Source organism: Nelumbo lutea, chromosome 6 (genome assembly GCF_056320005.1).
Source record: "Nelumbo lutea isolate HS-2025 chromosome 6, American lotus-T2T, whole genome shotgun sequence".
Taxonomy (NCBI): Eukaryota; Viridiplantae; Streptophyta; class Magnoliopsida; order Proteales; family Nelumbonaceae; genus Nelumbo; species Nelumbo lutea.
The window spans coordinates 35,617,577-35,761,755 of record NC_142689.1 but is presented as its reverse complement, the minus strand read 5'-3'; the positions used below and the strand labels follow the sequence as shown (position 1 = coordinate 35,761,755).

Below are 144,179 nucleotides of genomic sequence, written 5' to 3'. Positions count from 1 at the left end.
TGTAATAAGTATAGATGCATTGCCTTTACCGACAGTTAAACTGACATTTGTAATAGCATATAGCGATAGATTCATCATTCGTTGCAATAATATATTACGACAGATTCACCATCCGTTGTAATAATATATTAGCGACAGATTCATCATTCGTTGCAATAATATATTAGCGACAGATTCACCATCCGTTGTAATATCATATAGCAACAGATTCACCGCCGTCATAGCATGGTTTCAGCGACTGATATTTTTGTCGGTATAAATACAATACCTTTACCGACATTAAGTTTTCCGTCGTAATAGATTTAGCGATAGATATTTCTGTCGGTATAGTTGTATTACCTCTACCAACAACGGTTAATATATTTCCGTCGGTAATATGTATTATAGGTTCCATTTAATATTTATTTTGACAATATTGGATATTTTGATTTGTCATTATAGATGTTTACGACAATACCATGTTGATCTATATGTCGGCATTATTAACTACTTTTGTAATGACTATTTTATCAATTTCCATCATTTAATATAAACATTTTACTGGATAAATAGATCTGTAACAAAAGACATTTCATTAATTGAATATAACCATATGCACATAATTTATACAATATCCATATTGTATCTGTACAAGTATCATAAATGAAGTTTTTCGTAACTTTCAACAAAAAAAAAAAGTTTAAAACTCCATGATCACAAGCTTTACTCGATCCCTCTTCACAAAAAGAAAGATTTACTCGATCCTATATATCTTTCATAATTCAAAATAACCCAACACTAAACACTAGAAATCACAAAAAGATTTGCTTCCAAAATTCTTTTACCATCAAAAGTACAAAATTACATGATCACATGCTTTGCTTCACCATACGGTATACCTGTGAGAAAAATAATAGAAAAGTTCTATAAGTTTTAGATAAAAGAATATAAATTTTCGATCCAGACTAAAGTTTGTATGCAATATAATAACAAAAATAAAATAATATTTAAATTGTATTCTTACAATTTTGATTGTTAATATTATGACTAGAAACTGAAGAGGGTCCATGCCATCATCAGGAACCTATCCAAAAACATACAAACTTAGTATACATCTCAAACCATAATATATCTAAACAAAGAATATTTTGATAATAAAAATACCAACATTTATCAAGAAAAAATATTATCATTACATTAGAAAACAAACAAGACTTTCTAAGGTGGGCATGAAGGCCAATAGGCAGGCTATGATGTCTCCTACTGTGAGTCTATGGAATGTAAACAGGATGACCAGAGTTACTATAGACCCAACAAACAGGAACAACTTGAGCAGTCTAAACATCAACTGGTAATCTGCACTAAACTTCTTCCTACCCATGGATACAATCTTTAAGATGATCATCATGGCCAAAATGACTATCCAGGACAAACCATAAACTGATGCTTTTATTGTTGGGGACAAAGTTGGTATACAATTCCATACTGATAGATAAAGAAACGTAGAGAAAGAACAATCTCCCAGAACCGTCCACTGAGCCTAGCATACTGTAGGTGTTCTTGTTCCTCATCCCACCATGACTCCCAACTCTTGGTTGCTGGGACACCAATATCACCTCTGCTGCTTATTCACTTAGTCCAATCTTCCCAATCCTCCACTATCTTTTGCCACTCAAAACCTGAAGGATTAGAAAGGAATGGGGCAAACATCCAAGAAACCACATTGAACTTGTAAGAAGCATATAAGAAGTAGAATCAGTAGCTACAGCTCCATAAATCTCATATGCTATCAGCAATATCGTTAGCTCTACTCCTTTCACAAAATGACTCCTTGAATACATCTTGTAATTCTCTGCAAACTTTTCATGATGCACCACAAAGCCTCTCCTAGTGGCTCTATACTTGCCCCCACCCCCCATCCAAGACTGTACGCCCAAAATAATGGCCTTTTGTCCCAAGAGAGAAACTAAAGAATACAGCACAGAGCTGAAGTTGCATGATTATTATGTCACCTAATGCAGTTCTGAAACCTCTCTCTAGTTCAATTTCCATGACCATGGGCAAGGTCATCAGTAGACCTATCTGAACATAGCATCAAACCAATGATGCTAACTGCCAAGTGGCTTTTTCTTTGGCTGATGCTAGGTGGTTTGTTTTCTCTAGACAGAATATTGTAGCTTCTAGGTGGCTTCGGCTAATGCTAAATTCCAAGTGCCAAGAAACTGATGCTAAACTTCCAAGTGGCTTGTTTCTTTGGAGTTATTAATTCTGTTTTTTCAAGAAGGTTGATTTCGTGTCTTAGTTTGGGACTGATGCTAACTGCCAAGTGACAAAAATTATTCTGGTAATAGAAAACTTAAAGGTCTTAGTTTGGGACTGATGCTAAATGCCAAGTGACAAAATTATTAATTCTGGAGTCACTTTACCTATGGTTTTACTCCTTTTTCTCTCTTTGGAAAATAATGAAAAAAAAAGGAGAAATCATAGTCATTATATCATACAAAAAATTCTTTTTAATTTATTTTGGTAATAGAAAACTTAAAGAGGCTAATAAGTATCAATTTTGATGACATGACAAGCTATAGAAGACAAAATTATAGGAAAAGGGGGAAGGGGGTGAACTCATGCATGGGCCATCAAAACCTAGGGGTGCAATTTGGGTGGACCCAACCTGATCATAGACTGACTTAGTCCACAATTTTGGGCTTAGGTTGGGCTTGAGCACAAAGTTTGGATTCCAGACCCAACCTTTTTTAGCCTAGGCTTAGTCCTTAAATAGTCTAAGCCTAGTATAGACTGATTAGCCAATCCAAGAACAAACCAAGACTGAGCCCAACTGGATTGCATCAAATTTTAGTGCAAGTTTGCACAGATCAAGCTTTAATCTTGGCCTTGAGCCTTCGTCCCAATTCTGACCTGGGTATACCTTGCCCAACCCATCCAGAATTGTCAATGCTCACATACATCATGCCTCAAGTCTATCAAGTACGAATTTTATAGGATGAACTCTTCATTTGACATTCTAATTGGTGTCTAGTAGTTATAATGGATGGACATACAATTGATGAACTAACAGTTTATATAAAGATAATCTAAACAAATTTAGCATAAAATATCCTTAAGAATAAACTCTTCCAATTTGAGAAAAAAGGAATTAACAAATGAGTTCTAAAAACTGTAAAAAGAAACTCCACTAAATTTAGTCGATTAACCTCAAGATTGATGAAGCGGTTTGCTGCCCCTAATATATTTGCAACTTGCTCCGTAGGCACTTGCCCTTCAATTATTGACACAAGGCTTGCAACTATTCCTCGTAGCCCTTTAACTTCATCTCTTAATCCTGTAAAGCTTTACTTTAATTGTTGAAACTCTTCATCACAATCCATTGACTGAGAAGACGGAGCGTCAAATGATTTAGAAGAAGTGGGATACTTTCCCATGCAACAAATCCTTCCCTACTTTTCTGGTCCTTTCACTGGGAGAATACGTCATTTTTCCAAGAATTTTATGTAATTTCTGAAGTCTCAACCACACCCATACACTGTTTCATGCGTTCCTAAAAATTACAATATAACTTATCATTTAATTGAAAGCAAAAAAATATAGCAAAAAGGGGCGATGATACTTGAAATGAAACAAAGGTTGAAAGAGGTTTCTAGGGAAAACAAAACATTTGGGGCTGATTTCAAAGCAAGACTATATAAGATGAATTAACACATCAATAGACTATAATATACAAAGATCTATTAATTGATTTAAAAAAATACATACACATATTGCTGCTGCCTTCTCATTGATTATGCTTCCATCTTTACGTGTACGACTCTCAATGTATATTTGTGCACGTGAACGTCGTACCCCATTGTTTTCTTGATCATTCAATTCAAACGAATGGCTCGTTCTAACAATAAAAATTTTAAAAATAAAAATAATAATTAAAAATAAAAAACAACCATAAATTGTTGAGCAGGTCGACGGTTTGATCGCTTGAGTCAACGGGTTATTGATCGATTTTTTGTCAGAGATCAAATTTGGGGTAAAATACAACTACTTTTCTGGACAGTTCCCAGGCTGAGCCGTCCAAGTCAGCAGCGGTTCGAAAACCATGGTATTGGCTAATTAAGTTTTATTGCTAGGAACTTAGGGTTGTCAATGGGTCGAGCTACCTATTCATGGGTCGGGCCGAGTCGGGCTCGGGCTAGGCTTTTACTCTTCATAAACAGGATTTTGTTAGGCCCGAGCCCAAGCCCGGCCTAACCAACAGGCCTACAACTTGGGCCCGAGCCCGACTCTGATAAAAAGCCTGAAGCCCAAGCTCGAGCCCGAAGCCCAACCTAACAGAAAGATGGGAGAGAGAGAGAGAGAGAGAGAGAGAGAGAGAGAGAGAAAGAGAGAGAGAAGACTCACCATCACTGCCAGTGTTTGAGATTTGAAAGAGAAGAAGTGAGAAGAGGAACGAGAGAGAGAAAGAAAGAGAGAGAAAGAGAGAAAAGATTCACTACTGTCACCGGTGCTTATGTTTGCCACCTCATCAGTGTCTAAGATTTGAAAGAGAAGAACTGAGAAGAGGAACGAGAGAGAGAGAAGACTCACCGCCGGTCTGTCGGAGTTTACTTGTTGTGCTGGTGATTATTCGTTGGTTCTACGGCTGCCTGAGAGTGTGAGGAGGATATGAGTCACTATAAAGAGAAGAGAGGTTCAGCAGTTCAACTAACTGGAAAGAGATGAATGAGAAGAGGGGTTACTTAGGAATTAGGATATTAGGGTTTTTGAGTTTAATCTATAGGTCGGGCCGGGCTGGGCTATTTTGGCAAATGCTGAGCCTGGCTCGAATTTATTGCGGGTCGGGCTTTTTGGCCCGAGGTCAAGCCCGTGGGCTCAATTGCATGTTCAAGCCCATCCAGTGGCCTGGCCGGCCAGCCCATGAACAGGTCTAAATAGGTTTAGTCGAGTCCAACACGACCCATGGCCCTGTGCCTGAACCTATACGAGCCTGTGCCATGCCATGGGTAGGGCTGGCCTGTGGGCCAAGCCATAGGCTAGGCTGGGTTGTCGACTAGGCCAAAACTATTTATTTAAAAAAAATGAAAAAAAAATCTTAAAATTTTTATTTTATATGAATTTTGATGTATACAATTGTTTATATATACAATAATTAAATAAAATAGTATAATAAAATTAAAAAATATATATTTATTTTATTAATATATTATATACTATATATTATTATATAATTATAATTATATAATATATTATATATTTTTATATATTTTATTTTATTAATATATTTATATTTATATCTAAATATAATATATATATGGGTTGTGTTGGGCCATGCCGACACGACCCATTCGGTTGTGTTGGATCGTAGGCAACACGATCCGCTCGGTTGTGTTGCATCAGCCCAGCTCACAAACCTGAACCCCAAGCCCTCCAATATGGCCCAATTTATACCTCTACCTATTCATAGATCGAGTAGTTTGAAGAGTCAGCCCAACCTAACCCATTCTAAGTTGGGCTTGATATAACTTTAGGTTTGTGGGCTTGGGCTGATGTCCAAAATACTAGGCCCGACTCTTTTCTGGGCTAAGCTTGAGCTTTCTCAAAAATGCCTGGCCTATGTCAAATCCTAACTTGATAATATTATATAATAAAAAATTATATTTTATATAATAATATATAATATGTTTTTTTATAATAGTGATATCTTTCATAATTTTTGCATTTTGAGGTCTTTTAACATAAATAAAAAAGCTTTTATTGAATAAAAAATATTTTTTTCAAATTTTTGGTTGTGCTCGAGCCTAGTTTGGGTCAGGCCGAGCTCAAGCTTAAGACATAGGCCTAATGGTCGGGCTAGTTTTGGGTTCAGGCTTGAATGTATTTTGTAAATACAAAGACAAAGCCCGATTTGAACCCGATCCATGAGTAGGTCTATATAGGCTATACCTTCACTTAAGATTACGCTTGTCAATGATACCAAAAATTTGTGGCTCGACCGATCTGACATTCAATTAATAATCAATTTGGATTCGGAGTTGACTTGAGTAAACCCAAGCCCAATTAGATTATAATATTTATTTATTTTAATATATAAATTTTATATAATTATAAAAATATATTTTATAAATTATATTATATATGAATTTATATATGTATAATAAATTCAATATGCTATATTTATATCAATTTATTGTATATAGAGGACAAAAAGTAAATAATTTTTTAATTTTTTTGTATTTTAAAAATTAAATCACAATTGGATTAAATCCAAAGACAATTAGAGCCCATTAGGATTCAAATCCAATTCGATTATAAACCTACTTAAGATTTATTTTTTGATTATAAATGTATCAAGGCATCGGTGTTGCTTCTTTCACAACAACAAGCTAGGATTAGTATCCGTGAGTATATGATTGTACATATAGTGATGGATAATGATATCCATCAGTATTGTTCAAGATATTATAGTGACAAAAAACAATATTCCTTGGTAATTTATATGACATATAGTAACGGATATAATATATGTGAGTATATGGTAGAAAATATAGTGACGGATATAATATGTCGGTATATGGTAGTACATATGGTGACGGATTTAATATTGTCGGTAAAACATACTTATACCAATAGGTTTTAACCATTGGTAAATATCAATGTCCGTATAAATGTGGTTTTAGTGATGAATAAGTATTTCATTGGTATTTGTCAAGATATATAGTGACGGATGCCAATTTATGTAAGTAAAATGATAACTATACCGATGGATTGATGACCGTCAGTAAAAGCGTTCGTCGGTATACGTACATTATTTTTGTAGTATGGAGCGGAAACTTGGGTTGGGTTAGCTCAAACCCCACCCTCCCAACCTGAAAACGTCAGGTTGAGTCCTACTTGTGGTGTTGAAAGCCCAATGCCATCAGTTCTGTACAACAATTAACAATTGGTCATTTGGTTTGTCTTGTAAAATCCTTTTAGAAAACCGAATTGAACCCTTCAAACCATCATGTGTATATATATGTCATTTATATACAATACTTGATCTTCCTTGCAGTTGGACTCATTATGCTAATATCATAACTGAATCAAATAGTGATCTTTTGCAGAAACATGCCTCGGCCACCACTAGCTATGGATAGGAAGAAAAAATTGGTCGCAACTTTGCTTTGTTCTTACTATGCAATGTTGCTGCAATATACTTTTCTGGTTGTATTGGTTACTAATACCATTCAAAATAGGAAGAGAATGTTGAGGGTCTCTAGGAGATTAAATAGTGATGGTGAAGATGACATCAATATGGAGACAACTGAGCAAAGGATTATAAGTAGGCTTTCAAACATCAAAACTATGGTCATGGTTTCTGATGTGGCGTGTATATACCATACACGAATGGATAGGAATAGTTATGTTAGACTATGTGACATGCTTAAAAGGGTAGGAAAGTTAAGGGATAGTAGACAAATGGGAGTGGATGAGATGGTTACATGCTTCCTAAACATTTTGGCAAATGAAGTCAAGAATACAATGGCATTTTAGGAGGTCTGGGTTTATGGAAGTGGTTCAAGGTTTGTATACTTTTTTGTATATTTGTTTTTCCATTACAACACATATTTAGTATTATTATCCTTAAATTCATCATTTTTTGGTGTATGTGTGTAGAATTGCCTAGGGGCTCTAGATGGAACCTATATTAGAGTTCGAGTGCATGAAAAGGATAAGCCTAAGTATCGAACGAGGGAGAATGAAATTGTAACAAATGTCTTGGGTGTTTTCTCCCTGGACATACAATTCATTTATGTTTTACCTGGTTGGGAGGGATTTTCCCATGACACCAGAGTCCTGCATGATGCCATCTCAAGGAGAAATAGTTTAAAAGTACCACAAGGTATATAATAAACCCTAACCACTAAGGAAATAGTTTAGAGAGAGCCAATGCAACTATTTACTAATTTAATATATGTTTTGTTACTTGTCTAGGTTGCTATTATTTGCCTAATGCTGGGTACCCTAATAGTGATGGATTCTTAACACTTTAGAGGACAAAGATGTCATCTAAATGAGTAGATGCAAGGGCATCAACCCAACACCCTAGTTGAAATTTTCAACATGAGACATCCTGCAGCTAGGAATGTAATTGAGAGGACATTTGGCCTCCTTAAAATAAGATGGGCAATACTTAGGACCTCAACTTGGTATCCAATAAAAACCCAAGTTAGGATCATTATTGCATGTTGTCTCCTACACAACTACATACGGAGAAGCATGCCAAATGACCCCATGAAAGCAGGACTTGAAGAATTTTTTGTTGGTGAATAAGGTCAAAGTGCAATTGAGGTAGATGAATGAATAACAAGCCTAGATGGTAGTAGGGAGTGGAATGCATTTAGAGACGACTTGGCAAATCAAATGTGGCAGCACTTTAGACACTAATAGAAATTTCTACTTGTTACTTTTGTGTTGTAATAAAGTACTACTTGTTCATTATGTTTATTATGAGACTATTGTGTATTACTCTTGTGATGTTTAGTAAATAGTGGTTTGCTCCAGTAGCATTTGTTGATTTATTTTCTTGTATTTTCCTTATGTTTATATATTACTTGTTTTTTAGACATGGCTAGCAAAGACAAAGAAAAAGGCAACCAACTAGACAAAATAGAATTTAGTCAAAAGAAGAAGGCAAATTAATTGAAGGATTAATGATGCTAGTTCATATTGGGATGTGGAGATCAGACAATGGGACCTTCAAGTCAAGGTACTCGAATCAGTTAGAGAGGTTCATGGAAACAAACCTCCCTGGATGTGGATTGAAAAAAAACCCACACATTGAGTCTAGAGTGAAACATATGATATAAAAAAGTGTATCACTTGTGAAGACGAGGTCTTCAATGGTAGGGTTAAGGTAATTGTTATCAATTATAATTTATAATGAAGCATATATTTATATTTATTTCACATAACTTCTAATTTGTTAATGTACTTCTGTTTTAATAAATGCAGAGCCATCCACATGCTAAGGGGTTAAGAAACAAGACTTTCCCATTTTTTGATGACCTTTCCATTATATTTGGGAGAGATAGAGCAACTGGGGAGAGTGCTCTCCTGCTAATGCTGCAGAAGATGTGGAAAGGGAGGATATAACAACCCATCTATAGTGGGTGAATCGTTCAATGGTGAAGAAACCCAATATAATGGAATAGATTTCAGTCAGGGTTATGGGATAGCTTCTCATTCTACCACGCAATCCCCTAATCATCGACCTCAATTAGGTGCTTCATCAGCCCCTCGCCCTCATAGAGCAAGTAAGAGATCAAGAAACATCACAGATGATGATCTTGTAGCTAGGGCTCTTATAGATGAGTTGTCTGGGGTGGGGCAATACTTTCCCGTGGTAGGGGAAAGAATATCTCAAGTAGCAGATGCTCTTATTGACAAAGAGGGTAGGGAGACGAGGATGAGGGTGTTTGACGAGTTAATGAAGGTCACTAGTTTAAGATGACTAGTGACATGAGTGAGGTAGAGTATTTTTTCAGCTTGCCACTGGATTTCAGACATGCATACATCCTATCCCAACTCCTTCAAGACCAATGAACACCTTATGTTGTGTTGAATGAAGATTGAAGAATAAAGAGCGTATGGAATTGAATAAAAAGGCAACTACCCATTGTTGGTCTCAGCTTATGGAATTGAATATTGTTCATGTTTTATTGATAAAAGTACCTATAGGAATTTGGTGTAATGTGAGGCAAGGAAATACTACTATCAGTATGGTTTAGAAAACCAACTCGTTTCTTTTCACATATAATTCATGCAAAATTTAGGTAGTCAAGTAGGAATGCTTTTCTTCTCACTTCCAAATTCATGTACTGTGAGCTAATTTGACATACTGCATCCCTCAAAGTCTAATGCATTGTGTATTACTAACAAATCATTTAAATAGACAAAACCATTTGCTGTAAATCAACCTAGAGCTCTAAAATTCAGAGCAGAGGTAGCTTACCAAGAAAAATCTGAGAGAGGATGTAGCTCTGGTGTAGGCAACTGCAATCAGGTAAAATCATTTAAGAATTCCATTTTGTTTTTCCTTCTATCATGCTTTAAGAAATACAGAGTTCTAACTCTGTATCCATTCTTCTTACAATAATTATTTGAAGCGATTGCAGTAGGTGTGATCTATGGCGGCACCAATCAAACATAAGATGGTGTTTGAGACAAGAAGATCTTGAAGGGTTTGGTGAAGATTTGTACTGGGTAATTTGACTAGCCCTTATGAATAACATTCACTATATGGTCAGATCTGTACGCAGGTATGTATTTTTTCAGCTTGAACAGTCTTTTCTTTTCAGTGACGAGTGGAGGGGGAAGAAAGCAAGGACCCTCATAATAATCCTTTTTTTCACATAAAGAAGGTGGCATAAAGGAACAGGGTGACCTTTATTGTTAAATGTGCTCTATCACACTGGTTCTGACAATTCAGTGTATACTGATTCAGGTACCACAATGTGAATATCAATGTTGCTGCGCAGACGGATAATGGATTGTTTGTCCCTGTTATCAAGGTGGGTCATGGCTTCATCTCAATGCTATTTGAAGAACTAGTACTCTCCCGTTCCTAACGAGCTATTCTTTTTTTGAGGTGGTCCTTTAGTTTCACGTGTTTAATAATTAATTAAAAGTGTGTGGTTGCAGGTTCTGGGGTGAGGCTTTCTTTCATTGGTTTGTAGGTTGTTGTGGACAAGCACTAATTCAGAAATTCTTACATGTAGGGAGGCTAGCTATCTTGGTGGGTACAAACCTCTGATTCATAAATCTTGAAAGGGTCTATTTATGCCTTATTTAATTGCATTGAATTTAATTAATATTGCATGCAATCCTGTTATAATATTCCAGTTTCTTTGTTGTATTGACAGTGTGATCTAATTAATTAACTTGTCTTTTTTAATTAACTTTGTTGTTTGAACTGGTGTGTGCTCTCATCTCTCCACCTTAGTGCTGCCATGCTATATTCCTTCATAGATTTTCTTATATGTGTGCTCCTCATGCCACATCTCCATAGGATTACAAAGTCAAAAGTTTACTCTTATCAACTTCATGCTAGTGCCCAAATTGTTAGTCTCCTGAATAAACTAAACATGAAGATAAATTTACAGTTGTTTGTGGCTGAAATTAAATGGTGTTGCTGATTTTATTGGCTCTGTATGTGGTATGACCGTATAACGTAGTCTACTCTGTACTCAAATGCTCTATGGATAAACAGTGGATTTATTGTCTTTTCTAAAGACTTGAATGGTGGTGTGTTTCTTTGCAAGAGCCTTTTCATCTGGAACTGTTACAGTCAAGTCCATTCAAAATTTTCAAACGCATGAATGGTTAGATGCCAAACCAACAGTTTATTTTCATTGTCAAGGGGAGAACAAGACATCTTTACCAGATGTGAAGGAAGCACACCACATATATACCTTCAAGGGAGAAGAATCCTGGCAGGTTTGTACCAGGTTTCTAGTACAATTTGAAACCCTGTGATTAGACCAAATGTTATTTGACTTGCAAAAATCTCTTGAAAACTGTGCTGCATAACATAAGTTCAGCTTTTACGAATGGATGTTGTGGATATCTGCCACGATTGAATTCTGGTGGTTCTCCAATCCCTTGTATGGTTAAGTGGACTGCTTGAAAAATACCCTAGGTCTAGATGCTATTCCTTTGATAGTTTCACATGACAAAGCTACTAGTTTAAATATAATCAGATTTATGCAGAATCAACTTTCTAAGGCCAACACTTTGGGAAAAGATCATGTGTCTTCACAGGGCATTCCATTCTTATCTCATTTTATCATGTCAAGTTTATTCATGTCCATCTGTAGTATCTGTAGCAAGAAAAGTAGGGAGCTGAAACAAGGCAGCCTTTGCTGGGTAGTCTTATCCCTAGGTGAATTAGTAGGTTGCTATTAACCTTCTATTAGTTTTGTTGTCGTCATTTGAAGCTGTATTTTATGAAATATAAACTTGTATGAAGCTCCCAAATCCGAGATCAATGCACTGCAAATTGATTGGTTTTTGCAAAACCAGTGAGGCAAGAATATCAACCTTTAATTAAAAAGATTTTCCTAGTATAGTTACAGAAAGTCTTCTTCCCATAATCCAAATAGCTTGTAAAAGATAAATGTTTCCCAGTCAATTACTATTCCATATTTTGGAGATTCTTGTTATGTGTCTATGTAAGAAATGGGAATTTAGTTTAAACTTTAGGAGAGTCATTACCACCTGCAAAGAGGACCTATGTCTGCCCAAGGAAGCTTTCTTTCTTTTTGCAAATAATGGTGTTTTGGAAGGTTTCAACTCATTAAAAGCAATTAACTCATTGCCAATGGTCATCCTCCGCTTTAGTCCATCAACAGGTTCTGGTGCAGGAGCAAACACTTCATTTGTCAGGGAAACCATTCATGATTTTGAGGGTTGCTTGATTGAGGAATCCAGGTCCCTCCACTGTCTGAGGTACTTTCACATGTAGGAAGTAGAGATCATCCTTGTGCCTTCCACCTTGATTGGAGATGGTAGTTCCAATGGAGTTCAGATGCCTCTTCTTCTCTGGGGTCTTAGGTTGAATTCCTTATTGGTGCTTGTCTGGAGAAGTAGTTGAGTTACTCTTTAATTTTAACTGTATGGTAGAAGGAAACTGTCAAATGATAATTATCTAGATGAAAAATGGTTATTTATCCTTTGGAGCACTATATTAAGGGATGAGGTGGGAACATCCCACATTCAGATTGGAATGGGATGCTTTGATACAGTTCGTGGTTCGTGGGGATTCTTTGATACAGTTCAAATGCAGCAAATGGGTGTGAGTGTGTCTTAGTTAAAATGTTTTTTAACACTAGGATAGACCATGGGTTGGAAAATGAAGCAAGTGGGTGTGGATGTGTCTTAGTTAAAATGTCTTTAAATACTAGGATAGACCATGGGTTGGACCGGTTTCAACCAGGTTTTTGCTGAATGTTTGATGGGTCCATTCTGAACCATTACTTTTAAAAGAATTGTAACTTTTGATAGGACATGAACCAACCATCCTATTAATTAAATTCTTAGCATGGAAATTTTATAGTAAAAATAGAGGGCGTGAAAATCAAACCCAAGTACACCAAACTGAGCTTGATCTGCAATAAACAGAAAATTAATTTCCACAACCATAATATTTAACCATATAATTGTTCCTTTTGATGAGTGCACACTGCACAGTAGGAGTTTCTAACCAATATATATAGAACTGACAATGAACCCAAATGATTCTTATAATTAGTATTAATTCCTATTTTTCCTTCTAGTTCATTGCTGCATTTTTTTTCTTTATATTGTCATATTTTACAAACTTTTAATTGCAACCATATTACAATTGTAATGCAAATATGTTTGACCAATCCAATCTTGGCCTCACCATGTGAGCTTGGTTGCATCTATCCAGTTTCTAAAACACTGCTCAAGCATGTGAACAAGAGAAGAGAACCCTTAATTAAAAATCACATATTTCCATTGCCTTTAATTTTCCCTCTTTCTTCCTCTTGTACTGGCTTCTGGTTGATCAATTAGGTTTTAGTGCTTGGTTTTTCCTTAAAATGAGCCCCATTTAAGTGCAGAAAAATGACCTCCTTTTTATAGTTTTAAATTGTTGTTCTACACCATTTGCTTCTTGTCTGGTTCATGGGGATGCTGAATTAGCAGAAACTGTATCAAAGCATATCATCTGAGCGATGGAGAGTACATGATACTGTCTAACATGTTCGCATTGCATGGTAGATGGAAAGAAGCAGATAACTGGAGAAGAATGATGAAAGAAGCAGGGATTAGTAAAGTTTCTGGTTGTAGTACTATAGAGATCAATGGTAGAATGTACAGATTTCTGGCCGGAGACAAAGAAGGTGGTTAAGCCAAGCTTGACGACATCAGGACCTCAAGAATACTTGATTAGAAAAGCTGGGTTGTACGAGTTCACTTGATAGTTGACGACCAGCAAGCAAATCTCAGTAATCAAGAATGTCAACCTGAGATAATAAATACATTATAAGAGAGTAAGAAAACAAGGCTGTGTAGCATCTCGAGCAAAGTTTATCTGTATTTGCAAGACTTAAGATGTGGACTGATGGACGATAATATGTGTTAGATTTGTAAAAATTGACATCCAAAGCTGTCTGTGATCATGGACAAGGTCAAGGACACACCAGCAGGTAATGAAACCACAGATATGGCGTTTATTGGTAGATATTCTGATTGTCCAAGTGCAGAACAGGGACTAATTGCTTCACATACAAAACTGAAGCAGGGTAACCAAGAAAGGACTATCAATGTGTCAAAACCTCAAAAAGAAGCACTCTTGTTATCATCATCTTCAGTGTCGAAGTCTGCAGCATTAATTGAGGGCTCTAGTTTGGTGGAATCACCGTAAACTGGTAATGTCACAGTTAGGATTGAGAAAGAGAAGGGATGACGACGAAGGAAGAAAAAGCCAGCTGGTGTAGGTGCAGGATTAACGGGAGCTCTTGAGGTTTCAAGCAATCAGAGTGGGAATTCTATTTGTTATTTGTGAAAATTCAGTGGTTCATTAAATAACCAGAACTAGTTTGATTTTCATAAAGAAAACCAGAAATTATGAGAACAGTCTTAAATGCCCAAAATAATGGCAGATGGTGTTTTCTTCCAGAGGAAAAACTTGAATTAGGCTCAAATTGGGTTTAAAAGAAGAGGCAGCATGGTTTATTTCCAAAAATTTTAGGGGCATTTAAGACTTTGTGACATGGTTTTCAAATCCATGTCCAAAGGGTAAAATTGGAAAGAGATAAAAAAATGGCAAGTTACCCAGGAAAGTGGGTGTTGAAAAAGAACATGGGAAAATAAGAAAATTCATTTACCTGAATAAAGTAAACAAAAAAGAACATGAATAAATGCACTTATTTAGGTATGTCTTTCCTAGAAAACATTTGCCTGGATAAGTGCATTTATCCAAGTAAATGTGTTTCCAAAAAAAGAACATGGCTTTAAGCTCTGCTACCCTAAGACTTCCCCATTCCCTTGTTCCCTCATTCTCAGCCTCACAAATTAAGAACATTATCTCAACCATCTACCATCCTTCAGGTAGATAGAAACAACCCCTAGCTCTTTAATATGAAGTTTAGTTTGAGAAAGGAGAAGACACTACCATCATAGAGAGGAGGACTACAAACTTTGTAACATCTCCAAAGAGTGATAACAAATCAAAATATGTTGTCAATTCTTCTCTATAACTTCCAAGAGACCTTCATAAATTGCTTTCAACTTCGCTTCCTTAGGTGAACCTTGAGATTGAAATTTCCTATCAGCTGCCGAAATAAATGATAGGTCAAACTCAAATCAAATATACACATAAGAACCTTCAGAGTGATTAATTGCTCCACCATCGGTAAACAAAATTTGAGTAATTTGAGTAGAAATCTGAATAGCTACTTGGTGTTGACAGTAAAGGCGGGCCTAGGAGAATACTAAGATGTCTGTATTAAGGTAAACAGACTTAAACCCCTCTTAATTTATGTGAGAAATACTAAGACCTCTCCCCTATATTTTTAAAATGGACTAGTGTATCAGTTGTTATATCTAACGGATGAGGGAAAAAGATAACACTATCCTATTGACTAAATGTTGATTTGTTGGGTTTGTAATCAAATTATAAAGAAAAAAATCCTCAACGTTAGAAACACATTAACTTCCATCCACTGCGGATCTAATTTGACTGATGGAGCTTGAATCATCTTTTCTATGGAACACTAACATCAAATTTCCAACAATTACCTCTAAGCCATTAAAAGAAAACAACGAAAAAAAATAAAATACTAGGTTTAATTTATATTTGATTTCTTCCCTTTATTTAGGTTTAATTTATATTTGATTTCTTCCCTTTATTTAGGTTTAATTTATATTTGATTTCTTCCCTTTTTTTAATATTTTCTTGGGTTCCAAAAAAAATCTATTGTTAGAACTTTGAAGAAGATGAAAAGATCAAAGAGACCGATCAAAGCTTTTTGCAAATGGATTCCAATTTGAAAAACCCATGATATATGGTTGTGAAGAGCTTCATGTCACCAAAGATTTCTATGAAGAACTTCATTTGATAATCAACTTAAGACTCAGAAGCTTAAAATACAAGTGGAAACGAAGGTCCGGTGATTGCCTCTAGGTAGATCTGCAAGTATATATTTGTCGATGTTAGTGAAGCGGAGAAGAAAGAAAGAAAAGTTCCTGGCCACTGATGGTGCCACCCTTTTCTGCTAATGCTTGATCTGCCATCACACACTAGTGCTGCCATTTTATTTGTTATAAATGATTCATCGCATATATTCTCTGCAGCAGAGGATGCACTTGGGATAAAATTTCAATGGGGATCCAAGGTTTGTTTGATTATTTCTATTTGGATGGAAACCCAAGAATTGGTTTTGGGTTGGTAGTGAAATTAACATGGTGTTTGGAAGTGTGGGCATTTTTTGGGATCGATTTTCAAGAAAAAATGCCCATGTTTCCAAGACCTGCTTTTCACAAAAAAAAGCACTTCTGCCACGTAGGCAGTAAACAATATTATGTTGTTTGTTAAGGTGATTTTCATCACTGTTTTTCATGTATGTGTTGACAGGTAAGCACCACATAGGTTATGCATCAATCAACCGTTGGGGTAAATGGTTCATCGATGCATGAAACGCCAAATTTGGTGTTTCATGCATCGGTGAGGTTGCGTTTTTCGAGGCATGCCTAATATTTTAATAATCGGCTGAACCAAACAATGAGATACATGGGCGTTTGTTGAAACGCCTATGTGGATCCAACGTGGCACTATTTTTTTGAAAAACAACCATGGTTCCAAACATCCCCTAAGACATCAAGGATGTTTAGGGGGTAGCTGTTTGGGTTGTGCCTTGGCTGGTTGAAGTTGCCACATGGACACCACCATGGCTTGACGATTCCAGTCCATGTCAGCAGATAAGTACACCACCTACCAAGGAGTATGAACATGAAAAATCTCGGAGGCAGCACAATTCTTCATGGATAAGTGCCATCTCCTACTGATAGACAGCCCCATTGGGGAAGGCGGATTCTTTTGAAGACCTCATTGGGTGGCCTTTTCCCTAAAACCCCGTAGGTAGGGCTGTTAACAAACAATGTCAAACCGACCAAATCAGCCCGACCCAACCCGATTTGGTTGGTTTATCATCATCACTAGTCGGTTTTGGGTTATGAAAAGGAATAACCGAACCGAACTGAACCGAGTTAGTTAGCTTTTGATTTCCTAGTCTTTCCCTAACTAGGTAATCCCTATCTTGTAGTTCTTGTAGTTGAATTATTCAGCCCATCACAAGCCCATTGGTCTTTTGAGTATCTATAAATGGCAAATGGCAAATGCAACCTTAATCATGGTGTGTAATGGGCCAAAAATCAAACCTGAACTGAAACTTCTAGTTTTGGAATGCATTGGACCTAGTTGCATTGAATCCAATGATAAGCTAGCCAGTTAAACCGATAAACTGACCCTTCATGTTTGGATCAGTCTTGCTTAATGGCAGGTCAGTTTCGATTTGCTCTTTAAGTAACCTGACTAGGTTGGGTCGATTGAAAAAAAACTATTAAACCAACCCAACCCGACCCATGAACAGCCCTACTCGCAAGGAGCATGTTTGAGTGAACTATGACATTTGGCTATTTAAAGGCATCTCCATTCAAAGGTTAGACACCTTTTAGCTCTCCTTAGGGGTGTTCACGGGTCGGGTTGGGTCGGTTTATTGGGATTTTCCCAACCGACCCAACTTGGTTGGGTTACCTAAGGTGGGAATTGAAACCGACACACTGATAGGCCAAACCGACCTGGTTGGTTTGAGTCGGTTTGGGTCAGTTTCGGTTTTGCTCCTGTACAAAGCCGAATAAAATCTAAATTAGTTGATAATTTGATATTCAAGAGTCCAAGATAAATCTAAATTTAATTCAGGTAAAGAATACAAGTATCATCACTGAAAACTGAAGTTTTTATTTTTTAAGATATTTTCTAGAAATATATTTAAAACTGAAATATGTATTTTAAAATATATATGTAATATATATATACGTATAAACAAAAATATACATACAAATAAAATATATTGGAAATTTGGAATATATATTTTCTGGAAATATATATCTCATATATTTCAGAATATATATTTTTTCAGATATTTCAGTTTTTATGTAAAACTGAAATATCTTTATTTAATAGTTTTAAGTATAAAATATATTTAAAATAAAACCGAAATATATACTTAAAATTTTAAATAGATTAGGTTTTTCATACAAAACTGAAGTTTTTTGTGCAAATATATCATCACTAACTGGATTTTTTTCAAAGCTTAAACTTAAACAAAACACAAGTAAAATATATCAACTTGTAACATGCATTAAATTAAAAAATAAATAAATAAATACTAACCTTTGAATGACTGAAGTTGAGACTTTGAGAATGAGACTTGAGCAGTTGAGCTTGAGGGAATGAGGGAGACGGACCAACCAAGTTAGAGAATAGAAGATTTTAAGATAAGACAAAAGTGGTCAATAAAATAAAAAATTAGAAACCTTCTAAATTCTAATCTAGGTAAAAATCTAAAAAAGGACACCTAATTGAATTCTAATTGTAATTGCCTAATGGGCCTTCTAGAGTTCTAATTCTAGTAGAACTCTAGAAGTAGAAGACTAGTAGGAAGTAGGAAACTACTCAAACTAGGAAGTAGGAACTACCAAACTAGTACAATACTAGTTCGGTTCGGGTCGGGTTGATTTCGGTTTTCACGCAAGAAAACCAAAACCGACCCGACATATCGATTTATGTATGAGCCCAACCCAAAATCAACCGATACGGATGAAAACCCGACCGGCTCGGGTTGGGTCAGTCTGGGTTGGTCGGCTTGGTTGAGTTGGGCATTCTTATGAATAACCCTAGCTCTCCTACTCTCTTGCTCTCCTATTTCCTCCTTGGCTCAGATCAACTCACCCTCAATAGCTTGGCCTGACCGATTTCATTGTTCTCTACTAATTTGAGCATCGGAGTGCCTTCTCTAGGACCTCATCCTCAAGCCTTTGGTTTCCTTTTATTTGTAGATATGCATGTTTAATGCACCATCTTGTCCTTCTACATCAGTAGTAGACATAGGCATCAAATTGTATTCCATTGATCAGCCCAAGCATTTACAATTATTCTAATCTATAGAAACTGCTATTTTTAAGGTTACATTGAAATGTTTTGTCTCCAATAAATGATTAAACAGGTTAGAATTGAAAATTTTTAATCTAATGGTATTTTAGGATTAGTTGAAATAGCTAAGCATGTGCATGACACATGTTACATTTGCACTCCCATGCATTTGTGCATGTATATAAATTATATATATATACACACTAAAGTAGAAACATGCAACGCCATAGGAATTATGTAATATTGAAATAACTAAACAATGATATTATTTCAATAGATAAATAATATTGTAAATAATTAATTATAAATATTTTAAATATTAAAAAATTAACAAGTAAATCATATTTTAAAAATTATTTAAAAACAAATAAAATAGATTAAATAAAGAAATTATGTAATAACCTTAAAAATTTTGTCAAAATACAAAAATAATTATAATAGATTTAATAATAAGAATATAAAATATATATAATTTAAAAAAAATAACAAAGTAATATTATAAATTACTAGTTTTAAAATGTTTTATATATCAAAAATTAATATTGAATTGTATTTTAAACATTATTTTAAAAAACAAAAATAGATTAAATAATGAAATTATGTAATAACTTTAAAATTTTATCAAAGACACAAAATTAATTATATTAGATTTAATAACTTAGAGGTATTAATTATTGAAATAGTGAAAGTAGATTAAATAACTTAGAAGTATTGAAACTTTATTAATTATTTATTGTATTTTCACTATAATTTTCAATAATTATTAGATATTAAACAAATGTTATTTGTTAGAGATTAGACTATCAACTTAGCTAAAATTAGGAGTATTCACTAAGCAGTTTAATTCAGTTATAGATTATCTGGCCAATTAGACTAATATAGTTAGGCTGGGGAGTTGGTCATTCGAAACTAACCAACCATTAGTGAAAGCTGACCAACTTGAATTGTACCTATCAATGTTTTAAAACCCAATCCAAGGACCGACCAGTTCAACCATCTTGGTCGAATAAGTTAGACTGTTCCACACCATCACTTTATATATTTAAATAATATATATTTATATACATATATAAATGTGCATATATGTATATATGTGTGCAAATACATATTTTATCGATAAATAGTGAATAATTATGTTTTACATATAATATATGTATTATTTTATATTTATATTTTCAATTCATTTTAATTTTTTGTTTATAAAAATATAAAAAATTGTGATTTGAGGACAAAAAAGGGATTTTTCGCAAAAATAGCAGGGTAAGGCACCCACGACACGTTAGGATGCATAGATCTTGAAAACATACCAAAAATATAAAAAAGGAAGATCACCTCAATCAGACATCGGAGTGCAAAAGTTATAGCCTCCGAAAGTTTGCACATGAATAAGTATGCAACCTATAACCCAATGACCGGGCTTAATGGGTCAACAATTGAACCCTCCAAGTCAGGTGGTTTTTTACCAAGTCAATGATTTTTTATTGAAGAGAAAGTTTCAATAGAACTACCCCCAAAATCAAGGTTGGGTGATGGTTTAAACAATTCAACTGGTCAGGTCAATGACGGGCTAAAAACAATGGTATCGGTTTGGATCAATTTTAAATTTGGTTGGTGGGTTCAAAAGATTTAAACTTAAAAAATTGAATTACATTTAAAAGAATAAATTTAAAAATTTAAGTTTACAATATAAAGTATTTTAGACTAAGAAATATGAGAATTTTTCAACTTTCATGTACTAAAAATTTATATTTGAAATATAGAATATTAACATATATTTATAATTAGGTCAGTTTAATTTTAGTCGGATTACAAATGGCCAAACTAAAACCAACCTGATTTGGTCGGGTTGGAAAATTGTTGTACCAAATTCGACCGAAAATACTAGAAAGTGACTAACTTGGGGTGAATTGGGTGATTAGTTTAGTTAGCTTCATCAAATTGATGAACATCACTAGATGAAATTAATTATTGTTATTTTGAAATTACAAAAAAATTATGAAAAATAGTATATAAAACAGTTGTCAACTCTTATGTATTTTCTATTATTTAACTTTCACTTAACAAAATTTTGAACCTTATTCCCATGAATGTTTCAAAAAGATGCCAAAAAAATGCTTGAAACATTAGCTTTTTTGCTTTTGGAGATAATTCAGTGGCCAAAGAAATATAGTGCTGCCTTCAATGGGGAATAGGAAATATCCGCTAAGAACTGATTAATCCCGTGATCAATTCCCAATACCTAAAATCCATCACCGTTGCTGGGGATCGAACCCGGGTCACCCGCGTGACAGGCGGGAATACTCACCACTATACTACAACGACTTTGTCGCCTTTAAATATCACGCGACAATCTCTTTATAACATTAGCCCCCTCTTCTATTGAACAACCTTTTATTCCTTATAAAACAGATGTAAGCAATAGCAATCCAACATGTCATTTTAATCACAATATCTTTATTCTGGACTAGTTTCATCAGATTATAAAGACAATTAGATAATTAATCCAAGAATCTTGGAAACATTGAGATAAGTTTAGAATTCAGAATCCTGGAATTTGTTGTAGACCAAAAAATTCTCACATCCTGATTAGTAGTAGACCAAAAAAACACGATCTTTCATAGGCAAGGTTCAAAGTATAAATACAGTTTGATATGCCGAATTGAGCGCATTGGACTTTAATATAACAATCTTTTAATGTTTTTCTCTTTTAGTTTTTTCTCAAACATGTTCGGTACGATCAGTAAATGGCCCCGACTACCCTCTGAAGCAGGTTTTACCCCAAAACTCCCTCTACTTCGCATATCCATGAACCCCAAATCTATATATATATATATTAAAGTAGAAATATGTCATATTAGAGACTTAATTTTCTCCCTTATCCTAATAGAGAACTCTTAGTCCTTGTTTATTTGTCTTCTTTTCTCCCTCATGAAGCTACATCATTACTCCATTCTCCCTCTCTCATTTTGACATCTCAGTACGCTTGGCCCATCCCTCTTTCCTCTATGTTTTTCCCTTTGGATATCCCTTCCTAAAACTATTCCTAAAATCTCTCCACCAAAATATAATATGATATAATCTAGCCAAATGGTACCATTATCCCCCATTTTCTTCTAAATTATCTATAATTCTTATTTATCTCCTAAATTATATACAAGTCTTAATTATCTCCTAAATTATTTCTAATTTAATAGAGAGCTTATCTCCTAAATTATCTTTAATCCCAATTTATCTTATCCCCCACTTGTCATCCATATCTATCAAAAGAAAGTTTGAATTAAAAAATTTAAGAATTATTTATATATTATAATGAAATTGTGTAATAACTTTAAAATATTTATTAAAAACACAAAAAAAAAAATTATCATAGATTTAATAATATTCATATTATTAATAATTTTATACTTTTATGAAATTCATAACAAAATCATGTACTAACAATATAAATTATAATTTTATGAATTATTCAAATAATAAAAATTTAAAATTACAAATATTGTTTAAAAATTTTGATAACTAAATATTATAAATAAGAAAATATTAAAAATGGATAAATATTATATAACAAAATAATTAATATTATGTAATAACTTTAAAACAAATAAAATTTAAATAATGAAAATTTTTAAATATTTTACATTTTATTTAAATTATTTAAATGACTAAATATTTTAAATAACGAAATTATATAATAAACTTAAAAATTTTATTAAAAGCAAAAAATTGTTATAATATATTTCATAATATTTGAATTAATAATAATTTTATATTGGGTTAATAGCAAATAAGAGCAACTTTTTGCCCTTAATATCAATAAAAAATACTACTTTTGTATAATAACTATAAAGGGGTTTTTTTTTTTTTGCGAAAATATCTAACAAGTGCAAAACCGTTGCAAATAAACACGATCTTCACTACGCCCATCAACCTACCTTCTAATTGGGTGCTTGATCTCATTCTACAAGAACCATTGCAGTCTATTGGTACATGGACCTCCTCATGGAATCCCTGACACAGACAATCGTGGTACGTCGGACTACGTGATGGATTCTGCTAAAGCAGTTTGAGTTCAAACCAGTTGGGTTAGAGGAGCCAGATTTTGTTCCACTGTTGATGACACACATGACCGATGGATTGAAGGCCCTGGTCCAGTTTGGAGGACTTCACTCGACTTAGACTTATCGATGGCAAAAGTTAACAAAGAAGGGTTCGCCATGACGAGCAAGACGAACTCATGGCTTATTTAAGGTCAAAGGCAGATTGATTTATGGATTCTCTATAAACATTAACAGAGAAGGGTTCGCCATGAGTTATCGACAACAAACATCACTCGCCATGAGTTATCGACGACAAACGTCACTCGCGCAACGCAAACTTACAAAGGAAGAAGACGAATGCCCTTATTTGATATTTTTCAAAAAAAATATCTCATTTTTGGTTATTAAATAAAAATATTATTTTTATTGATATTAAGGGCAAAAAGCTGCCCTTAACGGCTAGAAACCCTTTTATATTTCATAATTTTATAGATTATGAAATTAAAAAAATAAGTAATAATGAAATAACTAAACAATGATATTATTTCAATAGATAAATAATATTGTAAATAACTAATAATAATTTTTTAAAATATTAAAAAAAATAATAACTAAATCATGTTTTAAATATTATTGAAAAATGAATAAAATAGATTAAATAAAGAAATTACGTAATAACCTTAAAAATTTTGTCAAAAACAAAAAGATAATTATAATAGATTTAATAGTATTAATAATAAGAATATAAAATATAAATAATTTAAAAAATAAAAAAGTAATATTATAAATAACTAGTTTTTAAATGTTTTAAATATCAAAAAATTAATGTTGAATCATATTTTAGACATTATTTTAAAAACAAAAAATAGATTAAATAACGAAATTATGTAATAATTTAGAGGTATTAATTATTAAAATAGTGAAAGTAGATTAAATAACTTAGATGTATTGAAGCTTTATTAATTATTTATTGTATTTTCACTATAACTTTTAATAATGATTGGATATTAAACTATTGTTATTTGTTAGAGATTAGATGACCAATTTAACTGAAATTAGGAGTGTACACTAAGCAGTTTAATTTGGTTATAGATTGTTTGGCCAGTTAGATTGATATGGTCGGGTTGGGGAGTTGGTCACTCGAAACTAACCAACCATTAGTGAAAACTGAGCAACTCGAGTTGTACCAGTTAATGTTTTAAAAACCAACCCAAAGACCGACCCGCTTTTGCATCTAGGTCGCGGTCACCAGGTCAACCATCCTGGTCGAACAAGTTAGAATGTTCCGCGCCATCACTCTATATATTTAATTATTATATATTTATATACATATATAAGTGTGCATATATGTATATATGTGTGAAAATACATATTTTATCAATAAGTAGTGTATAATTATGTTTTACATATAATATATGCATTATTTTATATTTTATTTATATTTTCAATTCATTTTAATTTTTTATTTATTAAAATTATTAAAAATTGTGATTTGATGACAAAAAATGACTTTTTTTCACAAAAATAGTGGGGTAAGGCACCCACGACACATTAGGATGCATAGATCTTGAAAACTTACCCAAAAAAAAAAAATAGAAGATTACCTCAATTAGACATCGGAGTGCAAAAGTTATGGCCTCCTAAAGTTTACACATGCATTAAGTATGCAACCTATATATAACCCACTTACCAGGTTGAATGGGTCAACAATTGAATCCTCCAAGTTAGGTAGTTTTTTACCAAGTCAACAGTTTTTTACCAAAGGGAGGGTTTCAATAGAACTAGACTCAGAATCAATGTTGGGTGATGGTTTAAACAGCTCAACTGGTCGGGTCAATGGGGGGTTGAAAACAATGGTTTCAGTTTGGGCCAGTTTTCAGTTTGGTTGGTTGGTTCAAAAGATTTAAATTACATTTAAAAGAATAAATTTAAAAATTTAATTTTACAATATAAAGTATTTTAGACAAAGAAATATGGGAATGGCCAAACTAAAAGTAATTTGACTTGATTGGGTTGGGAAATTGCTGAACCGAATTCAACCGAAAATACTAGAAAGTGACCAACTTGGGGTGAGTTGGATGATTAATTTGGTCAATCTCATTACTTTGATGAAATATCAATAGATGAAATTAATAATTGTTATTTTTGTATTACAAAAAAAAAATATTAAAAATAGTATATAAAACATAAATATTTTTTTATTATTTCAAAATTAAATTATAAAACAATTATAAACTCTTATGTATTTCTATTATTTAACTTTCGCTTAATAGAATCGATAAGAAACAAAATTTTGAACCTTGTTACTATGAATGTTTCAAAAAGATGCCGAAAGAATGCTTGAAACGAGAGGGAGAAGCATTAGCTTTTTTTACTTTTGAAGATACGTAGAAGAAATATATGCTAAGAAAATTTGAATCGCAAGGGGGAAAAGTAGAATCCTCCTGATCAATTCCCAATACTTAAAAGCAAACGCCGTTGCCGGGGATCGAACCCGGGTCACCCGCGTGACAGGCGGGAATACTCACCACTATACTACAACGACGTTGTTGTCCATATCTGATTAAGATTCATCTCCCACTTCTATTAATATGTGAAACAGAATCTCTCATTTTCACATTAATAATTTAGAGCAAGAGCTCACCATATACCACTGTAACCATTATGATTTTCTTTTTTTACAAAAATATTATAGCGCTTGAGTCTTACCTATATAGAAAAAGAACCTAATGGAGTTTTTTTTACATTTTCTTTCATTATAGGATATCCCTGTGCTATAGTGCATAAGCTTTGATGAATATTGTTTCACTCAATGCCAGAACATAATCGGTGAATATCACAGAAATATCCATAATGTAAAATCTATTTTCGAGGTATTTATACTTTCATTTGTTTTTTTTTAATTCCTAAAGTTAGCAATCCAAAGAGTTTCTTTAATTCAATTATAGAATAATTAAGGGGTGCTAGACAAGATGCATGGTTTGGGTTATTGAAAACAAAAATAACTGCCATGTCAGCAAATTTATATAACTGACGTGGCATTTGTTTTTGTTTTCAATAACAAAACCATACCTATTGTTAAACATCCTCTTAGTCTATGCAACTTATGCCACAAAAATATTTGTCAAAACTCTTATAACAAGTTAAAGTCCTCTCACGCATCTTTTTATATTTAAAGACTGTAAAGTTTAGTGTTAAAAAGGTAATTCTCACTCACTTTGTGTCCACCATTCCCTCTCTTTTTCTATGTGTAAGCAGTAGCTGTCCTACTGATCACACTTTTTTCACAACATCGTGGCAGTCCTCTCACGCAAACTCACCTTCAATCCCTTATTCTCCTCTCCTCCATTTTTCAAAACTAAACCAGCCAACTCCGCCGTCTACACTCTTCCCCCGATTATTCTTCCCTTGTTCGGTTTTCATTTTGTTCTACTCTCAAGTCTCAATGCTTAACATTTCTGCCCCATGTTCAAAGACTGAAACCCCAAGTCAAACCTTAACTGTTCCGTTGAGTATCAAACGGTAAAACTTCCGTTAACTTACAATATTTTTATTTTTAAAACTAAAAAAAAAAAGTTAAAAGGAAAAACAAATAGAGAGAACCCACCCAAGTCTTTTCAGGCTTCCTGACTTTGGACTATAAACAAAAACGCCATAAAAGCATAATGCCATCCACCATTAACAATTTGCGGGAGGCCTGTTTTTTCCATGCTTAAGCTAGGGGTGGAAAATCTACTTAAATCTTCACAGCGAAACTTTTGGAAATATGGTTTTCAAAACCGGACCAGAACGGACCGGATTTTTGCAAAGAGAACATTGATTTGATCAGCAAAGTGTTAACCCAAGCGATTGAACTGTTCAAACGGTTCATGTAAAAATGAAGAAGAATGGGGAGGTAAGTGTTGGAATTCCTCCCAAATCTCGCTCCAGCCCTCGTCAACCATGTCTGAGATTTGATGACGCAGCATGACGCACTCGATCGGGCTAACTATACAAGCACCCGGACGATTGAGTCGGCTTCGGACTTGAGGCCTCACAGCCTTAGAAGAGAGATAAGTGAATAAAGAAATTCTTGTGTGTTATTAAAGCTCATAAACAGAAGTGTTTATAATAGACATTGGTAGACTTGTAGAGTAAAATAATTAAGTAATTCAGACTTGTAAAACAAGTAAGAAACGTGACTTGTCGTCCGATGTCAATGCTTTCGATGTCCACCGTCCGATGTCCACCATCATCCGAGGTCGGTTGGCATAAGGAGTCTATCCTTCTAATCTTGAGCTGGCGCCGGTTGGTTCGGTGGGTCCCACATTGGCCCTCTATCATTCTCCCCCACTTGAAGCCTCACGAAAAGAACTAGGCGTAGAGCCTTAGAAGAGAGAGAAGTGAATAAAGAAATTATTGTGTGTTATTAAAGCTCATAAACAGAAGTATTTATAATAGACATTGGTAGACTCGTAGAGTAAAATAACTAAGTAATTCAGACTTGTAAAACAAGTAGGAAACATGACTTGTCGTTTGATGTCAATGCCTTCGATGCCCACTGTCTGATGTCCACCATCATCTGAGGTCGGTTGGCATAAGGAGTCTATCCTTCTAATCTTGAGCTGGCGCCGGTTGGTTCGGTGGGTCCCACGCTAGCCCTCCATCATTCTCCCCCACTTGGAAAGAACTCGACCTCGAGTCATGATCAGGATAGGTAAGCGTTGCTTCTAGCAAATAACGATGAAAATCAGCAACATTAAATGTTTTGGAAATACCCATGTGATCCGGCAAGTCCACTACGTAAGCGTTGTCATTGATCTTCTTAATAATCTTGTATGGGTCGTACTTTCGAGGCTATAGCTTGCTATGTTTCCCAACGGGTATGCGTTCCTTCCTTAAGAACACCATGACTTCATCACCGACGTCAAACACCTGGTACCCTGGGTAGCTTCACCAAGCCCAACGCATGGTTAGGTACTTTCATATATACAATAGAAAATGGGAATCTACCTATAGACCTATGAACTGTGTTGTTGTAGGCAAACTCTGCTTGCGCTATGGCAAAGTCCCACTGCTTCGGTCTCTCTCTGCAAATACTACGGATCAAGTTACCTAGAGTTCGATTTACCACTTCCGTCTGTCCATCTGTCTGCGGATGAGTTGTACTGCTGAAATTTAATGATGAGTCAAATAGTCTCCACAAGGTCATCCAAAAGTGAATTAGGAACCTCGTATCTCGGTCCGACGTGATGATCTTAGGTACCCCACGTAAACGGACAATTTCTCTGAGAAATAGTTTGACTGCCGCTATTGCATCCGGGTCTTCTTGTATTGGAGGAAATGTGCCATTTTGGAGAACCGGCCAACCACCTCAAGGATGGAGTCCATGTTTCTTAGAGTCTTCGGTAAGCCTAGCACGAAATCCATAGACAAGTCTTCCCAAATCGCAGTAGGAATAGGTAAAGGCATGTAGAGGCCGCCAGTATTCTAGGTTTGACCCTTAGCCGTTTGACATATGTAGCACCTACTCACGATAGTGGTCACATCTCTTCTTAATTTAGGCCAGTAGTAACGCCCCTTGATAGCCTCAATCGTCTTGTCCCTCCCGATGTGTCCTGCTAAGCCGCCTCCATGCAAATCGCTGATGATTTTTTCACGGAGGGAGATGCAAGGAATGCACAGTTGGTCCCCCATCATAAGAAAGCCATCATGTACGTAGAAATCACCCGCTGGTTGTCGATTCATGCATTTTTCCCAAACCTGCTTAAAATCTTCATCCTGAGCGTACAAATCTTTCAAACATTCGAAGCCCACAATTTTGATACTAAGAGTCTTGATGAGGGCCACACACCTGCTCAAAGCACCGACCAATGTGTTCTGTTGCCCAGCCTTATACACAAATTTGTATGGGAATTTATCAATAAAAGCATACCACCTTGCATGCAAATCACTCCTCAACTGTTTTTGCTTACTTAAATACTTAAGAGCTTGATGGTCGGTGTAGAGGACAAATTCTTTAGCAATCAAATAGTATTCCCAAGTCTTTAATGCTCTTACGACAACATAAAATTCTTATCATAAGTGGACCATTTCTTCCTGGCTTCGCATAGCTTTTCAGTGAAGAAGGCAACTGGTCTCTTTTCTTGTGATAACACGACTCCTATGCTGACTCCACTAGCATCACACTCAACCTCAAATAATTTGTCAAAGCTTGGCAGTGCTAAGACAGGAGCGGTGCATAACTTCTCTTTGATGAGAGCAAAACTTTGCTCTTATTCTTCTCCCCATTGAAACTTACCCTTTTTCAAACACTCAGTGATAGGGGCTACAATGCTACTAAAGTGTTTGATAAACCGCCTATAGAAAGTTGCTAACCCATGAAAACGCTTTACATCTATGACGTTCGTTGGGGTTGGCCACTCCCTAATGGCTCGCACTTTCTTCTCATCCACCTTAATTCCGTCCTTGCTTATTATGAAACCCAAGAACAACAAACTATCGCTCATAAAAGTAAATTTCTTTAGATTAGCATATAGTTTGTTCTCCCTTAATGCACTCAATACCTCTCGGATGTCTTATGTTCTCATCGACAGATTTTCTATAAATCAAGATATCATCAAAATATACCACAACAAATTTATCAATGAAAGGGCGTAGTACATGATTCATCAGTCTCATGAAGGTGTTGGGTGCGTTAGTTAGTCCAAAAGGCATGACTAACCATTCGAACAATCCATCTCTAGTCTTGAAAGATATCTTCCATTCATCTCTGGGACGGATTCTGATCTGATGGTAACCACTCCTAAGATCGATTTTGGAAAAGACCACAACCCCATCAAGTTGATTGAACATGTCATCCAACCTGGGAATGGGAAACTTGTAGCCAATAGTGATTTTGTTGATTGCTCTATTGTTGATACACATCCTCCAACTCCCATCTTTCTTAAGTGTTAATAATGCTGATACTGCACATGGACTCATGCTGACCTGGATATGACCCTTTCTTAACAATTCTTCTACCTTCTCCCATAAAATCTCGTTCTCTTTAGGGCTCATCCTGTAGTGTGGCAGATTAGGTAGGCTAGCACCAGGAACAAAATCAATGTAATGCTGGATATCTCGCATGGGTGGGAGCTCATTAGGTAACTCGTCAGGAACTACGTCATGAAACTCATCGAGTAATCCCTGCACTTTCATTGGGATTTTGTCCTCCACCAGTGATTTACTCATGCTTTTTCCCTTTACCACCAACAAGTGGACCTCGCAGGTATCCTTACATTCTCTTACAAACTCAGAGTGACGATGTGCAATAGTGTATAGCGCACATCCTCTTTCTCGAGCTGGTATGTGTTCTTTGTACCTAGGTGCTTGGCATCTGCACCAAACTGCCAAGGCCTACCAAGCAAAATATAGCAAGCATCCATATCTACAATATCACAATAAACCTCATCAGTGTACTTACCAATAGAGAATGGAACCTTATAGCGTTCCTCCACACGTACGCCCCCGACTCCCTTGATCCACCCAATCGTGTAAGGGTTTGGGTATCTCTTAGGAAGTAGTTGCAGTTTCTGTACCACATCCCTACAGATAATATTTTTCTAACTACCGCTATCAATAATTAATTCAAATAGCTTACCTTGTACAATACACCTGGTGCGAAACAGCCGGTGTCGTTGTGTGGTATCTTTGCTTCTCTGAGATAGCATTAGCTTCCTCACTACACACGTGTATTCTTCATGCTCATAGGTACCTTCTTCGTCCTCCCCATCAGGTCCACAATATACTTCATCGTCACACACTTCTTCATCATCCCTCTCCACCATGTTAACTGTCTTTCTTCTGGGACAGTCACTAGACCTATGCTCCACTTCATTGCACTTGAAACACTTAAAAGGAACAGGTTTTGCATAGGGATTAATGGCCTTAGGAGGGTTTGTAGTATTACCTCGAGTGTTTCCTCCCGTGGAGGCCTTACTGGTGTTGGCTAGAATCGGTGGGTGGGAGGATTGTACTCCTTGGGTTGGCTTGCCCTTGTTGACTATTGCCAGCCTGTTGTTGCTCCCACTATACGTCGATAGTTATCGGCTCGGGTCCTTTCTTAGAACATTAACTCAGCCTTCAAAGCTAAGTTCCTTGCTTCCTGCACACTCAGAACCATCTGGACACCAATCTTGTCTCGGATAGCAGGTCTCAGACCACTCAGATAATGGGTTGCCTATTGATTGTCACTTTCTGATAACTGGTTCCGTTCAGCTAATCTCAGAAATTCTGAGGTGTACTCGTTCACGCTTCTTGTTCCCTGCGCACACCATTGATAGGACTCAAACATATACTGCTCATAATCAGGAGGTAAAAACCCACCTCTTATTAATTGCTTCATACGCCTCCATGTTCGAACTGTACCTCTTCCTTCTCTGATCTGAGTCTCCATCATTCGTTCCCACCAGACAAATGCTCCTCCCTTCAATCGAAAAACTACTAATTTCACCATTCTTTCTTCCGGGATCTCCATGTACTCGAAGAAACGGTCGACCTCGATGATCCAATCTAGAAGGCCCTCTATATCCAGAGCTCCACTAAAAGTAGGAATATCCACCTTGAGTTTAAATTCATCATTATTCCGATGGTGATTAAAATTGTTGGGATTTTGCCAATTCATACCGGTTCTGCCATCACCGGGAATAACTGAAGCAACACCGAATTCTAGCTCGTCGTCGCTATCATCATCAAGAATAGGGTTCCTGGGTATAGGATCAATGATTGGTCTACCGTGGTCGTCTCCTTCGGCTTGGTGCAATGTGTGATCCCTATTCCTTGGAACATCCTCTCGTAACAAAGTTCGTAGTTGTCTAGCCATCTCTGCCAACTATTGCTCAATGTTACGAGTGGCTATACGTTGTTCTTCGATTGCTCTTCAAATAGCTTGTAACCTCTGATCTCCGTCACGGGGTTGGTTGCGACTGCTACCGTCCTGATTGGCCATCTGATTGGGCGAACTCCCGCTCTGATACCCCTGATCTCCGTCAAGCACCCGGACGATAGAGTCGGATTCGGACTTGAAGCCTCACGAAAAGAACAAGGCGTAGAACCTTAGAAGAGAGAGAAGTGAATAAAGAAATTCTTGTGTATTATTAAAGCTCATAAACAGAAGTATTTATAATATACATTGGTAGATTAGTAAAGTAAAATAACTAAGTAATTTAGACTTGTAAAACAAGTAGGAAACATGACTTGTCGTCCAATGTCGATGCCTTCGATGCCCACCGTCCGATGTCCACCATCATCTGAGGTCGATTGGCATAAGGAGTCTATCCTTCTAATTTGAGCTGGCGCCGATTGGTTCCATGGGTCCCGCGCTGGCCCTCCATCATTTGAGGATACTTCAGGAGAATCTCTTGTAGAACTATCCAACATGAAGCTACATATATTATTTAAAGCACGGATGGCAAGCTTCGCCCCTATATAACTGAATGTTGAAGAAGACGGTCTTCTGTGATATCGTTAATGGCGGATAGCACTTTGGTTTAATGAAGTTTTCTTTCAAAGTCCAAAGCGGCAAATCTCAAGAGACTTTGGTTCCCTCTCTTTTCTCACTTTTACAATTTTTTAATTTCAAAAAAAAAAATTATAATTTAACAAAAATTTTATCGTTTCTTCTATAAATGAAGTGGCTATGATTAGATCTATTCATGGGCCGGGTCGGGCTTTGACTCTTTATTAACAGAAAAATGTTAGGCCCGAACTTGAGCCCGGCCCGACCAACAGGCCTACAACTTGGGCCCGAGTCCGGCCCTGATAAAAAGCCCGAAGCCCAAATCCAAGCCTGAAGCCCAACCTAATAAAAGAAATTCAAAATTTTCCCTGTTCAAATGGACATTTTCTATTTTAATTTAGATGTTTTTTTCCCCTATTTAAATAAACAATGGGCCTACAAGTGAATCAACAACATTCTCAAATCAAAAAATTTATTCAAATGAACATCACATAGGGTTTTTACTTAGGTTTAACTATAGATCGGGCCGGGTCAGGTTCGGGCCAGATTATTTTGGCAAATCCCGAGCCCAGCTCGAATTTTATGTGGACCAGGCTTTTTGGCCGGTTTGGGGATCGGGCCGGCCCATGAACAGGTTTAGCCATGACGTATTAATTATATATGATTTAGTTTATAAGGTAAAGTATATATGCATGGGGTGTCTAACAGCAAAGCAGCTCTAACGTATTTCTTTTCTTGTTAACATTCTCTGATTTTTCAGGTTATTTGTGGTTTCATTTGACTTGAAGCTGGATTGGACCAAACGAACTTCCTTTTCAATGCTTGTGCCTAGTCTGTTAGTCTGTACGTAACATTGATTTCCTTACAATCTCCAATCTCCTTTAATTTAATCATTTGTTTGTAGCAGGTAAAAGAGCTCAGAATATATATAATTAATTAATCTGGTTGGTGCCAGATTAGATGCATGGCCTTGCCTAAGACATGACCCGATCCCATGTTGAATCTGATTTTGAAAGCATTGCTAATAATAAATAGGTTTAAGATCGAAGCAAAGTTAGATAGCCTGACTACACGCCAAAGATAAATTTTCTAATAAAGAATAATTGGGCATTTCAATCACTGCACATCTGATCCAACTTCTTTTGCGTTCAAATCAAGAAATTTATTACCATCCACCAAAATGTAATATCAACATGATGTCACAGATGATTAATGTATAAATATTAAAATATTCTGTCTAATTTGGTAGCATTTGATAACGCTGAAACAGGGTCAGGTCATTGTGGGTCTGATTCGGTAAGAGGTGGTTTATGCACGAAATGTGAGATGTAAAATTTGTAAAATTGGTTTTTTGAGATATAAAATTTACACTGCTAGGAATTGTAAATGAGAGAAAAATACAAAATTTGTATCATGTAGAATTAAACCATAATTATAAACAAACAGATGCAAAGTTAAATTAGATACAAAATTTCTATTGCTTCAGATTTTAACACTGCAAACAAATAGAGCTGCTTTTATTTTTCATGAATGGGTGCTCAATTAGAGAGCTCCCTTCAATTAATCACCTTTACACCGTATAGAATTCCCTTAAAAGGAGATGATTGACAATAGGGTGGACACAAATCAAGTTTTTTAATAGATATTTTTGAGCTTGACTCTTGAAAAGTGCAGAGCTTGAATCCAATGAAACTCCGTTAGTTAAAGCTCACAATCCTAATCAAACTTATATTATATATAATATTTTTATTCTTTTATATACATACTAATAAATAATTTTTGTTATATTTTTTAAAAACTTGACTCATAATTGAACCCAGGTCTCTAGCTTGAAAAGATGTTTGAACTTGATTTTAAACTTAAATCTCATATTTTTCTAACAAACCTAACTTAAATAACCAGATATTCGATTCAGCTTCGCTCGAATCCATCCTTATTAGACATTAGATGGGTGGATCAGGTGTTTGTTGTTGTGGACCAAAACTTCATATAGGTGCCTACAAATAAGTCGGTCATCACTTATCAGCAGCCGGCCGGTGGGGAGAGAGAGATTATATGTGGCATCCACAAAAAGGCAGGTCTATCACTAAATGCCTCCTTGTTTATTGATTTTCAAACTTTGCGGCCACTCCTTTCCTTTTCAAGGAAATGAAAAATACAAATAAACATGGACAAAGAAAGCAAAGATTATGTGACAACCCACCAGTCGGTTTTCCTCTCTAATTAAACCTCGATTTTGTAGGGTTTTTTTTTTTTTTAATTCTTCCCTATTTGGTACCAATTTATTACAGATTATTGATAGTGGTTCAGTTGTGGGAGATATCCAGTTGATTGCAGCGGAGAATCGGGACTAAATTCATCTACCACAAGGGTTGGGGATGGATTATTACACCTTGTATTATGATCATGAACCAAGTGTGAGTGGTGTAATAAGGTTAAATGTGGTGGTTTTTTTGAAAGATGAAGGAACGCTGGGAGTAAGGATGGGCTAAGAGTTTCTATTGACAGAATTGTGTCTTCTTAGGATTCATACCTCATTTTATAGAGAGAGATCCCAAGGCTCTAAAGGGAATGAGTCAAAAGGATTTGACTCCTATTTTAAAAAATATCTTAGTGTTGATTGTTAAAGGAATACTGCTAAAAGTTTATTTCTTTTCATGATACACACGTTACTTCCCTTTGCGGGTCTCTTATATTGAAATAGTGTGGGTGGCATCAAGATTAGCGATTTTAGCTGATCGTCGCATTTTTGTAACTTTAAATTCATCACAAATTTTAAATTTATACTGAGTTGTGTGAACTCATCGCAGATATTTATTAGTACCTTCATTGCTATCACAGTCGTGGTGAACAACAAAATATACTTACACCAACAAAAAAAAGAAAAAATCTCTCTCTCTACTTTTGTTAAACGTCTGTCCTTACTTTTCTTCCATTAATAATTAACGTGCAACTTGGCAAGTTGGCAACTTGCATGTCTATACTCTACCTTTCCTTTTCATGACACCCTAGTCTTTCAATGAATAAATTTAAAGTAAAGCACACTCCGTCATCACTCGTCTCTTCGTGTTTAATTGGAGATCAAGAGAGTAGATGTGCATGTGCTATCCACATAAACAATGAGATTTCAGATTCCACCTGAAGCCTGACCGCTCTATAGTCTATATTTGTTGGAGATTGGACAATCCTTTCGAGTTTCAAGTGTTGACTCGTTTGGCCTCCACAATTTTTTAGATCCTTTAATTATTATTACGGGCCTACTTTTATACCGTAAAAACCTACAACCAAACAACCTGTATCCGTATTCATAAATAATTGGGTCAAATGTTCAAAGCTCCTCCTGTATCATGTATTTCCGACACCACAAATTTGCCCTATTATCGTCGGAGCGAGCTACAAAATTATTCAAGCACAGACTGGCTGGCCCACGGCCCACCACATAGATATGGATTAACTGATAAAAGATATGACGTGCAAACGCGCGCGCTTACTCGCTTAGTTTGTTTGTATTAGCTGTACATTAATTACACACTATTAACTATTATTTTCATTGACCAGGAGAACGAGTCCCCTGTAGGTCATCCTATAGATCATGGTAATACAAAGTTATAAGCAACAGCATCAACTTCTCTATGGGCCACCGTCCAGCTCTTGGGGTAGACCCTCAATCCCAACATTAGAAATTTAGAATGGACGGTCACCACGAGTCCAACACCATCCCACCCTCAGAATTAAACATAGAAAATGCTATTCCACGCAAAAAGAGTAAAGCCCTGTTGATAAAACATGAATCATAATCCTGGAGAGTAGAAAAGATTCCTTATCACATTGGCATTTCTTGAAAACTTCCTTGAGTTATCAAATGAATGCAGAATTCCCCCTTTGGAAAATGGAATTAACATTTGTAGTGTGCCAAGCTGATGGGTCAAAATCATAGGGCCAATTTTCGAATTGAACAGTTATTACATGGAAATCTCTATTTTTATAAAAATAAAAGTAACTGACACCCTCATTATTTATTTATTTGTTTGTTTATTTATTTTGGTAACAATTGACACTCTCTACTCTGAGAGCAAGTAATTCCAGAGACCCCAATCTCTCTCCCTCTCTACCATTCTTTCTCATTCCTTCCATGGTTCCATACTTCTCTTCCATTAAGGGCAATCTTGGCATTCTGCAGGCTCCACATTAGAACTGTCGCCTACCCGGAAAGACTTTGGAAGTTGGGAGTTGGAAACTCCCCAGCTTGGAATTTCACACAAAATGACAAATTGAAATAAAAAAAAAAAAAAAGAGAACAGTACTCACAGGGAGGTAAGGAGGTACGAGTGAATGGTGGTAGCTAGCTTGTCTCTAGCTGGTTGTAGCAGAGACCTGGGATCGAGTTCTGCCTTCACCGGGGTTGGACCTTGGACGGGTTTAGAGGTTTGGGGTGGGCTGGCCGGGCCCCTGTTGTGTAGCCCATTTGTGATTTGCTTATCAAAAATAGATGAGCTATGAGAAATTGTATCCCATTTCCAAAATAACTCTCAACTCTCAACCTAACTTTTCTCATCTCATTCAGACATAATCAAAATCACAAAAATATGAACAAAAATTCCAAAAAAAAAAGTAAGAAATCAAATTACTAAATTACCAAAGAAAGCAAACAAAAAAAAGAAAAGAAAAAAGAAACCTCTCGTTTGTTTTCTTCATGGGAACATGTGATCATTCAACAACAATGCCCCTAACTTGTTCAAATCAACAAAGTATTACATTTTAGATAATGTTTAGGGCATTCCGGCCATTTTAATGGAACCTTCATCAGTTCATCACCAAAAGAAGACCAAAAGAGGCAGCTTTCGGTAATTTTCGAGGCAAGAAAAGAAAGGCGTGGGAAACTATTCGACTTATTGTTCTTTTGATTTTTTCATTTTTCACGCACCTGAGTTTCTTCTATTCGCATCACGAGCTAACCCTTCGGTCACCGACGCCAGCTTCTGCAGATTCAATTTCACCACCGTATCGGCAAACATACGAGTGTCATCGTCCGTATTCCCCTCCGGCACATCCACAACGTACGACTCCAAAACAACGGTCCGGATCCTCCCGTCGCCCCCTTTACACTCATTCACCGTCGTCACCGACCGGTAGTTCCTCAACCGGTGCTCCCCGCCGATGATGCTGAACCCAGTGACGTGTCTCTCGTCGTCCAGAATATCCAACCTCTCCGTACTGGTCGCCGCCGGAAGCCCGGATATAACGTTTACCTCTCTCAAGCATCCGACGGTGGTGGGGTACTGCTGGGATCCTTCTTTAAGGAAGCAGCTCTTGATGAAATGCTTGTAGGTCTGCGGCTTATCGAATCGACGAACTATGGACCAGACCGTGTCGATGGGAGCCTGTATCCGTTGAGCGAGTAGAGATGAACATTTACCCGTACAGATACGATATGTATGGTGGTGGTAGATGACCGGCTTTAATTCCTCGAATTCTTCTCCACTTAGACCGGCTGGAATCCTTGTGTGATGTGCTGTGTTCGTGTATTCCATCTTCTCCTTCTCCGTCGCTGGTATCTCTTCTTCCTCCATTACTACTATCATTAGAAGAAGGGCAGAGAGAGAGAGGGGCCTAGTTGGCAGGTTGGGGAAATTTTATACACTATATAAAATAATTAAATAATATAAACGGGAAATGATGTGAGGAATATTGTAATATAGTAATATTATAATAAATAAGTATTATTATTATGTTGGAGAGTTGTCAGACTTATGATGGAGACAGGTGGTGGGTTCTGGCTCAGCTGGGTCATCTATCAATTCTTGACGGATCGACTGATTCAGTCCAGCCGAGCCGAGTCCAGCCCATTGGATTTTCTTTTGCTTCCTTTTGACTTTTTTTTTTTTTTTTTTCAGATTTTATTATTTTAAGTATTTTGGTAGTTTGTTGTACTAAGAGTATAAGATATGTGTTATTATGTGGTGCACATGCATGGATTAAGGCTTACACGTGGCAGATGGATCATCAGGCGCAGAGGGAGTATGGATTGAGGAGAGTGGAGAGCAGAGAGGACGGGCCTTTCAAGTTTCGAGGCAGAGACTTGTTAGTGATCTATCCAGAGGGTGGTTTTTCACTTTCTAAGGGCGGAATTTTATGTAATCTTCTCTCCTTAAATTCGGGCCTAATTTATGTTGATATTGGACCTATTCGCATGGTTGTGGGACCCATCTAACCCGACCACCTCTAGGGCTCTAGGGTGGGTCAGAATTAAGAAATGGAGAAGGCTGGCTGTTTCTGAATTATGGGCAGATCCAAACCCGCATTTATCGGATGTGGATCCTAGAAACCATCTGACCCGAATCCATCAATGTAGAGTGCCAGGTCCATCAGTAAAGAAGTCCCTTGTAATCATCTAATGTTCATACTTCAAAGCCTCCCTCCATCCTATTGATCCTGTGTAACCCTAAAAAATACTCAGAAGTAGGATTGCACCTTTTATGGCCATTTTTTTTGGGCAGGGCTTATCCCAAATACTATTTAATATCACCTAACTATCGAATAACAGTAATAAACATATAACAATTAATTTTCTCATATTTCAAGATAAATCTCATTCAAAAGGTTTCTTCAATAAATGACCATAGTATCAAACAAGCTCCTTGTTATAAACTTTTATATGCATTATCTCTTTAGAGGATCGTCCTGGTCGTTGAGCACGAGCACGGCACCATTTTTTGTAAGGTGGTCCATTTCAGGTTACAGTAGGGTTCTTACGAAGCCTTAGGCCACACATGACACACATCATAGATAACTGTGCCAGCATCTAGGTTTTATGCTCTACATCTCCGTGATGCTGAATTGAATCTCTTGTCAAATGCCAATCTTTAAAACACCATACCTTAATCTGGAATCGGCTTCAGTCAGGCCAAATCCCGTTAGAGCAGCCTTTGCTTTCTTGCGTTGAGAATATTTCTGTATTTATGTATTTTATTTCATCGGCAGATATTTTCAATGTAAGATATCAAAAGAGAACGGAGTGGACACAGGTTTGCCCTGATTGAAGTCGATCTCCCTTAATCTTCTGGTTCGATACAAATGTTGAACGGAAACGGATCAAAGAAGCAGACACAAGTATTGAATTAGATGGTTCAACCTGCATAATCACATGAAATTAATTGCTTGATGCAGTGACAAATCAATTTTCTTTTGCCTGTTTTTGAGCCAAGTTAATTAAACCGAATGGACCCCATTTGCATCTTGCTGCTCTTGGACAGAAGGACTAGTGTTGAATTGGCTTCATCAAACATTATCGTTAGCGATGGCAGTTTCCACCTTATCCAGTTAAGTACTTTTCTTTGGTCTTTTGAATTAGGTTGGGTTTTGGGATTTTAAGATCTGTATAAGTATTAGTAGGATATGGCATTAGGTTAAATCTGACCTTCCCAATCGTATATTATTTGAAAGCATATAAACTTTATATATTAGGTGTTGAATTTAATAATATTTTGAATTTTATGTGAAGGATAATTAATAGTTTATGTGTTTTTTATATGTTTTACTCAAATAATTTAAAATTTTTATTATTTGTTTCTATTATTTTACTTATTTATTATTTATATATAAAAAGAAAAAATAAAAAAATTAGATGCGAATTCTAAACCCAACTCCCCCACCTTGAATGTGGGAAAAGTAGGATTGGGAAGGGATTTAGATTCTCAAAATTAAGTCCAACTCATTATAAATTTTGGGATGGATATGGATTAAGAGGATTAGGGAGATGGATAGGTTTAAATTTTACAAAACCTTCCCTGAACTCACGCTATTGACATCCCTAATTATTTGCTGTATGTATGTGAAACTTCTTTGCCTGTGCATGGATACTGCTTGTGGCATATAAAGAGCCAAGTTGCCAGGGAAGAAAATGAGAATGGGAATGTGGTGGATACAGCAGCAAAGTCAAGTCGGCAAAGTGACTTAAAAGTGGTGCTTGGTAGATCTCTATTTTCAAATTGTCTCAAAGAGGAAGAATATGGAATCCACTTCATCTCTAAGCTGGTCCAGTTATGTTAAATCAATTCATCAATTCTGTTTCATGTCAGTCCAGTCTCTTTCTTCATCCCAAAGTTAACTGGATTGGCTTGGCTATATCACCATGTTATTCAATTCAAAGGTTATTCTTTATCCATGAATGTATTATTAAACAAAGTTAGCAACACAAACTCATCATATGGTCTTCATTAAAATTAAAACATATGAATAAATGGAATTTGGGACGAATAACATCCACACTCTTGCATGGACCCCTCATTTTTTTCATTTTCTTTACTTTATTTCGCTATTTGTTCGTGATGGACTCTTTGTCTGCCACTTATTTGGCTAATACAAAGATGTTTCTTGATGCAGTTTTTTTGGAAGTACTAGCAAGTGTATACATGATTTGCATATGACAGACAAATAATAATGTGTCCAAATTTTTTTATGATCTTTTTTATATTTTTATATGCATGAAAATATTTTTTATTTATTACACATTTTTGTTTAATATGATAAATATATTATATTATATTGGAGATGTGTCCAAATATTTTTTTACAATTTTTAATATTTTATCTTCTTTTAACTTTTATATTCAATTATGACATATCAAAAATTGACACATTTAACCCAAGAGGTTGAGCTGTTGATCAGCCACCAAAACATACATATATATATTGGGAGGTCTTTATTGAGCTGTACTCTTAAAGATGGAATCTGAATTTTGATTGGGAGGATGGCCTCCATCCCATACATTAGTGCATACGGAGCCCTTTCATCAAGTAAAGGCCCATCGGCATCCGAATTGGCGTTCAATAAGCCCAGAATGCTTCAACGAAACGATCCGACCAATCTGACCCCCCAACTTAAGAGGTGTTTCAACAGTTTTCTTCAAAATGTGAACTTTGGTCTCATTCCTTAACTTATATCTATCTATCTATCTATCTATCTATCTATCTATATATATATATAAATATATATATATATATATATATATATATATATATATATATTCAAAATGTGAACTTTGGTCTCATTCCTTAACTTATATATATATATATATATATATATATATATGTATGTATGTATGTATGTATATATTTCATTTTCATTTTTTTATCTGTTTTAAATTTTATATTCTATTTTCATCATCAATAAAAAAATAATTATTGTTTATCTCACTTATTTTTTTTAATATGATTATTATAAAATATTACAGATGTATCCTATTGTGCATTATTTTTATTTTTATTTTTATTTACAAGTTGTTATTAAGCAATAACATCATGGGTCTATCCATTTCACCCATACCGTAGAATTGTTAATTTCTCATCTAGATGGAAAAACAGTTTCCATTTTAAATCATTTTTTTTTAAACATAGATTTTATATTGTTAAAAGTATTGAACATAGATCTAATAAATAAAATTTATTGGTGAGAAAAGATGTCTTGAATATAGGATCTAATCCGATTTGGAACTAGTGAAATTCAAAGAAAGAAGAAATTGACGCAGTTTAGAGTACCAAGCCCGAGGGGCTTGTTTAAGCCCATATAGTGAATTTTGTAGACGACAGACATGAGTTGGGTGCTGTGAGACAACGAACCCTAGGAGCTAAACCATGTAAACCTCCTCAAAAAGATCACCATGGAGGAATGCATTTTGTACGTCCAGTTGATGAATCAGCTAAGATCGAGAGACAAAAATGCTAAGAACAACTCGATTTGGCCACAAGGCGGGCCTTAAATCTGTCAATGGAGCCATCGGGTCTCCTTTTGATGCAAAAAACCCACTTGCACCTAATAATGTTTGAATGCGATTTAGGACCCACAAGTTCCTAGGTGCCATTGCAAAGGAGTGCATCGAATTCATCATGCATAGCAGCTCGCAACTGTGGATGATGATTAGCTTTAGTGAAGCAAGATGGTTCAGCCATTTGAAGAGGATAGCTATACTTATTAATATCTTAAATATAAGAATTAATAGGACAGAATTACATAAGATAAAATGTAGTACTTCAAATTACATTTTATGCTTATTTTAATTAAAAATAAAAGTTATACATCTCAATATATCATTTGTAATTTTGAGTTTTGATAATAGTATAGATGTAGATATAGATATGTATTCGTTCTTTGAGGAAAATATATTTGTGAACAAGATCTTCCTTGGAGACAGATGAGCCTCTCTGTTTTAGCGTTTTAATGATCTTTGCATCATTTGCTGAGGTTTATCAAGATATTTTATCCCAATGATAATGGTTATCATCTTCTATGTTAGTCTGATTTTTTTTTTTTTACTTGCTACTTGTTTGTATTGCCTTAATTATAACCTGAGCATCACGTATATAGAATGTATTTTTTGCTTAAAAATCCTAAAATGATATGCCCAACTCGGCCATGGTACCTTCTGACTTCTTTTCATAGAAAATCAAGGCATCGTTCTCTGGACCACCGACCATGTTTCCCTCCTCCTGGGGTCTCCACTTTTAGGTTCTTATGGCTAATTTTGAGGCACGTTTAGGTTTTTTGTTGAAGAATGAAGACTTTGGACCAGGTTTATTATGTTTCTATTCAAATTTCAACCAACCCACCTTGCCGTGCAATGCTGATTATTAGGACGCATGCCATCAACATTGTCAACAGAAGTATTCATATTCATATATTAATAATTTAAAATGGAATTATCAGTGGAATTTTGGGAAAATAGATTTGAATTTACTTCCTTTGAAATTCACAAAAAAAAATCTATTTTGATTTTTCCTACCATTCAGAATTAGGGCAAGTGAGTCGTAAAAAACATGCCAACTCAAATGGAGGTCATGCCATTTCTTTTCAGTACCAGAGGTTCTGAAGTACTGAAACAGGTTTCTGTTTGGTTGGACACAAAATTAAACGAAGAAAATGGAATTATAAGGGGTTTGGCTGAATGTAAATAGTCACTGAAAACAGTTATTTTTCAAAAATTGGAAAACAGTTGTAGGAAAATGACATACCTAGACCGGTCGATCTTTCATAAGTCGTTTTCCAAAAATAAGGCCCCAGTCCTCTGTATGCATATCACATCCATATGACAGTCATATATTTCTCGACCACTCAGATTTGCTTTTCCCAACACAGAAAAATTAGGAGAATATTAATCTTTTTCCTATTGTATATCGTCTGCCAAGGATTTCATTCGTTTTCCTTGGCTTTACCACAAAAACCGGATGAGGGTTGTTTTCTACTCAACTTGAGAATTGAGATATTAATTTAATGATTTAGTTTAGATCTATTTGTAGGGTCAAACTCTTTTAGTCCTACCTGATCCCCAGTCCCCACAAAAACCGGTAAGGCTGGATCTCTAGTGAAGGAGACAGCACATTAATTTAATGGTTTAGATCTATTAGTATGGTCCTACCATTCTATTCCCACCTCCTTCAACCCCCAAAACAAGACCCGGAAATCCTGTTGAGTAGGCACTTTCGGGCCATTTTGGATCAGACCATCTTTCGGGTTGGGTTAGGATTGACTCATGGTGGGTCAATGATTTAACCATGGTTTTTAAACCGGACCAGACTGGATATTCAGACCAGACTGGATTTTTCTCCAAAACTGTTGATTTTGGTCAACGAACCACTGAATTGGACGGTTAATCGTTTAAATGGTTTTGACCCTTTTTTTTATTTTTCTGTCAGAACGGGCTGAGTATTCGATTCAAACGATCAGACCCTTTGACCCGATAACCAAACCCCTGACCGATTCGGTCACCAGGTCAGTTTTAAAAGCCATAGATTCAACAACTGACCAAATTAACCATCTGATTCAAATGATTTGAATGGTTAAATCATCCGGATCAACACTGGTTTGAAAACATTGCTTTTGAAAACAGATGAACAGACTCCATGACCCAATCTGATGTGGATTCTTTTTGGGTTTGGTTGGGTCAGACTGCCTTATAATTTGGGTCAATAGATAGGGGACCCTAACCCGCTTTTTCGGGTTGGGTCAACTTTCTGCCAGGTTAATTTATAGCATTATTTATCAAAATGAAGTTATAGAGATTTGAGTGTAACACAAGAAATAATATGAACCTTCAATTTATCATGTGGTGTATGCCTTCACGGCTTTTGACGATCAGGAGGACCCCATGTGATGCAAATCAAGCTCTGATTGAAGATTATGCACCAATAGAGTCCATATATATACTAACTAGTCAGGACTTATTCGGACCACAATCCAAATTGATACCCAAGTGAAAGTGGCTAATCTCATATAAAGGGTAGTTTTTATAATTTGGTCTGATTTCCAATCCCTAACCTTAAAGTATATGATTTATTTATTTATTTATTTTTGTTTTTTTCTTTCACTTCGAAGAAACGGTGCCTTGGAATATATAAATCAATTTCCAACTTAAATTAATGGTTCTTTAATTTTTAAAAAGTATCACAAAAATACAATTGGGTCGGTATCAAGTTGAACCCTATAGGCTGGGGCAGGTTAAAAAAATACATAATATTGAGTCGGGTTGGATTGGGTTTGAGTTGAATCAAGGGAGAGTCAGGTTTGGATTGAATCAAACTCATACCAACCCGCCAAACCCTATAGGGTTCGACCTAATACCAACCCAACCGTGTCATAGTCTTTCAATTGTATTTTTTGTGACACATTTTGAAAACTCGAGCCATTGGTTTTAATTTGAAATTGGTTTATGGGTTATTGGGTTGATATCTTTATTCTCCTATACTTTATTTTTATTATGTGTAGACATTTTTTAGATGAAATGAAGTAGAAAGAGTGCTATAGACATTTTTGAATTATTTTTTTTTTTATTTTTATAATTTTAAAATATGAATTAAATGGATGAAAATTATATCTTGTATAGGTTTATTACTAATAATAATTAATAATTATGCTACCTAATTAAGTTAATTAGGATTGTTTAACCACATAAATAAGCTATCTAATTAAATAAGTAAACTTCTCAAAATTTTTGTATTTATAACTATTGTATAACATATGTAGCCATATTGGAATCAAACTAATGGACCCATATGTAGTATATGTCTAAACTCAAAAATCACCTATATCTAGGGGTGCAACTTGGGCGAGCTCAGCCTAATGTTAGATTGACTTGGCCTACAAATTTATATGGGTTGGATTTGGATTTATGGTTCTTCGGTTGGGCATGGGGTTTCTTAATTTTTGGGGTCGGGCCCAGGCTTAGCCCTTGGGCAATGTGAACCCAGCCCGACCTTATCCCAACTCGAGCCTAGTTGAACCATACACATAAGTAAATGCACATTTAGTGTGTACTTATTGACTAATCCAAAACCAATGGCCCAAGCCCAAGCCCAACCCTAGTGCATTAAATTTTAGTGCAAGGTGGATTCAAGTTGAATAGATCTTGCTTGACCTCGAACTCGGACCTTAAGCCCAATTCTAAGGGTTAGGCCTGGGTTGAGCTTAATTACTGTTATTTTAATTATTGTGAAATTATTTTACCTAATTAAGTAAATAAGTGTGAAATTATTTAATTACTATGATATTTGATTTAAATAATTTAGTATTTTAATTAATTATTTTACTTAACAAAATTATAGTAAATTCATTAATTTAATAGTAATTTACTATCAAATTACTAATATTTTACTTAAGTAATTCATTTGTAATTTACTATTAAATTCCTTTTTCAAATAGTTTAGTAACTAATTTAAGTAACATTATTACATAAATTATGGTACTTTTTAATAATAATTACCATAACTATTATTTATATTTGTTCTGCTTTGGTAAAGGGAAGAAAAGCGAAAGAAAAAGAGAAAAAGAAGTAAAGGAAGAAAGTAGGGAAAGATAGAGAAGAGAAAGAGAATAAAAGAGGGAAGATAAGCAAGGAGAAATCGAACTCAACCCTCGTTACTGTCGACCAAACTTGTATTAACATTTCACTGATTGCTGAAATGAGAACAATGCCTTTAGATAAGTTACAACAAATATAAGAGAGAAAATAACAAGGAAAAGACAAGAATGCCCCTATGTTTGTTACAAATATAATCCATCCTTAAGTGACCCAAACTTTTAGTAAAAATATCACTACTTGGTCTTCAAATTTAACATAAGGAGTAACAATATCTTCACTTGTTACTTTCTCTCTCACAAAATGGCAATCAACTTCAATGTATTTATTCCTTTTATGAAACACTTGATTTGAGGCAATATGTGCTACAACTTGGTTGTCACAACACAATTTAATGGATTGACAAATTGTGATATACATCTCCTAAAGAATATGTGCTACAACTTGGTTGTCACAACACTTGATTTGAGGCAATATGTGCTACAACTTGGTTATCACAACACAATTTAATGAATTGACAAATTGTGATATACATCTCCTAAAGAATATGTTTCAACCAAACCAATTCACAAGTAGCATGGGCCATTGCCCTGTATTCAATTTAATCACTACTCTTAGCAACTTCACTCTAATTCTTGATCATATAGGTGATAAGATTTTTGCACAAAAAAGTATAATAACCTATAGTAGACTTTTTTTTTTTTTGCATTGAAGACCCTACCCAAACTACATCTAAATACCCTACTAGAGACATATCTCCCCTTTTCTTATACAATAGCTCCCAACAGGGAGTAGTACTCTTCAGATACTTCAACACCCACATAACACTATTATAATGAGCAGTTAAAGGATTCTGCATGAATTGACTATTAGTGATCTTCACATTGGGATCCGTAGGAGTTTCAATTAACTTAAATCCCAACAACCCAGTTGGTTCAATATATCCAAAACATACTTTTCACTGGGGCAAAGTGATTCTCCACTTTAATCGAGCTACCTCAACTCCAAGAAAGTACTTAAGGTTCCTAAATCTTTATTTTGAAAGTAATATTGTAGGAACTGTTTCAACTCATTAATTCCATAAGTACCATTGTTATTGAGAATAATACCATCAACATACACTACCAAAATGATTTTCCTAGATGAAGAATCATTGCTAAATATAGAATGATCATCACTACATTGTTTCAAGGGTGAATAAGGAATATGAGAAATCAGATGGAATCAAGAAAGAGTAGGCTGCAGTGGGTATTGCTCTAATGGATGGCCCTGATGGGACAACATAGAGACCAAGTGTGCCAATATCACTGCAAGAGCATCAAGTTTCTAGTTGAATGGCTTCTAGGGCTAAGATTATCATGTCGTACTGGTATAAATCTGATATCTGGTTTGGATTTCAATTTTGTAAGCTTTGAAATGTTGCTTCAGTGTAATATATTATTTATCATATAGTATTTTTTTCAATTAATTGTGAGTTAGTGGGCATAGGATGCAAGGGGGAAAACTCTGAAGCTTCAGATATAAAGATGTTAATTCATTTGGCCATATTATATTGAGGACTGTGATTGTATAGTTAATTTTTCCGAATTTAGAGGATTTGACTATGATTCCTTGTCTTCTAGGTAGTTTTGTTCATGCAGAAATTCAAGGATTCAATCCAAAACCCTAGGACTGCGGCACAACATAATCAATTTAGTAACTTATCTCTTCCACAATCCACGTTCATTCACTAGAGGTTGGTGTTTAGTTGATAGGTTGCGTTATTTCAATAGTTTGATATATAGGTCCATATTATTCTAAATCTTTATTTGCAGTGGTTTGATATTATCAATTTCCACCTCTTATACTTCAAAGAAATTGGTTTTAGTCTTTTAGATACTATTGGCATGATATTATTATTGGTTTGACATTTTTATCAAGTATTTCCTGTTTGCTATTGATACAATGATAGCTTCTAATAAACAACACGGAACAACACCATTTTATTGTAACCTTTTATTAACATTTCAAAGCATAAACTCATCAATGTTTTAATTGGATTTGTGTAGTTAATAGAAATAGTTACTTTAGGATTTAATAGAACTTTCCGATTAAGGTTTGTCATTGGACAGGTCATGCTAGTATATATGAATGAATGGTACAGGTTTGGTAGAATTTACCAGTTCTTAAACTCTTTGAATTGATGGATTGAATAGATTCAGCTAACTAGCTCTTAAACTATTTGAACCAGTGCATCAGTAAATGGTGTTTCCAGACCACTTGAAAGGAAATTTTCCTTTTGTTTGTTGGCCTTTGAATCAGCCTATTCAACTGTAGGTTCTATTCTGAAACTGTAGAGTTAATGATCCACATAAGTTGAACAACATCTAATTAAACTTCACAAATTTGTAGGCCCCACATCTAGATTGTTTTTTTGGCTGCATATCTTAATGAGAATTGGATCTGATTTGTATAAGTTTAGACTGGATTTGGTCCAGTTTATTTGTAAATGGACAGCAAATCCAATCCAGTCCAATTGGCAGCCCTGTCTAAGCTAGATTGCATTTGTTGTTTTCTATTCTTTCATCTATATACTTTTTTATTAAAGATCAAGGGACAATGCTCTTTTATGAATGGGATGTGCCTAAATCGCTCTCCATGAAAATTAATTTCAAGGAAAATGGAGAAAAGCAATGGGCATATGACCTATGATGGTTCTTACAAATACAAGGTATGCTAACCTCACTACTATTTATCCTTTCCTTACTTGAGCAGTACGATGAATGTTTCAGTTTGATGCATATGGCCATTAAACTCAGATCAAATCTGGGTCATCCTAGATCCAACTCCATACCAATACGAAAATATCCTCTAAGTTACTATTAATTGGATTTATCAGGTTTGGCCCAATAATACCTAATTATAATTGATAGCCTTTAGCTAACAATTCTTTTGATTTTTTTACTAGGGATGATTGCTTCCCCTTATTCAGTTTGTAAATTTTATAGAAATCATATCAAAGAATATACCAAGTTATAAAAAAGAGGCAGAGTTTGCATTAACGGTTTTGATGGAAATACCTTCACAATATAAAACAATGATGAGACTTGATGCTTGATTCATGTAAATTTAATTTTTGTATACATATAACTTTAATTTGTATTCAAGTTGCAAGAAGAAAGGTCACTTGATGCTTGATTCATTTTGTTTTGTTTTTTGACTTATATGTTATCTTTTGAAGGAATGGGACATGCTCCAAGTATTCCATCACAAGATAGCTACATGTAAAGTTGGAGCACTTTAAGATATGAAATCAACCTCTCATGAGTTATTCATTATTTTCAACCAATTTTGTTACCATGGTTACTTACCGCAAGACACAACTTTAGATATGTGGGTGGATACATTGGACCAAATTTCTGTATTATTATAGCAATTTGGAAATTGTAATATATTTTTAACACATTTGTATATAAATATAGTAAGTAACAAGTGTTTGATTATTGTTAATTCAACAACAGTTCATAATAATTGTTGCCATAAATATTTATAAGAAACAATTGTTTCATTGTTGCTAATTTACAATTGGCAACAATTAACTTGATCATTGTATAAGGAGCTTTGGGGCAATAATTGTTTAATTATTGTCCATTCAACAACAGTTTATATAGGTTGTTGCCTAAGATGATTGTTAGATACAACTCTTCAGCTGGTTGTTAATTGTACTGTTAGGCAACAAGTAATCGATTGTTGTTACAAAATTATATGGATAACAGTTTTTTATGCATTGTTGTTAAAACAATTTGTTTGGCGATGGTTACAAATGGTTGTTGTAAAATACTACTTTTGCAAGCAATTGGCCCGACTATTGTGAAGAAACATATTTCACAACACTTGATTGTTGTAAAACACTTTTAACAACGATTTCGCTAGCAACAACTCGTTCAGTTGTAAGTAAAAGATTTAACAACAGTTTTTCCTATATCGGAAACAATTTTTTACTACTGCCAAGTGTCATTTTTCTTATAATGAACGGAATCTCAATCCTTACCATAAGGCCTCGTCCACTCTTCAATAAATTACTTACTCATGTTTCTTTATTTCCCATGTAAATAAGACAATGACCATTTTATCCATAAAAATCCATTATTAAAATTGGCATTTTTGTTCCACCCAAGTGTTGAAAACTTCCCCATGTGGGAAAGTTATTTACCCACCTGGGAGAGTAATTGATACACTGAAAATAATTTTTCTCTAGTCTCTACATAAATCTAAAAAAAGAGCATAGGATTCTTGGTCAATAGGATTGTGAATCATATGAGCAACTTCCCTCCTCTAAAAAGTCCAAAAAATAAATGCACCCTAATATCTAATGACCCACTAGACTCTTTACAACTTTGGAACAGTTTCAATTGTTCAGCTAGATGGCTTTGAATACATTCAATTTTCAAATTCAGCGATCAAAAAGAAAAGAAGTAGCTAGGGCCTCATAATGTAGGTAATGATAAACGGGAATGGTGGTTGGTCCCTGCGTTAGGTGAGAATGAGGGAGACAAGGAGAGGGAAAGGGAAGAAGACACAAGAAAAGCTTTTGGTTTTCCCAATTCCCTCCAAAATTTTTATTTTTTTTAATTAAAAAATAAAACAATTTAACTAACGTCTTTAAGTTAAGTCACCGTTAAGGGATATGTCGTGGCATCAATCTGTTCACTCTAGGCAGGAAATTCCTGCTGAGAATGGGATGCCAAAGATTTCTCGTTTGGAAAAAAGAGAAGTCATTTGATGTGGACTGCTTTACTTTATATCTATAGTATAGATATTAATAAAGTATTTTTTTTTAATAAGTTCAGAAGGGGTTACACAAGACAGGGGGTAGCACGTGCCCAAAAGATGGCTAAAACAAGAAACAAATATAGTCAACAACGTGGTTCCCTTCACGGAAAACATGACTATACACTAGGCCCTTTTGAAAATGATTGTTCAGCTCCCAACATCCTTGAATAATGTTGCTTAGTCTCCATGGAGGGATGAGAAGATGTTGCGGATAGGAAATCACTAGCTTTGAGTCACCTTCAATAATAATTTCCCATGCAGCCATGCTAAGTTGATGGTTGTACACTCAACGAAGTAAGATTTAAGATCAACAACCACTCCAAGATGATTCCTTGGAATGCATGCTACCAAGCACACCTCACCCTCAATACATGAGGCATCGAAGTTTATTTTAATTACACCAAACTTAGCGGGTGCCATGAAATTAGATTTCTAGACTTGCTGGAATTTTTGTTTTCTTTTCCCTTGGGATAGATTAAATTTTCTAAATAGGCCTCATTAGACCTTTTTAAGACCACATGAGGATCAAATAAGTTATTGAGCGTCCTTTTTTATTTTTATTTCTGTTCTTCCAAAGGTGACAAAGAATAAATACACATTTTTCCTTAAAGTGCTCTTCTCCCGAGTTATACACAACAGCCATTGACATTCGAAACTCCACTTCTAAGTAAAATTTTCCATGGGAACCTATCGTTTAAGAGGAGAAATAAAAAAGACTTTTAATTTTTGGGGGCAATTGATTCTCGAGACATTTGTATGAAAAAATTTCACTTTAATACCTTGAACATTGAAGGTAGTGTCAAGTTAGTATCTGAACTTTCAAACGTCACTGTAGTACCTAAACTTTCAAAAGATGTCAAGTTGGCCCCTTCCATTAACCGATTGACTGTCAGCTATCTGTTGAAAATGTCAAAACTACCCTTCAAAAGAAGACATTGTTCCCTGTGCTCTACCTTGAGACTGAACCAGTTGAGGTGTTTGAAATTTTAGACTAATGAAGTTATTATCTTTTACCTTTAGATCTGAAACAAATTCTTCTGTAGTTATTTCTTTGCTTTTATTTATTGTTTCCTTCTATCATATTTCAAGTTTTTTCTCTCTTTTTCTTTGAAAATAATCAGTTCAGTCTCAAGATAGAAGACAATGAATATAGTGTCTTCTTTTGAAGGGTAGTTTAGACATTTTCAATAGATAACTGACAGTCAGTCGGTTAATGGCAAAGACTAATTTGACACTTTTTGAAAGTTTACGTAATGCAGTGACATATTTGAAAGTTTAGGTACTAACTTGACACTACCCCCAATGTTCAAAGTACTAAAGTGGAATTTTCCCTTCCAATTAAAATTACCTCCCCAGTCAGTCCCACTACATTTTCAAATATTCTAAACAAGCTTTGTTACCGTATCATGCATATATAGATTTTCCCTATTGAAAATGCCTTCATGACTAGTTCAATCTACGACTTCATTTTGGATCATAAACTCATTTTTCATCTTCTTTGAAAAATAAACGTGAAACAATTCATTCCACTTGATTCCCAAACATCAGATGAGGCTTCCGTCCGATTGAAAGGGAGATGGATCTATGAGCATTTAAAAGTACAGTTGGGGGTGGGGGCAAAGATGCTAGAACAAGGAAGTTTATCAAAACCTCAAGCAATAGTTTAGGACCAACTAAGAGTGTCAATGGACCAGTTTTGGATTGGACCCCATTCAATCTAAAATCAATTTGGACGGATTGGATGGACCAATAAAACATATTGGATTGGACCAGTCTGGTCCAAAATATTTATTAGATTGGATTGGATCTGGTCTGTCTATAAAAAAACTATATTGGATTGGGTTGGATTAAACCAATATCTGGTCCATTTATATAAGATAAGAATATGTGTGTCAATGAACTGAGTTTGAGTTGAAACCAATCTAAATCAAAATGAATTTGAAGAGATTGAACGGTCCAGACATTGAATTGAACTGGTCCAAATTAGTCCACAACATTCATTGGATTGAATTAGACCTGGTCCATTTATAATGGACTCACATTGGACTGGATAGGATTGGACCAAATCCAGTCCAATTGACACCCCTAGGACCAACCGAACTAGGCAACTACCAGGAACTTTCAGTAGGGCTGATTTAGCCAAAAGCAAGGGGTTAATTCTTTATTTTTTTATAATGGTGGAACATTGGAATTATGGCAGGGAGAAATTCAAATTTGGGTGGTTCGGAGGAGAAAACTAGAGACATGGCCCATTGGGCATTTGGGCAACATTGTGGGATTCACGAGCACATGGTCCATATGTACGGTAGCATTACAAGATGAAAGCAAGATCATTATGTGAGTTGTGAAAGACCAGTAACAACTGGGCCATAAAAAAACCCCTAGTAGATGTAATGGGCTTCTGCTTTACTATTTGGGCCTGAGATGGAGAAGTGGTACCGCTAAGCACTACACCATTATATATACATCCCTTGCTTCATGCCCACCAGTCACACAACTTTGTTGGTGAATGCCAATGGTGAACCTGGGCCTACTCATAGATCCACTATTACACTATATATTTAATTTTAAGGAAATTTTTCGATTAATATCCTGTACTTTGGGATTAGTGCTACTTTTGTCTCTGAACATTAAAAATGCATCAATTTAATATCCAAACTTTCAAAACATGACATTTCAATACCTGTTGTTAACAAATTATTAACCATCTATTAAGTGGCATTTAAAAAAGATGCAAATGTCCTTCGAATGTCATCTAATTTTCTTTATCAATCATCCAAACATTGACAAAAAATTAGTGGTCTCAAATCCTTGCCTCTTCTAGGATGGGGTCACTAGAATGCCCACTCAAACATGACCCCAACTTTTTTGAATGAAAAAGGCAAAGATTTGGAACTGTTAAATTTTTGTCAATGTTTGGATGGTTGATAAAGAAAATTAGATGACAATCGAAGGGCATTTGTGTCTTTTTCAAATACCACTTAACGGTTGATTAACAGCTAATTAACAAGAGGTCATTGTCATGTTATAAAATTTTAGGCACTACTGAGCGGCAGCATTATAAAGTTTGGGGACCAAAGTGGCATTAGGCCCAAAGTACAGGGTACTAATGGGAATTTTCCATATAAAACAAATCGGTACTGGACTGGATCCGCAACAAAATGAGGCTTATCAATAAATAACAAGTTGACTCAGTTAATTAATTTTTATAAAACCGATATACAATACACCCTTGGTCTTCAAAGTTTAACATGAGATCGGTATCTAAAGCCGGGCTTCCACCTTGCCGGAATTACATTGATCGCACTACTGTTTTGCCGGATTCAACTGCCCTCTTAAGTCTGAGAGAGAAAGGAGCTCCCAATTCAGAGCCAGAGTTGAGCTTCCACACCGCACCCCCCAACTGCTGCATGGAAAGCCATTTATCCGATTCTGTTGCCTCTCCTAGTCCACCATCTCCATTTTCGAATTCAACTACAACAGCGAAATAGAAAGGAGTGGATCCAGAGTCGACGTGGAAGGCCAAAGTTACCCCTGGATAGATAGTTGCATTGCACTCTGTTACATAACAATATCACTATTAGTATATATAGTAACATATTAAGAAGATGATTTGCCCTGTTAAATTGAACTGAACCAAATCAATTAGCTTCATTCTGTGATAATTGTTTTTATGTGAGAATACATGTACACCTTTGATACTGGATCTTCAAAGACCCAGCATTACGTGGTTGATCACTTTGGCCTGGATTCGCCATGGTTCCAAATGCAGTGCCGCTCATATCAAAATGAACCGGATCTGAGAGACAAGGGCCTCCGGGGCACTCGTCGGTAATCGTTACAGTTACCGGATTCCTTGAATATGCCGCATTTCCGTACACTTTACCTGTTCTTAAACACAAAACAGTAGACACATGCATTTGCTTCAGTAACGCCCCATATATAATAGTAGTACGCATCTAAATGAAACAGCAAGCTTAGATGAAAATATTTTCTAGCTTCATTCAGATCAAAACCCATGCAGTCGAACAGTTGAAAGTATAGTACTATTGCACTCGTTATAACGTGGATGTAGTGCAACTATTCACCACCTGATAACATTCTCCGCAGCCTTTGCCCGACTTAAATAGAGAAGGGCCTCCAGTTGATACCAAGGAGGAAAAAGGAGCTTGCTCAACTGCATTTCCATATCCACAAGCTCCACCTGCGCAAAGTAAGTTAATAAACACTAAGTATACTATAGAAAACATCTCTCTCTCTCTCCACACTTGATCCAAGTCAGTTATAACCTATATATATATATATATATATATATATATATATATATATATATATATAATAAATTGCATCATCGCATTACTCTCTCATCCGATACCATTTACGTATTTCATCGTATTCTTCTCCTCCTTCTGCATATCTCATCGCATTCTTCTACAAATTTCTCATCTTTTTCGTTGATCCTACTCTACACCATCATTCCATGGCTCTGTCAATGACGACCGCAGAAGAAAACTCTAGCTCGCTGCGCATAAACAATTCTACAGACATCAAGTTGGATACAATGAGTTCACCATATTATCTCCATCCGTCTAACAATTCAGGACTGATTATTGTGTCGAATCAACTCACTGGAGATAACCTCCACACCAGGAAGCGTGCGATGAAGATTGCACTCCGTGCAAAGAACAAATATAAGTTTGTTGACGGTTCTTTACCACAACCACCATTGTCTTCACCAGAAGAAGAGATCTGGAGTAAATGTAATTCCATGGTCGGCTCCTGGATTCTTATTTCATTGAAAAAGGAGATCCATCACAGTGACATTCATTGAATCTACAGTAGAAATATGGTCAAGGTGACACATCCCATGTATCTATCAGCTTGAACAAGATCTTGCGTTACTCCGATAAGGAGATATCAATATTGCTGCATATTTTACTTGTCTGAAAATTCTATGGGATGAACTTGACACTCACAGATGTACCTGAATGTACCTGCAGTGCAATTAAATTCGTCCTTGCTGATCAAGAACGGAAAAAGATCCATCAATTCCTCATGGGACTCCAAGATCCTTTCAATATGATCCATTCACAGATTCTTGGACCTGATCCTATGCCACCACTCAATCGAATCTATGTGTTAATTATACATGAAGAACACCATCAATTAATTGTCTCCTTGCGGAGTCCATTCCATCTTGATGCCACGGCTTGCCACATTGCCTCCAACCCACCTGGTCGTCCATCGGGTCAGAACAGACCCTATTGTGATCATTGTAAACGTCCAGGCCACACAAGAGATAAATCCTATGAGCTCATTGGGTATCCCCTGGTTGGACCCGTCCAACTACTGGTTCTAACAAAAATACACATCCTCCAACTAGATCTGATAAGGCTTGACAGTTGGATTTGATAAAATCAATCAAAATTCCCCTGTTATTGGACTCTCACTGTAGTAGTATAATCAACTAATCTCTCTTCTCAACAAACACTCCATAGAGACTTCAACCAATCTCTCCAGTAAGACCATTCCCGTTGAATGGATTCTTGATAGTGGTGCATCTGATTACATTATATCAAATATATCCCTATTTTCTTACTACTCGCCAATGTCTACTCCAAAACGGGTACATCTACCCAATGCTACTACTGTTTTTGTCTCACACCATGGCACAGTCTCGCTGACTCCTGGTTTCTACATTAGTGATGTACTGTATGTCCCTACTTTCATTTGTAATCTTCTTTCAGACAGCAAACCCACCCAACAATCTCGGTGTATTGTATCTTTCTTTGCCACTCACTATGTCATACAAGACCATGTCTTGAAGACCACGATTGAAACAGGTGAACTTCAAGATAGCCTCTACTACGTCCGTTTCTTTTCTCCCATATCTACTCATCTCACCAGTTCTACATCATCATATGAATTGTGGCATAGGCACCTTGGCCATGCCTCTAGATCTCGCTTATCCATACTCCCCGGGATTGCCCTCTCACCACCTAATGCGTGTTGTGATGCTTGTCAACGTGCTAAATAGACATGGGCTCCATTTCCACTCAGCCATATTAGTAGTACTTCTCCATTCCAATTGTTACATTGTGATATATGGGGTGGTTACAAAACCCATTCGCATACCAATGCACATTTTTCTCTCACTGTAGTAGATGATTTTACAAGATGTACATGGATATTTCTAATGAAACATAAATCTGAGGTTTACCATTTCCTCACCAATTTATGTATAACGGCTAAAACACAATACAAGTGTTCAGTTCAATAGGTTCAGTCTGACAACGGCCTTGAATTCCTATACGGGCCCTTACAAAGTCTCTTTCAACAAAAAGGTATTATTCACCAGCAATCATGTGTACATACACCACAACAAAATGGTGTTGCCGAACACAAGCACCGACACTTATTGGAGGTTGCACGTGCTCTTCATCATCAAGCAAATCTCCCAGTTTTCTTTGGGGTGAATGTTTTCTTACTACAACATATCTTATCAACATTGTGCCCATGCCAAAGTTGGGTGGCAAGTCTTCGTATGAGAAGCTTCATCTTTCCCACCCAATTATAACCATCTTTGAGTATTTGGGTGCCTTTTCTATCCACAAATATGGTCAATTCCTCATGACAAATTTGCAATCTACTCTACATGATGTGTGTTCATTGATTATCCATATGGTCAAAAAGGGTATAGGGTGTTTAGCCTAGACACAAAATAGATATTCACTACTCGAGACATATCCTTTTATGAAATTGAGTTCCCGTTTACAACTATTTCAACCACCAGGCCCACTAAAATGTTCATTCCATTGGCCCAACTAGATGATGGGTGTGTATTTATTCCATGCAACAATGAGCCTCTCAATGAGTCTCATGGTCGCAATAGTGTTGCTTCTAATGACAATTATAATCATGCGGCTACAAGTCTCATAATCAGTCCTGCTGCAAATAGCGGACCCAACCTTGAACCACAAAATGAGCCTAATTCTATCCATGATATTTCACACCAATCTAAAACTGTTATTTCCCGTCCCACTCACTATTGCCAGCTTCCATCTCACCTACATGATTTTGTATGTGATCTTCCCACCTCCCTCACAAACCACCATACTTTATGGTGAACAGGATCTTGTGTTACTATCAGGTTGAACAGGATCTTGCGTTACTCCAATAAGGAGATCTCTCTATTGCTGCATATTTTACTTGTTTGAAAATCCTGTGGGATGAACTTGACACTCACAAATCTACCTGAATGTACCTGCAGTGCGATGAAATTCTTCCTTGTTGATCAAGAACGGAAAAAGATCCATCAATTCCTCATGGGACTCCAAGATCCTTTCAATATGATCCGTTCATAGATTCTTGGACTTGATCCTATGCCACCACTGAATCGAGTCTGTGCGTTGATTATACATGAAGAACACCATCAATTAACTGTCTCCTTGTGGAGTCCATTCCATCTTGATGCCATGGCTTGCCACATTGCCTCCAACCAACCTAGTCGTCCATCGGGTCAGAACAGACCCTATTGTGATCATTGTAAACGTACAAGCCACACAAGAGATAAATGCTATGAGCTCATTGGGTATCCCCCTGGTTGGACCCATCGAACTACTGGTTCTAACAAAAATACACGTCCTCCAACTAGATCTGATAAGGCAATTTCCTACAATGTGACTGTTGGATTTGATAAAATCAATCAAAATTCCCTTGTTATTGGACTCTCACTGTAGTAGTATAATCAACTAATCTCTCTTCTCAGCAAAGACTCCATAGAGACTTCAACCAATCTCTCCAGTAAGACCATCCCCATTGAATGGATTCTTGATAGTGGTGCATCTTATTAGATTATATCAAATATATCCCTATTTTCTTACTACTCGCCAATATCTACTCCAAAACTGGTACATCTACCCAATGGTGCTACTGTTTTTGTCTCACACCATGGCACAGTCTCGCTGACTCCTGGTTTCTCCATTAGTGATGTATTGTATGTCCTTACTTTCATTTGTAATCTTCTTTCAAACAACAAACTAACCCAACAATCTCGGTGTATTGTATCTTTCTTTGCCACTCACTATGTCATACAAGACCACGATTGGAACAGGTGAACTTCAAGACGTCCTCTACTACATCCGCTTCTTTTCTCCCATATCTACTCATCTCACCAGTTCTACATCATCATATGAATTGTGGCATAGGAACCTTGGCCATGCCTCTAGATCTCGCTTATCCATACTCCCTGGGATTGCCCTCTCACCACCTGATGCGTGTTGTGATGCTTGTCAACGTGCTAAATAGACATGGGTTCTATTTCCAATCAGTCATATTAGTAGTACTTCTCCATTCCAATTGTTACATAATGATATATGGGGCGGTTACAAAACCCATTCGCATACCAATGCACATTTTTCTCTCATTGTAGTAGATGATTTTACAAGATGTACATGGACATTTCTAATGAAACATAAATCTAAGGTTTACCATTTCCTCACCAATTTATGTATAACGGTTGAAACACATTACAAGTGTTCAGTTCAATAGGTTCAGTCTGACAACGGCCTTGAATTCCTATATGGGCCCTTACAAAGTTTCTTTCAACAAAAGGGTATTATTCACCAACTGTCGTGTGTAGATACACCACAACAAAATGGTGTTGCCGAACACAAGCACCGACACTTATTGGAGGTTGCACATGCTCTTCATCATCAAGCAAATCTCCCAGTTTTCTTTGGGGTGAATGTTTTCTTACTACAACATATCTTATCAACATTATGCCCATGCCAAAGTTGGGTGGCAAGTCCTCGTATGAGAAGCTTCATCTTTGCCCACCCAATTATAACCATCTTTGAGTATTTGGGTGCCTTTTCTATGCACAAATATGGCCAATTCCTCATGACAAATGTGCAATCTGCTCTACATGATGTGTGTTCATTGATTATCCATATGGTCAAAAAGGGTATAGGGTGTTCAGCCTAGACACAAAATAGATATTCACTACTCAAGATGTATCCTTTTATGAAATTGAGTTCCCGTTTACAACTGTTTCAACCACCAGGCCCACTGAAATGGTCATTCTATTGGCCCAACTAGATGATGGGTGTGGTCTTATTCCATGCAACAATGAGCCTCTCAATGAGTCTCATGGTCGCAATAGTGTTGCTTCTAATGACAATTATAATCATGCGGCTACAAGTCTCATAATCAGTCTTGCTGCAAATAGTGGACCCAACCTTGAACCGCAAAATGAGCCTAATTCTATCCATGATATTTCACCCCAATCTAAAACTGTTATTTCCCATCCCACTCGCTATTGCCAGCTTCCATCTCACCTACATGATTTTGTATGTGATCTTCCCACCTCCCTCACAAACCACCATACTTTACTTGCTACCACTCCTCACCATTCCCCTGAGTCCACAACTTACTCTCAAGCTGCCCAATCTCCCCATTGGAAAACTGCCATGGTTGATGAACTTGCATCTCTAGATCGTAACAATACATGGACACTTATGGATCTTCCTCCTGGCAAAAGGGCTATAGGTTGCAAATGGGCCTGTAAGCTTAAGTTAAAGGCCGATGGCTCCATAGGTCGATATAAGGCTCAACTTGTAGCAAAGGGTTACAATCAAGTTGAAGGGCTAGATTACTATGACACTTTTGCTCCTATCACAAAATTAGTTACCATGCGCTACCTACTTGCAGTAGCCGCTATGAAACATTGGGAGCTACACCAACTAGATGTTAACAATGCCTTCTTACATGGAAATCTTCATGAAGAGGTTTACATGAAACCTCCCTTGGTCTCTTTGCCAATGATGATTTTTGTGCTTGCAAGCTAAATAAATCTCTCTATGGTCTTGAGCAAGCTTCTCGATAGTGGTTCACCAAATTAGTGCATGCTCTTGTTGCTATTGGTTTCACACAATTGTCAAACAACTTTTCTTTGTTTACTTCTCAACAACCCAACTCATATGTTGCTATCCTTGTATATGTTGATGATTTAATATCATTAAGAGAGATGATCCAACCCGTATTGCGTCTCGTAAGGCCTACATCAATGTGTGCTTCAAAACAAAAGATCTTGGGCCCTTACAGTACTTCTTGGGGATTGAGGTATGTTGAAAATATGTTTCTGGTTTCTCTCCCACTCCCTCTATCTCTCGATCTCCCTCCCTTCTCTCTCACTCTCACAGTCATGTCTTGATCTGCCACTCCCTCTGCTTCTCCCACTTTCATCTTTAGTCTATAGCCAAATCAAAAGCTCTTTTTCTTTCCCTCTCTCCCTTCCTCTCTCTCTCTCTATTGTTCTCCCTCACTCTCCCTCTCAGTCAATATCTATTGTTCTCCCCTAGTCTTTCTCCCACTCCATCTCTCGTTCTTTTTTTTTTATTTTTCTTACAAACTTATATAATATTAATCAGACCATATAAAAGAATTAAAGCAACCAACCACTTGTACAATACAGAAACGGAAAACCATTTTTATTTATTTTCAAATCACAGTTGTTGAACAGAAAAAGACGACTATGAGAGTGAGAGAGTGGGAGAGAGAGAGAGAGAGGGATGGAGGGAGGGAGGGAGCGAGAGAGAAACTAAAAACACTTTTTTTTTTCCAATTACTAGGATTAAAGGGCAATTTCAGTATGAGCTTTTTGTTGTGTCCAACATAAATTAAGAGTCCCATGTTGGCAACTGCCACAGAAGCCTCCAATGACATGGCGGAGTTTTTATAATTTGAAATTTTAGAATTGGTTGTCAGAGTTTTGTTGGTTTCTAGACAAACTTGTAGCCTAATGTTAAATGCATAGTCGTCTCTAATTATAATTTTTCCTAATTTAAAACTAATCCAAAAGCAAAGTTATTTTCTTATCTAAATGGTGAGTCAACGATCCAACTTTTCAAAGAAACCCATGATGTCATAATTGAATAATAAATATTTAAAAAAAGATAGAACACCAAAAGTGAAAATGTATAGAATTTTGTCGAAAACTTTTGAGAACATTTCTAGTGTTATATACTCATTATATTAAATAAAAATAATTGTTAAATGGAATACAAAATTTAATAATAATAATAATAATAACAATAATAATTTATTATTATTATTACTATTATTATTGTTATTTTCAACATGAATTTAAGTTTATTTTTAATCATATTGTTACTTTTGTTAATTTTCAATTTCTATCTTAACTATGATATATTTAAAATTCATTTAATTAATATGAAGAAAAAATTTTCACGTGCAACGCATGTGCTTAATTACTAGTTTTAACAAAAAGGAAAGAATAAAGAATGTGTTGAACCATTCATGTTTACATACATAAAGCCAAGAGTCATTTGGCCACCATGTTCTAGCTAGCGTCATACACCTCCGACCCATAACAACACATAGATGACAATTTTCATGGGACCGACACAAGGTATATACATAAAGCCCCATTTGTTTTTTGGTAAGTTACTTACTCGGGTAAATGTATTTATTCAGATAAGTTTTTTTTTGGAAAATATTTATCGGGTAAGTGCATTTACCTATATTCTTTTATTTTTTGGATAAATAAGGAAATGATGATTTTAGCCATGAAAAATCATTTTTAAAATGGTCAGTTTTGTCCCATCCAAGTGTTGACAATTTTCCTAGATGAAAAAGTTACCCACCTGGGAGATGGATAGTTATACACAAAAATATAAATTTTCCATGGATCCCACATAAATTTGGAAAAAAAAAGACATAAGTATCTTGGTTCCCCCTCTCAAAATCCAAAAAAAAGTGGGCTCATAGGGTAACAAAAATGCACTATAGGGGCATAAAGGCATGGTTTTTAAAATCAACCCGGTGACCAAACCGGTTAGGGGTCCGGCTACCAGGTTGAACGGTTCGACCGTTCGAATCGAATGCTTGGACCATTCTGACAAAAAAAATATAAAAAAATAAACAAAATAAAATACGGTCAAAACCATTTGAACGTGCCAAACGGTTCGAATGGTTAACCGCCTGGTTCAACAGTTCGTTGACCAAAATGAACGGTTTTGGGGGGAAGTCCGGTTTTTGGGGAAAACAGAACCAGTCACTTGACCGGTTCCCGATTTTGTCGGTCTGACCGTCCGGTCTGGTCCGGTTTTGAAAACCATGCATAAAAGTATATTGTCCTTTTACTAGCTTTGTGCTTTTTTGCATCATTACTACTCCATGTGGCTGAAGGGTGCCAGAGGCGATGAATCTTGCAAGGGTAACCAGCTGATCTGTAGGCCCACTTCAGTTCCAACACCAAGACAACCCAAGTTGGTCCAGTCTAAATCAAGTAGGCACAACATTGTAAACACATTCAAGGTGCACTTAGAAAAGATTTTGACACTTGTCCCTTAAAATACCCCAGCCTACCCTTGGAAAAGATAATAAAACCACTTTTAACAGTTGTCAAAATATTTATCAAGTATATTGTGCGATTAGATCTGAATAGAAAAGCGAATTGGGTTTGCTCTTCAGAGTTTAGAGTTCAGACATCCAAAAAGGAAAAAATTAGTTATAGGGATAAGTGGACTGCAATCCACCTCAGAATTATGAAATTGCCGCCCCTTCCTAACTTACTAGTAGCCCCCCTATAAACCACATGTTGCCTGTGGATTTGGCATCAATCCACGGCCAGGATTCCGTCCACCCCTAGAAATCTTAGCTCCACCCTAGGGTCGGACTGAACTATAAAAAACCCTGCTCATTTGGAAAGGCAAGAATGGATGAAGCAGAGGGACAATGCATCAGGCTGTGCTCGATAGTCTGGATTGACAGTCCCGATCAGGTAGGTACAAAGTTGTAAGCACGTTCAATGGGCACTTAGAAAATTTTTTGACACCTGTACCGATCAGCTATTGTGCCCATTGATTAGACCTCCAGCTTTAGACACAGACTCCACATATCTTCAAGCAGTCGCCAGTCGGCTTCATTGGTTGCCCAATGCCCAACACCAGATGTGGGCTGTACATGGGTTCACAACCCATTTCGTTAATGGGTTGGTATGGGCACCCAACCCATGTTGTTCTTTATTAATAATTAGTATAAGAAGACAAAACAAAATCCAAGAGGCTGACTTTGCCTGGTTCATATAATACTTTATTTTTGCCTTGTACCAAGAAAGATATAACAATTTGTAATTGTTTAATTAGTATGAGGCACAGTGGCACAGATTGAATAGAATTTTGGTCTTCAGAAATTGACAAGAGATCGGTACGTGACGCCGGGCTGCCACCCGGCCGGAATTGCATCGCTCGCTACCAGAGTATTGCCAGATTCAAGCGCCTTAAGCCTGAGAGAGAAGGGAGCTCGCAACTCAGAGCCAGAGTTCAGCTTCCAGGCTGCACCCCACGACTGCTGCATGGGAAGCCATGTATCCGAGTCCATCGCCTCTCGAAGATCAACCCCACCCAGATCGCCATCTCCATCCTCAAACTCAATTACAACAGCAAAATAGTAAGAATTGGAACCAGCGTCGACATGGAAGGCCACGGATACCCCTGGATATTTACACTGCACTCTGACATCCACGCCATGAACCAATAAAAAAACAACATATATAACAAGATTACTACTAGTCATGACTTAAATGTATATCATAGAACACAACAATCTTAATTAATTATGCTGTTAAAATGGATGGAGAAATTAAACAGAAGTCCACATATTGTATTGGCCGGAGAGGCAGCACGATAAGGTGGTGGTTGTACATCAGTTAGTGGGTTCCACCAGGACAATCGCATAGAATAGTTTTGCTTCTCCAAGCAACCTTAATTTCCTCGAAACATTTCAACTCCTTGTCTAAAAATGGAACTTATATAACCTAATTAGCCTGCAAATCGATTAAGGATGATTATAAAGCATCTAAACCCATGTTCCTGAATTCTGATAATTTCTCTTTTGTTTTTTTTGTTTCATCATCGTTTTCCGTAGAATGCGAACCTTTGATACTGTATCTGTAAAAGCCCAGCGTTGCGTAGTTGATTGCTTTGGCCAGAAATCGCCATTGCGCCAAATGCAGTTCCGCTCATATCAAAATGAATCGACTCTGAGAGACACGGGCCCCCGGGGCACTCGTCTGTAATTACTACAGTCACCGGATTCCCTGAGCACGCTGCATTATCTGTGCATTTCACCTGATACGGAACCCATAAGGCTTCAGTTTGGACAAGCAACAAACAAGTGATTAAAGAAATTAAATAAAATGATATAACTCTTCAGCTCTTTTCTGAAACCCATTTAGAAACTCTAGTGTAATGTGGATAGAATGTAAACCATTCAGTAATGCTGCTTCACCTGATAACAAGCACCACAGCCTTTGCCGGACTTAAATAGAGAAGGACCTCCAGCTGATACCATGGAGGAGAAGGGAGCTTGCTCCACAGAATTCCCATACCCGCAAGCTCCACCTACACAAGTTAAAAAGAAAAATTAAACAAGTCAGGGATGATTATTTCACCTCTTTCTCTCTCTTGTATACACAAACACAGACATACACATGCAAACACATATTACCATCGCTTCCAGCACCATCAGGGCCTCCATACCATGTGGCTCCACCCAGTAACCAACTGGAATTACTGTTAGAGGCATTAAGAAGTTTGCGATTGGAGCAGCAGCAGAAGTCTAGGTGGGGCAAAAGAGAAACAAGAGAAAAGAAAAGGAAGGAGGAGAAAGCCTGAGGAAGTATAGAAGCCATGACCACTTTTCTGATAATCAGGCACTACTTAGAAATCCACTAAAAAGAGCAGGTTATAGCTCAGTTGTGTTGATTGGTCTGACAGGAACTAGAAACTGACTTGTATGCATGGACAAATGGAATTGTCTTTTTCTTTCTTAATTTGCAGTACTGAACCAACCTCGTGAGAGACCGTGTGTTGCCTCCCACAAGTTATCTCATTATTAATTGGGTGGCGATCCAACACACATGAGGTGGGTGAATTCAATCAGTGGATTGACCGAGATCGGCTTCCGTCCGGACAATTCCGTGCCCACACCGTTCCAATCGCCTTTTGCAACTTTACATTCGAAATATCTGCTTTGCCCCGATCAAAGCCGAACTTTGACCAGATGGTGTTTGTAATTAAGCAAATTAATTCCTGTGTTGAGAAAATGCCCCTTTATGCGGTGCCCCTTCATTCAATCAACATCCTATATATTAATTGTCTATCATTGTTGAAGCCTATTTGTAATTTTCAGGAGGAGAATATGCTTTGAGGGTCTAGTTATTTTTTATCTCTTCATTAATTGTTAGACAATTCATAATTGTAACCAGATTATAATGACGCCACAATATTTCCTTGAATTTTGGTTTGAAGGGAAAGGTAGAGAAAGAAAGGGAAACATAGATTATAAATATTTCCTTGAATTTTTCTTCCTTTTCCTACTTTTTCCTTCAAATCAAAGGCAGCCTTAAATTGTTTGAATGGTAATATAGAAGAAATAAGTTGGTTTTAGAATTAGAGTTAGTGTACGGATATATGAAAATAAATACAAATTAAATATTAGAAGAGGTTCATTTGTGGAATCTTCCCAAAGGGGGTCACGGGCTACAACCAAAATGGGTACAAAAATAGATGTACCTAGTTGCGGTCCCTATTTTAATCAGTTGTCTTATGAGTTATCTAGGCCTGTCAATGGGGCTGGGTCAACCCGGCTACTAGAACCTTTCCGACCCTATTACACAAGGTCTAGGTCTTGGTTCTAAGTCCCAATTATATGTACAAATAGAAGAGACCTGTGTTGTCCCAATTTTATATATATATTGAGAAGATGAGCCTTATTATAAATGTGTCTGGGTCTTGTGGGCTTCAAAAGAAATGGGTCTTTTGAAACCAACCAAATCTAATAAGCAGGATTAAAATTAGGGGTGAGACTTGGGTCGGATTGGTTCTGCTATTAATTTGTTAAAATTTCAGTGGATGCGAACCCTAACCTGAGACTGTAAATGAAATTCTTTCAGTCCTAATTAAAATTTAAAATGGGTCAGTTCTCGACCTGTTATTATATATCAGGACCACCAGGCATTTATATTCTCTCAGCTTATTTCTAATTGGGTAATACCATATCATATGGACCCAAATTGAAGTCGATGACAGGTTTGATTTAACTTAATTGGATTTGGACCCAGACCCAACTAACCGGGTCCTTATACAATGGATAGCTGATATCCAATAACACACACCCCTGGCCCCGGGAAGTTCAACCTTGTCCAACTCTGGACAAGACGTCTTTGTCCAATTCGCAGAAATGGAAGGCGGTTTGCTGTCATAGTGTGGGGCCCACTTAAACACTCCTCCTAATCCTGACCCGCCATCCGAGGAGATTACATACAGTGGGTGAGTGATTCCGACAGATACCATTAACTAAATTTGCGGTTAAATGAAAGCGAACCTTCCATTGACGCTGCCGTTAATGGTGGTTATTGGCCGTTGAATCCTCGGTGAATATTGAGTTTGATCATGTTTGATACGTCTGCATGTGATCCGACGTTCGGGAAAGGAAAGGATTCTTTTCTGACACTATAAATTGAAAATTAACGGCCCAAAAACATGATACCGGAAAAAAACTTATAACCAAACAACCGACGTGGGTTTTCACCAAAATTAATAGGCGTCTATTTGACATTGTTATAGTTGTTCTAGAAATCCGCGCCACATTAGTGCTACAGTGCTTTAGGAAATGGGCTTTTGTTTGGATTCCTTAAAAATTGGAAAGGTATGGTTTTGAGTAATACTAAGTTTGGTGTTTCCAAAACACTGCTGCATTTTTACTCCAAAACGTTTTCTGAAGCATTGCTAAAAACGTTTTCTAAAGCATTGGTGTTTCCTAAAGATGCAGCTCACTGCTAAAAACGTTTTCTGAAGCATTGGTATCAAATAGAAAAAGTTGTTACTCCAAAAAACATTTTACTTAAACGGTAACATTCTAAACAAAAAATAAAGCAATACTATTTTTTTAAAAAACAATGCTTCCAACTCACACATCACCAGCACTATTTATTTAAAGCATCATGCCAAGTATATACTAGATTTTTTTTTTTAAGACAAATTCATTCATCAGGCAATAAATGACCATTTAATCTTCTTCTAGGACATAATTGCTCAGTCCATGTTTGTTCATCTCTTTTGATGGGATATTTATTTTGTATTACTATTTGTTCTGTGGGCTATAAAGCTTTAGGAGCATTGTCCAGCATAAAAAAATACGTGATCATTGTAACACTTGCTTTTTGGACTTAATAACCAACTATTATGGGTGATTCCAAATTTGTCTCACTGCTATGATTGCTCTGCAAAATAAGAGTCTGAATTAAACCCGTAACACCCCAAGTGTAGTTCTTTTTTTTCTTTTTCTTTTTTTATCAGAGTATGACTGTATTAAACCGCTAATATTTTCTTATAAAAAAAGCTTATTTCAGTTTGCTAGGGTTCTCGTCTATTTCCTCTATTTTCTTTGTTTCGTAGTTTATCTGAATGGGAATGAGTAAACAACCTATTTTTTAGGAGCCATTCGATAACAAATGGGTGGCTGAACTGAATCACCCAAAAAAATCTGATTCATGCACCTGCAGTTATCTATTTGCTTTGGAAATACACTATGAATCTCAGATTTGTTTTATACTTGTATTTTCTTTAGTTGTACCCATGGTTTTCAAAATCAGACTGGACCGAAAAAATTGGGAATCAGTTAGGTGACCAGTTCCATTTTCCTCAAAATTGGATTTTCTCTCAAAATCATTGATTTTGGTCAGCAAACCATTGAATCGGGCGATTAACTATTAAAACGGTTTTGACCGTTTTTATTTTTTTATTAAAACGGTCCGAACATTCAGTTCAAATGGCGGACCGTTCGACCCAATAACCAGACCCCTAACCGGTTCGATCACCGGGTCAATTTTAAAACCCATAGTTATACCATAAATTAAACTTCTTGCATGGTAGTACTATCATATACCAAATATCTTTGCATGCGCTTACAGCCCACAAATTAAGCTTTTACAGTCAACTATTTGTTCCGGGAATACACTATGAATCCCATATATGTTTTATAATTTTATTTTTTTAGTTGTTTCAAGATTACCATAAATTAAGCTTCTTGCATGGTAGCACTATCATATACCAAATATCTTTGCATTGGCTTACAAATTGGACCACAAACTACACAATTACAATTGAGAACATGAATTTTCGTTGATATTTGAGTTCTTAGACAATGAGTTGCTTTTGTCCTTATATTTTCTTTCCAGTATATGGAATTCCACTATATGTTATTCACCATGATTGCCATGGCAATGAAGATACCAAATTAGAACCACAGAAACACCCACCGCGATATCATTTGCGTTTGACATTTTAAATAGGTTCAAACCAATATCATTCACAACCCTACAACTTGCAGAGCATTTCGGTTATGCAATGAACCATCTTCCCAGCAGAGTAGCAACTTATTGCTTATTGCAACCATCCAAATACGCATGGGCCTAAACATTGCATAACAATCCGTTCCAACATCCATTCAACATAAACAGGGAAATCCATTTTGAATTAGAAAACACTCGTCTTTAACCATAATGTGCTTCATTGTTTTGTTCCAGAGACTCCTTCCTACATACTCCTGAAATCCAGAATAAGAAGACCAGCCGAAGCTCACTTAGGCACTGGCGGAACTAATTTTGTTCTTCTGACAAAAAATGGAATTGGCTTGGTTGGGGCAGGCAGGCAGGCAGGCACCCTAGAGACTGGATCTGCTTCTCACACCTGGCGCCTCACATACCATTCACCCAAGTGTTGTCGGCGCTGTAATTGAAAAAGAAAAACACCCAGGTCCAAGCATTTGCGACTGATCGAATCGGATGTCGATCTTGAAGGAGAGATTGTAGAATCTGACAATGATGGGAGATGAAAGAGACAACCAGGAGCTCTGAAATTATAATTTACCTTTACACATAAAATCTATGCATTCTCTAGAAGCCAAAGCCATTAAGAGAGCTTATAACCATATATGCGAACGCAACAACGAAGCGATCAATCGAAGAGATGCCTTGTTGTCTAGTAAAAGCCAGAAAAGATTTTCCTCCGCCTATACCCGCCATACCCATAAATTGACACAAAAATGATGCACCGAGGCCTAACATAATCCGACGATGTGCTCTGTTTTCCGCCGCTCAACCTTTTTAGTTTCACTAAAAGATGAAAAGCATCGACACAACACGTAAAAGCAGAGTAAGAGGCACCTGCCAGAAATGGTACTCCGTGTTGCAGCGCGTAAGCAAGACGAAGGGCCAATATGATAATATGAAAGTGAACTCATCGAATCGAATCGGATGTCGATCTTGAAGGAGAGATTGTAGAACTTGACAATGATCCTCCGCAAAGGGTGGATCCCAAGAGAACCGAACCCTGATGCTTCTAAGCAACCAAGGCACATGCAATGGAAGTAATTTTAGAGGGTACGTTTTTACTTAAACATCTATGAAATCCTTTTATTTTCTAATTCTTTTATTTGTTATTTGGTATGTTCTTTTTAAAGCTGATGGGGAAACCGATTTTCATCTTCTAGTGTCTTGCCAATTTGCAAAGTCTATTTGGGAGTGGACTTCCTCTTTTTTTAAGTGTATTTGGATTCCTCCCTCAAATTTGCAAGGCTTTTTTTATCCTTCTTTTTTCAGGTGGCGTATGAAAAGGGGAAGGACCATGTGGAAAGGATTGAGGGCAACAGTATGTTGGTCTTTATGGGAAGAAAGAAACTCCGAGATTTTATCTAATGTAGAGAGAGGTGCTAATCGAAAAGCCGAGGGCCTTGATCCACATAAGGGTTGTTTAGTGGATGAAGTCCCTAGAGATATTCACAGATTATCTAGTGGATGACATCGGAAGTGGGGCGAGATTGCTAGTTGTACCCAGACTAAAACAGAGATGAGTGTGCCTTGGACTCCCCCACCTACAAGTTTCATAAAATTAAACTTTGATGGAAATAGCAAAGGGAATTCTAGACAATCAATGATTGGGGTGCTTTCAAGGATGAGAATGGAGTTGTTTTTGCCATATTCTCAAGCCCAATTGGAGTGGGTGACTCTCTTAGAGTTGAGATCCATGCAGTTATGGAAAGTGTCCAGAAAGCTACGGAGATGAATATCAGAAAACTCATAATTGAAGGGAACTCGGAGGTGGTGATAGGGTGGTTGAATAAAGAAGATAGTGGTTTATAGAGTTATAGCAATTTGAAGAGGAAATTTAGATGACTGGTTGGAGAAATGGAAGTTAAAATCAGTTGGATAAAAATATCAACTAATTCTTTTGCTAATGGGTAAACTAAACAAGGGGTGGATAGGGATTCCATGTTCTGGGCACAAATGTAATTTAATTTTCTTCTTTTCTGTTTTCTCTTTCTCTCTTGTTTCTTCTCTTGGGGCTCAAGATGTTATTGGAAGATAAGAAAGTTTGTCTTCCTCTCTATAATTTTATTGTGATAATTAATAAACTATATTATTGTTCAAAAAAAAAAACAAATTGTCACTAGAGGCAAAATACCGGGTACTAATCAGAAATTTTCCCTTTTTTAAATGCATGAATTAATAGTAATGGTGGCTAAGTAATAGCTGATATTATTAGTCTCGTTGTGAGTGAAGCACCCTATCAGTTGCTACTACTATCATAAGTCTTAGTCTAAGAGAGGAACCAAACTAGAAGGCCTCACATGATAGAAAAATACCATTGTTACATACACATGTAGCAAAGATCAGAATTGTGCTTAAGAAGACAACAAAGGTGAGTTCTCATGGTTTGATACTAATAACATGTCACAACAAGAAACATAGGGGTCTTTGATGGAAGATGCTTAAGATTCTAGATTCTCTTGTGCAACTGAACTACTTCCAATGAGCCAAAATGATCAAGGTAATAGGTTTGATTGAGAATTAATCAAGTATAGTCAACATCCACATCAAATGATCAAGGTATGCCATACATTAGGCAATAATCTAATGGATAGGATATAATTCACTATGAAGTTGTCCAAAATCTGTTCAATCGATCCCACATGATGGTATTAGGAGTACAATATGGGTTGGCCCAACCTGAGCCCAGACCCTCCCAATTCAAAATTTTATATAGGATTGGCTTGGGTTTTTGGTCCTTAAACTAGGCTCAGGCTTAACCCTTAAGTAGCTCAAACCCAACCCTAACTAAACATATTTATATCAACTTTTAGTCTAGGTTGATTAACCAACATAACTTGGCCTAGGCCCCAACCCAAGTAAATCAATTTTAGTGGGGGCAAAGCCTGGGTTGATATATTCATATCCACTTTTAGTTTGGGCTGATTGACAAGCCTGGCCTAGTCCCCAACCCAACCTGTGCATCAAATATAGTGTGGGCTGAGCTTGGGTTGATATATTTATATCAACTTTTAGTCTAGGCTGATTGACCAACTTGAGCTTGGCCTAAAACCTAACCCAACCAAAATGCATCAAGTTTCAGTACTAGCTGAGCTTGGATTGGACAGGACAGACTTGGCCCAAGCTTGGGTCTTAAGCCTAATTCTTAGGGTTGGGCCTGGGTTAAATTTAAATTTGGCCCTGCCTTCCCTACACCCCTAGCCAATAATGGCGTCTATAAGGAAGTTGACAGAGAGCATATCAGCATCATCACGGAAATCTGGCTTGAATGAGCATAGCCCAGGGTCCGTCCACGCATCCAGATTCACACCATTTCTAACAATCCAAAGGCAGCCAGAACAGTGGGGCAACAAGAATAAAACTAAACCTTTGTGATTAGGGAAAGCTAATTTGTATAAACATGCGAAGTAAACCCATTAAGAGGGGAAGAGAAAATTCTGTAACCATACATTAGAATCCAACTGAGAACAAGACTAATTTAACTTAGTTATTTATATTAGGGGGTGGGGCTAGGAAATTGTAAAGCCGGATCTGTTGTCCGCCATGTGCGTAACTTTCTATGTAATTAATCACAATTATTTATTTATTTATTTATTTATCACTACCATTGCGCTATTAGTAGTGGCTTAGATTTCTATCATTGAGTTGTATAGGCCTAGAAAACTCACATTTCTGTTTCTCCACAAGGCTTAAATTAGAGGGTGTTCTGTAATGGCAGGATCAATTCACATCACACTATTATTTACAACTATTCTGAACTGTAGACAAAATTATGTAGATAGAAATTGTCTACACCCACAAGGGCATTCTACAAGTGTAATGTGGTTTGCTCCGAACCACACCTATTGATTTCATATATCTCATGTACAACGTGTGGGATAATTTATATAATTGATCATGTAAAGATGCAAACAAATCGGATCAGATTCAAATCAAGGTATATATGAATACAATATGGTAGTAGAATCCACGATCTAATCCGACTGAATCTCACAAACTATTATTAGAACTTGAATCCGTTAAGGATGACAAATATTTGAATCTAACTCGATCCAAATAGTATCGGATATGGGTGATTCAAATCAGATCCGATCCAATCCAAAAATCAGACAATCGGATTTCAGATTGGATCGTGATCCGATCCATTTGCACCCATATGATCATGAATGAAAAAGAACAATAATTTAAGCCAAAAATAATTTGAAATAATAATATCAAAATAATAGCATATAAAACAAAACACCAATAAGTAATTATTAGTAAATATAAAATAAATATATTTGTCATTATAATATTATCTTCAGCAATAAATAATATAAAAAATTATTTTATATAAATTAAAATACGTTAAAAGATTAAATAATATGAGAGTAGTTGGACCAATATAATACAGATGTGTTACACCGAATCTTTCCCACAAGCTGTTCACACCATAGTGAGGCCCATCCACGAGAAAATATTATGGATGATAAATTAGAGTATGATACCTCCCTGCCCATGCTATTTTTTGGATGAAGACCATTCACACACAGCAAAACACCACATTCTACCATGGATAGAACCAAAACAGTCCCGTCCACAATATTTTCACACTAACGAATGCCCTCTTAATTGTTAGGTAGCCAAAATCTGGCCCAAGTCTAAACCAAATCCCAACTAAAACCTCATTCAGATTAACTAAACGTGATGACTATATCATAGGCTATGGAACCAATGGTAATGTCCCATGCCAATAATAAAGTACATGGGCCCACAACCATTCAATCCCTTACTATGGACCCCTTGTATTTTATGACTGATGGGACAACTTCTTTAGGGCCCAAGTTACACTCCCTTGGACTTGGGTTACCAAAATGTTCCCTAGTCATCATGGGATTGATTTCAATCCAAGAACCCTGCCATGTTGTCATGAGGCTAAATGTTGAAGCCCCGTGTAGAATCCAAATGTGCTGAGTAAGCCTATGTGACAAACCAACAACACAAGAAAAATGCAACACAATGGCACACAAATTAGTAAAGAGGCATTATGTATTGAATTAATGTGTTAAGTACAAGCACACAATTGATGTATCAAGGGGCCCCATGCTTAACCTTTACACCTTAGTTCCCTTCTATCTACCTCCCCCTTTGAGAGAAGGATATAACAAGATTGTAAAAAATCATATTGATAATTACAATGTTGCTATTGGCAGTCCCCTACATGCAAAATACATATATTGCCCACCCAAAACACACACAAAGACACTTGGTTGGCATGCTGGTGGTGTGATTGAAGGATTTGATTCTGATAACCTCCCTCACTCAATTTGATCTACATCCTCGGAGATTGGCTTCAAATTGATCAGTTGTTTTGCTAGTGAGAGAGGATTCTTCTACTAGTCCATGAAAATCGAACTTCCTAGGGCTTGGGATGTAGGCTTGAGGATTGTTGATGGTTCGGGGTGTCCTACAACTAAAGTTTGGGTTAAGTGCTTGGAAAATGGCATGAAGGTAGGCCATGAGAAGAGTGGGTTTGTTCAAGTGATATGTTGAGGCCAAGTTTGGTGTGGTTGAGGCTTTGGATGGTGGGAGTGTTGATTCTCATTCTGCAATTCTCAAAGGTGTTTCCTCAAAAGGCTACTACAAGTATTGGGTCGAGACCATGTTGGGCTATGATACGTAATTGGTGTGGTTGGCACTCTCTCTCCACGATTAATTTGGTAGTAGGTGGATGTGTTGTTGTAGATGGCCTTGGGTCTTCTTGGTGTCTTCTTCGTTGGGTGCTTGTTGTGTTGATGCTAGTGCAAGAATGTTTTCGATGGAAATGGCTTCATGTTGACTTCCCGATCTGTCCTTGTGCTAGTGTGAGATGTTTGAGTGGGGATCTTCTTTGTTGTTGGTGTAGCGCTAACTCTATGGGTGGCTCCTTCCTAATACAACTATATGGCTGAAAGTTGCTTTTCATGTACCTTGACTGTAATTGTCCCTGGGATCATGCAAGGGGATTGTTCATCTAAGATGAGTAAGCTATCAACCTATGGCATGAGGGATGCTTCCACTTGTGTCAAAAACTCCATTCCAATGACAACTTGGAGCTCTACTCTACGAGCCATTCCTTCCACTACCTTGGGCTCCGAGTTGATGGCCTTGATCCAACTTGATTGTTTGGTGGTGGTCAAGCCAAGTCACTTTGCCTTGACAAGGGAGATGAGGTTGTGAGTTGTACTAGTATCTAACGGGGCATGAGTCAACGTCCTACTAAGGGTGATGTCTACATATTTCAGCCCCTAGTGGGCCTTGTTGGGCTGTTTAGATGTGGCATCTTTCTTGACCATGGAATTTATAAGTTGTAAGGCACCTACCATTGGCACTTGTGCGGGTTTGTCCTCATCACTCTCTTCTTTAACACTGAGTTTGAAGAAGAGGGCATTGATTTTCTTATACATCGGACATTTACTGGTCCAATGCATTTCGTTGCAAATGAAGCAAAGCGAAAGAGGTGTTGTGGGTCTCTTGGTTTACTTGTAATTTTGGGAGTTTTGTAGGGGGAGTGTCAACGGTATTAGAAAATCCGATTTCAAATTCGAGATTCAACATAATCAAATCAAATTTGGATAATTCAAATATCTAATCGGTCAAATTCAGATATCCTATTCATATCAAATAGCTAATTGGATTCGAATTCGGATTGACCCAATTTGATTCGATAAATATATGAATTCGATCGATTATTTAATTCTTATAGATAATATATAAAATATTTAAATATTTTTATATAATTTATATAAATATATATAACAATTAAATTATATAAATAATTTATATATTTATATACTTTATATAAATAAAATATTTATTTTATATATTTATTAATTACCTAAAATAATTATCGAATATTTAAATGTTTAATCGAATTCAAATTCGAATATTAATTTTTAATATTCGTCAGATATCGAATTTTCTAATTAGATTCAAATTCGAATTTTGTCTTATTCAATTCGAATTCGATCTGTTTACACCCCTAGCTCCTTGTTGCTGATTGATTGGATTGTTGGGGTACAATTGTTTTCCCCAAGAAGAAGTCAATTGTAGGTTACCCCAACTCAAGCTATTGGTACGTGGGCTAGTTGGCTAGTGGTCTTCATCAAGCTTTTTTGTATTAACAAGTTGCTTGGCCACAGCCATGGCTACTGCTAGGTCTTTCACCCCTCGCTATTGTAGTTCAAAATCAGCCCAAGGTTTGAAACCATCCATAAAGTTAAGCAGGAAACTCTCACTTGAAATATCAGAGATCTCAAGCATCAAGGCCAAGATTTCTCGGATGTAGTTGTGCAACGAGTCCTTGTGTCCAAGGTTCTTCATCTTCCTCCATGCAAGGTACTTAATGTTCACATGGTAAAATTATCGTTTGGTCTCTCACTTGAAATCGACCCAGGTATTGAGGGTGCGTGTGTCACGCTCAATGTCCTAACAACACCTAGAAATGGCAATTTCACCTGTCCCCTTGGGGCTCCGCCCTACCCCACCCCGTTGGGGTGGGTTTTTACCACTAATTGGGGTTCTTTGTAGGTTTGGGGAAAACCCAAAACTCTAGGGTCGGGGATAGGGTGGGGACGGTATTTGTCCATTCCACCCTGACTATATTATAAAACATAATATATAATTATTAATATATCCTAATAATCTAATATATATTATTATGTATTATATTATACTACATTATAATACATAATATAAAATAGTTCTAGGTAGATTTCAAAAAAATAAAAAATAAATAAATTAATAAGTATACAAGTAAGAATGATCAAGAAGGAGCAAAGTCGAGGACGGGGATTGGCTAGGAATTTTAGACTCGTTGGGGTTTAGGGCAGGGAATTTGAATTTGGGGTTGAGTATGGGGCAAAGAAGGGGCAAACCCGATCCCACCCCACCCTATTTCCATTCCTAACAACACCTATGCCACCATAACATTGCAATATCATTTAAATACATGGTAGTCGTATATACTTGAATCTGTTCATCATGGATTCCAATGGAAGAGAAATATTGTTCAAGTTGTCAAGCTCTCGTGCATCCAAGCACCCAATAATGGTATTAGTCATCATATCTTGACAGGTGCAAGAGTCGGAATCAACAAGGTGCTGGTAGAGTTTGTCATTGCCCTTTTTACAAGTGAACTCACCCCTCATCTCATCCAACCGTACTTGGAACTTGTTTATCATGCCTTGAAGGCTACTTTGGCAAGGGCCAATTTTCGAACGTTGCAGGGTGTCATAGATCTCCTTGAGGACACCATTCAAGCGGCCTTCTAGCGCTACCACGACATTCTCAATAGTCTCCATGTTGAAGTGAAGTTCTTCAACTCAGTCCCATGTCTCACCTATGATCGCCTTGCAACATAAAACAGGCATCCCCATACTTGCTATTTCATCGACTGATTTATCCCTCTTTCTTGTTTTAGTTGTGCAGCCCTTCGAGGCTTGGATTTTGGAGGGTTCATCGTTTGATGCCTCATTGGTGTTGTGGGCTTTAGACAACCCATGCAGTGTCTTGTCGGCGATGCCGTGGTTGCTTTTCATTGTGTCATGCTAGTTGAGGGTTGATCGACAAAGCCCAAGGGTCTTAAGGAGATCCTTCTCTAATGCCAAGCGATAAATGTTGAGACCCCGTACAGTAATCGAATGCATTGAGTAAGCCCGTGTGACAAAGCAACACCACAAGATAAGATGACACAAAAACTAGGCACGTATCAAAGGGCTCCCATGCTTAACTTTTGCTCTTTTGGTTCCCTTTGGACTACCTACCTCCCCCCTAAAAAGATGATTAAGCTTGTGGAATTCTGACAAAGGATACGTCAATATTATGAAAAATAATACTAATAATTATAATATTATCCCCCACATACAAAATACATATATTGCCCATCCAAGACACGAACACGAAAACACTTGATTGGCATGCTGGTGGCATGATCTAAGGATTTGATTGTGACAATGTGGTCCAAACAGCCCCTTCTTATTAGGTTCTGTTTTAAAATTAAGGATGAATTGCTTATATACTCTGAATTCATCTCTACATTTTTAAGGTGTTGTGGTTGTTCTTTAATCTCCTTTCGCTATGTAAATGCGACTATTGATGAGCAATCTTATGGTCAACGTGTCAGGTTTTTCTACTTTTAGTTTATTTTAGGATAAAAATATATTTCACAATTACTCTAATACCCTATCTTTCTGAAATTTGCCCTGACATCCCTTGTGGGGTGATGTCAGGCATCCGTCAGTGGATTGGTTCTGGTTCACATGTAATGTATAGCACGTTACATTAATTTTTTTTTCAAAATCCCGAATGCCTTTTATCAACTCTCTATGTCAATCCACCGTTCGAGATCTTCAACAATGGAGATAATCGCCAGCAGCTAAGAAATCCGAAATCCAGAGATACAAAACAAACGACCGTATGTGTATCAGAATTGGGTTGGTGGTAACGTAGGTAACACTACCTGTGTGCACGTGTAGTGTCCGTATGAAAAGAGAGAAGTAGACATTCCACTGCAGAGTGGTTACACCAAATGAAAAGATTTAGACAGAAAGCACTCGATCAGCTATTGTTCATCGCATGAACCTCTGCCGGACATTTTGCCAGAAACAACCGTCCAGCATCACACTATACAACAACATGTTAGTCACCACCTATTTACACCAAAACCTGTAGCTTGATGTGTCAGCAGATGAAGCCACAACCCTGACCAATAAAGTACACCAAAACATGCCCCTCTTACCATCTCATCCAGAAAGCTAAACCATGGTGTTCATCACATGCCCCTTTGATGCTTGTCTATTTTCAGAAAGTGTCCAAACTCAAAGGGAGGTTTGTCATCCTTGTCACCATGTTCAGATGTTCTCAACTCTTTTTTCCACGGCAGCCCTGGTGTCCTGTTTTTGCTTCCCTGTATATATAATTCCTCGACAAGGACAAACCCCAATCACAGTTCTGCATAAAGAATCGATAGTTATCTCAATTATAACAAAATCTGGAGTTACCAACTGGGTTTCGCTAACCCTATCACCCCTGATTAATGGAAGCTCTCAAGCTCTCCACTGGAAGAGTCCAAGATAGGAGGTGTCCATCAGAATCCCCGCTCAACAACTGCTTTTGGTCACTTGTAAGATGAAGAGCATTGACAGGAAATTTATGAGACTTGAGCACCTTGTGAAGGACCAACTTATACTCAGGCGCCTTGCCACCCAGCCCCAACACTCCCATCCAGTTGGTGGCTGCCTTGCTTTGACTGCTAGCCTCTTCAGAACAATGTACCATGTGCCATACCTTGACAGCACCACTCTGATGACCAGTTACATACCAGTTTGTATCCAACCAATCTGAGAATGTTGCACTTGTCACTGAGACAATGAAATCAGATGGAAGTTGGGAAGTATTGACCACTGCAAGGCAGTCACCATTTATGCTCCATACAGAAAGCATAACTCCTGCTGCTGCTACAATCTCTCCTGTCAGGTCATTCACATAGAGGGCTGAAATTGGTGCAGGGAATTCAGATAGCTGCCTTACAAAGACCAAGTTGCTGAGATCCCACAAAATGACAGTACAATCATCTGAACCGCTCACAATCAGCATATAAGGCTGGCTTACATGCATGCATGTGACCTTGGCTGTATGAGCACAAAGTGCACGTTCCAAAAGCAAGCGTTGCAGGCTACGGGGTCCATCATTGCTAATTCTCCAAACACATACCAACCCATCATCAGCACCAGTAACCAATATTTGGCCATCATGACTGGCTCCTGCACATTGAATCTGGTTGCCCCCATGAGGATTCTCATGTGTAGAGAGGAGTTTGTCTTGATCATAGCTTATAAATCTCAAGCTACGATCAGGGAAACCCCATGCAACATACTTGGTGAAAGTTCTGGGTTTAAGCAAGCTATTTGCCCCAGCCACAAGGATCTTTTCATGGAACATGACAATCTGCGTTATTGAAGATGAATTCTTGCGCACTTCATTTGGAACAAGATGGTTACAGTGTCGGAGTGGATGAGGAGGAAGCTTCCTATCAGTCCGTCGTTTCACATGGGGTTTCAGGAACAACTGCTTTGGTGTCTGCCCAAAATGATTAATCTGTGCAAGTATGGAGGCTTTCATACCAGGGTCTGTAACAGAGTCTATGTCGACACTCCCTTCATATGTATAATGATAGAAAACATTCACAGCATCTTCAGCTGCCTGTGAAACATAAAAAGATGGTAGAACATGGTAACCAAGATGATTAAATAACAAGGAGTATCAGAACAAAATGAAAGGCTGGCAGAAAGTATAGGAAGTACATATTCAATGTAAAATTAATGAAAGAAAAAGAAGGAAAAACAAGACATCAAGGTTGAATATAGAATTTGCAAGAGGAAGAAAAGATATACCAATTGATGTGCTAAAAATGGGTGATCCTAGGCCTAAACCCAGACCTTCAGAATTTCCAAGCCACCCAAGTTACCTCATGTTTTTGAAATGTCCCCTGGTCTGTATTGGTTGCACATAAAATGAAGAAAATTCCATAGAAAAATGATATTCAATAGGAAAATGAATAACCTTCCAGAATTTCCTAGTGTTTGGATTAATTTAGAAAATAAATCTGAGTGGTTGAGAAATATATGGGTCCCATGAGATTTAATAATAGAAGACAAACCCTACTTTTGGAAAATGTAAAGTGGAAAACTAAAACAATGTCGGTTTCCTACAATTACTACCAACTTTTATTGAAAACATGTATGTATTCCTTGGCCCTTTTAAATGCAGCTAAATACCCAAAAATAGCACTTCCTAGGAAAAGTTCACTTCAATTTATGTGCAAGCAAAGAGTCATAATCACTAGGAATAGTTCAAAACAACTAAGAATTAATGGTTAACATAGTTAGATTTGATTATTATCCCCACTTCTGGTTTATGAGAAATTAATCAGATACACCCATGTGGAACTATGTTATGGTCCTCCTGCAATTAATATTTTGTGACCAGACCTATAAAATAATTTTTTAATGATCTTTCTTTCATGCCTTGGAGTTGATACTCTCCAATATCTAAGAACTAGTTATGTCGAGCACATTTCTATATATTATTTGATATTAAAGTGTCAACTCAACTCAACCAAGTCCTATCTCAATTGTCAATATGTTGGGTGCATTAATCCTATTCTTGCTTTCAATTTACAGAAGGGCTTGACCTTCTATCAATGACAGGTCCTCAAGTCTTCTCCTTATGTTCTTGGATAATTACCAACAAGTAACTCTCAATGATGCAGTTATTTGTCTTGGAAACACATGACCTAACTATCTCAGTCAACCTTTTACCACCTTACCACATCCTCTTGGGGCTAGGGCTCTAATCAGGTTGGATTCAGATTAGATCCAGCAACATCAGAGTACGACCTGACTATGAAAATATTATACCCAAATCCAATCTAAAATCCTATTGGATCTAGAGGGATCATAGATCAGATTGATCCTATCAAATCCTCCGGTTTAACCTGAGTCCATTTCACCTTTTTTTTTTACTTTTTAACAGTGGATATTGCTTTAAATAGAATGGATTGGCAAAACAGATTCATGCAGCCAACCCCATATAGTTGGGATAAGGCATGGGTGATGATGACTTTTTTTTTTTTTTGTTATTTTGGCTTCATAGGGCTACACAATGGGGTGTAGCCTGTCCCTCATATCCATAGCCCCTCCCAACCCAGGTGATGAGAATAAAATTTGTCATATCTTTATCCCTCGATATTTAGTATTTTGCACTCAATTGGTACCTAATTGGACTCATTACTCTTGTACTTCGATTCAGGGCAAGCAGATAGGCGATTGGAAGAAAACAAGGCTAATCGGATGTTTTTGCACAGTTTCGGCACCGATCAGTGATATGGGCATAACTCTCAATTCCGGACTCCGATTTGGACATTTCAAGAAGCACTAGAAAGATAAGGAAAAGGCCCACAACTTTTATGTTTTGGGTTTTGGCAGAATCGATCCGCATCAAAGACAAATTCGGGCCCAAAGTCGGAGCAATTTCGCAGCAAGGCCCATTTCACAAGCTGAAGCCCATTTCACAGAAAAGTCTCGAAGCAAGCCCGAATTGTTAAAGAAGCCCAATTCGAATTCAAGACCCAAGAGTCCCATTAGAATAGAAGATTGAATGTAATCTCAATAAAAGAGTTTTATCAAATTTAAATTCTCAATTTGTAATCCTAGAAAGATAAGAGATAAGAGTTAGGTAGGATAAGTTCAAGTTAGACTAGGACTTTCCAGTTTGAGGATAATCTCCTTAAGGGAGTTGGAGAGCAGCCCTCTCTCCAAATCTATATAAAGGGGGGGGCGGACCAGCACCCAAGGCATCAATTCCTCCAAGAGAGCTTTAGTCTTCAAAGAGAGAAATCAACAACCAAGGAGGAAGAAGCAAGAGTTCGCCCCCCTTTCTCATCTGGAAGCTGCAATTTTATCATGAAGTGTATGTTTTTATTTCTGGTTGAAGGGTTAGGGAAGCCTTGATTCTGTAAGCATTGTGAGATCTAATTGATTTCTACTTTAGTTCATTGTTTATGGGTATTCATGTGTTTTCTGCAAATTAACTGTGAGGATTATTTTTGTTGATTAAGCAAGAAGGGCCCCTTGCTCATTCAATGAAAATAATCTATGGCCAATTGAACCTCCAGTTTCGTATATGATTGGTAGGTTCGATCATAGTGACAACTAACATAAATTGATTGCAAAAAAGTTTTCGATCTATATTAGGAAAATGTATGATCTGGTTTAAACGGTCTGAGCTTGTGAGATCGCTGACCAAAATTGGGTCTCTCCCTTCTTAATGCAATTAATAGGTTAAATACAAAGAGCTTGTTTAGGACTTCCTATTAATAAGGGAAGCAATCAAAGAGCTTATTTTGGTTGTCGAATAATAAGAGTAGAGGCTGGTTCTTAGAGCTTGTTAATAGCTATAACCAATTTATTCATAAACATATGAATCTATCTTTGCACCAAGGATCAATGCTACGAATCAAAGTTGAACTTGTCCCTTCAACCGGAAGCCATCTCCCATCGATTTAATCTTTGTTTTCTGTTATTTTCTTATTTTCCTTAGCTTTACAACCCCCCTTAATCAATCTACTTGGAAATAAATCCACCCAATCCCTGTGGAGAACGACCTTGCTCATCACTATCTGCAAATTATTAACCCAGAGCAAGACTATTTATCTTTGATTGGATTCGGCACCCACCACCAGGTGAAGGTGGGAATCAATCTCAAGTCTACTATAACCAGCCAAAGACGACCTAAACCATTTTTTGTTTTATACATACGTGATAAATTTATATAAATACATAGTAATTAATTCATTAATCACACACACACACACACACACACACACACACACACATATATATATATATACACCATTTATGTACAAATCCAAAATAATTGATTTGGATCGCAAATCAGGTGTCAGACTTTCAGACTGTTGATAGTCCTAGTTGGGGCTACTTCTGGATTCCAAAAAAGAATGCCTCCTTTTTGGTAGGGCTTAAGAAACCTAGCAGTTCTAGACAGTCAAATGCTTATCAATGATACGTGTAAGTATACCTATTCATGGGCCGGGTAGCCCAAAGGGCCAACCTAGCCCATTCTTTGACGAGCTTGGATGTGATTTCAGGCCCACAGACTCAAGATCAGGTTTTATCAAAAAAGCCTGGCCTAAGCCCGAGCCCGGCCTGATAATATTTTATATAATACAAAAATATAATATATATATAAATATATATATATATAATATATATATACATATATATTTTCTTTGTTCCTCTTCTCTTTTCTCATGCCATAGTGAGATCTTCAGTATTTATAAAAAACAGAAGATAAAATTTTTATTTTATCTTTAAAGAAAAAAAAAAAGATCTTCACTAGTTGGAATTTTAAGGTTCATTTAATATAAATTAGTTTTGTTGTGGGAGTAAAAAAATGAAATATCTTCTTACCTCATTTTCAGGCCAGGCTTCAGGCTTTTACATGAGGGCTGGGCTTGGGCTGAAGATCTAGGCCCGATGGTTGGGCTGGGCTTGGGCCTGAACATGCTTTGTTGATATAGAGGCAAAGCCCAGCCTAACCTGTGAACAGGTCTAATAGTAAGCATGTATAATTAATCTATTTCATTTTTCTTTATACAAGTTATATAAATAGTTATTTTTTTATCAATAAAAAGAAATTTCGTTGATGAAAATAGAAATTACAGGGGTTACAGTTTATGAGTAGCCTCGGCTACCCCACTACAATGTACTGTATCCACTATTAAGTTGAGTTTTCACTCTTACAGTTGAACCCAGAAACAGTGATCCTTGTTTGGCTAGATGGTCTGCAAATCCATTTGCTGCTCTAGGAGTCCACCGAGTTGACAGCCGCATGTCCTTGGATAGGTTTTTAATCTTCTTGATGTCATTTCTGAATAGCCAGGGTGTGCTGTCGTGTTGTTTTAGCCAACTGATGATTACTTTGTATCCCATATATCATTGCCTTCAGTTCAGTTGTAGTGGAATCTCCAATTCCAATGGGACCCGAAAACAGCCCCAACACATTATTTTATTTCAGGATATTACATACAAATTATAGTATTCCCCAATCGCCCAAGTCATCAGGTGACCTCCTAGGCAATTCAGCGGCCACCTAAAAAGAATCCAAGAAACCCAATTTTGCTTACTGCATAGGCTCAATTGGAATCTTGATAACATTGGATAAAAAGGTCATCACCCAATGTTGGTCCCACCTATCTAGGGTCTTGGGAGGGATGGACTGGAAACAACCTAGCCTTTGGCATCTTATTTGCACAAAGTGGCTGCTCTCAGACAAGAACCAGCGTCTCAGAAAACATTAAGGACGGAAATCAGTTGAAAATACACCCTAAAATTCCTAGCACATAAATCTAATGCAAGCAATATAACCATTAGTTCCCTGCATAGTGAGAAAGGGATTAACTTGAGTATATCAGGTTTATCTTTGATAGCATAGACATTAAGTTGTTTACATGCACCAAATCTAATTTGACACATGTTTGCCAAATGCTATGAAGTTTGCTAACTTGTATTGTTGAGTATATAATTTTTCTACCATCTAGGGATCACCTAGGCCATGCCCTGACTTGGGAGGTCATAAGAGCTAGGCACTACCCAGCCGCCTTGACTAGATTGGACAAATTAAGTCTGAAAGGTTAAGACTGCATTTGGTTGCAGTGTAATCTTATTTCCACTAGTAAAAATGCACGAGAGTGCACATGAAAAGAATTCAAATTCTGGTTTAATTTTGTTTTGAGTTTTACTTCATTCTGTTTCAGATCTTATTTTACTTTATTTATACTGCAATCAAACAAAATAAGATAAATTTGAAACAATTACATATTGAGAAACAAAATAAGATAAATCAGAATTTTTTTTTGGAAAAGGTAAAGTAATATTTATTGAGAAAGAAATACACACCAGAGGCTGAGATCAGTCCCTGAACAGGCAGACTGATCTATTCAGCAATTACATATGCCATCAAGACAAAGAAAAAAGTACATCTGACACATTACAGTTTCTAAAATCTGCTGCCACAGACAACCAAAAAATCAGCTTGCCCACTAACTTCTGAGTTAAGTCCTCCAGACTTGGAAACTTATTATTGAACACCCTTCTATTCCTCTCGGTCCAGATACACCAAATTACAGCACTTGGAATCATCTTCCATAAAGTCTTCTTTTTCTTGCTCAAGCCCACAATATGCCAGCCGCATAACAGCTCTTTTACCGACCTCGGCATCACCCAACAAACTTTCAAGGAGCTGAGGAAGTGGTTCCACAGCTGAGCAAAGAATGGGCAGTGAATACACAAATGATCAGTAGATTCAGCACTGCACCCACAAAAGCTGCAAGATAAGTCCGAAATCTGAATTCCCCTGCTCACAAGGTTCTCCTTGGAAAGGTATTTGTTAAGAGCCATAGTCCAAACCAGGAAACTGGCTTTAGTCGGACTAATGGGATTCCACACTTGCTGAACTGGGAAATCAGGAGCACCCCTCCTACAAAGCATAGCAGCCAAAGATTTAACTGAAAACATCCCATCAGAATTCCACTTCCAAAGCAGTTTATCCTCCGAGCTATAATCCAACTCTTGAAACTGGAGACACGTCAGGAGATTCACTGCCTCATCCACCTCCCAATCAAAGAGCTTTCTTCGGAAAGAGGGGGTCCAAAGAACTGAACCACCAGAAGTACTATAGCACTCAGCAACTGAAGAAGCCTCTTGGTCTGAAGCACACTGGAAAAGGAGTGGGAAGGACTCAGCAAGAGGAGCATCAGTACACCAAGAGTCCTTCCAGAATTTGACCCTATTACCATTACCAGTCCTGATTGAGATCCCCCTGGCCAGATCTGGAAAATGCTTCATTATCCCTTTCCACAAAGAGATACCCCAGTTAGGAGGGGGATCCCTAGTTCTCCAATTTCCCCAACTCACACCATATTTTCTGGCAATAAGAGACCTCCACCAAGAATCAGATTCTACAGAAAATCTCCAAATCCATTTACATAGAAGGGCAGAGTTAAATTGTTTCGGCTTCCTTATACCTAACCCCCCTTCAAATTTGGGGAGACAGACTTGATCCCAACTCACCAAGTGCACTTTTTTCTCCTCCTCCCAACCTCTCCAAAGAAAATTCCTTTGAAGCTTTTCAATCTGATTTGCAACCTTCCTAGGAATGGAAAACAAAGATAGAAAGTAGGTAGGCAAATTGGAGAGGGTACTCTTAATTAGAGTCACCCTCCCCCCATAAGATAGATATTTAGCCTTCCAAGAAGCCAACTTCCTTTCCAATCTCTCAATAATTGGGTCCCGGATAGCAGAGGAACCACCACTCACCCCAAGCAGGAGACCCAAATATTTGACTGGAAGGGATGCAATCTGACAAGCCAGAATACCAACACACTCAGCTAAATTGGATACCTGTCCAACTGGAATAATTTGGCTCCTATTCCAATTAACTTTCAGACCTATAATCACTTCAAACCAAGAGAAAATCCCAAGGATTAACTCGGCCTGAGAGGGGGACGCCTCCACAAAACATAATGTATCATCTGCAAATTGAAGAATATTCACTTTCTCTCCCCATGGCACCATTGCAAAACCTTCCCATTCCCTTAACACAGCAGCCTTCTTACAGAAAAGAGTGAGGATCTCCATAACACATATAAATAGGAGGGGAGATAGAGGGTCTCCCTGCCTAAGACCCCTGGAATTATCAAAGAAACCTGCAGACTGTCCATTTACCAAGATTGAGACCTTTGGGGAAGAGATACAGACTTAATCCAATTCCTCCATTTCTGACCAAAATTCATCTGAAGAAGCACAAGGTCTACACATCTCCAATTAACATGATCATAGGCTTGCTCGATATCAAGTTTACAAATCAAACCCGGACCTTCTTTTTTTCCTGGAATGAATGTGTTCATTTGCAATAAGAACTGAATCTAGCATCTGCCTACTCAGAATAAAAGCAATTTGGTTATTTAAGATAACACTAATCAGCCTGAAATCCTTAATATTCACTACACCATCAATCTTTGGAATGAGGGTAATAAAGGTAGTGTTCAGACTTCTCTGCAATGAACCCCTCTCCAAAAAGTCCTGGAAAACATTCACGATATCTTGTCTCACCACATCCCAGCATTTAATGTAGAAAAGATTTGTAAGACCATATGGCCCTAGAGACATCAGCCAACAACTTGATAGCTTCTTTAATTTCCTCCTCAAAAAAAGGTCTCTCAATGAATGAAGACTGCTCATCACTCAACTGGTTAAAAGAAAGGGATCTAGGAAAAGGTCTGAAGGACCAAGATTCCTTATACAGCTTCTTGTAAAAGCTAGTTGCCACAAGCTTCATATCAGTCTCAGTGATACCCACCCTGCCCTCTCCTCCAACTTGGTAATTACAGAAGCTCTAGCTTTGGCATTTGCCATTTTGTGGAAATAATGTATATTCCTATCCCCCCTCTTTCAGCCAAGCTACTTTGGCTCTTTGCCTCCATTTAATTTCTTCTATCACTACCAATTTGTCAAACTTCAACTTAGCCTGGAATCTTTTTAATCTAAGCTCCTCAGCAATAGGGCCTAATTCTTCAACCGTGTCAATCCCCTTTATGGTACTCAAGAGAGCCTTCTTCTCAGTATCTAGACTCAAACTTTTCTCCAATTTCCAAATCTTTAGTCGTGCTTTAATGGCCTCCAATTTCTTTGCTAAGATGAATGAACTGGTACCCCCCCCACCTGCAGATCCTCCCAAATAGACTTCAGCAAAGGAATAGGAGAATCATCCTCAAACCAAGCATTCCCTAATTTGAAAGGAACTTTTGCTCTCACTCTAACACCACAAGCCAGCTGAATAGGAATATGGTCTAACACTGGTCTTGGAAGGGCAATCTGCTTGAACTCCGGGAAAATATCTTCCCAATTAGAAGTAACCAGAAACCTATCAAGTCCCACTAGAGTAGGAAGGTCTTGATTGTTGGTCCAAGTAAACCTATTGCCATGAAGGGGTAAATCTTGAAGTTCAAATCTGTTGATAAAATCAGCAAATTGCACCATATCCCTCGATCTTCTCCCACTCAAGCTTCTCTCATCCCCAGAAAGAGTGACATTAAAGTCCCCACCAATGACCCAAGGAACAGCAAGACTTCCCCCAGCTACCGCCAATTCCTCCCAAAACTCCTCCCTCCAGCTTCAGTCATTAGGGCCATACACAATAGTAATTTGACACACATTACCATCTACAAGTTTCAAGACAAGGGAAATTGAAAAGTTTCCAATCTGATGAGAAATCAAGCTGCAAACTGTTGGGTCCCACATACTCAGTAACCCCCCTGCACTACCAGCTACCGGCTTTAACCTCACCTAACCTTTCCCTCCCCCCAGATACTTCTAACCACTACAGCCTCCAGAGTTTCCAATTTAATTTCTTGAACCAAAACCACTTTTGAACCTGAATTTTTCAGAGAATCACATACTACAAGCCTCCTTCTCCCCGACCCCAACCCCTTAAAATTCCAAGATAATATCTTGAGCTCCATAAACAAACTAAAAACAACAGAACACTTGGCACTTAAGCCTTTCTCCCCCCCCCCCCTCAAACACCCCTCACTACTGCCTGCTTTATCTTTGAGGTTCCACGTCAAATGTAGCAATTCTCTACTTCTTTTAGATTTATTACCCCCCTGCTTTACTGCAGCTTTCCCCCTGGCCAGACGCATTCTTTTCTCTACCCCCTCCAAATACTTGATTGTTTCCTCTTCCAAACCTTCTAGCGAGATCCCCCAATCCCATCAACTTAGAAGAAACCCATGAAGAATCAGAAGCACTTTCAAGCTGCTCCCCTACCAGATTCAGTTGATCCAATAACAAATTGCTGATCTTCTGAGGCAGCACCCCTATCAGTTACACTGAAAGAGCTACCTTCCACCTGTGACTCAGCACTCTCAAGACCACCTCCACCACCTAACACTTGAGAACCTGCAGCCACCATCACTAACGGATCCACCTCCAACAGCTCCTCTTCCTCTCTCAACACCACAAGCTGGTTGGACTTTTAACTGAACCTCGTCTTCCAAAGCAATCGATTGGGACGGCAAAGACTTCACAACCCTTGGGCCGGTGTCCAAAATTCCCCCTCCACCCTTCTCCCTACGTGAAGCAATCCCCCTTCGATCCTGAGAATCCCGAGGCTCCCTAGTACCCACACCCTGATGACAACATCCAACCGGAAGAGTAACTTCTGAAGACATATTCTCCCATCTAGCAGAGGGGGGACTGGGCTCATTAAAATCATTGAGCCCAGGCCCAGTTTCTAGGTTGAAAGGTTGATGAGCCGGTTGGGCTGGGTAAAGTGCTCCAGGCCCAGAATCTTCATCCAAAGTATCATGGGCCCCCTGAGACTCAATTAGGGGAGGCTGGAAGACCTTCTGATGACTCACTGGCACAGGATCTTCCCTAGGTGCCAGCTGGAGCTCAACAAGACACTCTCTAAGTAAGTCTTTAATGGCTTCAGCTCCCAAAACCTGCCCGCTGCCCCCCAGATTTAAATTTTGAATCTCCTTCACAGTTGGACCCTGGGTGAGCCCATCTGGACCATTCAAAGTCACCAAGACGGACGGCTCAAAGGAACCCCCAAACCTGCGTCATCTTCTATATCATCGGCCACCGGAGAAGCACCTCCCGTCACAGTCTTCTTGTATCGCACTCCTTCAGAAAAACAGGGGAGCTCACTTTCGCCACAATCTTCCAGGACCAAGGTTTTGGAGCAGTTTGAACACTCCTTGTCTTCCTTCTGGACATCGCAGGACGGCTCTTCTCCACCTCTCCATCTTCAAACAGACGGCAGAACTTCTTGCAAGATCTGAATAGTGAAGACCACTTCCCCCGCCACCACTTCAACCTTGTTCGGGATTTGGTTCCCCCTGCGGATCTTCATTCTTACCCACTCACAGGTCGCAATCTCCAACAGGGAATCGTCCGTCTCTATGAAACCCCCGCAAGCATCCCCTATAGCCCTAATGACACTTAGGCACCAGAGCAAGAGTGGAAGGCCGAAAACCCTAATCCAGCATGACTCCAGATCCTCTCCAACTTCGAAAGGGTCAAGGTAATGACATCCCGCACTCACCCCCCACCAGTCCAGCAAAAGGGGTTTCCTCCCCAACTTCCAAGGACCTTGCCTTAGAACCCATTCCACACCAGCTCTTGTCAGACAGATAAAGAGAAAAAGTCTGTCCGCCATTTTCTTCACTCTCACACCCCCCACCTCCCTCCAGAAACTGTTTGCCCACCTCTCTACCTCCCTAATCTCCTCCCCCCCAACGGAACCTGCCCACCAAGCAGTTCCTCAAAAACTCTCTTCTCACATTCACCCCTTGAGGATCCGTAGCAACCACCCTTTTACCATTAACCCACTTCACCTCTGACCCCCCACGAGCAGGCCAAATTCCCGCAGCCACCACTTCACTGTAAGAAAGACTGCACCTAGCCCTTCCTTCCATCTCTAGTCTGCAGTACCAGTTGGAGGCTTCCCATCTTCGCTTCCCCCTTCCTGATCTACTGTAAGAGACTCTACGCTCCATCAAAACTTCAGATAAAATGCCCTTCACCGTCAAGACAACATGATCCCTGCTACGATTTCCACCGCTGGAAAAAGATCGCCACCGAGGTAAGCTAGCTGGTCAGGTTTTTTTTTCCGGTTTTGGGTTTCTGGGTCAAAGGTGGGGAGTTTTTTGTTTGTTCTTCTGGTTTCTGGGGAGAAGAACATAATAAAATGCAAATACTTAAATTAACTATGGAAGAAATACTTTGTATCCAAATTGCATAAAGAAATTATAAATAAATACCTAAATCATTTGTACTACCATAGTTTTACATCAGTGCAAATTTATTTGTACTGCAACCTAAAGGAATGAATGTTCTTTTGGGAGTGGAAGTAGTGATTACTTATAAAGAGTATTTTCTACTAGAAAACAAATATCCTCACCGTCATTTCAATATTTCCTTTTATATGCATCAAGAAGCCCTATTGAATATAACTTAGTTTTTAATAAGATAATAATCACAAAGGATTTAAGAAGAAAAAAAGGATAGATAACCACCTTCCCTCTCTGCTTATATCCAAAGATAAGGTCTATCCAGTGATGAAGATTTTCTGAAACATAATCTGATTCCAAAGCTTGCCGGTGCTTCCTGATGAACTCTCTGGCACTACCTTTGGCCCATGGGGGCAATACAACATCACCAACCTGAGCAAACATATGAATCTCAGAGAATGAAAAATTGTTGGGATTTTGTAAGCAATGGTGCCTTTTTAACTGCACATTGCAGAGATGTCAATAAGGTGTCAAACTTAATCATGAATTAACAGGCCGAACTAACCTTCTCTCCTGACTGTTTCTCCCCCAAATTAAGATTAAACTGATTTTCCAGGAATTCTGGCAAGTAAAAAAATTCTGGAATCAGCTCTTTCACGTCTGATGTGTTACCCTTCCCTGCTGCACTTAGCCATGTATCCCTTACACTATTAAAAAGACGGTCTGCATGGTCAAACTGGCCTCCTTGTAGTTTCTGATTCTCTGTACTGAATGGTGGAAGACGCAAAAGATAGAAAAGCACAATTCCAGCACTGGAATAATGTGAACCATAGTGAAACTTTGGAACATCCGGGTCATCCCAGCTCTCATATCTAAGATAGAGAAGGAAAAGATAAAAGAATATTAAGATAGTCTCATCATAAGTTAATGTGAAATGGAGATCTCACACAATGCCAGTAAAACAACTAATAAATGCTCAACTCAACATGGTGGATATATATTATAGCCAACCTTTTCTTGAATTCTTCCTCCCCCTCGGCTGTTTGGCATCCCATTGGCTTGTCAAGTTTACGGAATGTTTTGGGATCATCCAAGTTCAAAGTTTCACTCGCATAATCTGCAAGAACCCATGGGAACACTGGATACTGTGTAAGATCACTATATCCACGTCCTGCTAGAGTGTTGAGGTACATGAGGTATTGGAAATTGCTAATTTCGCCATTCTGCCACCTCTTTGAGAAGGACTTCGCCATAACCTTGAAAAGACGACTTCCCTCATTCCCTTCTTGTTTTGATGACCCTGAAATAGTTGTGTCTAGCCTGTTCCACATGGTATTATGAGCATATTACAATCTTATGTACCACATCAAAAAGGCATTAGAAGAAAAGCATGCAACCAAGACAGAACGAGATAGAATCAGAAGAATATTAGATCACCAAGATAAAACTGCATCTCCTACAGCAAGTTCAATATACATTGCAAGAGCTGTTCATGTATATTGTGTTTAAGATGAGTAAAACTAAAAGAAAATATGTGCAGTGCAAGGAGAACCATAGTATAATCAGGATTGGAGACCAAGAGATATCTCAATATGACATGCTTCATTATTTTGGTTCAATAAATGATAACAAGGGAGACATGGAGGATATTGCCTATTGAAATGAAGTTTGAAAGACATATGGAGGTCATCTAGGGTGCATTGTGACAGGAGAATACCATAAGGATAACATAAAAGTATTATAAAACAGCTATAAGGCCCAATGTTAAAATTGTATCATTCATATCAAATCATCTATAAAAAGAGATGAATCATACATATAAATCATTTTTTTTGCAAACATCGTACGATTTATGTATGAATTGTAGATTTAAATCGCAAATCGCAATTTATATGCGATTTGTACAATTATTTAAAGAGTGGTTTCAAAAATGAAAATACTGTCATAGCCCCCTTTCAGTTATATGTAAAGGGGCAATTATGTCATTTTATATAAATATTAAATGAAAATTCAATAGCCCATGGAATGAAAGCTCTTTATGCTGAAAGAAAAGGTTGGGTAGGAGGAAAAACCCCTCCATGACTGTTGCTGTGTAGCATGAAAACTCTAAAGCTAAATCCTTTCAATTGCTGCTAGTCTGTTCAAATTAAGCATTTCCTCTAAACTGAAACCCTCTTTCCTAAAGCCCCTATTACCTGAAACCCTCTTCTTTTAATGCAAGAATGGGTGCTCTACCCCATTTATTTCTTTTGTTTTTTATTTTTTTACATAAAAGAGGGCTCCGCCCTATTATTTTCCACTTTTCTTTATATGCCAAAACAGGGACTCCGCCCTTCATTTTCCCCTCTTTCTTTACTTTTTTCTCAGAAAAACTTTCTCCTATTTTCTGATGTAAAATACCATTTTTCTCCATTGTTTTTAACACAAAAACAGGGGCTCCGCCCAGCTATTTTCACTCTCCTGTTTTGATGCAAAATGGAGGTTTTCCCCATTTTTTTCCATCATTTTCGACACAAAAACAGGGTTCTGCCCTACCATTTCCCCCCCCCCCCCTTCTTTAATTTAAATCAAGGTCTCTTTCCCATATTTTCCTATGCTTTTGTATACAAAAACAGGGGGCTTTTGCACGACTATTTTCCCCTTCTTTTTCTCTTGATGCAAAACAGGCGCTCCTCATTTTTTCCATCGTTTTTTACACAAAACAGGCGCTATGCCCTATCATTTTCCTCCTATGTTTTTTTATGCAAAACAGGGGCTCCGCCCCAATATTTTTTCCCTTCTATTTTTCCTTGTTTTCGTGTTCTTTTCCAGGAAAAAAGAGCACCTAATGTGTAATTAGATTTTAGACTTTAAAATAAAAATGTGTTCATGAATCATGATATCTTAGTTTAGACTTTAGAATTTAATTTCTTTAATTGTATATAATGTTTATCTGTAGTCTCTCCCTATTGTACTGAAATGTGTAGTTTAAAATTTTAATTATTTTTCTCTTGGATTTAGGCTCCATGCAACCTAGTAGTCTCTTATGTTAATATTTTTTATGAGGCATGTTTGATTTTAACAATTGAAGCAATAGAAACTAGAGAACATTATGTTTCTTTTTTCTTTAAAAGTCTTGGGGGATAAGGATAACCAAGCAAAATGGTCCTTAATTATACTGTAGGATCAATTGAATTATGACCATTGCTGATTAAAAAACAATTGAATTATGACTATTGCTATGGTACAAAAGTAGTGTAATTGTCACTAATATTACCTATTTATATGGTCATAGTTGTCAAGGTGGCGCCTAGGCGACAAGGCACCCTTTGAGGCTCGCCTCACCTAATCGCCAAGCAGTTTTTTACTTTCCATTATAAAATACTTTTTTGGTCTTTATTTTTTGAGATTATAATTATAAAATAGACATTATTAAACCAAAATAATCATTTTGTGTGCTTATATACTAATTTCTTTTTATTATTTTCTTATTTGTTAGGGTTTAATCAACACAAGCATTGCTAAATGCTGCATTGAACCCTCAAAGACTTCAAAACCTGAACCAACAAGGAAGAACTTAAAATTTTGTCTAATCAACACATTTTCTTCTTCCATGTATTCTTCTTCTTCTATTACTACTGCTACCAATACTTGTTCTTTTCTTTTTTTCCTATAACAAAAATAAAGGGTTCAGCCCTTATATTTTTTTACTTTTTCTTTTCCTTCTTTTTCTTCTCATGTATATGTTGATTTTCTATACTTTAATATGAACTTTATACTTTTCTTATGAAAATTACGAATAATTATTAAGGGAATATGGTTATGGTACCTAGGGAACTACCCTATGATCTATGTTTTTTACATAAAAAATCCATCGCCTACGTGACGCCGAGGTGCCCACCTAGGTGACTAGGTGACAAGGCGCCCCCTGTCGCCTCGCCTTGCCTTGGCGCCTTGAAAACTATGTATATGATATCTATAAGCTGAATGTTAGTGAAAAAAATCATTTTTCTTCTATTTTTTGAGATGTTTAGGTATTTTTTATAGGTTTTGACAACTGTCAGAAAAAAAAAAAAAAATTCTTACGATTTACGATACAATTCGATTCAAACCCCTTTACAATTTATGATACAATTACAATTTTCAAAACATTGATAAGGCCAGCATTATTATGTGGAGTGTTAGGCAGACAAAATTTCCCTATAAAAAAATGCAGAGGGAAACTCTCCCTCTTCATTAATACTATTATAGTTTTACCTTTCAAAAAAGAACATGCCCAAAAAATTAGTGTAGAAGAAAATGCAAATGTTAAGGTGTGCAGGTGGGAAAAAACATCAGAATATTCATGAGAATTTAATAAATAGCCCCAATGGGTGATAAAATGAAGGAAAGTAGACTAAGATGGTTTGGTTATGTACACAGAAAACCATCTGTGGAACTAGTAAGAAATGATTTATTGCAAGTTGAAGGGTCTAGAGGAGCAAAAGGTAGGCCAAAAAGGATATTGGTTGAAGTGTTGAAAAATGATTAGATAATTTAATAATAGATATGACACTGGCTGGAGTGTAATGGCAGAATAGAATTCATGTAGCTAACCTCATATAGCTGTAGATCTTGTTTATGACTTACGAGCATATACATGTATTTTTCTGTATGGAGGCTGTCACACCTTTTACATATAATAGAAAATAATCCATTCTTACCTATCAAAAAAATTAAACAATTTATATCGAATGTCATGATTTATATATCGCATATCCACAGATCAAGCCATCAAAAAGCACGTAAACTGAAAAACACCAGCATGGCTTACAAGCAAATGCATATGAAGTATTTACAGCAAATATGTTACAAGAAGCCAAATAGTCTCACAGATTTAGAAGTCTAGACACTGAAAATCTGGGCCAAAAATCAAAGATTGCGAAGGCATGAAAGAAACAGAATAACAGAAATAACTGAACCACAAAATTGAAAGCTTGATGTACATACATTCTGTTCCTTGGAAGATTCATGGAGATCAAATTTTTGAACACTTCCTCTCTCTCCCATTTATGGAAGACTAGAAGATCATTACATCCATCCATGCTGAATATCTCAATAGCAACAGGACGCAACTGGTAATCACGTTTCAAAAGCTCATGAACACTATTGAGCTTCCACATACGCCAAGGATGAGGCAGATTACCACTACTACACACTTTCTCCTTTCCCCAAGCACCACCATTGTATGCCCATGCTCTTCCCCCAACCCATGCCTTGACAGTTTGATTCCATGAAGAAGGTGACTTTAATTGGAAATCTGAACTCCCAGTAACATCCTTCTTCACACCCAAAGCCTGATCAATCACAGAAAGTTCATCCTCGCATTCCTTTTCACATATACAACCAGAGTCATCAATGTAGAAATTCTCAATAACATACAAACAAAGTTCCCCTATCAAAAATATACCATCATGCTTGTCAAGGCCTACAACACGCTCACAGTTATATCTGAAACGTATCTTTTCAAGAGGTTCAAGGTAAGGTCTAATTAGATATTCACCATTGTCATGCAATTCCGTATCCAATTTATCATCTGTAGCTTTTGTCAAATCAATTTTAGTGGATGTGGACTGCCTTGGAGAACCAAGATCAGATTTTCCATGAAAGCTCTCTGTTATTGGGATAGAAACAGCACTAGACTTGACACCAAACTCAAGGGCAGAGTGAAGACTTGATTCATTTATACTGCTAGCCTGGTCATCATGAAACCCAAGGACAGCAGACGTTATGTCTCCTTCTTTGGTATTGTCTGTTTCTTTGAAAAATGATTCAATGTACTCACCACCATCAAAGCACTTTTCTTTCTCACCATCAGAAGAGAGATTAAAAAATGAACCAGAATCAGTTTCATCCAGATCATTCTTAATTTTTCTTTTGGATAGCTCTGCTTCCCCCAAATCAAAGTTTTCATCAAGAACATTCTGAATTGTGTCAATTTTCATTTTGCAGCGCTCAAGTTTTTTGCGCATTCGATAAGGCCCTTCAATGGGACAAAGCTGCCATTCAGGTTCTTCAGATGAGGTAGACTTCCGCATTGGGAATACTCCTCTCTCATGTACTAGTTGTTGGAGATGAGTTTGCCATTCACTCTCAGCATGAAGAACCCAACCATATTTATCCTGGCGAACAACTCTCAGCTCAGTTGACATTGCATCACGAACCAATTCAAGTGCATAACGCCGTTCACTCACCTGTTCCCAGTGTCTTATGTCTAACTTTGATGTATCCCTTGATCTTCTTGCCATCTCTCTCTTACGACGACCCTCCATGCCTTTTATTCTCACCCCAGGGAACTTTCCTGATCCAGAAATATACTGCACCCACATAATAGCAGCACATTGTTCCAACACTTTATTGATCACATGGTCAGAATTCTGAAGCCATTGAAAGAACACTGACGAACTCCCAGTCAATAGTTTGTCAAAACCACCATGAAGGACATCAAAATTCTGTCCTTGCTTTGATTTAGATACAAGCAATTCCTCTAATGCAGCCCGACGATGTACCAGCATATATTTGAAAACATCCATGGCCATGTTGCGTACATTTTGCCTTTGTTCACGCAGAAGAGAGATTAAATTTATACAAAGACAACAATTTAGATCAGTATCAATATTGCTGGGACAGAATAGAATTCTTTTATGAGCAACTAATAACTGTAAGACTGTACATATGTCAATCCCTGACTCCTCTTGTGAAGGACTTGAGGATAAACTCTTCTTAGGTTCTAGCTGCAAGCCTAAGCATGAAAGAAGATCAACTTCCCCAATGGTCACTAAGAATGATGGCAGGAAACAGTACAGTATCATACGATTTGTATTTTTAAGAAGTGCACAGATATATGTATCAAGTTGCCTGCTTGCTCTTGTGATGGATAGAAGACCTTTTCCTGTAGGCGCTGCTTCTTCAATTCGTCCATCCTTGTTAGCTAACTGTAACATGGATAGTAAGAATTCCAGGGTTCCCAATATACCACCTGGACGACGAAATGCACCCATGTACACACGATCCACTATCATCCAACATAATGTATCCAAGTTTATAGACCACCGACTTCGATCTAGCTTTTTCTCATTTTCCTCATCATCACGCAAGAGGCGCCTTTCAAGGAAATTCATCAGTCTACTTAGGCATAGACCTTGAAAAACCAACACAGATTCTGCATCCACATGCAATGGAACAGTTTCTAAAATGCTTTCTATGACCTGTGTTGCTTTCATTTGCTCTGTCACAATATCAGCAAGAACTTCTCCCATGAAATCTAAAACAGCGGTAGCTCCAGCAGAACATGGACCACCACCATAACCAGAATCATCCATTTCAAGAAGGAATTCTGGATTAACAGCTAAAAACGTGTTTATGGAAGATAGCGGCTGAGAACTGGACTTCAAATCTTGAAATGCATCAAATTCACTCATGGACACAGACGATTTTATGGATGGAGTGGCAACTAATGGAGTTATTACTTCATTACTTCCTGTGCTGCCAAGCCATGATGTCAATGCAACCATTGGGGATGGAGATGGTGTGAATGGAGTAATGGGATTAGACTTCTCAGATAAAGAAGGAGAATCAGGAATAGTTAATGGATGGAGAGAATCTTGTGTCCCATTTATGCTGGGGAAATTAATTCCATTGGTGCTGGAGGTGACCATAGATATCTTGTCAAGACTTTCACCATCAAAATTATGAACAGCCATAGCATCTTCTCCCTGAAGTGGCTTGTTTGATTCCTCATGCAGTAAGATATCCTTTTCCTCTGTCTTATCACTGACCAAAAAACTTTGGGACCCATGAGTATCTTCAGAACCTGAGCTTTCCTGCCCTGGAGGAAAACTTCCAACACTTATGGATGTTTTTGCAGACTTTTCATGTTCATGAGGCAAACTGGAGAATGTATTCTGAGAACTGTGGGTATCATCAGCATCAATTAAGTTTTTGTCTTCGGTTCCTACTGAGAGGTCCTTTGCCATCTTCACCGCACAAGCAGCTCTGCAAGGCACAAATATCTGTTGAGAGAAAAGTAACTGGAAACTGTAACAAAATGACATTACATATATAACAACAAGGCACACCTTACACAAGAAAAGTACAGATCTATGCAACTTTCAAGAAATTCCGCTCGTCTACATACAGCAGAGAAAGGAGGGCACATTTTCGCCAGATCAACCATAAATCTCAGGACTGCTGTTGCAGCTGCAGGAGACGCTGCCTCTCCACCCATTAGACGTGCTGCATATGTTTTATGCATTAGAGCCTCACCCTGAAGATCTCCTGCCATATCTGTCGTTTCTTCTGCAAGCTCAGCCACGAGGCTAGCACTAACTTGTGAAAGGTTGCCCATTTGGTGAGCAGCCATTGCCTGCATGCTTAGCCTATCAAATGTAGATTTTTCCATTGCAATAACAGATTCCAAAAGCTCCACAAACTTCAATTCTACAGAACTACCATCATTTGGCATAAGAGCATGGAAATCTAACATGCGGACTTCCGGTAATCTTGGATAAACAGTCTTGCCAAATATTAGACAAAAGAGAACGTAGTATATTTCTGGGGAATCAAAGAAGCTTGGAAGTACACGCGCCAATTCACTATAACCTCCACTTGTACGAAACTTAAGTGAAAATGTAGGAGAAGAAGTAAGACAAACACCAAGAAGAGTCATGATCCATCTCATACTGGTAGGATGAACGGCTTCATCAAGAAAACATGTTATTAACTTGGTCGAGACAATCTTGTGCCATTGTTCAACCAAATCTTCAGAAGTTATTGTAACTTGTAAATCAATAAGCATCTCCAGTAACATATTTCGTACAATAACATGTTTCCCCATTGACTCCCGAACAATTTGATGACGTGATCTTAGTTCAGGGGGATCAAATGTCATAATAACAAACTTGACCACATATTCCAGTTCAGAAGCCAAAAAGCCATCCTCTAAAATAACTCCAAGCAATATAACTAGTTTCTCTAAGACAGGAACTTCCACATCACCTCTTTGCAAAGTCACTAATAAATGTTGGACAAGATTGATTCGGCGCAAGACAGTAAGATTATGATTTCTGTACCAATGCATAGATACCAGACGCTCAAGGAATCCAAGTAGAGCAATTTGAATTGGAATAGGAGATGTCACCCACAAAGTCCAATCCAGTAAGACATGTTCAACCATATCCGCATTGGACAAAACAATACAATTTGATATCTCCGTAGGCATATCTGCATTTTCAAGCTCTGAGATATGGCTGAATGAATAATCTTTTTGTCCAGAAAAGTCATCCAAATCTCCATGGGATCCAACTGAGGAACCTTCATCAGAAAACTTTGATAGAGAAAGATCTTCATAGCTTGCTTCCTGAATACCTACACCCAGGGAAGAATTAAGATGATTACCTTGCAGCTTCTGTGGTTCAGAGAATGAAGCCTCACAGGCAGCAATCTGGAAAAAAATCTCAAGACACTGCATGTCAAATAATGACATTCTACGATGCAGAAAAAGAGCAAGCAAATGATATCCTCTATAGGCTTGCATATCCCACACATTCCGAGGGTTCTGATGAAGTGCACAATGAAGTAACTTTAGGGCCATGTGCAACATATCCCTAGTTTCAGCAGCTTCAACAAGGGCTAGGACAACAGCCATCCCACCAACCATTTGTATGCTATCACCAATCACACATTGCCTACAGATGTAAATATCCCCATGAAGACGACCATATCGTGGTATACCTGAAAATTACAAAGCAAATAATTTTCAGAAAATCCAATGAGTACAAAACAAAACGGTTTCAATAAGTTAACAAAATTGAGGACTTTTTAAGAAAATTTTCAAGATTTTTTCTTTGGCTATTCAAATTTGAGGATTTAATCAGTAAAATGTTGAGATTTAAAAGCATACCGCCAATAGGAGAAGCAGCAGCTGACAGTGGATCAACTAGATTGACCATAGATAGAGTTCCAGCTGCTCTTGAAGTGTCTGAGGATGTTCCATCAAATGCAAATATAAGCTTCTTCCCAGAGATCTGCAGTGAGAGGTTTCCAAGTCTGTCCAAGTCCCAAACAACCCCACTACCATCAGACTTCAGGTTCCCTTGTTTGGCTGCACTGTCAGGTCTGTTCGATGCCAAAGGTGACTCATTGTCCAACAAATCCAAGATGGCCATGCTACCCCCACCACAAGCCTGGTTAGGAACAAATTGCAAAAGATCCGTATCTTGGAAGAGCCCTCTATATCCTCTACCTAGAATATACATTAAGCAAATGCCACCTGACGTCAACACCTCCTCAAAAAGATAACCGCAGCGGAGCCTCCAGGAAAATTCACTAACTTTTGCACAAGTAGCTGGTGTCCCAATGGTCACTTGCAATGATTTTCCAACTGGAGATGGTGAATACCCTAGCTTTCCTGTGTGTCTTAGCTTCCCATTTATATAGACATATGCAATACTAGCTTGGAAAAGTCCAGCCAAAGCATTGGGTTTACTATGCACAACTGCAAGGTGATGCCACCTACCTTGCTCCAACTCTATCCCAGAAAAAGATAAAGAGCAGGAGTTGCTGGTTGCAAGAGTTAAAACGCCATCATCTTGAAGGTAAAGTTCTGCATAGAATGTGTTGCCATCATCCACTGCACCGACTGAAAAGATCCGTAAAACATTTCTGCTAGATTGCTGCCCACCAGAGGAACTCCTCTTTTTAGAAGTGCCACTGCGGGAAGGATTTTCTTGTTCCTTTGCCTGTACTTTCAAGAAATTCTGATGCTGAAACCAACAGACAAATGAATAACCAGCAACGGGAGGCCATGATCTTTCTCCTAAAGATACTTGAACAGAAGCATGCCCAATCTTACCCATATCCATCTCAACAAATGGTGACAAAGAAACATTTCCTGAGGCCATGTCTTCCATTTGAATTAACCTCTCCATCATTTCAACAAGAATATTACCTGAACTCATCATCTTGCTTTGCAAAATATATCTAACAAGTATTCGAAGCTCTGCTGATGATAACCTGTTAACAGAAGCACAACCTTCAGTTCTAGATGGTGTAGCTATCAACTAAACATTCTGAAATAGATTAAGTAACAGATATCAGTTGGATACATGAGTCAAAGTATCTACCTGTATGCCCCAAGCACTTCAACAATCTGCAATGCATGGGAAACTAATGGTGATGATCCCATCATAAATGGTCTGACTGTCTCCAGAAGAAGTCCTACACAACCTACATACATGAAACTAGAAAATTATGAGAGGATTACTTAAAACAAAGGAAACTAAACGGAAACAAAAAAAAAAGCATTCGCACCTACAGATGTCAGATTTTCCTGATTGAAGGGACCAGCATGAGCAAGCTTTTTAATGAAGCTTAGAAGTTCTAGCTGTGCCTTTGGAGTAAAGAGTAGCAAAGACCTGATGATAACTCCTATGGCACCAGCATTATACACCCGTTCCTTCTCAGGACTAAAAGAACCTGGCAAAACACTTAAAAGAAAACTAGCTGATCCAGCTTCAATCATTTCAGATGACGGAGCATTCTCTGACATTAAGCCAGAGTATGGTGGAAGCACAATCTCAAGAGCAAGTTCTAGAAGCAATTGGATTATTTGTCTTTCACAATCCACACATAGCAAACCAGACTCAGTCAAAAGATCATAAAAGGTTTGAGAAGATATAACAACATGTAGCCTTGTCCTGTTGATAGCATTACCACACACTCCAGCTGTCACAGCTCGCAGTAAAAATGTAAAAACCTTCATGTGAGCCAGTAAAGAAGATTGGCCATTTGTCTGTTCACCATCACTCTGGAAACTATGGAGTGTAGTTAGTAGAAGAGAAAATCCAGTAGCTTCACCAAAGACCCTTTGAGCTGAATTATTTACTCCCAAGATGCGCCACAAAGCTCCCAAAGTATCACATTTTGCATCATCTTGAAGCTTAAACTGGGATCCAGATACACTTGTAACCATCCCACTTTTTAAAACATCAACCAGTGCACCTAATTCTTCTGGATGAGCCTAGTAAACAAAAGATTATTTGTTAATGGCAGAAATTGATCTGTCCAAAAAAATCTAAAGATACCATACATAGTTGTATATATGCAATAATGCAAAAATGCATGTAAGTGTGTGCATTCTGCAGTTTACAGAATATATTTGAGATAGAGGAAAAACTCCATAAATTAGTAATGTTTATGTGCCCTCACCCAGAAAAAAGATTAATAAAATCAATGCTCTCAATTCTAGGACAGATTAAATAAGAAAACTGATTAGAATGCATAAACTCAATGGATATAATTTTAACTCACTGGAGTTATAAAACGGCAAGCAATATAACATAATAACAATAACCAAACAAGATAATATCTTGAGAACTCCTGTGCGATCAATATCAGATACTAAAAATGGGAGAACAGTCAGACCATGAGATAATCACAAACCTGTGTAACATCTTCAATAATTAAACAGGATAATATCCGGAGAACTCCTGAACGGTGAATATCAGATACTAAAAATGGGAGAACAATTGTCACACCATGAGATAATCGGAATGATGACTGACTGGCTTCAGCTTTCTTCAATAGAGAGACCATACAATCCCAAGCAACAGTAATTGTACTCTCAGTTTCGAAAAGTGAGAACTCTCCAGGACAGGATTCCATTAGTTTGGGAGAGGAAATGATAGCATCCTTACTGTCCATGTGTTTCTTGAAGCTGCTTGAGCTGGACTTCCTCTCCAGTTGATTGGGGCTTCTACCATTCTGATCTGAGCCAGAAAAAAGTTTGTGCTGTTTCAGGTCATCTATGAGAACTTCCAGAACACCAACTTCTCGCAGAACTTTCTTATACTGCTGATCAAATGATAATAGTTTTACAAAGAAAGAAAGAATAGTATGTTTTAACTCAGATGTTATTGGTTGCTGCAATAAGCAGCAAAGTGAAAGCAATTCTTGTTCAGGAACACAATTAACAACAGTAACAGCATATTCCAGAATCTTCAGAATTATCTCCTGCAATGATGAAGGAAAGCCTGCCATATTTAGGATGAAAAGAGGCACTGTCCGTAATTGCTGACACAACTTGTAGTTCTCAAGGTGACTTGAAAATATCTTAAACATTCTACTCAAAACCTCTGCTTGCAGTTCTATGCTATTAGCTTTGAGGAAAATATCCTGCAACATTTGGATTGCTTCAAGATCTTTAACTTTAGTATTAGCCTTCTCCCAAATTTCTTCACTTAGTTGATCAGAAGATGAAGTATGACTTCTTCCATGGCCACTTGCCTTGCCATGAGAAGACTTGGAGCCCTTTCCAACTGATACGGTGGGTTCAGCTGGACCAGTTTGAGCTAAATTGACAATAACATCAAGCAACCGGGAAAGCGATGGAGAAAGCTGCTGTTGTGAGGTTTCCCCACCTTTACCTGTTGAATCTTGTCTTCCTACAATATAAGATGTACCATTACCATCTGAAACAAAACTTTCCTCGGAAGAGCAGGTTGAATAATTAGATTCAGTGCCCTGATCTCTCTGCAAGGTAGAAAGAATCAAAGCAAATTGAACAAGAAACTGATATCCATGGGCATTATGTATATCCTCCCTGAGCCTGATCCCACCAGCCTCTACAAATCAACATAAATAGTGTCACATCAAAACTAGTTAAAACAATCACAACTTTTATAAAGCACTGGAGTCAACCAGAAATTTCGCAGCAGTAAATAGTTTATGACAGCACATAAAGACATGCTGCTATCATTCTCTACTTAGAAAAAGAGAATATTTTTCCCAAAGAAGAGAAGGAAAGTTGCTAGCACTTACCAGATCTGTATGACAATTCCACACATTCAAGTAACAAGTCTACAATTCCCATGGTGTATGCAGAGTCACCACTTTCAGGATTAAAATCCTTGACAGCCATTAAAAGAACTTTTATCTGGTCAGAACACCTTAAATCATCAGGTGAGATGTATTTGGAATTAACAAAGAAATGGCACAAGTCAAGTTTGAAACTACAGTCCAAAATTAGAGCCCTCAATAAGGAATCAAAAGACAATAAATTGGAATAAACCTGTAAATAAATACATATGAGCATACCAGATGATGTTTATGTATGTACTTTGATGTGCTTCCATTGTCATTAACCAAAAGAAGACCAAGTATCTGTGAGAAAATCAAAGCATAATGAAAAATGAAATACAAAACACTGAAAATTATATGAAAAATGAACTAGATCTACAACAGCCTTCTTTGATTTTCTCAGAATGAACTAGATCTACAACAGCCTTTTTTTTTTTTTGATAAGTTACAACAGCCTTCTTTCACAGAATAAAAAATAAAAAGAACATTGTTATGAATATATAACCACCTGCATGGCATGTCGATGAAGTTGAATGGTGTGCAAGGGAATAAGGCCCTCTTTAAATCGAGAAAAAACAGTCAAAGAGCCAGTAGCAACCATCTGAAACAGTAATTGAAGCGAATCATCCTCAATTAAACTCTGTGCAGCTGAAGGATGGCTGGCCAATGCTTTCATAATATGCACAATAGTTCCCTCTATCTGCATGATCATTGACCCACTAAATAAGCAAATCAAAGTTATCTTACTTTATGGTTAGTACTACTTTTTTAGAACCATTTGAGTGACACTTAAAATCTCTTAAATTCCATGTACTCCAACTACAATTTATTAGCACCTTGTTGCATCGCTTGGTCATTGTGACACCCAATGTTAGTGTTACCCGCTTGGGCATGACAACTTGAGCCCCAAGGAATGTCGTTTTACATTATTCAATATGAACCCCGTGGCATTTTCCTTGAGATTTGCCTTGAGGAGAACTGCATGGCATCAGTCCCATACACCTTTCAAAACATTGATCCTACCCACCAGCTTTAATTTGGTTCTTAAACCCTTCTAAACCTTTTACCTGGGTCTGCTAACCCATCTACAGTTGAATCTGCACCACACTAAAATGTGGATATGTAAAGAAGTGTATTATTGCTTAAACATCCTATTGAATTTTGTTCAGGAGAATGTATAATTACCATGACCAGGTTAGAAGAATGCAATGCCACAAGTTTGACCATAAGAATTGGTACATAATTAGACACTTGAGATTAAATACCTAACAAGAATCTAACAGAGTAACCTGTATTCATCTTCTATAATGCAAGCAGACAAGAAAGAAAGCTACCTCAAGCCTACGAACATGTGTGACATCCTCCCCATCATGGCCTTTTGCAACTGACCTTGATTCTTCTGAGTTGGATGCTATTTTCCTTTGGCTCACCTCATCCAGGCTAAGAAGTGCATTGAGAATATGAATAAGACAGCACAGTATCCCAGAATCAAGGAGAGATTGTTTGTCAATGGTCTGTGGACATACAGAAAAGAAAAAAAGAGAGATTCTTTCAAAATTTGAATGAAATATAACATATAATATGTTTATAGGCTTATCTTTCTATACCTAAAGTCACCCCACTCATTAAGCCTAAAGCACAAAAGAGAGACAAACAGATGTAAATGCAACATGTCAAGTTACTAGAAAGTTATTGCCTCAATAACTTTTTTAATCAGCTACTACCTAGATAAGTTAAGTCATTTTACTCTATGAATTGTAACTTTTTCAGAGAATAAAAAAACAAATGTCTTCCATAAACAAAGCTCAGAAATCTCTTTTGTGAATGGGAAACCTACAATAACAATAAGTTGTTAAAAAAGCCTCAAACCTGTTCTTGTCAACTGACTTCAGTCAAAAAGAAACAGAATGTAATTCTTCATTCATTCTAAGGTCTAATTGGAGGCATCTAACTGTCATAGTTTACCAACCAAAAAAATGGCCTATCTTACAATTATATAGCAATAGAATGGCATCTCTATATCACTCAAAGATCTCAATTTTCATACAGGAGGACTCTCTTCTAGACAGTTCATAACCACCATGAAACACTAAACTTTATCGCATCAAGTCATCAAGCAGTAAGTCGGTTATGCTTGGACCATTCCAATAACAACAGAAGAATAACTTTTTCAAAATTACTATTTCTACAAACAAAGACAGAAATGAATGAAAGTGATTAAATATGTTTGTCAATTTGACAGAGATTATAGGTACCCCAGATACAAGGACTTCAACTGCATGTAACAAATTTGAACCGGGACAAATGTCATCCTGCACAGAAACAATAAATTAGATCACTTCAAGCACTTCACATTACATGAAACTACATACAAGAAAGTGTTACAGAAAATTGGAGAAAACAAGATAAAAGCATCTAAAAGACACACCTTTGTGACTTCTGAGAAAAACCTCAAGACTGTCCCAACATCCAATGATCTTGTCTTGTTACTGATTTTCAATTTCTCAATATCTGTTACAAATGCTCTTCCCACAACAAAAGAGAATATGTGTGTTTCAACTAATCTGTAAATCATTAGCAGTTTAAAATTCAGTTAACAAGATTCACTCAGAAAAAGTCATAAATATTCAGAAAAATCTACACACAGACACACACTAAAACACATTATATATCATGATAAGACTTTTCCATATGGGGCTATCACTTAGTGTAATGGTAAAATCTCTGGCTGGCAAGTGTGAGAACATGTTTGAGTCTGAGAGTGGCCACTTTGTGCAAAAAGAAAAAGAGCCAAAGGTTAGGACTGCTGACTGTGCCCAGCCTACCCCTCCCAAGACCCCAGATAGCTGGGACCAACATTGGGTAATGGCATTTTTATAAGCCAAAATCCTGAACTTTTGAGCACATTTACATAAGCAGCATGGCCCAGATAAGGCAAATTTCTCAAAATTTTTGCATAATATGGAACAACGGGTAAAAGAATTAAGTAAAGAAAGATGCATACATGCTAACTAATTGAGCTATATTTGTGTATTGTTTCGCTAATCTACAGAAAACATATACAGCCATGTTCAGTGCCACTTCTTTCTCCTGCAGGGAAGATTTACAGCAATTAGCACCCATAATGTTTGTGAAAATGGCATATATAAAAAGAAAAAAATAAATAAACCTCAAATATCAAAATAACAGCAAACCTTTTCCGAGCTGGATGATCTGAACTCTTCCCAGAATCTCTTGAAGTCTGACTCCAGTTCATGCTTGTCTCTGTGATCACAAACACATTTTACAAGTGCCTGTTAACGTAACACATTTGAAAAGAATGTTTGAGCAGAACAAAAGTTGGATTTATTTATAACTAATCTGATATTGAAATGAAGTAAAATCAATCTGAAGTTTTTTTTTTTTTTTGATAACTAACAGAAACTTTCATTACGAGATATTAAGAGAAAAAGATACAAGAGGAGGGGTAAAATCTCTTAACCCTCCCTAAATCAATCTGAAATATTGACAGGGATATTAAGACAAGGAAATGAGCAAGCTTTGTATAAATAATTTAAGAACCATCAAAAGATTTGTGAAGTTTGACCTCAAAGATATGTAACACTAGATAATAGAATGAATAACCGATGTACAAATTACCCAGAAAGAAATAATGGAAAATGATGGCATAATGCACAAAAAAGAGCATATCCTTCTGTAAATACCCATGTCAGGCTATAAAGAAACAAAATCAACAAATATTTTATTATATGTAACACAAGAAAGGGCAAACACAAAAAAAAAAAAAAGTGTACTGATAAGGACTTCTTTCTCTACTAATGATGTGTAAGGAATTGGCAAAAATTGGCTGTTTCATCCTCATCAAGGGTAGCAATATCTAGATCTTGGACCACCCTTGTATCCTAGCAAACCTAGAACCTTCAGGGATTTGATGCATCTTTAGAGATACAAGGATAACATATTAACCATTTTTTTCCTGGCTCGATAGGAAATAGTGACATTAGAGCAGAACTGATGGCTTATTTGCAAGGGCTAAGGTTGGGAAGCACGGCCATAGCTGTACTACAGCAATCTAGTGATAGAAGGGGACTCCAAAGTTGCAATGGAATAGTTTAAATATAATGAAAAAGGGGTCATGAACTCACAGGTATGATACAAGGGAGGCAAAAAGACTAGTTGAGGAGCTGAGGGCGACTTTCATGTGGACACAGATCAGCCAATGCTTTTCCAGGCAGACTGCCATCGCTAGGAGTAAATAGAAGTCAAATTTTGCGGGGGACGGCTACTCAAGGGAAATATGTAAATTGTTAAATGATAACAATCAAAAAGGAGGCTACCAGACCAGGAAAACTAGAGACAAACCAAATGTATTTATGTAGGGGATGGGTAGCAAGAATTAGCTCAAGTCTGGGGTGCTTGGCACCTTAGGTCTGTACTATATCAAAATTCTTTTATTCAGATTTATAAAGTTTCAACTATTACAACTATTACCAATCAAAAAGAAATATAGGAGCACATGCACACCACCCCCATCCTGGAAAATAAGGAAAGGATTTTTTGGGGGGAAAACTTAAAAACTTGATAATTAACTGACCTTCTAACCTTGTCAGGGACTACTAACCAAAGAGTTGTCATTATTCCTTCTGCAGTAAGTCCTAAGAAAACATTATAGAACTAACCTATAAAGGGAACATCAGCTCTCCCAATTCCAACTATTTGGAATCCTGTCCCACCATTGCCCCCTATCAAGATCTTTTCTGTCAAATTGTAAGTTTTTTCTTTACCAGCAACTATAAGTACTTTTTTTTTAAAAAAAAGTTAACTTTATTCAATAAAGGGAAGGTACATGAGGAGATGTACACAGAGATCAAACACTCAAAGAGTTATATAGGCAGAAAACTATCACTAAATAAGTAATCCCTGTGAGCACCAGATTTTATTTGGTCAAAATAAGTAATCCCTGTATAACTCTTTAAGTTATACAGAAACTGTAACTACTTACATCTTTCCTATTCAACCCACATTTTCTTTGGTCTTCCTCTCAATGTTTTAAAACGCGGAAGCGTGACGCGAGGCATGCCACTACCTAGAGGAGTGAGGCTTAGTTCAGAACGTAAGAGGCGTAAGCCTCCTTAAGAGGAGAGGAATAAAAATCTCATTTTTCCTTAACTTCAATAAAAATCTCTTATATTAAGAAAAATGAAGATGCATAGCACTAGTTGAAAGGGGGGCTGGGGGGGGGGGGGGGGGGGGTTCTTGGGGACGAAGCCCCCCAGCCAAGGGAAACCCCCGGCCCACTTTCTTTCCCTTTATATTCCCTTCCCTTCCCTTTCCTTTTCTTTTCTTTCTTTTTCTTCCGCTTCCCTTTCTTTTCCTTTTCCTTCCTTTCCTTACTTTTTTCTTTTTTCTTTTTTTGTCCTTTTACATGAGGTATGCATGAGGCACATGAGGCGCACGCCTCTAGCATGCCTCATGGAAAAAACGTATGAGGCGTACGCCTCAAAGGTGTCAATGCCTCTGGCATACGCCTCAACGCGTTTTGGGGGTGCCTCGTCTGGAGGTGTGCCTCCAGGCGTACACCTCCCACACCTTTTAAAACACTGCTTCCTCTTGCTCTTTCAGTGCCTTCTACCAATACCAAAACACTTCTTTTAATAGGTAAAACCATTGGCTGTCATAGTTGTCGAGGCATCACCTAAAGTGCCTGCCTAAACATCAAAAGGCAACTAGACACCCTTGACTGGGTGCCTTGCCTAAACACCTTGACTTATGGCAACTAGGCGCCCCTATAAGCAACAAGGCACCTACCTAGGTGCCAAAAAGGACAAGGTAAGAACATTATTATAGTATCATTTATATTACTATATATTACTAATATGCATGCCAATAGCCTAATACATTCTATTATATACTATATATGTCATTTATTTGTTGTTTGAAAGTTTTACTATTCAAATTTAAAAGATTCAAGGGTTTTACAAAGAAAAAAGGAAATAAAGAATATATATATATATATATATATATATATATATAAAACAGCAGCTCTACCCTTGTTCCTTTTCTCTTTTACATTCTATCTTAAATTTTATCATGTAAAATTATACCCTTCTTTATTAGCTTCTTTGATATGAAATTGTCTTATTATATTAGTGTTGCTTTTGAAATTATAGAAATTAATATATTTTAATACTATTGTCCTACATATGATGAATTGCCATTTTTTTTTATAAATGAATGGTATTTTATTCAAAGGAAACAAAGTGATGTTACAATACAGACTGCCCGAGGAGAGGCACGAGCTAGATGATGATTTGCGATATTTAGAGAGGACTTATAATGTTCTTAACAAAGAGAACTGTCATTTTTCAGTTAATATTCATGCTGAATGGTATATAAAACTAGGGAATTAAACAAATTTTAGTTTTTTTTATGAAATTCTTATCAACTATGCACCGCCTACGCCTAGGTACCCCACTGCCACCCAGAATGGCCTAGATGCCTTGACTACTATGTTGGTTGTCTATGCACATAACCAAACCTTCTCAGTAAACTATCTGTCAAGATGGAAAATGCTTGGTTTGAAGAAAAGGAGTTGATTCCTCTACTAATATCAAAATGGGCGGATTTTAAGGTGGAGGTACCAGCTCTTACATCTTGGCAAATAAGATTAAAGGGATCAGAGAGGTGCTGAAATCTTGGAAAGTGAATCATCAAGGAAAAACAGAAGTGGAAAAAAGAAAGTGCCTAGAGGTAATTAATTGACTGGATTCAGCTGAAGAAGTGGGTCCCATTAGAGAGGAAGATAGAAGGAAGAGATTGCTAGCAAAAGTGACTCTAGATTCATTAGCCTACAAGGAGGAATTAAAGTGGAGGCAAAGAGCCAAAGTTAAATGGCTTAAAGTGGGAGATAAAAACTCTAGTTTTTTTTCACAAAATGGTAAAAGCAAGGAAAAGAGTAAATCAAATTGAGAAACTTGAATGGGGAGAGCAAGTGGGTGAAAACTGGACAGAAATGAAGCACATTGTCACGGTTTTTTTCTCGGAGTTGTTTAAAGAAAACTAGGCAAGAAAACCTCTTGACAGTGTAGCCGGCCAGAGATAGGTGAAAGAGAAGAGAAGAGAAGAGAAGAGAAGAGAGGAGAAAAGAGAGGGTTTGCAATGCAATAGTACTGGCGGCGCCAGTGTTTATTTAATATATATAGGGCGACAGAAAATAACAAGGGAAAAGACCCTTGTGCCCCTGAGTACAATAACAGACATAACAAAAATAAAAAACGAAATAAAAAACACTTTAATTTGGACAAACAAGCCCTAACAACTGCAACTAAGTTATTCTAACATTATTCCAACACTCCCCCTCAAGTTGAAGCATAGATGTCAATCATGCCCAACTTGTCACACAAATCTTTGTGCCGCACATGATGATGACCTTTGGTGAAGATATCTGCAAGTTGCTCTTCCGAGTTATGGTGTGCACACTTCTCCACTTTCAAGTTTCTCTCTGATAAAATGCTTGTCCACTTCAATGTGTTTCGTCCTATCATGCAGAACTGGATTAGCAGCAATATTGATGGCTGCTTTATTGTCACAGTAGAGTGAAGTAGGATTGTTTACTGCAAAACCCAGTTCACCTAACAGATTTCTTATCCACATGATTTCCGCAACCCCATGAGCCATCGCTCTATACTCTGCTTCAGCACTGGATCTAGCCACCACACTTTGTTTTTTGCTTCTCCATGTGACAAGGTTTCCTCCTACAAAGGCACAATAACCACTGGTGGACTTCCGGTCATTGACTGCTCCTGCCCAATCTGCATCAGTATATACTTCCACTTTTAAGTGACTATGTTTCTGGAACAACAAACCAGCCCCAGGAAACTTCTTGAGATATCTCAAGATCCTCTCTGCAGCCTCAAAGTGAGTTGTCATCGGGTTGTGCATGAATTGACTAAGGACACCCACTGCATAGGCAATATCAGGCCTGGTCATAGACAAATACAGAAGTCTCCCCACGAGTCTCTGGAACATCTTTACATTTTTCAAAAACTCTCCTTGACTGTCTCCCAGATGGTGATTAGGTTCAATAGGTGAATCAGATGGTTTTACCCCCAACTTGCCTGTATCTTCTAGTAGATCTAGTACATACTTCCGTTGGGAAATAAAGATGCCCTTGTGAGAGCGGGCAACTTCAATTCCAAGGAAGTATCGTAAGGGGCCTAGATCCTTCACCTCAAATTTAGTGGCTAAGAATTTTTTTAGTCTTTGGATTTCAGCCTCCCAATCTCCTGTGATCACTATGTCATCCACATACACAATAAGAGCTGCAATTTTACCTTCACCTCTTTTTACAAACAAGGTATGATCTGACTGGCATTGTTTGAATCCCATTTGTTGGACTACTACATGGAACTTACTAAACCAAGCCCGAGGTGATTGTTTCAATCCATATAGGGACTTTTTCAACTTGCACACCTTCTGTTCACTGCCTCTGGCACAGAACCCTGGGGGTTGGGTCATGTACACCTCCTCTTCCAAGTCACCATTCAGGAAGGCATTCTTGATGTCCAATTGGTGAAGATCCGAGTCAAGATTTGCTGCCAAGGAAAGGAGAATCCGGATGGAGTTCATCTTCGCTACAGGGGCAAAAGTCTCTGCATAGTCCACTCCATATACTTGTGTGAAGCCTCTTGCTACCAGTCTAGCCTTGTACCTTTCAACAGTTCCATCAGCTTTGTGTTTCACTGTGAACACCCACTTGCACCCCACCGGTTCCTTCCCTTCAGGAAGATCTACCAACTCCCACGTACCATTTTTATGTAAGGCATCAATTTCTTCCTTCATTGCATTTGTCCATTCTGGTTTTGACAAAGCTTCTGCCACGGTCTTAGGGATGGGAACACTATCCACAGAGGAGAGGAAGGCACGGTACGAGGGTAAAACATGCTCATAGGACACAAAGTTAGAGACAGGATGATTAGTGGTACGAGATCTAACACCCTTTCTCTTAGCAATAGGAATATTAAGATCATTGGGGACATGTGAATCAACATTTAAAGGAGCAATGGGAGCAAGTGTACCTGGATGATGAGGCGGATCTGCCTCGGGTGAATCCGATGATGTTGGTTGCATAGTGTCCGGCTCCACGGCTCTTGAACTCTGCTGGCTCTTATGACGACGATGGAAAACCCGGAACGGAGGAGGATCGGGTAAAGGAGGTAGTTGAATCTGAGTCGTCGCCTGTTTCTCTTCAACCCTACTCTCCCCGTGAGGAGAAACCGAGAACGGTTGACTCTCAAAGAATGAGACATCAATGGAAACATAGTACTTGCGGGCAATGGGATCATAACAACGATACCCCTTTTGAGATGAGGGGTAACCAAGAAAAACACAAGGAATAGCCCGAGGGTCAAGTTTACCACGAGTAGGTGAGAGGTTGTGGACAAAACAACGACACCCAAAAACACGCATCGGAATGGTGGACAGCGGGGCTGTAGGGAACAGAAGCTGATGTGGGGCCTTATACTCTAGTAGCCGAGAGGGCATGCGATTAATGATATATGTCACACACAATACTGCATCCATCCAGAACTGTTTTGGCACATTCATATGAATCAGCAAGCCACGAGCAACTTCGAGTAGATGACGATTTTTTCGTTCAGCCACACCATTTTGTTGGGGTGTCCTGGCACAAGAGCTTCGCTGAAGTGACCCACTTGAATTAAAGAACTTCGTGAGATCACTATGGAAATAGTCCTTTGCATTGTCCGACTAGAAAATATGAATTTCTGTTTGGAACTAAGTGAACATCACGCGTTGGAAATCTTTCACAATTTGTGGCACTTCATCTCAAGATCGCATACGATAAACCCAAGTGTATCGAGAATAATCATCAATCAGCGTAACAAAATACTTATAGCCAGCCGCAGTAGGTAGAGTAACAGGGCCCCAAACATCAGAATAAACAATATGAAAGGGAAATTTAGATCTTTTATTTCTTAAAGGTAAAGAGCTTCTACAATGCTTACTCAACTGATAATTTTGACACTGTAACTGACTCACTGACAAGGACTCAAACAACTTTGGGAACATAACTTTTAACGACTCAAAAGAAAGATGACCTAAACGACTATGCCATAAATAGGCCTAACTCTCACTCGACGAACTTGTGGACTCAGTCGCCACTAGACCAGCATTATTCTCCAACACGTAGAGACCATCCACCATGCTTCCTCTACCAATTGTCTTCCCCGAGGTCAAATCCTGAAACACACATGGAGACGGAAAAAAGGTGACTGAGCAGTTCAAAGAGTGAGTAATACTACTAATGGACAACAAATTAATAGGTAATTTCAGAACATGCAGGACATTTGGAAGAGTAAGGCCAAGTGGGAGAGATATGGTGCCTCGGCCAGCTATGGTAGAAAAAGAACCATCAGCCAGTCTTACCTTATCTCTCCCAAAGAGAAGGTTATATGTCTGGAACAAATTTGACTTACCGGTCATGTGATTTGAGGCTTCGGAGTCAATAATCCAAGGTGAATCAGTAGTATGAGATGACACATGGAAGGTTGTGGCATTACCTGATGTATACACAAATGAGGTAGAAGGAGTAGGCCCAGAATCCACCTGGCGGAGAGTCCTACCATACAATTCCAAATGTTCACGGAAGGAATTGATAATATCTTCCTTAGGGTCAGAACCGGGATGTCTCTCCTGAGTTACGGAAGGACTAGTCTCTGTCGATGCCAGATTAGCTGAGTTATACCTTCTTTGATTCTGCTGGCCTGGTTTCTTGCCCTGATCCGGCGCCGACTTCTTACCCAAATCCTGTGCCCATTTAGGTTTTCCATGGAGATCCCAGCATGTATCTTTAGTGTGTCGTGTCTTCTGGCAGTGAGTGCACCAAAGCTTGCTTTTATCTTCTGTTTTTTTCTAAGTGTCACCCCTTTTAAAACCACCTCCGACATTTGTATCTGAATTTCCCCGGACTGCTAAGGCAATTGACTCCCCTTCTACACCATTTATCACACTTCTTCTGCTTTCTTCTGACTGCACCAAGGCATACACCTCCTGAACTGATGGCAAGTCTTTACTACCCAAGATCTGTACCCTGATGGACTCATATGACTGATTCAGCCCTAGGAGAAAGGCAAACACACATTGCTGTGATACAAGTGACTTATAGGCTTTTGCATCTTCATCACACTTCCAATTCACGTTCTGATAGTGATCAAGTTCTTTCCATATTGATGTCAAATCAGAATAGTACATCGAGAGACTCCTCTCCCCCTGCTTGCAAGTAGAAGATTCAACTTGTAATTGATATATCTTGGCATAGTGTCTCTGTTCTGAATAAGTGGACTTCGCTTGTTCCCATATCTCACAAGCAGTTTCAGCCCACATAAAGGTCTTCCTTACTTGTGGCAGCATTGAAACCAAGAGCCAAGACATCACCATACTGTTCTCTTGGTCCCACCTATCATGCTCAGCACTTCCATACTTCGGTTCCTTTACTCTTCCATTGATGTATCATATTCGCCCCCTAGCAGTGATGTAGAGTTTTATCCCCCTAGATCACTCAAGGTAATTCAGACCATCAAAGGGAATGACAGCCATGGGAAAGCTCATATCCATTCCCCCACTCACTCCATTGTGGCTCCCTGAGATTTCTAAAGTAGCAGAATTCTCAATCGACATGGTCAAGCAGTTACTCAGTCCCACACACCGGATTTAGGACCCCTCCTTACTCCACAAAGCAATGCTCCACTCAGTTCACACCCACACACCAGGGTTTACCAACCAGATTGTGCACAAACCGTACCAAATTCTGGACAAAACTGAGGTAATATTCGACAGTTTCAGACCTGCCTATCAGAATTCTAGAATGGCTAACAGCCACTAATCAGCAGGAGAGATCCTTCTTGCTTATGGTCAACTCAAACCATTGAGAAGACAGGTCAGCATTGACCTACAGGTGTCTTAACACACCAACAGGATCACACGATCCAAGACAACTAGGGTTACACAGGTTCGATAGCATTCAGCCGCCCCAGATTCATAGGGTTTTCACTCGGCCCATGATCAAGGAGAGTAAAGAGGAGAAAATTAGAGGGAGAACTGTACCAGTCGTAGCTATTCTGTAGTCCAGAGTCAGATTTCCTTTCTGCTAGTCTGTTCGACCTATTCTTTGGGTTGATCGATCTTCTCTTGACAGTAGGGTTGATCGGTCTGCTCTCTTTTAATCAGTATTCCTGCTCTGATACCATCTTGACAGTGTAACCGGCCAAAGATAGGTGAAAGAGGAGAGAAGAGAAGAGAAGAGAGGAGAAAAAAGAGGGTTTGCAATGCAACAGTACTGGCGGCGCCAGTGTTTATTTAATATATATAGGGCGACAGAAAATAACAAGGGAAAAGACCCTTGTGCCCCTGAGTACAATAACAGACATAACAGAAATAAAAAACGAAATAAAAAACACTTTAATTTGGACGAACAGGCCCTAACAACTGCAACTAAATTATTCTAACATTATTCCAACAAAGCCCTTTCCAGAATAGCTTACTTTCAAAGGTCTATCAGTGGATCAGCAGAGGGAGTTAGAAGCGCCCTTCACAGAAAATGAGATATGGCAGGTAATTAATAATATGAGGACTGAAAAATCCCCAGGGCCAGATGGTTTGACAAAGATTTTCTATAAACAGTGCCGGGAGGGGGTGAAAGGAGATCTATTGAAGGTGTTCCATGAATTTCACCAAAATGGATCATTGGTTAGAAGTCTGAACAGCACTTTCATCTCCCTTATTCCTAAGGTGGAAGGTGCAACAAACATGTAAGGTTTCAGGCCAATTAGTCTACTAAACAGTTTTTATAAAATTCTATCCAAAGTCCTTGCAGAAAGAATGAAGAAGGTTCAGTGTGGTTGAGGATAACCAGTTTGCGTTCGTACCGGGTAGGCAGTTGTTGGATAGTGTGTTGGTGGCCAATGAGTTGATTGACTCAAGAATAAGAGAAGGTAAACCAGGGCTAATTTGTAAGCTGGACCTGGAAAAGGCATATGGTAATGTAAATTGGAAGTGTTTGGATTTGGTGCTAGAGAAAACGAAGTTCGGACAGAAGTGGAAAAATTGGATTAAGGTGTGTATTTCCTCTCCAAAATTCTCAGTTTTGCTTAATGGGCACTCCATGGGATTCTTTAAAAGTTCAAGAGCATTAAGACAAGGGGATCCCCTCTCCCCTCTTCTGTTTATATGCATAATGGAAGTTCTAACTCTATTTGTGCAGAAGGTGGGGATTGAGGGTCTATGGAAGGGTTTTGAGGTCTCTCCGGGTGGGGAAAGTGTTCAGATGCTGCAGTTCGCCAATGATACTCTGTGTTTCATTGATGCAGACGTTGATCAGCTGAAGATTCTCTTGGGGGTGCTTAGTTGGTTTGAAGTGGTTTCGAGACTGAGAGTAAATTGCACCAAAAGTAGATTGATTCTGGTTGATAAAGTGGAGAATCTCGCAAAGCTTGCGGAGATTTTACCTGGTCAGATTGGACACTTTCCTATCTCCTATCTTGGCCTTCCTCTTGGAGCTAAATGCACCTCTACGGTGGTGTGGGGTCCGGTGGTTGAGAGAGTGGAGAGGAAGCTTATGTCTTGGAAATCCAAGTACCTGTCACTGGGGGCACAATCACATTACTAAAAAGCTCCCTTTCTAATCTTCCGGCCTGCTTTCTATCACTTTTCCCAATTCCAGTCAAGTTGCCCAAAGAATTGAGAAAATCCAAAGAGATTTTCTTTGGAGGGGCTGGGAGGAGGAAAAGAAATGTCATCTGGTTAACTGGGACCAGGTATGTCGCCCTAAGGAGAAAGGGGGGCTGGGAATCAGGAAGCTTAAGTCGTTTAATAAAGCTCTTTTGGGAAAATGGATTTGGAGATTTGAGAAAGAAAAAGACAGATGGTGGAGGAAATTAATTGCAGCAAAATATGAAACTGACAGTGGGAACTGGGTAACCACTAATCAATTGAATTCTTTAGGTTGCTCACTGTGGAAAAAAGTCATGGAAGTTCTACCTTGGATGAGTAGTGGTCTAACTCCAAAAGTGGGGAATGGGAATAGGTTGTGTTTCTGGAGGGATACTTGGTGTGAAAGTACACCCCTGGCTGAAGTATTCCCTCAGTTGTTTCAGATTGCGGAAAATCAGAATGGATCGGTGCCCAGTCAATTTGAAGTGAGTGGGGACACTATTATTTGGAGCCCTTCTTTTAGAAGGTCATTACAGGACTGGGAAATTGGGAAAGTTGCAGATCTCTTGGGGCTGCTTCACAGGCAGTCCATTGACTTGTCGTTTGAGGACTCTTGGATCTGGAAGTTTAGTGTGGATGGTAGTTTCTCAGTTAGCTCTTTTGTGGAGGTTCTAAATGAAGTTGTGTATCCTAAAATTCCAGTGGTGAAAATTTGGAACCCTTCTGTGCCTTCTAAAGTGAATGCTTTGGTTTGGGCTGCGTCTCTCAACAGATGCCTTACGAAAGACTCCCTGGTTAGAAGGGGTGTTCAGATTCAGGACCAGCTATGTGTTATTTGTGGAGATATGGAGGAGAATGGCAGGCACCTATTCATTCACTGTTCGATTACAGCTGCAATATGGAATCACTTTTTATCGGGGGTAGAGCTGCAATGGTGTATGCCTAATTCAGCTCTGGACATGATATGGAGTTGGGAGCTGAAGGGTGGTTCAAAATTGGCGAAGTGCATTTGGAGTGTCATGCCTGCAGCCATCTTATGCACAGTCTGGATGGAAAGAAACAGAAGGATCTTTCAGAATAAGGCCGCTAGCATAGATTGCTTGATTGCCTTTGCATTTGGAAAGATAGTTTCCTGGGTGGTGGCGGCAAAGGACATTCAGTCTTTTGTCCTTTGTTCTCAGCTGAGATCTAGGATTTTTCTTGAGTTATGATGTATAGTAGGTGTTAAAGTGAGTTTTGTTGGCTCTTTGCCTTAGAGGCCTGGGTTGTAATCTGCCACTTTTGGCTATTTGAATAAAATTTTACCTTATCTTTTTCAAAAAAAAAAAAAAAAAAAAACCTTCTCAGTCAACTTTCCCTCACATTGTTGCCAAGATGTTCCTTCTGTGCATGCTCCTTTGTAGTCTTGCCCATCCATCACAACCATACTCATTTGTTGGACATGTTGTTTCTTGATTTGCCCACCACCTGTTTTTTTCTCACTAAGCAAGAGAAGAACACCACACTGAGGCCAAAAAAAAGTAAAACAGAAACCTCTTACTTATTACAGCCCAGTCCTGCACAACCCCATTCCAAGCATTCTTTCTCTACTCCATTTATTCCAATGAGTCAGCTAGCGTATTAGCACTCCTAGGTGTCTAATAAAATTTTCCTTTGTCCCATATAATGATATAAACATGGCTGGTCTTATAGCTGTCTAATAAAGTTTTCCTTTTAGTCTCATTGACATATTCCAGTCTCACAACACATCAGATGCACCTCTCTAGTTCAATCAACCCACTCTAATTCTAAGGGCAATCACCTTCACTTTTTCTCTCATTGACTGATCCAAGGTACCAGAAATTGTTAGTTTGGGCTATCTCATTATCATCAATCTTATCTATACATTTGCACCTCCACTTTTACCATGATTTGAAATATTGCAATACATGTATTCTGTCTTAGCCCAAGTTCCATGAATAACAACAAAATTAACAAATTTACACAAGCACTATCCACGTTATAAAAGAAAGTGGAATGAAAAACACAGATTTGTATATTTTACACGTATTAGTAAATCAAAAGTGAAAAACTAAGATCATTTGGTGTTGCCACTGACTTTTACAAAAAACTTAGCAAACCTACAGTACTAATATTAAATAAATAACTAATAAAAGAATATGAAAACCACAGAAGTACATAAACAGATTGAATATCAAATATTTGTAATATAACTAGTACCCATTCTATTCAATCATGTGATTTGCATAATTAACAGGGTCTATGCAGTATTAGAAACCTAATAATGCCTACCTGGCTTTAAGAAGTTCAAATAGTAAGAATTACCACTCATTTGGATTGAAAAATCTTGAATATCATCTTTATCTTTTCAATTGATTACTTGCAATATTATCATTTCTATACAACTATTCAGAATAGTCTTCAAAGAAAAATCTTTTTGATTAATAAAGTTCTCAAATCACTTTCTGCTACTTTAAAATCCAATACTGCAAGCTCCAAAGAGCTATTTGCCATGGCTTTAAAATCCACCTCTGCACTTCAACAAGCTCCAAAGAGATATAGTATAATAAAGGATAAAGTTACTTTAACATAACAATAGATAATACAATCACATAACGATCTCAGATTTTATTCTCTTCTCAATCTAGCACCATCCCTTGAGCTAAACTTGGGGAGTTCAAAATTTATGATTACCGTCTATTCTCATGTAGCATCAAATTTGGAAAGGGGAAGTCACTTTTTTTTTTGTTCAAAACCTAGTAAAGTTTGTGTCCAAGGTCAGTCAACCGTACAAAATTAACCTTCCCATTGCTTACATTCTCCGAGAAATAAACCAAGGAATAAGCAATGCGCTTGTAAGTTTGTATTTAATTAAGTCTTTAGTCTTCACAGAGACGAAGATGAGATGCAAAAAAAAAAGTCGAACCTTCCAGGAGACGAGGACGATGAAACGAGTTCATGTTTGGCCGACGGTACAGCTCCTCCACTGTCAGTAGCTGCGGTTGAAGACGAAGATGCAGAAGGATATTGCGATAGCCCAACTTTCTCTTTGAAGTCCTTAAGCAATGTAACCCATTTCATCGTTTTCCGAGATGATTGAAACATGTGAAGTTGTCATCCAAGGAAGGTCGTCATCCGATACATCCCCACTTCCAATAAGCGCCGTAGATCCCGACCTACCAGCACGATCCAGAACGATCTCAGAGCTCCATATATTACCCCAATTTCTTCACTAAAAAATCCCAAACAGTACACTGAAATAGATTAATCCGAGTTCTTGAAGAACAGATCGAACCGATCCCGTCCAAATGGATCAAAGATTAAGAGAAGCAAGATCTACTTTCTCGTGTTTTGCTACTCTAACATTTTTCTTCTTCAGCAGCCTTTTTTTCCAAATTTCTTTTATTTTTCTTACTGAAAAGAAGATTTTTGCTAACAAAACGCGACTTCCGTTGAGAAAGAAAGGTGAAGGAGAGAGAGAGAGAGAGGAGGAGAGAGAGGCAGCGCTGCCAATTTTCGGACGATCCCCCGCGCCTTGTTTCACGATTCTATATCTCCTTTCAACTCCTTCGCCACGTCAGGGTGGGATCCACGACTTAAAATTTCCACGTGGCATTTCGTAACTAAAGGAAGCTGACGTATGAACCCCTCTCTCTCTTTCTTGCTGGCTGTATCATAGATTCTCCCTCTTTTTTAACCTTGCTCTACTTCTTTGTTATGGAAGTTAACAAGAGAAGTTCGTTTGTGGGCTTTTGATCCGTTTCGCCGCTGGTCTTGTCTTTCTCATTACAAATTAGTCATTCCCTGACTCCCTGTAAACCTTTTTCATCTCCGCTGTTTTTTTCCTTTCAACACGAGAACATCCGGATCAGACCGGATGAACCGGAGTACGCCGTGCTAATCAAACTGACTACACCGGTCCGAGCAGCAAGACACGAATTCAGCAAGATTTCACCCCCTGAATTCATTCGCAGTCTCCGGAGAACTCCGAGACCTGTGTATAATACCTAATCAAGTCCTGGAATGCTAATGCCATACTTAGAAGTTTGAAAGAGAAAGAAAAAATTAACTACGTGGGACCTATGTTTGAACTCCTCCAAATAGCAACTTGATCAATTAAAAAAATTTCAGTATTTTTAGGATAAATATATTTTCGGAATTAAATTAATGGTTAAAATTTCTTTTTTAGAAAGCGATTCTAAATAAATCAAGTGGTGAAAATAGACTTAGATATTGACCAAGCACAAAAAAAATTAAATAAAATATCATTAAATATTGACAATCATAATGGAAATATTAATTATATGTTATTCTTTTTTTTTCGAACAAATATTCGTTATTCAATACTTGTTACTCAAGACTTGATCATGGAATGGTGGCCGAGATATATGTTTTGTATTGCTCATCGAATAGTCATAAAATGTTCAATAGTTTGTGTTAAGTTGTTTTTATTTTTATAAAGTCCGTTGTGACTTGTGACTAGTCCTTGGGGTAATCTAATTTATAAATAAATAAGGCAATGTTTGATTTGAAGGAAAAGGTAAGGAAAGGAAGGGAAATGTAGGGAAATGCAAAGAAAAGAAGGAAAACAAAGGGCAATTGATGGTACGTGATCTGGAAGCTCCTAGCTGGAAGACTACCTGGAGGCTGGTCATGTAGCGAATTGGTTCGAACTGCAAGGAAACGAATCAGAGAACCCGAAGTGGCTAACCTGGCGAAGTCGCTCCAATGGTTAAGTTAGTATTGTGATCTTGGTATCAAGCTGAAAGCTTAAGTATAAGGGAGCTAGTGAGCAAGTAATCACGCGTACCTTGTGCTAGGGGATTCAAAGTCCTTATATACCTAAACTGTCATGAGCCCGAAGGAACCTCTCCAAGATCTTCAGGGCAAGCAATAGAAGTTCGTTCCATTTCAGGTGGTGGTTAACATGCTAGCTGATAAGGCTTATCGCTTCCATCCGATTCAGGTGGGATGAGGATAAGTCTTATAGTAACGTGGTATAATCCCGAAAGGCCTAGGGATAGCTGGCAAGCTTCTAGAATCCACCGTGTTCCACCTCAGCGCATTCAGCTACCGAGGTCCCCTGACTCTGATTCTATCCGAGGTGACTAAGGTGTCCAAAGTGGCCCAGAGTGTCGAGGTGGCGAGAGGTGTCGAGTCATAGCCTGGCTAGAAGGTCGTGTCCACGTGTCTTCTATTCATTAGGTTGGGCCAAATCACCCCTTATCAATTGCCCCCCACTCCCCATGCTAGGGGTCCCGACCCGGTGTGGGGAGTTCATGATGAGGCTAGGTGGAATTGGCCCGAATTCTATCGGTTAGAAGAGTGGTTCTTTGGTCAGACCGAACTGACTCACTTGGCTCGACCGGGATAACCCAAATCACGTACCAGGGATGCACGGACGTCACGCGGCTTATGAACTTTGTAGATGCCAAAGCACGCGCTCAATTGGTTTTGATCTCGGTAGGCATGCAACTGATTTCCATGAGGGTCGTTGGATCGCCCAAGATCTCGACCGTTGAACCCCAGACAATACGGCTATAAATAGGGGCACAGAGGGGCCCATTTTTCTCGCCACACATCGCGTATCCAAATTTTGAGGTTGCGCATTTGTCTCCAAGTCAGTGCCACCTACTCCTATTTTGTCAAGGTCGTTCCAGTCTCCACTTCAGTTCTTAGGTGAGTTTGTTTTGTCTTCGATCTCCATTTCTTGTTTGCCTTTTCCAAGTAGTTCAACATGTCTAGTATTAGCACTGGCAACCTATTTGACTTGAGTGAGGAGTCTACCGGAGCCGAGGTGGGGACCTTGGCGCAGGCTGAAGAGTCTCAACCCACCATGGTGAATGCCTTAGTGCGGGGTTCAGACTCCAACCCATCCAAGGCGGACATACCTCTACAAGAACGCGAGGCTTCCAGTAAGGGGGCCTCCACTTCGTGCCAAACTCGGGGTTCGGACAGCTTCGGTCCTTCCATGATGATGGCCGACAGACTCCTGTCCCTGGTAGCTTGCTACAAGCTCCCTGACGACATTGTCTATAGTATCCCCTTAGAAAGGTTTCCTTAGAACCATGGTTGCGACAAGATCGTGTTGTTCGAGGAGCAGGTTGTGGCTGGATTGCATTTCCCACTTCACCCCTTTATCATCGAGGTCGTCAAATTTTTTGACATCATCATAGATCAGCTCCACCCCAACTCGATCAACAACATTGTAGGTACCATCTCCCTTTTTCATGACTATAACCAACCCTTGACCCTCGACATTTTTTCTTCAATTTGTTCTATAAAAATAACTCCGCCTGTGTCCTCCCAGAGCATAGGCGTAGCTACTATATGTCTCCCTGACCAGGTTACAAAATTTTGCACAACTTCCCAAACAAAGTCCCGGCTTGGAAGAAGCGCTACTTCATAGTTTGTAACACTGTGGGGTGGCCATTTCCAACTCACTAAAGGCCCACCATTCAAGACCCTGGCATCAAGTTGGACAAGGCAACATAGGAGGAAGTCTGTTCTTGGGCGAAGCTCGGGTTGAAGCTCGAAAACTTCGTGTCCGAAGAAAATCTCATACAAGTCGGGTTGAGTTCTCCTGGTAGGTCGCCACCTTGGTGCACACACTTATCACTTGGACTTGTCCTTAATCGTTTTGTCTAACTCTATTGTTACTCTCCACAGGTACTATGGAGGAAATCATCGCTGGCAAACTCTTTGGGAGCATGAAGAAGGAAAAGAAGAGGAGGGCATCCAAGAAGGCTCACCCCCAGGAGACCATTGCCCAACCTTCCGAGGATGCTACCATCACCGAGGATCCTCTGGTGATCAACCTGGTCGAAGAAGACCAAGGGAAGGATTCCCTGCCCGCCAAGCAGCTCGCGGAGCCAGCTCGTCAGGAGAAGGCTCTGAAGCGCTACCAAGCATCTTGGACCCGAGATGCAACCTTCAGAAGAACAAGGAAGTGACTTACGAGGCAGAGATCGCTAAGCTTTCTGAGCTCTTCATCGGTGAGCTTGAGTATAAGGCTACCAATCATTGCAAGGTGGTACATGTCTGTACCTCGAACAAGGTTCTTCATTCTCCTTTAACATTTGTGGCTTATTTTCTCTTTTTTGGCAAGTGAACTCCATTATCCGCACTCTAGTTCGAAAGTCTGAGGTGCATCTGAAGCGGGCCTTGCAAGCTGAAGAATCCTTCAGGAGCATTTAGCGCGAATTGAACTTAGCTCGTGGTCAAATTCATAAGCTGGGGAAGGATGCACGAGCTCAAAAGGAGCTGATCATGCTGCTGAGGGAAGAGAAGAAGAAGCTTAAGGAGGAGAGGGAGGCTCTTGAGAGGGAGAAGGAGAACCTCGAAGCACTCATGAAGGAGTGCACGAAGACCTTCGATGGCATGATCAAGGATGCCAAGGTCCATGCCATTAAGGAGTATAAGTCTTTGGAGGAGTAACGCAAATTACTGATTGAGACCAATACAACGGCCTACCGCAAGGGCTTCAAGCTTAGCAAGTGGCTGACACAGCGTGAGTTCCCCAAACTCGACTTCAGTGCTATCACCATGTCCAAAGTCATCGAGGAGATGGCCGGGGAGGCTGCCAAGGACCCAGACTCTAAGGAGGAGAGTGACGATGACCTCGGTGAAGAGACAACGGAGGAAGGAGATAGAGATGTTGCTGTCGAGGGTTGTATGGAGACCGACCAGCCTGTTGGAGTTACTGTTGGAGACGAGGAGCCCCACATCAACTGATGTTTATCTCCCTCTTTTCTTAGACCCCCCATACATATATAATGTCTCGAGCCTCCGAGCTCGGCTAAGTAGATGTAACTCTTTATTTTTTGCTTATACTTTGAATCCCTTTTCATTAATACAATGTAATAGTTTCGAAAATCTTTGTTGTGCAAAATTTTTCCAAGTATGGATTACTCCCGAAGTGTCGAGCTGACAAGCTAGGCCCGAGTAGGAATAACCCAATCTTAATGTACGCCAAAGTGAACAAAAACTGTAGGGGATATGCCCGACTTGATTGCACACGAGCTACTTTTTTATTTGCCCATGCTGAAGCGACTAGGTTCTTGGTTGCCTATGCCGAAGTGACTAGGTCTTAGGTTGCCCATGCCGGAGAGGCAACTGGGTTTTAGCATGCCTATGTCGAGGAGGCGACTATGACTTATCTACCCATGCCGAAAGGTGACTAGAACTTATATTGTGCCGAGGTCTTTTGTCAGCTCGACACCATAGCCCTTAAGCTCTAGGAGTGCCTTATAGTCCTTTCTCCAGCTCGATGTCCTTTTGACCAGCTCGGTGGTCTTGTGGACTTTGTAATTTTTTTGGTCGTATTAGAGTCGCGAGCTCATAGATAATACCTCCTTAAGTTGTCAACGTTCTAAGCTCGAGGTACTTGTTTCCCTTCCATAGTCTCAAGATAATATGTGCCATCTCTGAACACTCGTCTCACTTGGTACGAACCCTCCCAGTTCAGTCCAAGCTTACCTATGTCAGGCTCAAGTACCATTACCTTGTAGAGTACCAGGTCACCAACTCTAAACTATCATCTTTTGACCTGGGCATTATAGTACCGGGCTACCCACTGTTGGTAGGCTGCAGTCTGGATATAGGCTAGGTCGTGTACTTCTTCAATCAGGTCTAAGTTGGTCTAGAGCTCTTCTTCCATGCTTATGAACCTCTCTGCCAATGCTAGGAACTTCATGATGTTCTTCGGGTGATTTACTTCGACGTACCATCTGAACTCCTTGTGTGTAACTCCCTTTCATGCTGCGATGAGGCATACTACTAGATTGAGATCCGGTATTTGCAGGCACGTTTCATTGAAACACTTGATGTAGCTTCGAATTGACTCGTTTTCCCTCTGCACCATGTTCAAAAAGCTCTCTTATGACTTCGGACACTTCTTACTAGTGATAAAGTGGGTCGTGAACATATCCATGAACTGTGCCCAACTTTTGATTGAGCCTGGCATGATGTTCTTGTACCAAATCCAAGTGAGTCCTTTGAAAATGGTGGAAAAAGCCACACACATGCACGCTTCGTCTGCTTCGGCGAGATGCATCTAAGACTGGAAGGCGTCTACATGGTCGTTAGGATCGAAAGTTCCGTTGTAGGGGCACCTTGAAGTCCTTCGGCATCAGGACTGCTAGTAGCTCGGGTGATAGGGGGAGGGTTGACTCAACAATGTTGGAGCCGGTCGTGTAGCCACCAAGCTCACTTCCTCCCTTTCCTTGCTTTACTCCTGTTGTTGGTTATTTTTTGCTAGCAAGCTGTTTCTGGTTGAGGAACGGCGAGTCTTGCGACACTGCCACTGTTGTTTCTTCATTGGCTCTGCATTGGTGTTGCTGGCTTTAGTATGATCGGGTACTTCGATTCTGGTATGCTCTTGCTCTCGAACACTATTGCGAGGTGGATCAAGGTTCCTTCCTCCTGCTTCTTCTTGGTCATGAAACCAGTGCTGGCTGTTGCGGGGTGCCGAGGGGTCTCATCTCGAGCCTGCACCTTGGGCCCCAAGTTGGCTGATCCTTTCATGCTAGCTCACCTTAGGGCGTAAGTGTTGTTGCTGACTGATCCTTTCATGCTGGCTGACCTCGGGCCTATCTTTTGGGTTCCCTCTTTGAGAAACTTGGGTGGGTGTTGGTCGTCAATCCTACCCCAAGGTGGGGTCTAGCCCCTAGGAGGGACCAGAACCTGTGAGTTTCCCTCACCCCAATGGGGAGATCGGCGAACACTCTAATGAGGTTGCTAGTGATGTGGGTGCTAGTTCTGGATTTGATTCCGGTACTGACTTGGTTGCTAGTTTGATTGTAGTGATGGAAACTGTTGTTGGTATTGCTAATAGAAATAGTACCATTGAAACTATTGGAACTTATGCTTCTGCTACATCTGAATCTGCATGGTTCTGACACTTTGAACTGGATCATCAAACTGGTGATGCCCATCCCCAGGAGGAACCACTGAGGGTTTTGAGAAAGTGGTGTTTACATGGGGCAGCGGGACGTTTGTCTACTGACTCGTCTGTTGCATCAACACAGTGGGGACCCTTGAGGCAATGAGGGGGATGGTGAACTGCCTGACAGTCACTGAAGGGCCTTGAGGGAGTGATGTTGGGTGGTCCTTCCCCCTAGTGATGCTCATGTCGTTGCCCTTGCCAGTGTTGCTTGAAGATGCCATTGAGAGAGAGTAAGGTGATGGATGAGGTGTAAGGTTGACCTTTTGATCGGTTCCCATAGACGACGTCAATTGATGGTGCACGATCTGGAAACTCCTAGCTAGAAGACTACCTGGAGGCTGGTCACATAGTGAACTGGCTTGAACTGCAAGGAAACGAATTAGAAAACCCAGGGTGGCTAAATCGGCGAGGTCGCTCTGATGATTAAGTTAGTATTGTGATCTTGGTATCAAGCTGAAAGCTTAAGTATAAGGGAAGTAATCATGAATACCTTGTGCTAGGGGATTCAAAGTCCTTGTATAGCTGAACTGTCATGAGCCCAAAGGAACCTCTCTGGGATCTTCGGGGCAAGCGGTAGGAGTTCGTTCCATTTCAGATGGTGGTCAACGTGCTAGCTGATAAGGCTTATCGCTTCCATCCAATTTGGGTGGGATGAGGATAAGTCCTATAGTGATGCGGTATAATCCTAAAAGGCCCGGGGACAGCTAGCGAGCTTCTAGAATCTATCGTGTTCCACCTTGGTGCATGCAACTACCGAGGTCTCCTAACTCTGATTCTGTGCAAGGTGACTAAGGTGCCTAAAGTGGCCCAGAGTGCCGAGGGGGTGAGAGGTGTCGAGTCATAGCTTGGCTGGAAGGTCGCGTCCACCTGTTTTCTATTCATTAGGTTGGGCCAAATCACCCCTTATCACCCTTCCTTTCATTTCCTTTACAAATCTTGTATAGGTTTTCCTGCATTTCCCTACCTTTTCCTTCAAACCAAACATAGCCTAAGAGGCAAAGTTTACTGCAAAAATTGTATACTAAAGAAAAAAAAAAACAATGATAAAGTGATACATTACATGTGACATAAACTTTGTCAAACGTGAACCAATGAAAAGTAAATTTATACCTCATATTATGGAGGTAGCTATATTTACTATAATTGTTTAATAAATTCTAATGTTTTGCTTTCCAAAAAGGAAATAAACTTTAGTGTTTGTGTAGCTCATCAAAAACCAAGCAAAACAAAAAAGTTATTAAAGTGGCAAATGAAAATGGAATTTCAAGGGGAAATTTGGATGAAAAAGAAATTCTTGTGTTTGAGTAGTTATTCCATCTTGTTGCTTCCAACTATAAAAGAAATACTTCGGTTGAATGGCTGAAGAATAATATTGATGTGTGGGCTTCATCATAGAAAATTAAATGTATCATTTTATTTTGGGTAGAGAAAAGAGGAGCTACACAAGAAAGGGGCTAACTTTTCCCAAAAAATAAAAAGAAACAATAAAATTTAAACCTCTACAAGCAAGAAACTTAGGCAAATCCACAAAATTACTTAGGTAACCTAAATTTGCAATCCAATCCATTGCTTGGTTCACATCTTAGTAAATGTGTTTAAAACTTATTTTCAATTTGTCTTCTTCTACAATGTACTAATACTACAGGGGATTTTGCACTTTCTATATAACCTTCAAATGTACCCTTCCTATTATAAGAATCTATATCACACCTTCTTTCTTGATCTCTCTATATTTCAAGATTTGGCTCCAAATATTAAGAATGCCCTTTTAGCATTGGATCTTGTAAGGCATTGAGTCCTAATGGTTTTGTGTATCAATGATGTTGGCACTTTATGAGTGATGTACCAATCAAATTAACTCAAGATTGCTTTAGGAATTGTGACAATATTGTTGATTTAAATAAGACACTTCTTTGTTTGATCCTTAAGGTTGATAATCTTTAAAAACCAAAGGACTTTCCTCCATTGGACTTTGCGATGTCACTTACAAACTCATTGAAAAAATCATCAGTCTACGATGGAGAGAATTCTTACCAAATATAGTCTCTCCTTTCAATCCACCTTTACCCTTAGTCAACATATAACAAACAACATGATTATAGTTATTAGAGAGGATAAAGCCGCATCGGCTACTATTGTGATTGATACATTCCTCAACAAACTATAGAGTCCATATCTATCGATGACTCCTTGAGATAGTTCTCATCTCTCTTATATCCTCTCTGAGATATGTATCTTGTTACAAAGCATGACTCTTCTATATGTATCTTGTATCAAATAAACTTCTTGTAATCACACACACACACACACACACACACACACACACACACACACATATATATATATATATATATATATATATATATATATATATATACATATAAGACACTCATGATATGTGTGTGGTTTTTCACTCAAAAGGTACTATGAGTGTATTTGAGTTTGTGCAAAAGGCTCAATCACTTGTAGACATGCTTAGTGTTGTCTCCTCTCCTATTGCAATGGATGATCTTATTCTCTACATTCTTGCTAGTCTTGGACTAGAGTTTGAACCATTTGTCACTATTGTGATAGCTCGAACAGATACTACTAACATGACAATTGAAGATATTCTTGGACTTCTTATAAGTCACAAGATCTTGCTTAAATAGCTTCACCCGGTAGCTCCAAATCACTCTATGCCATCTTCAAATGTAGCCAGCAATTCCCATTCTCGGTCAAGAAATCAAAACCAGCAACAAGGCCAATATCGACATGGTGGTGGTGGTTAATCCCAGAATCCCTGTGGTTGAGGGGGATGTGGCAAAGGTAGAGGAGGAAATGGAAATCAAAATTCACAAGGAAACAGCTCTAAATGCCAACTTTGTGGTAAATTTAGTCATGTCTTTATTTCTTGCAATCGGAGGTTTGGTATTTATTTTCAAGCAAATTACCAATCTCATTCATCTACTACATATCATGCTAGAAATATTAGCGATGGTTTTGATCCAAATTTGTACCTAGATACAGGTGCATCGACTCACATGACCTTTGATCTGAGCAACCTCAATTTACACTAGTTCATTTATTCTCTACTCAAATAATCGTTCTTTTATTTTGAATGATATTTATCATCCTGATATGTGCAAGAATATGCTCTCCATTTCTCAACTTGTTAAGGATAATCTTGTTTATTTTGTGTTTCATGATGGTTATTTCTTGGAGAAAGATCAACTTACAAAGAAGGCTCTTCTTCATGACACTAGTAAAGATGGGTTGTATCTATTCCCTATTGATCAAGTTGCTAGCTCTGAGGCTCAAGTGTTGATCAATGAAAGGACTACTTCAAATAGGTGGCATGCTCGTTTAGGTCATCCTAGTATTCATCCTGTTTAATTAGTTATTTCAAAGTTTATTTTACCTTCTTATTCTGTTACATTTTCTAGTAGTTGTGATGCTTGTCGTTCTACTAAAAGTCATCATTTACCTTTTTATCTTCTTCTTCTCACTCCTCTACACCATTAAAAATTTGATTTTGTCATATGTATATATAGGGCCCTGCCCGAATTCTTTCACATAATGGATTTCAATACTATGTTTTATTCCTTGTTGGCATGAAAGCACTTTAGAGTGGGGAGATCAACTTTAAGAGTAAAAACTTTGATCAACCTAATTTGTGATAATTTTAGTAATGATTTAATAGAGCATATTGCTTAACCCAATAAGTCAAAAATCTTCCAAATAAGATTTAAAACTTTAGAAGTTTTTTGTTAGAGATATATGGCACAGGTGAATATATATTTCTTTCACCTGTGCCATATATCTCTAATTTGTGATAATTTTAGTAATGATTTAATAGAGCATATTGCTTAACCCAATAAGTCAAAAATCTATACTACTTTAAAAAGTATGAATAATCTCAGGAATATTTCTAGAATTTTGTGATGGAAAAACATACCCCTCTATATTTAAATTTGTTGATAAAAATGAGGGCAAATAGGGTAATTAGTTATTGATATTACGTGAGTTGAAAAGAGTTAATTTTAAGATATTCAATGCATTCAATTATCTCTTATTAAATCCAACATTTAAGGTATTAATTTGCATTCACCTTCATTGAATCATATATTTAAGGCTTCGTTGTTTCTTCTCATCATTAAATCCTATAATTAAATACATACATAATAAATTAATAATTTTAATAACATAAAAACTTATACTTTTAAATTCTTCATGGAAAAAATAATGTTTTCATCTAGGTGGTGGTAAGAAATTAAACTATTTGGGTCAAATGGACCAATCCATGTTGCCACAATTAAATAATACAATTCAAAAGTATCTAAAAAGAAAAAATATAAAAATGGAAACATTTTTAACATCATATATTTGACATATTAAACAATAATAAGTATGATAAACAATGTTTTAAAAATTGACCTAGAGGCTGACCCGCTTTTGCCTTTGGGTCACAAGTCACCAGTTCGACTGTCAAGGTCAAATGAGTCAAACTACTCTACATTAACACTATGTGTCTATGTGTGTAAAAATACACATTTTATAAATAAATTGTATAATTATGTTTTACATATATCATAGTTATGTTTTACATATATTTTATAATTATGTTTTACATATATTACATATAATATATGTATTATGTTACATTATTTATGTTTTTAATTCCATTTTAAAATTTTATTTATAAAAAAATATTAAAAATTGCAATTTGGAGCCAAAAAGGGTTTTTTTTTTGTGAAAATAACAAGGTAAGGCGCATAATGCCCTAAGGACATGTAAATATTGAAAAGTTACTCAAAAAAAAATAAATAAATAACCTCGGTCGAACACCGAAGTGCAAAGTTATGACTTTTAAAAGTTTGCACATAATTAGGTGCACAACATGCGACTTGGTTACTAGGTCAATTAGGTCAATGGTTGAATTGCCCAAATTAGACATTTTTTTAACAAAAAGGGGGAGTTTCAACAGAACCAAACCTAGAATCAAGGTTGAGTGACAATTCAAATGGTTCAATCGGGCAAATCAACAATAAGTTGAAAACATTGATTACTAATATGAAATGTTTTTATTAGTGATAGAAATGAAATGTGAAATTTAAAACCAATTGGAAGTAAACCTATTTTCCTATTACCTCTCATTAAATCTCATATCTAAGGTATATTCTCTTATTAAATCCTATATTTAAGATATATTTTTTTCATCATTAAATTCTACTAATTAAATCTACAACATTAATTTTAATTATATAAAAATAAATATTTTGAAAAATAATTTAAAAACAAAAACCATTTTCTTCCCTTTCGGTGGTGGGTAACCAATTCAACCATTCAGGGTCAAATCTATTAATAACTAATGGCATAACTAAATAATAAAAAAATTAAAATAAATAAAATATATAATACAAAAAAATAAAATGAATTGGGCATGTCATTAATATTGAATATTCATTATACTAAAAAAATAAGTATGAAATGTAAGAAGTATTTTTATAAATGGTGAAAATGAAATGCCAAAATTAAAACCAACCTAGAAATGGAATGATGTCATAATTGAATAATAAAATTTTTAAAAATAGGAAATACAAAGAATCACAAAAACAAATATTATACATAAGGTATAATTTTATCGATAATGGAAATGTAATACAAAATTGAATGTCAACCTATAAATCAAACTATTTTTTTTTTGGGTCATGGGTTAGTGGTTTGGGTCAAATGGACTAATCGATGATATAATAGTTAAATAATAAATATTTAAAAAGAATATATAAAAAATTATATATTAATTATGTCAAACAAAAATTTAGTGTGATAAGTAAAAATTGTGTATATAATGTAGATGAAATATATAATTTAAAACTAATCCGAAGAAAAACTATTTTCTTATTTAAATGGCAAGTCTATGATCCAAAATTTCAAAGAAATTCATGATGTCATAATTGAATAATAAATATTAAAAAAAAAAGATAGAACACAAAAGATAAAAAAATAGAGTTTTGTCAAAGACATTTCGAAACATTTCTAATATTATATAATCATCATATTAAATAAAAATTATTTTTATTTAAGATAGAAATGAAATACAAAATTTAGTAATAATAGTAGTAGTAGTAGTAATAACAACGACAACAATAATAATAAAAATAATTGTTATTGTAATTTAAAATTTCTGCAGGTGTACATTTAGTACAAGTATTTAAATTTATTTTTAACCATATTGTTACTTTTATTAATTTTAAATTTTTATCCTAACTATGATATATTTATTATTAAAGTAATTAATATGAAAAAATAATTCATACGTGCAATGCACATGTGGCACGGGTGAAAGAAATCTCTCTCTCTCTATATATATACACTTAGTTGGAAAACTGGGACCGAATAGATGGATGGAACACAGAACCAAAACATCGCGAGCTTTCTAATACAGACACGAATGTTTCACTATACAAAACAACAGCAGAATGGCATATAAGAAATTCACAAATATCAGCCAAACCAATATAGACTAGGTCATAGATAAACCCGCCATCCAGTTGCTATATTTTTTGTGAGCAGTGAGTTTGTTCATGTGCACGCCAGATTTGAACCGGTTTATAATTTAAGTTTCAGACGAAACAATAACATGTCAACACAATTAAAAATAACAAGGTCATAATCTGATGTAGTGGTCAATTCATTACTCCATTTGGGTTTGCTTCTCTTTCCATTGAAGCTAAATAAAAGGGTTGGTGAGCCTGAGACCTCTTAGCTCTTACATTGAAGATTTCAAAACAAGAATTGGGTAATTGTGTTGAATTTGAACTTAACCAATTCACCAGCTTTACTTTACTGAGGACCGGAGAAATCTCTTGCCTCAAAATTAATTTGGCTCGTTTGAATTACATGTTGGCCAAGTGGCTATTCAGTGGTTAACTTGGTTACGGTTCGGACCGGGTCCAATCAGTCCAATTAATTAAGATATAAGAATGGTTGCTGTTGACCTTGGCCCACATCCATCCACAGAAGATCGATCATAAGCAAAACTTGGTATTTAGAAGACTTGTCGTGCACATGGGTTCGTAAGTCGGAGATGTCGGTGTCCCAACCTACCTTTCAATATTCGTTGGCGATGGGCGCCTATTTATAATCTTCTGTCGGCAGCAATCTCATTAGAACCAACCAGACTTCAATCCACCAAAGACTAAGAAGGTCGTAGGTCTTATGGTTCACCCTTCTTGTTCAACTGCCCAATATGTTATTACGATGCCTCCCTTTGTTTTCCAGGAGGTTATTTATTTATGTTCAAAATTTTCGTGTAAATAAAATAATGATGAATTTAATTATAAAAAAACCATTATTAAATTTTAAAAGGGGATAATTTTATCTCATTTTAGTATTGGTAATTTCTTTCTTTCAGGTAGAAGAGTTATTTATCCATCTACTCGAGAAGAAAGATGGATCTTAGAAAAAATGAATTTTTTATCAATCCTGGCCACATAAATTTCAAAATAGAAAATGATTATCTTGATCAATAAAAATCAAAATCCAATTGATCAACTTTCTCCCTTCTCAAAATCTGAAAAATGAATATCCTTAAATAAGAATTAGGTTCAAAATTTCGTAATATATAAATTTTTATCATACAATATGTATCAAATTTTGAATCTGATACTATCGAATGTATCCATACTTTAAACCTTGAAGTGAGAAAGAATAAAAATAGGGTGTTGATAGAAAAGAAGTGTATAGAAATACTACTTTCTAGCATTTTAAAGTAATTTTATCCATATCATAATGGATAATTAACTTTCTACCAAGAAAAAAAAAAAAACAATGAATAATTGACCTAATCAACTGTAGAAAAGATTGATCTAGAATCTGGCATGGATTAGACATAATTTTAGGTTGGACCGCTGTAGCCTGAACGGTTTGACCGGTTTGGTTCGGGGTTGTATGTTCATTAATGCCTTACGGTTGAAGCAACCTCCATATTCTTAGGGTGGTGCTATCATTGGATAAAAACTAAAATCTAAAAAGGATGGGGTCCATTCAGTGGTATCATTGTGAACACTACAACGAGATACCCATTACCCACCCATGTAAAGGCCTTTTACATATAATGGAAGGCACACGCAATCAGCTGTTTAATTGCACATGTACGGGAGAGATGAACAGACGGGCAGGGTGATAAAGTAAACAAAAGAGAGAATGAAATGATTTAGGCTCAGTTTGGGTGTAAATTTTGATTTATTTTTGTTTTAAATTTTATCTTATTTTGTTTGATTACAGTATAAATCAAGTAAAATAAGACATACAACGGAATGGAAGAAAATCCAAAACAAAATAAAACTAAAATTTGCATTATTTTCATTTGTACTCCTACAACCAAATGCAACCTTAAGAGCTAATCAATGTTTGAAATTTTGATATTGTATTGATACTTGAAACAATAGAATTCTTGAGGTTTTGATCAGTTTTAGGGGTTGGCCGTAGGCAGGCTTAAGATCGATCCCTTAACTAATTTTTGAAAAACCAAACCTAAAAAAGGGAAACATATGGTTGAAACATCCTATATGCACTAAATACGCACCTTATGAATTCTGGATATTAGGGTATATCAATAGAAGAATGTCAAAATAGGATTCATATGACCAAATCCCATCTAATCGTGACAAAGCGATGATAGTAGAAAATAAAACTAATTCCATTCACTAAACAAGAGCATCGGAAATCTCTCCCCAAGTTGTGGTGGTGGGTGGGGGAGGGGTCAAGGCCCAAGAATTTGTTCACAAAGAAAATCTAGTTAACAGGAGATCCGCAATTTTTTTCCATGGCTCTCAAGTCTCAACAATAAAGTGTAAATTTTTTTCCATTTGGAAAGAGTATAAATACAAATATGTAGAGTGTAAATTTTTTTATTTTATATTATTTTGTATGTATCTATACAATACATATTTATATTTATATTCCTTCCAAACTGAGACTTAAATATTGTAATCGGACTGAGTGAAGACATTAGGCCAAATAGGAAATTCAATTCCTAGATGTGGGTTGATATAGTCAGGTAGAACCGGTTCAACCTAAACCATTAAACCCACTGAATTGGGTCCAAGTGTAAAGGGCATTTCTTTTCTTTACATCCTTTAATCTGAAAACATGGTCCATGGCAATGGCCGCACCATCTGTTTGATCATTTCTTAGCTTGAAGCCGTTACCCTCTTATCAATTCCCATTTTGCTTTTAAATACCTGGGCCGCTTTGAAACGACTAGTAGAGGCGGTGCCTGGTGCCAGAACCACCTGGCCCAGGGGGCCGTTTGACAATTGTGTCCTTAGATCTTGGCTTGTTGCTTGTTATTCTTCCTCTTCTAGTTTTTGAACAGAAAAACAAAAGAAAGAAAAAGAAAGAAAACCCAACCACGCAAAAACGCTTCTACAGACAAACAAGCAACGCCAAAGTGGAATCAAAATCAAAATCCGTGTTCAAACTTCAAAACAATGGATCAACCCGTTTGCTCCAATTTTATTTTAGAAATATTGGGAATATTAGCAAGTATTTTTTTTTTTTTTTTTATTAAAATGCAGGGAGCAGAGGTTTTGGGGCTTGGATACTTAGATTCTCCGCCAATCTCGTGCAGATTGACTTGATTTTCCTTTATCGATCTTCCCAAACGAAGAAGGAAAGCAAAATAAAAAGGGAAAACAAATGATATATTAGGTAAGAATCCATCAGCTCCAAGAAAGGTTGAGTGGGTGTGGTCCCCACTGCTCGATTGTTAGAAACGTGAAGGGCGCTGGAGATGCTGACCTTTTTGAATGCTTCAATTTTCAAACATATCATATTGTTTTGCTTCTATTTCTTTATTAAAATCATTCTTTTCTTTCTTTCCATCTTTGCTATCCCCTCTACTAGTCTTAGGGTTCACGCGGTTTTTAAGTTTGAAATATCTTTACTCTAATCGAGTTTGATAAACTATACAGAATAAGGCGTTACGTGTATGAGTCATTGGATTCTCTCACATGATGGTGTTGTGTATCTGGCTGAATGGTTGAACTTGCTACGTGTCCTGTAATAAAAGCAAAACGATCCTTTATTCAGACTAATTTTATCTCGCAGCGGGTTCCGGTCATGATGGATCCTCATCCTTCTAAGCATGGGAAACCTTGCAAGCTTTCCGGGCCCTACGAACCGGTCAGCTGTCTGGGTCACCGGCTCAACCGTCTTGGTCAAACCAAACCATTGGTTAAACGGATTCCTGCTTCTTAATTAATCAAGTGAATTTTGATGCTCCTGTATTCGAAGTTGAAGATGCAGATGCAAATATGGTTCTCCATATATAGACCTAGCTACAGTGGAAGAGAAGTCCCCATTGACTTCCTCGAACATGCAGCAATGCTCTGTGGGTTCCATTGCTCAAGGATAGAGATAGACAAAAGAGATGGAATCATTTTGAATTTTTAATTGGGAAATTGGAACCTCAAGGTCCTCAACGTTTAGCTTGAAGGAAAATAACATCAATATTGAGAGCTAAAGGTTTTGCTTTGAAAATGAAAGCCCTAATTGCTGACATCATGTTATTTATCATCCTATTACTAAATATTGCCATTATTTGAGAGTTGGGGCAAATCAAATCTAGTGGAGCTTTTTGAAAATTGATTCAGGCGCGCAAGCCTGATAACTATTGAGTATTGACTAGCTTACTGCAATTGGTGCCCGTTTGGGAGGGCTTCTGCATTAATTGAGCTGTGTTGATCGAGCCATTTTGAACAAGTTACGTAAAATAGCTTCACCTAAAAGTAGATTTTGCAGCTTCCATTAGTATAATTCTGGCCTTTTGGACTTTTAACCAATACAGCTGACAGCTTCATGGCTTTCCAGGCTTTCTCAGATCATAGAAGGTTATAAGCATCTGTGTGAAAGTCCTCCCAATGAGATCCCATAATACCTATTGCTCCTGGGCTGTTTCTTCAAGAGAAGGCCATAGACAGGAATATCAATTATGCAATTTTCTTTTTTGAAAATTATCAGGATAGGCCCCCTCTCTCCCCTCAGTTTCTGTGGAGCAATAAATCAATAATTCCCTATTTCCCTACCTACTACGAAAAGATAGCATCTTGGGTTAGTGGATACAGGTTTAGGATCAATATATTTGCCACCTGTCTCATGTTTTCAAGCATCGGGAATTAAACGACTGCGCCAAGAATAAATTTAATCAGATGATCGAAGCACATGAAAGGTGGCAAGTTTGGGGTTGTGGGTTGGGTGCAGTAAACGGGTAGCATTAAGAAAAGTCTGAAAAGAGAAACTGTCAACATGACACTTCAAATGGTTAGAAATGGGTTGGAACTTGTTCCGGAAAAATGCAGAGATTAATACTTGCTCTAATTGTTGTCGGCATTTGGAAATTTCAACAACCCCGACTCGATCAGGATAGAAATTAAATAACCAAATCAGAATTTGGAAAAGGACTTGGTAGGTCATGGTGGCTTGGTCGATAGGGTCTCGATATCCTTTACTCTTACTCTCCCTAAAACAAGATAAGATTCCTACAGAATTTCAAAACCCAAGGAGAGAAAATTAGTCATTTTTAATAAGTGCTATTTGGCCAAACACCCAATTTGTTTATGGCCTTAACTCTCAACTCAGATTTAGAACTTGAGAGTAATTTAGGGAAAAATGTACTGTTGTTCTATTATAATGGGGCCATGTCTTATTACCTTCCCTCAATGTGGACAATGTGGAGGGTTAACATGGTTTATTCAGATTATTCAAAAATGTACTGTTGTTCTATTATAATGGGGTCATTTCTTTTTCTTCTCCCAGTGTGGACAATGTGGAGAATTAACATGGTTTTTATTCAGTTATTCATCTAAGGAGTACAAATTCAAATATGATCGATTAATTATTTTAGGCAATTGATAAATATATAAATTAATTTTTTTATTCATATAAAACATATAAGTATAAAAATTATTTATATAATTTAAATATTATATATAAAGCATATAAAATATTTAAATATTTTATATATTATTTATAAAAATTAAATAATCGGTTAAATTCAGATATTTATGGAATCCAATCAGGTCATATCCAAATTCAATTCAATACATTCAAACTCAACTGATTATGATATTCGAATGATCCAAATCAATTCAATTATGTTAAATCTTGAATTCAAATTTGGATTTTCGAATATAGCTCCAAAGCCTTTTTTTTTTTCTTTTTGGTAAATATTAGCTCCAGAGCTAGACAGCAGAATTTGATTTCTTACCTAAATGTCCATAAAATAGAAACAAGGGATAGATAGACAGGCTGAATCAAGTCATTAACTGCAGCCCATTAACTACTTGGTATGGCTAGCCATGGACTGAGCTTTTGATTTGCTCCTTAGGAGTTAGGACCGTCCTTTCCAGGCTGCATTTAGTGAAGCCGAAGCTCATCAGTCAATCAACTACACTGGCTAAATCTGTATTGGGTTGTCCTTAATTTTCACTAACCTAAAAGCAAGGAATGATTCAATTTTTGTAGGGGAAGATGCCATATCTCTGACTATTTCATTACTTTCACTTAGATTGGCTCATATTCCACATTTAGAACGACAAATACAATAATTTCCCTTGTATTGAAGTCTCTAACACATAGGCAGAGATCTTCTAGCGTGTCTTTTGATGGGGCCCCATGTCTGTAGGGCCAAGAACCCAATTGGTTGGGAATGCAATTCGTTTCTATTATTTGAATTCTCCAATTCCAATCTATGAACTTAAACATAACTCTTGTTCCTAACAGAACATGCGTAAGTTTTGGGGTAAAGGGAAGTGTTGTTGTGTGGATAAGAAAATTAGACATAAGGCTAATTAAACTAACACCGAGTGTACATGCTCAATTGGGAAGCCACCATCAAGTAGCCCATGGAAAAAACTTGTTAAATCTTGTAACCCTACAAGTGGCATATCAACATCAAAATGGGTTTTTAGACGTTTGTGAGAACAGAAGATGCCAAGAGGCCCAAGACAGATTGAACTCATTGATTTGAACCTCAAAACGCTCCCTTTGTTTGTATTTTATAATGCAATTTCATTTGCATTAATTCAAATGTATGGGAGCACAAATCAGAAGAGTGTATATTCTGATTTACTTTTGTTTCAAGTTTTACTCTGCTTTATGTTCTATTTTGCTTTATTTACTGGTTAATGCATGGTTTTCAAAACCAGACCAGACCGGACGGTCAGATTGGAAAAACCAGTAACCGTTCAGGCCCCCGGTCTTGGTTATACTGTAAACCGCTAGTTCACCAAAACCCGTTGAAAAAGTCAGAGAACCGCTGACCGGGTGGTCAAACCGCTAAATTGTTTCACCTGGGCAACGGTTTACGGGTTTATAATTTTGAATTTCATTGATTTAAGAAAAGAATAACAACAAAAAAAAAAGACTCCCATATCCCTGATCCTAATTCATTCGTGAGCTAGGGTTAGAACGAAACTCATTTTTGTTCTAACTCTAACCCTTCCCAGCTCTCAGCCCTCAGACCCCAATGACCTGCGGTGGCCACGACCTACGACGATCGATGATAACTGATGGTGATTGATGGCAACTGGCAACAGTAGTAGGCTTCACCTATGGCGGTTTTGTAGTGGCTGTAAGGCTGTGTTCGGTGTTCTGGGCACAAAAAAATGTGATTATAATACAAAACTACTTTAGGTAACTACTCTGAAATGCAAGTGCTCAACCACCTCATCTTTAACATCACAATTCATCTCTGACACAAAAGTCATAACAAACGGGCTCTAAGGCTGAGCTGAATTGAGTTGAACCAGCAGGGGCTTCTTAGTTATTGAACTTCCATCCATCGCCATTCCTATCAATTAAAACTTTGGGATTCGACGAAAAACCTCACTAAGACCCTTTGTATCATAGATTGGTATAATAAAGCTTTGTTCCATACTTGCACAACATTGTGCCAAGACTCAGTTTGGATCAGGTAGGCACAATTGTTGTAAGCACATTAAATGAGCATTTATTTTTATTTTTTGACATTTGTCCTTTAAATATCCTTAACTTAGGTGTCGTTTGATTGCACTTTTTAGATGTCTGAATCTGAAAATGTTACTTTTCAGACCTCATCTCTTGTTTGTTTGTACTTCTCAAACTGGGTCTGAAGCGGATTTTAGATCTGAAAATCATAGACCTTAGGTCGACTCTTAACGCGCTCAAATGCATTTTAGAGCCGGCCCAATGTCCAAAATATCCTTACAATTTTTTGTAAATGACCCAAATTACCCCTAATATCCCTGATGAGGGTGGATTTGGCCCTCCAGTCATGTCGTGACGCATGGCATCTCAGAATGACTAGATGACACTTAAGACACCACCTAAGTGATGATTTGGAATTCCATATCGCAGCTTGTCTTTACCTCGACCTGGCGACTTCGACCACAACTTAGGTTGGCTTGCAACACCTCA

The 144,179-nt window shown here is 37.6% G+C and overlaps 2 protein-coding genes, 1 long non-coding RNA gene, 1 other non-coding gene and 2 pseudogenes across 5 annotated transcripts; all 6 read right to left on the bottom strand.

The window, feature by feature from the left end:
- Positions 1-746: 746 nt before the first annotated feature.
- On the bottom strand, positions 747-1,976 carry LOC148848523 (uncharacterized). Its single transcript, XR_016100267.1, has 3 exons — positions 1,176-1,976; positions 1,004-1,063; positions 747-878 (listed from the first exon to the last, which is right to left on the bottom strand). It is a non-coding gene; the product is annotated as an uncharacterized LOC148848523 (long non-coding RNA).
- Positions 1,977-25,714: 23,738 nt separating this feature from the next.
- On the bottom strand, positions 25,715-25,786 carry TRNAD-GUC (transfer RNA aspartic acid (anticodon GUC)). Its single transcript has one exon. It is a non-coding gene; the product is annotated as a tRNA-Asp (tRNA).
- An 11,530-nt stretch (positions 25,787-37,316) lies between these two features.
- LOC148848521 (abscisic acid receptor PYR1 pseudogene) lies at positions 37,317-38,351 on the bottom strand (annotated as a pseudogene). Its single transcript, XR_016101239.1, has one exon. The product of XR_016101239.1 is annotated as an abscisic acid receptor PYR1 pseudogene (transcript).
- Positions 38,352-54,616: 16,265 nt separating this feature from the next.
- On the bottom strand, positions 54,617-56,465 carry LOC148848520 (expansin-B15-like; annotated as a pseudogene).
- Positions 56,466-64,454: 7,989 nt separating this feature from the next.
- LOC148848519 (expansin-B15-like) lies at positions 64,455-66,262 on the bottom strand. Its single transcript, XM_088951846.1, has 4 exons — positions 65,910-66,262; positions 65,691-65,803; positions 65,337-65,530; positions 64,455-64,914 (listed from the first exon to the last, which is right to left on the bottom strand). Exons 1-4 carry the CDS (start codon positions 66,091-66,093, stop codon positions 64,587-64,589), a joined length of 819 nt encoding a protein of 272 aa, XP_088807972.1. The 5' UTR covers positions 66,094-66,262; the 3' UTR covers positions 64,455-64,586.
- Positions 66,263-79,330: 13,068 nt separating this feature from the next.
- On the bottom strand, positions 79,331-123,309 carry LOC148848518 (protein SPIRRIG-like). Its single transcript, XM_088951533.1, has 19 exons — positions 122,718-123,309; positions 109,258-109,327; positions 109,068-109,153; positions 108,492-108,627; positions 108,319-108,375; positions 107,398-107,577; positions 106,572-106,763; positions 106,301-106,366; positions 106,025-106,139; positions 104,648-105,828; positions 103,517-104,225; positions 103,330-103,432; positions 102,108-103,219; positions 100,285-101,938; positions 97,157-100,201; positions 93,200-93,508; positions 92,754-93,060; positions 92,474-92,620; positions 79,331-81,012 (listed from the first exon to the last, which is right to left on the bottom strand). Exons 1-19 carry the CDS (start codon positions 122,894-122,896, stop codon positions 79,834-79,836), a joined length of 10,827 nt encoding a protein of 3,608 aa, XP_088807659.1. The 5' UTR covers positions 122,897-123,309; the 3' UTR covers positions 79,331-79,833.
- Between the last annotated feature and the right edge of the window lie 20,870 nt (positions 123,310-144,179).

Coding starts and splice junctions, on each gene's coding strand:
- LOC148848519 (XM_088951846.1), bottom strand. CDS start 66,093: ATGGCTTCTATACTTCCTCAGGCTTTCTCCTCCTTCCTTTTCTTTTCT. Junction 65,804..65,909: donor TGATGGTGCTGGAAGCGATG/GTAATATGTGTT, acceptor TAACTTGTGTAG/GTGGAGCTTGCGGGTATGGG. Junction 65,531..65,690: donor GCTGTGGTGCTTGTTATCAG/GTGAAGCAGCAT, acceptor GTTCCGTATCAG/GTGAAATGCACAGATAATGC.
- LOC148848518 (XM_088951533.1), bottom strand. CDS start 122,896: ATGTTTCAATCATCTCGGAAAACGATGAAATGGGTTACATTGCTTAAG. Junction 109,154..109,257: donor GATCATCCAGCTCGGAAAAG/GTTTGCTGTTAT, acceptor TCTTCCCTGCAG/GAGAAAGAAGTGGCACTGAA. Junction 100,202..100,284: donor CTGTACTTTTCTTGTGTAAG/GTGTGCCTTGTT, acceptor TGTGCCTTGCAG/AGCTGCTTGTGCGGTGAAGA.